Raw genomic sequence first — 144,179 nt, 5'->3', positions numbered from 1 at the left:
TAGAAAGCTTTTTTTTCGTTTAGAATACTAGACGAGTTTTCAAGATATGTTTTTCGGAGGAGATTACTTTTGTATTTGAGTAAACCTTTTACTTTCTTCTAAATCGAAATTATATACAGTGGTGGTAAAAAAAAATTGCATCACCCGCGCCGCAAAAGAGAGGAATATCCTCCGGACTGCATTCAATACACAGTCAAGCATCCCGTATCCCAGATGATTTGGGCATGTATTTCTGATCAAGGAGTTGGTTGGCTTCACTTTGTGCAAGGAACAATAAACGCTAAGGTGTATATTGGCATTTTGGAGGAGAAATTGCTTCCTACTATCCGGGATCACTTTACTTCAGTTCCAAACATCATTTTCCAGGATGATTCTGCTCCGGGCCATAGGGCGAAACTGGTAAGTAACAATTTAATAACCTTTATCCTGCCATTAGACTTAAATTGACATGGGGTTAAGTTTTTTTTTTTTTTCTTTAAACTCACACGCTGGTTCAGAAATGGAAAAATGAGCATGGAGTCAGCAGTTTGCCTTAACCCGGAAACAGCATCGATCTACGTAAACAAGTATCGGATTCCAGCTGTTAAATGTTTATTTCATAAGTTTTGCAGAATTTCCCATACGTTCATCGTTAATCGGTCGACCAAAGCTTCTCACATAATCCCATTGTTGTGAAAATGCGAGGGTGATGCAATTTTTTTTACCAGCACTGTAGAAGAAAATATCGGTTACGTATTTATCACACATTAGGGTGTGTTGAAAATATTTAGCCTTTTTTTTTTCCAAATGTCTGTTTGTCTGTCCGCATGCATGTGAAAACATTTTTGCGGCAGATGTAATTCAAACAGGTAACACACCAAACGAAACTTCGAACACACATGAACTCTGGTGAAAATTGATGCTGATTAGGTATTGGCTTCAATCGCACTAATACAGCAAATGAAGGTTTTTCTTGCTTGGCATTACTGCTATATCTTAAAAAGTAATGTAACTATTCGTAAAACACTTGACGCAGAACGTGCCAACCATTCGTCGTTGAGGAGTCACGTGTTTTGGGATCTTTGAGTCAGCTTTTGCTAAGCCAATGACTGAACTTACTCCCTCCATTTATTCCTGCTCTAAGGAAGCGATCCGTCACGCTTATCATTTGATTGCTCCACTCCACCCCTTGGAAGCAATTTCCACCGAAATGAACCATCACCTGTTCTTAGATACGTCCACTTGTATATGAAACAAGTGAAAAACACCTGACTTCTTTCGATGATTTCCTTTAAAATCTGTCACGTGACTTGGGGCTTCACGAATGAGTCTTCACTCCCTCCATTATATCTCTTCTCAATGATCTTTTCATATAATTTATTGGCTAGATTTTGTTTGAACTGCCTTTCAAGACACCACATCGCGCTTATCTGGTTGCCATAATACGCAAGTTTGAATTTTTGAAATTCACTAAATCTCCTTCGTTTTGGCAAAAACGCAAGTACAGTAGAATCCTGTTTATCCGTCCCTCATTCATCCGGAGCTCCGGATTTTCCAGATGAAATTTATCATTATCAAAATAATATATCTTCATGTAAATAACAGCAAAAAATTATGCTAACAAACGCGTGACTATAAATACGCCAAACATTCACTTTTTATTTTAGTTAAATTTACAGATACGATAAACTATAGCAGTCTAAAAATCAGCATGGCATACTTGGAGCATCGGCTGCACACCGCTCCAGCTAGTGACTCTTCGACCGTTATTTCATTCGAATAGAATACATGTTTCAAACAGAGGAATGAGGACCAATCCTTGGTTATTAAATGACGTAATTTTTTTAAGGTTCTGTAAACAATTTTATGTAATTTTGTTACATATCATGGTTTTCTATTGCAATAAATAGCAAACCTGCTTATTTAGGGATTTGTTTACTTATTAACCGGATTGTCCTGATTTTCGGTTATCCGTTTTGCCTTTGGTCCCAGTTAGTCCAAATAAGTAAGAATGTAGTGTAAAAAACATTTCACAATAAGGCTTTCCCATAAAGATTTTGCATATATATATCCTGATGGTGAAAAACAAAGAAAATTTAGAGGTAATAACACAATTTCTTTCAGCATTATTAAGATTATATATACATATTTTATAAATATATATATATAGATATAGATATATATATATACACATAAAGAAACAATTTTAAGTATTTTCAAGAAAAAATTCGCAATTTTAGCTTGATAGTGCTCCTTAAGTTTTGCACAATTATTTTTGAACTATTTTGCTCTCTGGCCGCCGAACGTTGAGAAATTTTCAGCACATTTCCTATCTTTTTGAAGCATCTGTTTAGGAAGAGCCTAAAAGTATTCACCGAGAGTAGTTCAGTACTATAAGGAGGTTAAGATTTTTTATCAACCAATTTTCTTTTTGTGTTCTAAAAAAACAATCTCTTGCCAATTTTGAGTAATGTGAAGTGGCTAGGTAAGACCAGAATAGTACAGAACCTTTGTGCTTTTCTTGAGAAGGCAGGAGATGTTTCTACAGACAAGCATTGACATACAAGTGGATTTTCTTGTCCCTTCAAGGAATAAAAGTGAGCTTCTATCATCACACTGAAATATTTTTGGCCTAACCATAGAGCTAGTATTGACAAAAGCTTCATGGGTCAAAAAAGCTATTTGCGGTAAAGTTATTAATGAAAATTGTTTTCTAGAATCTGGGAAGTCATTCTTACTCTCAGTACTAAAATACCGAGGTCCAGCCACTGTATAAAAATCACCTATGGCACCACATTGTAAAATTTTTGAGCTAATCGTACAAAATTATGAACCTTTCTTCACGTTACTGTTTCGCTTGTGACAAGAGGAGAAGGGGGAGAGGTAAGGTAAAGAGTGACACTTTGTGACTAAAGGGGGGTCAAAATTATAAAACAAGTGTGATATTTATTGATAGCCCCTAAATTGCCAACTCCTTTTCCTATCTCTCTTTGACGTCGATCACTATTCATCGAAGTATACGCATATAAAATGCTTTCTTTCTTTCTTTTTCCTTTTCTCGCTATCTCTAACTTTATCTCTTGACGAATGGTGAAGTCACTGCTTTATCTGATGCCCCATCCCTTCTTTTTTTCTTCCACTATCCCTAATACGATTTGGTGCTTTCCCGATTCTCGCCTCGACCACAGAAAGTTATCGTCCGGCGAATTAAGTTACTCGGCGGAAGATGATGATAGGAGCGAGTTGATGGATTTCGAAACCCTTCAGTGATTTAATCCGACCATGCAATGGAGAGAAGAAGGTAGGAGTGGGTGTTCCCCCCCCCCCCTCCCTTTAACTCTCACAACATTCTTCCCGCGTCTTGTTCAAAAAAACACAAATAGAGACTACATGATGCAAAAGAAATACGTATCAAATATTTTTCCTTTTATTAATGTCAATTTATGTTCGTAACAGACTGAATATGACATTGCTTAGCACTAAGTTGTTTAGTCTTCAAAGGATTCATTTAGTTATGCTCACGGTGAACTTTAAAACATTTATTCTTATGGTTCATGAATGAAACCTTTGCAAAGCAAGAATGCATCATTTTACGAGATTGAGTATTGATAAAATAAGAAGCACTGCTGATTTTACACCAGTCACCCTAGTTTAAAAATTCGGTACCGTCGAAACTTTTAAGTTACTTCCTCCGTTCTTCCGTTATTATTTTCCCATAATAATAAAGAATCAACAAATTATTATTGTCCTACAATAATAATGTCCCACATTGGACCCTTTAGATACTGATGAATAATCGACCGTGAGAAAATAAACCGCAATTTTTTTTTTTTTTTTTTTTTTTTTTTTTTTTTTGCATTTTTGTCATTTGTTGTACTCTAGCTTTATTATACAAGCTTGCTTCTTTGGTTTTCGCAGAAAATAGGCACACAAAAAAAAGAACCAAAAAATTTCTCTATCACAAATCCAAAACACGTTTCTTCCAATGTCCCAGATACACTTTTCTGCAGATACTCCGCTTTAGCTGCGATTCTCAAGTTACCCAAAAACGCTAGATCACGTGAGAAAGAACAGAGCAGCTGCTGCAGAAAAGAGCTACCGGAACCATTACCGCTTATTCCGATGGCACTTAGAACAGAGATTGGTTCTTTGAAGTCATCTTGCTTACGTGACTTCTTAGAGTGTCATCGGCATCATCCACTGGCTTCGTCAAGTTCATTAAAAGATTTTTCAGAGCAACATTTGATTTATTGAGCCGCTATAGCTTTTCACAAAGAACGACTTCTTTATTTGTTTTACATCATAAACGAAAAATAATTCCCTGGGTGAAAGTGAATTTAAATGATGAAACTAACGCTAAAAAATAGATCTGTTTAGCAGCCACAGAAATCCACAATTAACTTAAATTTATGCTGATTGTTACTGTTTTTTTTTTTTTTTTTTTTTTTTTTTTTGAGCAATCACGATTGCTTATTGTTCTCACTTGACTGTTTTTGGCATTATGCTGATTTAATTTTCCCACCGCCTCCCTCTGCCAACACCGCCGTCGACCGGCCTCACGATGCTGCTGCTCCAGTGAAAACAGTCTTCAGATTGCGTCCATATCCTACACACACACGTATGCATACGCACATACACACTCACACACACATACCCACACACATACACACATACTCATGCCTTCACACAGACACAAACGCACGCCTACACACACATAGACGCCTGCACACAGACACAAACGCACGCCTTCACACACATAGACGCCTGCACACAGATACAAACACACGCATTTACACTCACACTCACACACACACATACCCACACACATACATATACACCCACATACACACACACACATGCCTGCACACGCGCAAAAAAACACGTGATTGCGAGAAACATAATTTGAATTCAAGATGTCAAAATTCAAATTAATTAATTATAATTATTTTTTTTAGTTTCAATGATTATTTTTTCTTCATTCATTAGAAATAGTACATTCAATAAATCCTTTCATGCCATTCAGTTGAAAGTGAAAAAAGGGCTAGAGAACGTTAAATATGTCGTAGTCACAAAGTCATCCAAGTAAATCAATGCCTCTAAGGGTGCTGGACCAGGGATTGCTAGGCTTCTGATACGGAACAAAATATCAGTGCTGTCTTCAGGGTACCATCCAACCGGTTGAACCACAAATAATGGTAGGTATTGGAGTGTGCGGTCGTGCTAAGCGCAAAAGTCGTATATCTACACTTTCTATCAAAATTGAGTTATGGTCACTAAGTGATTCTTTGTCATATATTTTACCTAAATACAATGTTTTGTGGCCATTGATTTGTGAATGGGAAATGTTTTTTAAATAATTCAGAAAAAGTTGCATATGTATCAAATACGTGGAGGTATGGAAGCACACAACTATAAACGACAATTTCTCATTTTGAACACACATGCAGATACGACTTTTGCGCTTATCCCGGCAGTGTGGAGTGTTAACGAAAACAGGCAAAAAGTATTTTACATACAGTAGAACTCGATTATCCGAGCTAATTGGGACGCCGAAAGTGTCTTGGATTACGGAAATCTCGGTTAATCGAACTTTGTATAAAAACGTGTCATGATCGCAAATTTTTGAAGTGTATTAATTAAAAATGCAATAGAACATTTTTGAAAGATGAAAATAAACACATAAAAAGTAATGCTTTACAAAAAAAAACACTAAAATAGGAAAATAACTTGTAAAAAAAGTCAATTGATTTTTTTTTTTTTACTATGTCAAGCATTTAAAAAAAAAATTATTGTAATTTTATCATTTTATTAAATTTACATAACTAAAACAAAGGAAAAAAACACCTGTCTTTTCCAGGACTTATCCATTTACAAAAATAGAAAAAGACTTCGTTATCGGATTAGTTAACAGATACCTTGATTAATCAAAGCTGTGTTAATCGAGGTTCTACTTAGACATTGATGCTAATGAACTTTAAAAATATTATGTTAATTAAAAAACAATAAATAAGTCACATAAAAACGTAAAAGTATTTCAACAGAATGCGGTCGTTTCCAAAATTTTAAAAGTATTTTTTTTTTTTTCTGAAAGAGAATGCTTAAAAACATAGGATCTGACCATTTTTTAAATAATTTGTTTAAGTTTTTTTTTTTTTTTTTTAACTTACTTAAATCGGTATGCTTTCATCCTTTATACTTCTGCCTATGACATCACAAATGATAAAATGTTATTCAGTGTTGCCATTCACAGAACAAAATATTTAATTCACATCTTTACTCACGTGTATTTGCACCGATATGGTTGATAGCAAGCGTAGAGCGCAATTTTAATTCGCTTCTTGATAATCATAACGTGGAAATGCGATAGAAAGATGCGCCAAAGAGCATCATTTGTGACGTCATCAAAGCCACGCCTTGTTTGAAAAATCGGACATTTAAAAAAAATAATTTAAAATATAACTGTTGGGAAAAAGAAAGTATTTTCTGGGTCCACGTTTTTTTTTTTTTTTTTTTTTTTTTTTTTTTGCTTATTCTATCAGTTTCAGTGACAAAAAGTACTTCTTTTGACTACAGGAAACAACCTCAATCATCTTATTAGTTTTAAAAATCAGCATTTTTTGTGGCGACAGACTCTTTCACATCTACACGTGTTCTATCAATCCTAATCTAATTTAGAAAACGAACACTTTTTGTTTTCTTACTTCGTCGCTTTCTCAGTCATGTCACGTGATGAGATGAAGGTGCTTCCAAAGTAAGCTCATTTACGCCTTTTTCTACGATTCGTGTTTAAAATAATGCAATTCATCTCTAATTTAACATCAGTTACCTTTCAGGCATTTACGAAAAACTTCGCCGAATACTTAGTTAAAATGAGTTTTATTATTCAGGAGAAGAGCTTAAAATGCTTTCCATTCAAACAAAGAGGTGCGGATTTTTTTTTTTTTTTTTTTTTTTCCTAAAATTGAAACGTTTAAGGAGAGTATTCTTATTTAAGCTTTAAATTGGAACCTTTTCAATTAGTAGAAATCATTTTGGTGCAGTCCGCCCACGGATTATATGGAATTGGCAAACGTCCAGTTAAGACAAGTTTATCTGAATCAGGGGGATAAGTAAAAATTTGATGCGCGTGTTTTGCTTACTTAAATGTGACTCTGCTTAATTTAGAGGCTAACATATATATCTGCAAAAGCTGACATCTCTAAAAACTAATAGATGCGTCCATTTCCGCCTGTAAACCGGGTGTTTGCCTTTGTCTGTAGATCCGTTTTTAGTCAACTTCGTCGTTTTCAAGCTGATACTTAGGAATTTTGGAGACAATCATTTGGAAAAAAGCATAAAATTATCTGTATAAATATCTGTTAAGATAAATAGGGGAGACTGGGGATACTTGATCCCAACTTTAGTTTTCAATTTTTTTCTCTAAAACAAATAATTATTTTTTTTTAAATTGTGTAAACAATTGTAATTGTTTCCTTTATCTGCCGGTATTTTTTCAGATAGTTTTGGTGAAATTATTTTTTTTCAACATTTTTATAAAGGGATCATATATTCCCACATCAAGAGATTGATACTTGATCCCCTGAGAAAATACGTAGACTTTTCGTTAGATCAGCAATTTATCTATGAAATTTAGTTTTCTAAATAATGTTTCTGAAAAATAACAATACATTTTTTTTTCTTAGATGATAATGTGAACACAAAAATAACAGTTTTAAATTCAACTAGGAAGTATGTAAAAAAAAAAAATGTACACAACTTTAATAAACTTAGATGCTTCTGATCACTTACTTATTCTCCAATACAGCGGTGAACAATATATATTATAAATAAAACTAATATGATTCTTTTGAAAGTAGCATAATGAAGCGACAATCACAACTACTAATAAAAAAAAATTACGATGAAAACTACAAAAATCAACTTATTTGCTTCTTGACTTGCAATAACAAAATTAAGATTTTTTCAATTGAATTATTTTTTTAAAAAAAGAGGGAAAGTGTAAGGTATCTGTATACTTATGAAAAAGAAAAGAAAACCTAGCATGTGTTTTTAGAACTTGAAAAGTCAAACGCAAAAAACATCACAGTTGTTGTAGTTACTAAAATTCCGCTCAACCTAGCTGAATGTGACATCTCAACACATTCATTCTCATCTCCTACACTTTTGTCAATTTTTCAGGAAAAATAGATTTACTAAGCATATTACTTTTTCGCTTTAGAAAACTTATTTCAAACTCTAGAAATCCAAATTTGCATTCTGTCCGCTAATGGGTCTACATAATGGGCAACTCACTTTTTTGTTGTAAATCTAACTATAGCAAAATCTTTTTTTTTTTTTTCATTCAAACAAGGATTTGACATCTGTTTCAACTTGTTCAAGCTCATTTGACTGATCAGAACGTGATTCATCAGTAGAGTTAGTTTATGTTTAGATGTTTGAGGTGTTATGTGGGTCACAAGTGCGAACTGATATTTTAATTGATTAGCATATTTACTGCAGTGATTGTTTAAATCTATCACTCATACTATGATAAATTTTATTACGTTAACATGTTTTTGAATGTTTAAAGTTAATGTCAACTAAGTGAACAACAGTTATATTGTTTTCATTGTGTTTATATTGTCATATGGATACTTGATCACTGGGATCATGTATCCCTCTAAACGAAGGGATCAAGTGTTCGTAATATGCGATTTATAGAAACATACTTGTTTTATTATTAACAATCAGTGGCAATTTACTAAAAACGTCTCAATTATTAAAGACTCTCTATACTTTAACATTGCACTTCGGAATTTTTTTAAAAATTGTATACATTGGATAATGTGAACTTCCGTATGCTTTTTCCTAAAAAAAAGTTTCCCTTGACACATAGAGACAATTATTTCTTGAGCAAAAATAAAATGACTGAAAAAAAAATGTTGCTAGTTTTTATGTACAAGTATAACTTTAAAATAATTGTCAGGTTTCAAATCTCTACTTAATGATTTTGGTACAAATTTGGCTATGGGATCATGTATCCCCAGGGATCAAGTATCCCTAGTCTCCTCTAAAAATATTTAAAACGCAGCTTACCTAGCGTCGTATCTGCATACACAATTTTTTAAATTTGCTTTGCGCCACTGCTATGAAGCATTAAGGTAGGTAAACTTACAAACATATTAAAGCGAAATCAAAATTAGTACAAGTAATTGGAGACAATTGAAATTAAAAATTTTAAAATACCTTTCTAATTCTTAAATGTAGAATCAAAAGGGAAAATTGAAAATCATTTTAAATCATTTTAAAAGTTTTGAAAATCATTTTAAAAGCCTTATGCTATTAAAAATCAATTACAAGTGTTTTATTTGTTAACGAGTAGAAACTAGCAACCGATAAAAATTTTAAATCAAATTGCATTTTCCTTCCTTGTCGGTCAACAATGATAAATATGTTTTCACTGCAAAAATCGCGAAAATTTTTTTAGAGATTTTTAATTAATATCTTCATTGATTAATATCATTCGAAGACGCAACCTAGCGAAGAACATTCCCGATCAACTCTTCTTTCGAATAATTAAGACTTTAAACGAGGATCATTAAATTTATCTTTTGCTTCCTAATTTACCACTAATATTTGAAGCAAGTATGTGGTCGTAACTTACAGTTGCTGTAAAATGAAAGAAAATGTTATAAAAACATTAAGTTGCTTTTCCTGGAAAAAGAACATGTGACATTTGTTCCATCGGCTATAAAGATATTTCGTCAAATTCAATAGACGTACCAATTTTTTTAAATATTTTTTTTTTCCGTCTGTAATGTTAAGACACTCCAATAGCATGCAATACACTATTGCAAAAAAATGGAGCGTCTTTTCAAGCATTCAACAATCCATCCATCTATAATATTTTTTATTTTTAAACCTCGCATTATAATTACTATATTGACCGCGTGTTAACCCTGCTTCAAAATTTTATTCATTAAGCTATTTTACTTTTCTGTTTTAAACCTCAATTTCAGACTTAACTATTTTAAAAAATAGAAAGGCAAAATCGATAGAGATTGATTTTTCTCCACTCATAGTGTTTCAAAGCTTTACAATTTCTGAAGCCCTCGCTCAATTACCTTACTCAGTTGATCATAAAATCAAAGATGTTGAAGAACAAAATAACAGTAAATTTGTAACGTCACTATTCATTTGTCAGTACTGTTTTCCACAAAACAGTAATTATTTTCTTTTCTTTGAGCAGCGGAACTTTCTGAAGGTTGTGGCACCATCTATGTAGGATTGCTGGAAATAACTGTTAAATCTTCGGTTTGCGAAGATTTAAGAGTTATTTGTTTATGTACATAATTTAATATATTTATTTTGATTTGCTTGTATAATTATTTTTATATATACTGTGTGTTATACTTATTGTGCGTTACATTCAAGTTCAGAGCATTCAGTTCTAAAATTGAAATTTTAACTACTAAGAACTAAAAAGTTCAATTTTCTTCTTTATCTTTACTAGTAAGAAAGCTGAAAGTCTGTATATCTAGATCTCCGGATATATGGATCTGTCTGTTACGCACATAGCACCTAGACCGTTATGCCGATTTTCATGAAATTTTGTTCATTAAATTTTAATCATTTAATTTTGTTCTTTTCTTTTCCAATTTTAAAAAACACTTTACCAAGAGAATTTTCATTACGTGGACGAACAAATTACCATGACGTGGACTAGTAAATTACCATTACGTGGACGAGCAAATGAACACAGAAAAATGGCGAGAAAGTCATCATCAATTATTTGTAAATATACAGGCGAACCAAATGACCTTTTAATTTTCTACTACGGGCAAAGCCGTGTGTGTACCACTAGTCTGAAATAAAAGTATTCGATATTTCGGAGCAACATGGGTCCCATTTTTCAAATAGAAAGATTAAAGTCCATTACGTCCTCGTGCACAAGGCAGCAAAGTAAAGCATTTTTAATGATGCCTTTTAAGAGATTTCTGTTAAATTGAAAAGAATTACAAGAGTTGAACTTACGTGAACATCTATGCAAATTCAACCCTGGCTAAAAGCAAAAGTAATAAATCTGACGATTCTTGACTATCAAGTTGCTTTGGGCAACTTTGATTGGTTATCTTAAGAAAGTATAGAAATGTATCGTTGAAACAAATCTGAAGATTTTAAAAGGATAAGCGAAACAATGACTCTTGCAACAAATAAAAATCGTCAGAAGCTAACGTGATCTCACCTAAAATTAGAATGAAACGTTTTTAATTTATTTGATTCGTTATCTTGAAGAAATTAAGGGAATGCATCATGCAAACAAATCTCAAGATTTGTGAAAGAATAAGTAAAACAACGAAAACTCTAACAATAAAGAAAACCCGCCAGAACCTAATGTGATCTCACATAGAAAGAGGAGAAATGGACTTTTTGGTAACTTTTATTAGTTATCTCGAAGAATTTAACAAGTTTCATGATTTGAAAAGAATAAGGAAAACAATGACTGTAACAATAAATAAAACTCGTCAAAACCTAATGCGATCACACCTAATGGGAGAAAAAGAAACTTTTTTGATACTTATTTTTTTGAGCAATCACGATTGCTTATTGTTCTCACTTGATCGTCCTTGATGTTGTGGTTCCTTTTTCAGCTTCGACCAAGGGTCTCTGCAGCACCACCGCCCATCGGCCTCTGCAGGCGCGCCTCTCTGGTCCTGACCACTGTCACCCGGAATCTGGTGGCGTGCATGTTTTACACACACGCGCGCTCCATACACACTCACACATACACACGGGCGCCTTTGCACACACAGACACTGACACACACACACACGCCTTTACACACATACACTCACGCCTACGTTCATACACGTTGGTCTACGCACACACACAAGCCTAGCCTACGCATGCACGCACGCCTACACACACAAAACTATACACACGTAACCTCCCAGGAGGAGGGAGAGACTTGAGGGGACAGCGGTCGTTTCTAGAAACAATAACTCCAATGAGTAGGGTCCTACCTAAACTCGTGATTGCGAAAAACATAATTTGAATTCAAAATTTCAATCAAAATTGAATTCAAGATTCAAATCAGTTTTTTTTTTTGGTTATCTTCAAGAAATTAAGGATATCATACAACAAATCTCAAAATTGAGAAAGGATAAGTGAAACAATAAAAGAATAAGTCAATGTATGGATAAGTCTACAATTAGTAAAACTTGTTAGAACCCAATGGGATATCATCTACAAAGAGGAGAAAGAAAGTCTTTCACTACCTTACCCAATGGGATATCATCTACAAGGAGGAGAAAGTCTTTCACTACCTTTAATTGGTTATCTCGAAGAAATTAAAGGAATGTACCATGCAAACAAATGTCGAGATTTGAAAATGATTGGTGAAACAATAATAATAACAATAAATAAATTCCGTAAATACCTAATGTGATCTCACCAAAAAGGAGGAGAAAGGCGGGTTTTTTATCAGTCTTGACTTGACTGTGATATGAAAGCACATAAAACTTGAAAATAACACAGTGCAGTACTTTTTCAAAAAACCTGTTTCTGATTCCAAAGTATTGTTTTCTGCTTAACAGATCATCAAATACGTAGAAAAGAGTAGGGAGAGTCGGGACACTTTTCTACTTTAATTTTTTATCTCATCCAAAAATTAAATGAGCAGTTTCGTTTCTTACCACAAGTTTCATTAAATATTTCTCATCATCCCAAACTTTTTTTTTTTTTTTTGAAAATGTTTCAATAAATTTTGTTTTTACGCTAATTATTTAACAGAATCTTGCAAATTCGACCAACGAGCTAAACCCCCTTGATCCCCCTAATTGGGCACGGTGGACTGCCCTACACAAACTTCTATTTCAACTTCAGAGCAAGAAGCTGAGAAACTGTCATGCATTATGAAGTGATTCATGTCACCTCAGGTTTTCTCCTAAAAATTACCAATCGTTACTTATTTTATTGAAAGACCAAGTTCAAAATTTTTTGTTTTGAAGTTAAGTTGTTTAGTTTTTATATACGTCTAAATGTTAATGTGCGGCATCAAAAATTAAGCGGATTTAAGAAGAGGAAATTGCTAAGAGTCAACTCTTTCCGCAAACTGTTTTCCTCCAAGTTCTTTTTAGGTATGAAGTATAGAGGGTTCAAACTTTATACAATGAATGCTAAATTTGTATCAAGTCTCTATCGCAAAGTCAATGAAAGTTACAAAAAAAGTAGCATTTTCTAAGTTTTTTTAACATTTTTGAAGTCTAAAAGAATCTTGCACCATTTAATTGTCCCGATAAAAGTAGAGTCGCTTGAAAGGAAAGTATAAGCAATTTAAAAACTACTGAGTCAAGTTCAATGTGCTTTTAGTTACATTTCGCAGAGAAAAAAGAAAAACGGTCATATTTTACCGATTTTCAAACTGTCGTAACGTCTTGCAGCAGCATTATTTTTAAAAAAATCGCCTTGATTATGCTCTATTACACTGGTAGACAATTGCTAAGTATGGCAATAGCAGCATTAGCAACCACAAAATGGAAGGCAAGGAAATATGGAAATTAGCATAAATTCGGGACACAGTAAGACGTGTTGTGAGTATGCAAATTTTAGTTTCACAACGTTGCCGGTCACGTGATAGTGCTGATAAGTGGTATAAAGGATTGGGAGCGGGATCACCACTGTTGTTCAAAAGCAAAGTTTGACGGGAAAGAATCAATTAACGAACTTGCATTTTTCGGTATGTCTTCCCGACATCCTTGGATGATTTTATGGGTAGCCGTGTGGTTGGAAAAATCGACGAAAGGCAGAAAGTTTTAGATGGTTCTAGGGAGTTCGACGTCAGTTCTAGGTTTGTTTCTAGAGTTTAGAAATCATTTCAAACAAGTGGAATGTGTAGCAAATGTCACGAGGGAGGTTGTGTACGCAATACGACGTCAGCAGAAGATTGGTACTTACTGCTAGCAACGAAAAGGAACCAACGCGACACAGCTACTGAGGTAGCAAAGCAGTTCCCTGCAGCTACTAACAAGCAAATATCCTAAAGAACTGTAGCCAGACGTTTGAATGCAGTAAGACTATACGCCCGTCAGCTTGTTTTGTACACCCCATTGTCAACAATCAGAGCTTTTCTCGTTTGTAATGATGTCCTCAGCATCGCATTTCGAGAGAAGTCAACTGGGCTTGTGTACTATTCTCAGATGAAAGCAGGTTCAGTCTGTCGTCTAATTGTAACTAACCTGGCATGAGAGTAGTACAGCATACATAGTACAGTAAAATTAGGGCAAAAAATGGCCAAACCCAAACATCCAAAAAAAAAGGTGAAACCTGTTGCAAATTAATTCTTACCCTTTCAGCAAGAAGGGGTAAAAAGTCCCAGCACTTTGGGCATCGGGTTTTGGGGGAAAGGGGGGGGACGAAATTATCCTCTATTTAAATAAAAATAATTTCTATTACTTAATAAAAAATTCTCAAACCTTGCAGAAACCACTCTATAATTGTAAAATAATAAACTCTCACAGAAAAAAATTCTAATTAACAGGGGGGCACAGGCGGGGGGAGAATGGGGGGGGGTCATGGAGCAGCTTTGCGTCACTGGAATTTTTAAGGCAGTTTTTTCAAGGGGTATTTCTTTCTTTTTTGAGGGCTTTTATTCTGAATGGATGCTCCGTCACACTTAAGGGGTGCGCCATCGCTTTTTTAAGGGGGGGGGACCCTGAATTTGCATTCTAAAATAAACTATTGCAGTGAAGTTCACGAAAAAATTTCCCTGATTTAAACTTTTCCGAAGTATAAAATGCCACACAATGATATGATAATGTCAGAATGATAATTATAAAAGATCTAAGCGAGCTCAGTAACCAAATTATTTGTGACTGGAGTAATTAAACTGTTTAGAGCGCTGGAAAACAAAATTCCTGTGCAGCATTAAAAAAAGTCTAAATTGACCAAAGTTTCCCTACTTCTTCTTGATTAACAAACTTCAACTATTCTACAATCTTTTGCCATCACCGTAAGGGGGGGGGCAAACCGAAATTGCCAATAGTGAGACGGGCAATGCTGCAGTTCTGCACCCTCTAAGTCGGTGGGGGTTCTCATTTGCAAACACCGAGCTACCTCTCTTTTACGCAGCTGGTTATGTGAATTATGCTAAATATGCAGACATATACTTACAACACTATCTCAAACTTTTAAGTACATTATGCGATAAAAAAAATTGATCACATCAAACATCAGCTAAAACATCAGCTATCCAATGATCTAACGCAGTGACAACTTCAGGTGGTCTAGAACCTGTAGTGATTTAACGATAGAACAAGTCTTGATGAGAGCAATGAGCAATACAACAATAGAATGCTAAATATTTACACCTTTTTGTCTCTCAGTTTGGAAATCACAATCCGTTTCTAAAGCCCCCAGAAGTTTCTTCCCTCTTAAGTTGGTAGTGATATTGCTCGCTGATGAAGGTGAGTTGCAATGAGACCTTTAACGTTCGGGTAGTAACATCAAAGGATATTGAAGGCAAACAATTTTGTGGCATTTCTTTGTAAAGGAGGTAAACAGTTATGTCTTTAGCTTCTGTTACGAGAGTAGTTACTATCTGTAAAGATGTGTAAGCCCAAACCGTCTTTTACACCGAATGGTATGAACATTAAAGATGGAATAACAAATTGTTAAAAACTTCTGGTACGAGTTATGCGCTGATCCTCCATCAGTATTCGATGAATCTGGTTTCAGAAGGAAAGAAATCTTGTATCGTTAAAGTGCTATTATCTGACGCAAAAGGTTCATCCACCATCACAGAACGAACAGCTGGTGTCATATATGAGGGAGACAGTGAGAAGCAAAGAGACGTAAGTGGACATTTTCAAGTTTTGAATAAAACGCGTTTAAAGATAAGATCCTAAGTAGGCTTTCATTGATTTTCTTTTCTAAATCATGCTGTATAGAAGCAACTACCAGGTCTACTAGTACCATCTCTTGCCTCAAGATAGAGGAGAGATTCACCAACCATTTGTACTGGTTATCTCCAATAGATGGAAGATACCTGCTTGATCATATTTTTGGTAATGATCTGTAAGCTTCAAGGAAATATGCCAGCAATGCAGTGCATAGGTAATTTGTAAGTATGGGAAAGCTAGTGTCATTTTTGATGGGTGCAAAGAAAGCACCAAAGAAATATAATCTGCGTCCTATTACAAGAGCCAAGCCTTCTGCTCTAGAAGATTTTCTGCGTCTCGAATCTTGTGCTTGCTCTGAGGAGTTCATTGGATATAGTGAATGTTTGAAAAGTCTGAAAGTGGACTGAAGTGCTCAATTATATGCACAAACTGTGTTAGACATAGCTGCAACAATAACGATTTTGCTGAGGATCTAGATTCCAAAAAACATCTTGATAACGAAGACTTTTTGTTACAAGCTTAGGAAAAATCATTTGAAAGCAAAAAACAGTTCAGCGTAATTTTTCTGGCCGTTTAATCGAATGTGCACCATTAGAGGGGGTGGCGGGAAGGATAATATTTTAGTATATAATTTCGTTTTGGGAGGTGAGCTACTGTTCTTATGGGGTGGACAGTCCTGATTTAATGCATTTTTGATTTGCATGAAATAATACTTCTACTTGAAATAAAGGAGGGGGGAGGTGAGGATTTATTTTATTTGGCGGAGGGGGGGTGCTGTAGCTTTGAGAGCAGGTGCACAATCGATCTTGGAAGATGGACACACTCGATTTCTAACTTTACCTTAGCAAAAAGTAATGTTTCCATATGTAATGTATGGAGGGGGGTTCGGGGATACTGCTTCGTTTTACGGGGATAGGGGGGCTCTGTAGCATTGGTGGGTTATGTCATCCCTCTTAGGGGTCAAACACCTTTAATTTTATGCTTTTAAATTTAGTAAAACATAATATTCTCACTTTAAATTTTCTCTAAAAATTCTGGAAAAATACCCAAAACAGCAATTTTTAGATGCCCCCCATTCCAAAACCCGACGCACAATGGGGTGGGACTTTTTACCTGTTCTTATTGGGAGTGTAATAAACAATTTGCACCAGGTTTAGCTTTTTTTTGTTTTTGGATGTTTGGGTCCGACCCGTATTTTTACTGTACTAACAAGCCGGCAAACATATCTTACAAGTAGTGTCATGGTATGGGTAGGATTATGAACAGTGGCCGTACGTCGCTCGTGTGCTTCCAAACAAGACTATGACAGCTAGTGATACATTAATGTTGTTCTACTGCATCATGCTCACGTGTTCTGTGGTGCTGTGGGCGATAAATTCATTTTCATTGATGACAACGTAACATGTCATTAACAATCGCCGTCCAGGAGTGTCTGGCTCACTCAAAATATTCAACCCATCGGATGGCCAGCACGTTCTATAGATCTGAATCACATTGAAAATGTAGGGGATGCTTTGGGGAGCAATCCTGCTGGTCGACAACGCCCTCCAATAATCAAGGAAACCCTTATCTGTGACTGACAGAGAATGGTATATTACTTCAACTGCTGCTGGATAATGTTGTGTAAAGCATCACATGATGTGTAGAAACTTGCATCGATCTACATGGTAGCCATATCCCATATTGACATCTTACGCCGGAACGCCTGGGGGCAGTAATTACATTTATTTGCTTTTACATATTCAACCCAAAATGACCGTTTTGTTTTTTGAACACTTTTCAACGCCTTCTGGATTTGAGAGCACAATAAATTATCGTCATTGCAATGTTCCAGAGTCCTTTCATTAGTTTATTTCACTGGGCACCGAATTACACTTACTTTTTTACGCGCTACATAGCTCATTGGAATCCGTCCTTAGCAATGGTCCACCAGTGTACTTGTCTTACCAAAACTGTAAAATCCATTAAGCCGAAATACTTTCAAAAAAATTGGTTTTTTTTTTTCTTTTTTTTTAGTTTAGCCTATCTATGTACTCAGAGTTTTTTCTTTCTTGGTACTACTTGCCTGAATTACTGTTACTTTCATCTTTAGTTTGCAATGTAAAGACACAATTTTAATGTTCTGTGACACACATATAGATTTTCATTTAATTTCATATGTGACATTAATAACACTTAAGTGAGACTGAAAAGATTTGATCCCTTTTTGTTGGAGCTTATAACTTTTGTTTGATTCAATGGAACTAAAAGATATCACGTTACATATTAAGCCCCGTCAAAATCCTATGTCGTTTTAAAATTTATATCCTAGAATAAAATATTTTTAAGAAAAACCAAAAGTTGGTGAAAGATCAAGATATCTACAGAACGTTTAATCCTGTGTGAAAAAGTGTCCTCATAAATGTTTTAAATGCAAGTTTTGCATCATTGTTACGAAATTGTACGAAAAGTTATCTAATACTTACATGACGCTTCTTTGTAAATTTTTCCACACCAAACAACACAACTAATCAAATGAAAGTATTAAATTGCCGTCTTGTTTATTGGCATCGTTCAACAGCAGAAATTCAACGGCAGTTAAGTTTCCCTGGCAGATAAAATATTATTTGAAGTAACCCTATATGTGTTTCACGAATTAAGATTGTCAATAGTTGCTAAAGTTTTTTGGTTGAATGCTATCAGTCAGCTGTTACGACTGTGTTATTTTTTAAAGCGTCTTTTCCCCCTCCTAAATTTTAGGCATATTTAACATAAAGATCTTCCATTTCCCTAAAAATAGAATCCATAAATCAATTGCCACGAATGAATTGATCTTTTTTTTTTTTTTTTTTTTTTTTTCGGCCTCTCCTATCTTCAAAAAATGATACTTAGACGTCATTAACTGCAACAAAAAGTCTCTGCGACATTCTTATACATAAGTTTGACATCTATCGATGCACGAAAGTCTTGCATCTCTCTCTCTCTCTCTCTCGTCTTTCACATCCTCATCTTCTTCCTTCCAAACACAACGCCAGTTTATTTATCACATCTCCATGACAACAATAATATCAGGCCACTGTTGCCATTCCAAGGCGAACTAAAGCCCATCCGTTTCCTAACTCAAAGGCGGCATGCGCGGAAGAGCAAATCGATGATCTTGTTGCTCTTTCGCCGGCTTCACCAAAACTATTTCTCGCTATGAAGACCCTCAACGCACAACCCCAATCACCCGGAACAACCGTCCACGGTCTTCGAGGTACTAGCCGGGGGATGTTCGAACTCAATCGAATTACCTGGACGTGAAAATGCTCCATGTGAGTTATTTCATTTCGTTTTTATAAATCTTCGTACTTTATCTGGAAGTCGCACATGCGGCATTATGGAGGAAAGCCAAATTTTGTTACGTAACAACAGCTGAGTGATATATTTAGGAGTGTGACAGTCAGATACTCCTCATTTCAAAACACAAATATAAGATAATTGAAAACAGGCAAAGGTGTTGTTTGAGTTTTATATCACGAAATAATATTTTTTTAAATGTTCACATTTCTGGCATATAGTATTTGTTTTAATATTCTCCTAGTATAACCGTTTCCTATGTAAGGAATTGAAAGTAATTTGATGTAAGTTTCATTAAGTAATCACAATGATGCTGTAAGTACATTTCATTTAACACATATTTTTCCAGTCAGTATTTTTCCTGAATTTCATATTTGAATGAATTGTTATCAAGGGAGGAAATTGCATTGATTATGTATTGAAAATTAGTTATAATATACATAATTATTTATTGTAAAAAAGCACATTTAGAGCATTCTCAGAAATGACGAGGATTATTTAATGGTAAGACAAATTTGGTCATTCACGACAGTTATTTTCTCGTTTGGCCAGAATCAAATCCTCAAATGTCATGACATTTTAGTCAATTTGAATAGAAGTATACTCGGAACATTTTCATCAAATGCGGCGAAATTTTCGTAAGATTTCAGCGAACGTTTCTGAGGATAAAATCTGATTCAAAGTTCACTGAAACAACATGTTTGAAGATATTTTTTGACATAAAATAAAAGAAACAAAATAGAGTAGAAGAATAAAAGACAATCATAGGGTTCAAAAAGTAGAAAAGGTAACTCTTATACCGTTTGTATACCAAAAATCATGAGGTGAACGTAGTTAATAAGTTTTTGTGCTCAGAGCTGAATTTACGTATATCTTGAAGAGCCAGTGAGCTCACAACATACAGGGACTTCATGCTACAAAAAACATGCGAAACTTTAGAAATTTTTGAAACTAAGGATGCCATACATCATAAAAACAATCTTTTCCTGTAGAATATTGTATTTTTAGGCTGAATTCAATAGTATAACTTAAATCCTAAAATACATTTTTGGACGATTTAAAAAAAAATTGCTAAGACATGTTAACTGACTGACATATTTCCTTATAACATTTCAGTCAGTTACCATGATTTTAATAAATATTTAAAAATCATCCAAAATGTATTTCGGGAATTCAATTGTGCCATTTAATGCAGCTTAAAAAAATTAATATTCCAGGGTCCAAAGATCGTTTGCACTGTGTTGAATGTTACAAATTACGCATTGCTTTGCTTCAAAAATGTCACTCAGTTACCAGTGAAATTTCTCCATATACATTCATACATACATACTATAAATGAGTGGCATGTACGCGTTTCCACTGATGAGATACCTCCATCTATGAAAAAAAGATAAATTGCATCTAAAATTACATGACGAGAGACGGAATTTCCTCCTTCATTTTGACCCTAAAATTACTTTAGGTTTTCTTCACAGTAGTTTGACAAAATGAATGAGGGTCTGATAGTTGAAACCTTCAACTTTCCTAAAACTTTCGGGATATATTAGTAGCATGAAGTGAAGCTTCTTTCCTGTCAAATCTCTCAGATAATGAATACATGGTGCTAAATAAAAGATAGTTTTGCTTCAAAAGCAATGAGTGATCCGTGCCATTTTTTTTTTAATGTGGATTCTACTTACGTATCCAAATTTACTACGTTCATGCACTACTTTCATGACTTATTCCAGCATGAAATACGTACATGCTGGCATAAATAATTTTGTGGCTCAATCAGTTCTTTGGGGGCAAACGTCAATTAAAAATGTTATTTTCGTTGCTACTTTAGCATTGTTTGTCCGGATATCTGCTAAAACCGGAAATGACACTCAGAAATAAGTAAAGGATTATCTACTTCACTACAGTATAGAACTCAGAAACACATAAAATAGCATGGGTCACTCCTGGCTTTAGTAGTTAAACGGTCTCAAAGTTGATGGTTCTCAAACATGTAGTGTTCTATGATTTAGAACACAACTCTAAAGCAATGTTCTATGTACCTAGTGCCCACATTGACTCCTCTACTAAATCCCAAAGTCAGCCTGGTTGAATTTTTTGTTTGAGAACCTCGGTAATGTCCACTTCACTGAACTTTTTTGGATAAATATATTAATTACTGCTTCACGACAATGTACAACTTCACGACTGTCAGTTATTTTGTTTCATAATTTGTTTACGAATTGTTGGTGATTGAGGTCGGGTGCTTGCCTGCGGCTAATAGTTTAAAGGTCCTGCTACATATTATATTATACAGTTCAGCTTTAAAAATGACGTCTGGAGAATGGAAGTTAATACTTTGTGCAGAAACTACTTATAGCGTGTAACGGAGGTTTATTTATAAAAATCACGAAAAGGGCTGATATACTCTCTTCATTGTGTGTTGAAGTTATAAAGACAGAAAAAGTGTCTTGAAATTTTGCATAAGCTCAAAAAAGAATACTAAAAATTGCGTAGAAATGCGTTCAAAACGTCGCCAGAGGAAATATCATAAACAAGTTCATGAGTAATGACAACAAATTTAATACAGAACGTCTATAGGTTGCCAATTGACATGCATAGAAAATAAATATTTACCCTCAGCAATCAAAAAGTTACAAGCATACAAACAACGTCAAAATTGCCCAAATGATAATTAGAATTGCAGATACTTTCTTGGGGGGTGGGGGAGAAGGAGCGTATGAATGCAAAGTCATGTGTCAAAAGATATCGAAAGCTGCTTTTTTGGATTTCTTTTCATGCACAAGAACAATACTTTACTTTTTTCTATATCTAATAGAAGAAAGTATTGGATTTATGAAAATTTTAGAATTTCGAATCTCAATGGATTTGCACGTTTTTAGGGGTGCTGAGTCTATTTTGAGCATTCTTAGAAAATGTCTCTCTGTATGTGTTTGAGTTGTTTTTTGTAGCCGCTGTAACACAAAAATTACTGCAAAAAATCGAACGAAATTTGGTACTCATATGTGCTCCTATTTGAAATGGTGCCCATTAGATTTTGCGCGAATTCCTTTAAAGGGAGGTGAAATAATCGAATGTTTTCTCCACTATGCGATAGAACCATTTCGCTAAAGTAATGAGCGGATTTACACAAAAATTGAATCATACGTAGACCTAACAAGGTACAGGTGCTGATTCAATTTTCATGTCAATATCTCAAGAGTAGGTCGAACAATTGAACGTTTTTTCTAGTCACTTGTGACTACTATATCTCGAGAAGTAATGAATAGAATAAAGCAAAAATTAGTCCACAGATAGAGCTTAGAAGGCCCAACAGCTGATTTGATTTTGGAGCTAATAAATCCCGCGAGGGAGAGAGGCTGCAATCGAACTCTTTTTCTTGTTCATTGCGATAGCTATGTCTCAAGAAGTAATACAACGATTAAACGAAATTTTGAATAAAAGCGAACCTACAGAGAAACAGGCACTATTTTAATTTTGGCTCCAATACCAGGGACCCCTCCCTGGTGGGGGTGAGTTTCTGATATGGTTTGCACTAGTAAAAATTAGTTTATTTAATACCACAATGTGAAATATAAATCACATTAAAAAAAATTTCAATTGCGATTGCCGGGCAAAGCCTTTAACGCGGTTTAATTGTTGGCAGTTGATTGGAGAAATCTCAATGATTTAAAATTGTTACCTGTTCCCATCCTTCTGTTTATTAACAAACAAAATCTTTGTGATTATTTTGAGCAAGACTTTTAAAAAGATTTTTAATTTTCACTCTTTGATTCTGTTTTTGTGGGGATATTTCGATGATTGGGAAATTGCCACGGGTAATATTATTTTAGTAACCCTAGTTTTTTATATTAACTCCACGCAAATAGATATTTCCACTCTATAGTGTTAACGTATTCAAAGAAAAACATTGCTCGCGTAGGTATTACAGCCAAAAATTTAATACTATTCAAATAAGATCGTCAATTTCCCAATTTTAGAAATCTTCCCATTTTTGCGAATAACAGATTTTGTAGTAGCAACTACATGAGCAGTTCGTTACAAATCCAGGAATCCATAAGATAAAAAAAAGAAGAAAGTTTCGTGATGGCCTTAACATACCAGTTGTATTGAAAAAGGAGTATTTGCATCCCCAAAACATGTGTCTGCTATATCAATCGCTATATGTGGGCATTTCAACGTTGTTAGGTATGTTTATAGTCTGAATAGAGGCCAAAAAGACTGGATATGATATTGAAAATTAACCTATTATTATATTCTATCAAACATTTGTGAAGTATCACAACAGGGGTTCTCAACCTTTTAGGCACTGCGCTCCGCTTTGAACACTAATGGGAGCTCATGCTCTCCCCCCATCAATATGAAGGCACAGTCAAAATTTGAAATTGAAGCCAGTTGTGATAGCCGAAGCAGGTTATTAAATAAACATTTTGATTTTTTTCGTAAACAAATGTAATGTTACTACGCATAACATTGTTTTGAGCATAGTCTAATTAGAACACAGGAAATTGAAGAACTGAATGCAAATAAATTGGAAGCAATCTAGAACCTGGATGAGGTTGATCATCAACCTCAAACAGTATTAAAATTTTTAAAGCTGAAGAAGAACACGTAAAAGTTGTTTTTGTAACAATTGAAAATCATTTAGCCATGCTGGCAAAGAATTTTGAAAAGTATTTTCTTGCTGACGACAAATTGATAGCAAGTTACGAGTGAGTTAGAGATCAATTTCATAAGAATCTTGAAGGACTCTGTACTAATCAGGAAGAAAAATTCATAGACTTTACGATAAGTGGCGAAACCAAAAGACAATTTAATAATAAATCACTATTTGAATTTTGGTCAGGAGTAGGATTCTTTTCCGCACTGAAAACAAGGGCATTTTGCATTCTTTACCATTTTCAACATCCTACCCTTGTGAAACTGGATTTTCTGCTGTGGCTTCTTTGAAGACAAAACATAAAGCTCTGCTGAATATAGAAACAGAACTGAGAGTGGCTATTTCTAATATTAAGCCTTCCTTCGAAAAACTTTGTTCTTCAAAACAGGCCAAGGAAGTCACTAACAATTACGAAATTTCTTTTTAATTTAGTTTGTTTTTATTAGATAAGTTTTAATTCAGAAGTTGTCTACTTAAATAAGATAATGATTAAATATGTTGAAATGCATTTTCTTTTCTATTTGTATGTCTGCTTTTCCTTTCAGTCAAATAATCAATTATTTTAAATAATATTTTCTCTTAGATATTTTCGCCCCCCCCCCCTCAAGTGTGCTGGCTCTCCCCTAGAGGGGCGCTCCTCATAGGTTGAGAACCACTTATCTACAGTGTTTGAACCTAAGTTTAAAGAAAATGCAAAGTGCATAAGAGTGTACAAAAATGCTTAAGTAAAACTATGAGTGGTAAGCAAAACGCAGTAATCAACAAGTTGAATCTTGACCAGGGATAAATTTTCAGACATCATCTTTAAAACATATTTCTCTTGATTCGAATCTATTTCGTTCCATCCTCTTTATTTTCAACTTACAGATGAATCAATAATCACACAAAATCATACTGTAAAATATTTTAAAATTCCTGCTAGTTTTGTTAAATTTAAAAAACCATAAATTAAGACAGAGTGGGAAACACATCAAGCACTTAGTGTTTCATCAAAAGGCAGTCTCATTATCTATATGCAAGCATATCATCGCTCAGCGACAAGTAACCGTGGCGCGCAATGACCTCTACGTCTTCTTCATCCATCACAAAGTCATTTTAGTCTGGGCTTCACTGAGTGTCCGGGTAACGAATAAGTCCGGGCGAAAACATTTCCACGCCGGATAGGTTCTCCTGCATAGGAAGTCATTCCGGGGGGTTCAGCAGCCGCACCCTCCGATTTAAATGTCACGCGACCACCGAATCTCACGTCGAAGGAAGGGATCCCACTCACCCATCCGCCATTTTTGTTTCACATTGCGAAGTTCAAATAAGTTCTAGGGGAAGAACAAACCAACCCGTTGCTAACAAAATGTGCGATAAGTTACAACCATGATAACAGTGATGAAATTTCACAATAAGCAGTTAGAATTGCAGACACGTGCTTCGGAGTTACAAGGAACCCTTTTCCAATGCAAAAATACCTTCAAAACATTTAGGGGGTTAGAAAGAAGCAAACCCTTTTAGGATTGAGAAAAGTAACGCATTTGTTTTCTAAACGATATATACAGAGTGAGCTCGAATATCAAATCCGATTTTAAAACATCATATTTTCGAAACTAGTGCACTTATCTGTACCTTAAAGCCATACTAACCTAAATCACATAATCGCTATTTTACAGGCGAAAGGGAAATCGTTTGCCTGGTGCACACAAAGGACGGGACTTACACTCTTCTAACACTGATAAATAATTACAAATAATTTTTATTTAGGATTACATTCACATGGCTCGATGCGGAATAGGATTCTGCATACAATACACTGAAAAATGGAAAATCGCAATTTTTGGATTTACGCTTGTCTGGCTCTGACATACAGACATTACCACAAGTAATACATGAATGTAAAGAGAAATATATCACGTTTTTTTTTTTTTTTTTTTTTCGGCTCAGTATTGCCTATCATGGCTCTTGCGCCCTAAAACCAATGTAGCCAACTAATCAAGTTTTCTTAGAAACAAATGAAGGACTCGGGACAAGAATGCCACATGATGGGAATTTTTCAGTAGGTAAATTTTCAACTTATAAAAAATATTTGTATAATTTTCAAAGGCATTATACATTTATGATGCAATACTAAAACTAGATATGTTTTTCTCCAAATGACATAATCCACTGTCATGTTTATTTCAATTTTAGTTATGAGAAACAAAATTTTGGTCGAAGTATCTCCTTGTGGCTTGTTAGATTTCTGCCCCCAGCCCTTCAAATGATCGATAGGAGAGCCTTTTGTCACAAGACAAACATCTAATCTACGATAAAGCTCGTTCCCACACACCGTGTGCGTGTGTGTGTGTGGTTTCTTTTAAATTCGTTACATCAAACACACTGTTTATCAACTCCCGATGCCAAAACACTACAAGAACTCTTTTTTGCAATATCACCAACCATTAACAGTGTGGCGCTCCAAAATGTGTAGAACGAACTAGATTACAGATTGGATGTTGTCGTGTAACAAATGATTTCAACACTGAGCATTGGAAATCAAATATTTTGCGCTATGTGCTAACACGTTGCATATTTGTGCAATTGAACCTTATTAAAAAAAAAACTTGGTATATTTTTCGTTAAATTCCTGTACCACTTATGGCAATATGTGCAATAGTTGGGGGTTAATAGTAATGGGTTTAGCATTTGTGCTCAATCTGTATATTGAACAGAGGGGTCAACAAGGGTTTTCAGCTGTAATGACAGGTGAAAATTTAGGAAAATAGCCAAACCTATTCGTGCATTTAGCCAGAAACGCTCTCCCTAATAGTCATATTGGAAATCTTCCATTGCAACCATATAAAAATACATATAGGCCATTTCCTGTGCTTTTATGCGTAAGATTTATCGATTCTACATTTAAATGCTTTAATATTTTCGAAATCTGTTGCTTAAGTAACTGCTTTAATATTCATTTTAAATGTTTTGATGAACAAATTTTATATTTCTTAGTATTTATCATGTTATGTTTGATAAATATTAAGCAAAATATAGATTGTTTTCCACTAATGCTTTTAAATTTTTTTAGCCAAATTGGATCAAAAATAGTCAAAAAAAAAAAAAAAAAAGAGGCTCATATAAATCAAATCTAGCAACCCACCCTTACAAGTGTATTTCACGCAATGAAAATCAGAAATAAGTCTCAAAAAAAATTCATACAGGTGTATTTTCGAGATTTGTATTCCTAATAAAAATTTCATATCATCTGAAATAGGAACAAATTGCACTGGAATTTTTCAAGGGTCACGTTTGAATGTCTTGTTACATTTTAAACACAAATTTTGAAATATTCTAAAAGTTGAAGATCTAAATAGTTCACATATTATCTTTACCTGATATCCTCCATTCCATCATAAAGCTCGGTTTTTAAGGAATTGATCATTTTTATGATCCTTAGTTTTCTTACATTTCACTCCACCAAAATGAATTTTACTCCTTTGAAAAAGGTCAAGAAGTATTGTCATACCTTAAAAAAACACTAGCTACATCTCTGATGCTGAGTACGTACATTTTGCTCCCTCTCCTTCAGAAAAGTTTGAACAGATACCTACATCAAACTCTAGAATGTGTGTCTCACTTTTCTTAGTTGGCACTGTCAGATAAAAAATGAAACGAATTGCCACAGGGCTCATCACTTTGAAGAGATGTATAAATAATAGTATATTGAGCCGGAGAAGATTTATACACAAGGGGCATTCAAATGAAACCCGATCACTAGTGTAAAGTAATGGGAAGGATTTTATTAATTAAAAATATTTGCCAAAACTGCTGGCACATTTATCCCATTGTGACATTAGTTGGTCGATTCCATCTTTGAAGAAACTAGTAAGCTGCTGTCGGATCTTGGCCTGGACCCACTCACACACTTCGTCGGCCAATGGTAATCGATGTCCGAGAATAACTTATTCCAGAGGTCCAAAAACATCTGACCTCTGAAATATCTGATCCATGAAAGTCCCACGGTGAAAAAGGTCTGAACTGGACTGTCTGTGTTCTAGCGTTTTCCCATCGAAACTGCTGCAATGTCGTATTCAACGTATTGGTCGTGTGTGGGCACCTTTGGAAAACATGCCTGGCCGTTTCGATTTAATGGCCCGTCTAAGATTCTGTAAAGTAGCTTGATAACCCTGTCAATTGATGGTTATTCCCCATAGTGAACGGTACATTGTATGACCACCTTCTCTTCGGCGTGAAACCACACTGTGGTGTGCAACATCAAACGTTGCGCATGTGTCAGTTTCTCTACCAATGGATGGGGTCTCCATACATGCAGTTATGTGACACTCTGTAACGTCTGATGTTCTTGTATGAGTTTGAATGAACCTTATACAAGAAACAGGGAAGATTTTGAGAGTCTTGAGTTTAATCTGTAACTTTACGAAATACAATAATGTAACGCAAAGATTAGATTTTTGAAGATTTTCAGATGAATTGATAGAAACATGAGAAATCCTGCCCACTTTCTTATATCGTATCGGCATTGTATTAAAATGAAAAAATACTTTAGGTCTCATTACTTTGAAGAGCCTCATCTACAAACAATATATTAGTCTACAAGGCTTTATATTTTAGGGTGGGCCGAAAAAACTCATTTTTAAATTTCGAAGTCGTAATAGCGCGGAAAAGTAGCGAATTATAAAGACAAACAAAGGAAAAAAAGAATTATGGAAATCGATTGACATTTTCCGTTCGCGCATGGGGCCTAAAGTCTGTGAGAATATGAAAAAAAAACATCATTTTTGAAATTTTTTTTAAAATTAATTAGATGTTTTCTTAATGTAATAGTTCTTAACGTCTTTAAACAGAGCCTCAAAACATTGTGTTTAAATTTGGTTTCGATCGGCTAATAGCTTTCGGTCGCGCATGGGCAACAAAATTTTCCAAAATAATAAAAAAAGTTACATTTTTAAGTATTTTCGGTATTTGATGGATAATCAATATTTAAATATAACAGACGAAGTATATTTAAGTCAAACTGATAGTGAGATAGGGAAAAAAACTGTCATGTTCAATCAATGTTTCCCGGTAGCGCAAAGCCTTAGAAACTCTCATGCGTAGACGTCGGACAGCAATCCAGACAACGTCACTCGCCTGGCTGGGGCAGTCCCCTCCAAGCCAACCCCGCCATCCTAGAATCATGTTAGCTGTTTCCGAACATTGTTCTTTCAGTCTGCATCTGTCAGTAGTGATCTCAGTTAACTATTATTTAGTTCTATCCAGCTGTTTTAGTTCGGCAACTCTTGTAGTTTTTTGTCATGATAAATGACTATGCAATGAGCAATTTGTCTCTTCCATTTCAATAGGTTGCCATTCCCCCACATGTTTCAGCTCTTGAAGGGCACGACAACGGGGTCTAGTACCTCTAAAAGGTCAATTGGGAAAAAGTTAGTTGACTGCCAGAATCTTCCGGTAGTTAACTTTTAGAGTATTGATTGCCTGGTTCCAGAGATGGACCAAAACGCGTTCAGCTGAGATCAGCATTATTAATTTGATATTTCAAAGGCAATTGAATCAGGAACCTGTAAAGAAGATTTGGCTGTACGAAATTCTCGGCGTTTATCACATTTGAGGTGGTTGACAAAGGCAAATAGAACTCTCAGATTGTGTGTATAAGTGAAGAAAGCTTCGCATCTGAACCTCAAGAATTAGTATAGTTTAGATTGAAATCATTCATGCCAATGTGATTTTCTTTCAAACCATTTTAAGACAGCACAAAACGTGTTTACCAAGCAATACAATATATCAGGTACTTGCCAAAACCTTTGCTTATGTTGTCAACCCTGTGATCCAACGGAATGGTTTTTTCGCTCACCCAGAAAACCTACTGTTTAGCAATGACTCAAGATGACAATAAATACATAAACGTTCGGAACTCGAAGAATTCTGAAGTCAAGAAGGATAGATCCAAGAAGAAAAACAGTTTGAACATTTACGCAAAAGTCAACTTCTATGTGCAAGAATATTCAGAAATCGTCAACTGGATGTAATGCAAATTATCTTCTTCCCCATTGTTGGTACACATTAGTGACGACGATGACATTGAATCACACACCGACAGTGACTCAATCCCTGACTTTGAAGACCTATTTGCTGGTGAAGTTAGGCATGGAAGAACTGGACAGTTGGGTGGTTCTTATAAATCCGTCTCGTGATTCATCTCCACAATCTTTCCCTGAGACTACCATGAAGAGTTTTACGCAGCGTTCAATAGTCTGCGTGTGCACTGAGAATTGCTTGAAAATAATGTTCCAGACAGCAAACTTTTCAGTAAGACCAATTGGCCCTTTAAAGTTACCGGGCTCCGTTGTCTTGCCATCCAAGAGCTTAAACTTGTGGCGAAATGGCAACTCATTGAAATGGAAGAGACAAACTGCCCATTGCACACTCATATATCATGACTGAAAACTACAAAAGCTGCAGAATGAAAATAACTAGATGGAACTAAATAATAGTTTATTGAGATCACTACTGACATATGCAGACTGAAAAAAACAATGTTGGGATACAGCTAACGTGGTACTAGGAGGCGGGATTGCGTGGAGGAGAGCGTCCGCAGTCAAGCGAGTGACGTTGTATGGATTACTGTCCGACGTCTGCACACAAGAGTTTCTTAATCTTTGCGCTACTGGAAAACCTTGACTGAACCTGACAGTTTTTTTTTTTTTCCTAGCTCATTTTCAGTTCGATTGAAAAAATACTTCGTCGATTATATTTAAATACTAATTATTCATCATATACAGAAAACCCATAAAAATGAAACTTTTTCATTATTTTGGAAAATTTTGCAGCCCAAAAGATATTAGCTGATCGAAACCAAATTTGAACACAATGTTTTGAGGCTCTGTTTAAAGACGTTACAAACTATTACATTAAGAAAACATCTAATTAAAAAAAAGTTTAAAAAACTCAAAAATGATATTTTTTTTTTTCATATTTTGTCAGACTTTAGGCCCCATGCGGGAACGGAAGATATCAATCGATTTCTATAATTCTTCTTTTCCTTTGTTTGTCTTTATAATTCGCAACTTTTCCTCGCTATTACAACTTCGAAATTAAAAAATGAGTTTTTTCGGCCTACCCTAATGTACAATCTATAGTGAAGGAAATTATGAGGAGCATCTCCTGGGTAAATATTACGTTTTGATAAAGTTTTAGTAATCGTAATAACATAAATACATTGATAAATAAATATCTTTGTGCTAAAACGTAAAATGAGGAATAACAACGTCAAAAAGCACAACTTGCAGATTAGTGCAGACGCGTGATGATTTGGCGTTACAAAGAACTCTTTTTCAATGCCAAAAAATGTGACAAAAGGGCACTCGAAATAAATCTACATTTGTTCAGGAAAATACGCATTCCAGACGAGGTGTTTTGATGGCATGAACTGGAATATGCAGAGGTGGACATGATCTGCTTGTAGTTTAGAATCGCAGTTCAACTACCCGAAGGTGTGCAGACGAAATTCGGATACATTATACCGTACCACAAGCTTCAGCAATTGATGATTCCCTTTTGTGAACAAATCATAATACCATAATGCCAAACTTCGTACAGATTGACTTGTGAAAAAGTTTTTTGAAACGTAAACAATTCAACGAATAGACAGTATGTTCCCCTGATCTTAATACGATCGAGCATGTTTGGGATACTTTCCGACAATACATTGCTGCATGACCAAGGCCTCTTTTTACTCTCCAAGGCGTGGAAATTACTCTTTTACAAGAATGAAGCACTATTCCCAAATATCTTATCGATAATCTCATCGCATTCATGTAATACAAGTGTACTGCAATCTAACCAATTGAAGTGTACCACGAAACATGTGAAACATCCTGTATATATTGCTATGACTCGTCCGTTCATTAAGCAGTAAGTTATCATCCTTAAGCAAGAGCTAAGGCATAAACTACATGCGATATACCGACAAGCCGGTTATCAGATCCAGAAACTGCACTTTCCTCTTCGTTATGGACTCAACAGTCTAGAAAAATGAATAACGGAGCAGAAGGCAGATGTCATCTCATTGAAATTAAGAGTGTCAACAAACTGGTTGATAAAGGGAGTTTATCTCAACAGTGAGAGTCCGTAGTCATGGTGCGAATCAACTCGTAAGTTGTAGGCAAAGTTTGGGTATTTTGCAAAAAGTTACCGCCCATAAACCAGGGTTAAGGCAGAACTACATGCAATATACCGACAGCCTGGTTCCAGAAACTTCTACTTTTACAAAAAATTAATTTCTTGTACAGTTCTTTTTTTTTCCTGTATTGCAGTTTTTTGCACTGGTACTCTCCTGTCTATGCCCATATAAGGATACCACACGACAGGTTCTTCACCTTCTTTGGTTGCTACCCTAATTTTTTGAGCAGTGTAGTCAATCAATGATTTTCCAAAAATGTCTAACGGTTTAAGCCAGTAACTTATGGCGATCTCCAAAATGGCGGTGACCATGCGTTCTAGAACTGCACAACAGATCGTTTTGGGGAGAGCGAAACGCCATTCCATCGCTGCTGCACGCTCAATAGCAAAGAGAAGTGAAGACGGCGCCAAGGTGAAATATTTGCACGCAAAACAGAGATTCGCATCAAAAATTCAATTTTGCCTGAGTGTCCGCTTCCGTGCCATAAATATCTTTATGCAGAAAAAAAATATGTCTATACTTTACAAGTAGAAGTAAAGCTGTTGGATAAAAAGCTATTTAAAGTTGTTTGATCTTACTTTTTATCCAAAACCCAAAAAAAAATTCAATAAAAGCTTCCATGCAATAGAGAGACTAGGAAATTTGATAAAGACTAAGATAAATTAGATAAAAATGGAACAACGTTTAAAAGCACAAAAAGGATAAAAAGTTTCTAAAAACGCAGACATGTTTCGGAGGCCTCCTTCCTCAGTGCGAAATGAACAAATGGATGAATCAAAGTCAAGGGAGAGTTTAAATGCATAACCGGAAAAACATTGACCAATCAGCTATCAGCGAGCGCTGAGGCAAAATATGACGTATTCTAACATGTAAGATTGAATAAGATTGGAGAAAAATGCGGAACAGCAAAAGACTCATTGCAAAGATTATTTAAGTTTTTATGAATGTAAAAGGATTCCAGAAAATCTAATTCACCTACTGTTGTAGGTCTGCAAATGATCTTGGCCTCCGAAAAGACAAAATTGTGCCCTGTGTCCCAACAATGTTTAGCAATTGAAGATTTGTTCAATTCCTGTTTTTTAACGTGGTTTTCATGTTTTTTCAAACGAAATTTAAGTGAACGCCTTGTCTGTCCCACGTAACCAATATTACATTGACAAGGAATGTGATATATGCCCCACTGATCAAGTGGTTGGATTGGGTCCTTCAGTTTGGAAAAAGAAAGTTTATTTATGGGTTTGTAAATTACGCGAAAGTCAAATTTACTGAGAATTCTAGAAATACGAAAAGAAATGTTCTGATAAAACGGTAAAACCACAAAATTTGTAGAAGAAAAACTACGTATGTTGGAGGTTTTATTCCGGGTTGAAAGTTTGCAAAAAGCCCTGTCGATGACCTGAAGAGGATAACCCCTGTCCAGAGCCACGCCTTTCAAAAAATTGAATTCATTATTGAGAAGGGTCTGATCAGAACATATGGAGATGGCTCGGTTGACAAAAGTATAAAAAGCAGACATTTTTTGCTTCTTCGGGTGGCATGAACGAGAGTGTGGGGAAAGACAGACAGCAAATGGTTTTCGCTAAACAGTAGTAGAAAACTTATTATTGTTCTTCGAGATTAAAACGTCCAAAAAGGGCAAAGAATTATTGTTTTCAATCTCAGCAGTAAACTGAATATTAGAATCGGCGGAGTTAATTAGATCAATGATAGACGGAACAAAATCAACAGTGCAATCTAAAAGGGTGAAAGTGTCATCAACATATCTAAGCCAGAGTGGAAAGTCAAATAACTGAAACAATTTCCGTTGAAAAAAGTCCATGTAGATTTCACTGAGGATGGGACTCAAAGGGTTGCCCATAGCAAGGCCGTCAGTTTGTTGGTAAAAAGTACGCTCAAAAATAAAGGTTGAATGTTTAAGACAAATTTCAGTCAAATTTACAAGTTCGGAAAAATTTGTGTTGGGTCCGATGGAATTCTCGGAGTCTTGTTTCAAGACACCGTAAGGCTCCAATAACAGGTACATTGGTAAAAAGAGATTTAACATCAAAAGAAACCATAAGTAAATTATTGGGTTTGAACCTACGAAGAATAAACAAAATCAACAGAATTTTTCACAGAATGTGTGTTGGAGTCCAGCAATGGGGCAAACCTAGAAGGGGCCCATGGACTGGCCAAATTTCTCACTTCTAGGTTTGTCCCATTGCTGGACTCCAACACACATTCTGTCAAAAATTCTCTAATACTCTACAAATTAATTAATTTTATGTTCATGACGAAGTTCATATTGTTACAAAACTATATTAAGCAAGCATTGAAGCACATTATTACAGTTGGAATATTATACTTCAAATAAAACTTTGCTCCAAAATTTTTAAGGCTTATCGTGAAGGCACTAAAACGTAGAAAACTTGTGCTAAATTTAATAGTCAACATTCAAAATTTCAAGCAAAGGCTGAAAAAGATCAAATGATATAGTTTGCAGTCAGTTTTAATAATTATGGAGTACCACTATTTTATAAATTTGTTGCATAATATGCTAGTTCAATTGAAAATAGAATTTTTCTTCCATAACTCAAAATAACAATGTAAGAAATGAAAACCAGACAAGAGCTCTGAAAAAGATACAGAGCAATGAATAAATAAATTTAAGGAAAAAAGCATAAAATATATTATGAAAAAATAGATTTAACTGTGTCATATCATTTATTTATTTACTAGCCGCCTGCGGCGACCAGCTGGTCCGCCTTTTTACGCCAGGGGTGCCGCCTTCGGCGGCTGCTTAAACAATTTAGCGACGACATTAATCAATGTTTTTCTCTATAAATCAGTATTATCATTCGTTTTTTTACGCCAATGTTGCCGCTTTCGGCGGCTGCTTAAATAAATTTCGTGGCGGTGTCAATCAATCTATATCTATCTATATCATTAATAATTTGAATAAAATATTTTCTAGATCTGTCTCCAGTTTTGTCGTTTGGAATATTTTTAAAGGAGGGGGAGGGGTGACCCAAACGAAGTACTCTTCATGCAAATTTTGTCGAAAAATAACAAAACGCACTTCCACTTTTATGTGAAAGCATTGTTTTTTCAAAGTCATGGTATATGTGGGGGAGGGAGGGGGCGTTGACACCTAATGTGCAAGCAGCCACCTACGGCGGCTGTTTGGCTAACTTGTCATTTACCTTTTTACTTCAAGTTTGCCGCCTTCGGCGGTTGTTTAAATATATTTGGCAGCAGTATTAATCAATCCATCTCTATCTTTTTTTTTTTTGTGCCATTCACATTTTTACGCCAAGATTGCCGCCTTCGGCGGCTATCTACCTTTACAATCTATCTCTACATTTTCTTATCCATCTCTATTTATTTTGACCTCCTCGCCCATTTCCTAATAAAAACATAGAACACTCAAAAAACCTTTTTTTTAATTTTATTTAAGTAAAGCAAAAAAAAAAAAAAAAGCTCAAATTCCCCGTAGTGTGCAAAAAGTAGCGTTTGACAAAGATTTAAAAAAATCTCGCTGTTTTTATTGAATTAATGCGCACAACTATGAAATGTAACGTAATATAGATATAGCGAAAGGTCCAGCTTGGGGGGGGGGGATGGAAAAAGAAATAAATGCAATCCCTAAATAAAAGAAAAAAAAGGAAAGAAAAAAAGCAAGCACTGCCCAAAAAACACGTGGTCATCACGTCAGAAAATGTAGAAGTAAGCTATATAGTAAAAAAAAAAGATTAACATTGCTTGCGATTAAGATTTCATCGTAAATATCGAATCGAAACCCAGTAGTGACGTCACAGGTATAAAAGATAGAAGAACGCTTTTTTCGACTGATGCGTGAAAGGACATGATGTGTTCAGCATTTAAAAAAATGTAAAAAAAAAAATATTGCGTGTTTTTAAGAACTTTTTTCTTCATGATGTGTTCAGCATTAAAAAAAATGTAAAAAAAAAACTATTGCGTGTTTTTAAGAACTTTTTTCTTCTGAAGAGGGCGAAATGTTTTTACTATTACCAACTTAAATTTCAGAAATGAGGCTTTGATACTTCTCGCAGGATGATATTAGAAAAAAAATAAAACCCAGGAAAACATGCAAATTAAAGGTTTTTTCAAAAATTCATTAAAAATACAAAAATTGCTCTATCTTCAAAATTTTTTTGTTCACCATATTTAAAATTAAATTTCCGACACTATAGTACCAAAAATATTTGTCTGGCGCGATTGGTTCGGGGTCTGTGAGGTTAATAGTACTTAAAAGTGCTAAAAATCACATAAAACATTAAATAACTTTTTTTCTAATTAAAATATCAAAAATCGAAGCCCGAGGTGCACAACTTCAGCAAAAACTACACCTGTATAGCAAATTTCATCTTTCTAGGCCTTACCGTTTTCCCGGGATGCGCGTCACACACACACACACAAACATCTTATTTTATTATATGTATAGATTTGCTCTCGCCGGGGGGAGGGGGTCCGCGAAGTTCGTAAGTTCGTAATTTTTCTGGAGGGGGGTCCGCGGAGGTCTGAAGTTTGGGAACCTGTGATTTATTCCATCGTAGTTTTCTTAAATTATATGGCAGAATTGTTAGCACATTTTTGAATCAAATGATTAAATATTTTTATTGTTAAATATGGGGGGGGGGGGGTCATTCGCGGAAACATATTTGTTCTGTTTTTAAACATAACTACAATGCGTTTAAACGTCGATTTCAAAATTGTTGATAGTGAAATGTTAAAAGTAATAGGTTATATTTGTTATTCTGCCATTCAGGAAAAAGCGAATAAACTGGGCGATAAGTATTTCAAAGTGAAAACTAAGGCAGCAAAATGAAGCAATGAAAATCTACTATTTGTAGAACAAATGTTAAGAAAAACTAGATATTTGCATTTTTTTTCCCCCAGAACCAAATGCAAAGATCGTTTGTTAATGTCATGCAAGATACTCCAGTTTTTTCATATTGTAACCCTCAATTTAAATTATTATAGTTTTTGGATTCCAACAGAAAAGAAGAGATAACATGATAAAACAAAAAGTTTGGCATCTTATAGTTCGAACTGAAGTCGAAATCTTTCGCTAATAGGGCAACATATTTAGAGAGGTATATTACATTGTATAAGCATATCATATACGTCTCAGACCATAAGTACCAGCAATCCATTTGTTTAATTCAAACAATCGATTGCCAACATCCAGCAGTTTCTGCGAAATTAACTTTATTTATGCAACAGTAAATTATGAGTTGCTGTAACTGTTCTTTGGAACTCTACTTACAAAATACTTATGTAAAATACCAAGATTTGTGACAAATTCTAAAAAAATTTATCATTGGACCACAGACAGCAAGTTATATAGAAGATCGAATCCTACTGCAGTGGTGTTCATCCCCAAGAGTAGTGAATGACTCCCCCCCCCCTTTTATTGAAAAACAAAATAAACAAACTGATGTGTGCATCTCATGATTTAATTTTACTCCAATTCAATGTCATTTCCCCATTATTGGCAATTTTAATGTGATTCAATAGCTTACTCTCTAAATATCACCAACAGTGGCCAAATTAAAATCAGATTAAAAACAAAATTGCCAAATTTGTCGCCAACTTGGTGACAAAACTTTGCGACCAAAAGACTAGCACTATATTGCCAAGTGTCCACCAAATTATAACACCACTTGAGTATACATTGAAATTAATAATGATTTCCCCCCAAAAGGGGGCAAAAGACTCTTTTAGAAACACCCGAACGCAACCAAAAGGGAAGGTGCACGACTAGACCCCACTAGGAGTCTACGTGCCAAATTTCAACTTTCTGGGACATACCGTTCTTGAGTTATGTGACATACATACACACATTCGCACATACATACGTACATACAGACGTCACGAGAAAACTCGTTGTAATTAACTCGGGAAAAGTCAAAATGGATATTTCGGGCGTCTAGACGTTCTTAGGTACATATGTACATGTGGCCGGGTCGAAAAAAAACTCAACATTCATTTGGGGGTGAGTAAAATGGAAATTAAGGCCGATTTTTGAGTGAAAATATTTTCGCGAATACAATACTTCCTTTTTTATAAAAGGAAGTAAAAAACAGCTGCGACCCGCTAAAACTACCAACAAAATTTTTCATGGTCTGCGACATGACAATCGTATTAATTGCACATATTCCGAAAAGGATTTAGCAATCAAATGTAAAAGCAAAGTTCTTTATTCATTTTATGAACACCAATGTAGCGCTTTCTTTATTCAAAGTTAAATATGAAGAAAATAACTAATAAATATATGGCGGCTAAAGAAATATAAATGACAAATTACTTTTCCAATAAAAAACGTAATATTGTGAAGGACAACGTTCCTCTGTCAACTATAGTACTGCCTAAAAGTTCAACTTAATGAATAATTGGAAAGAGGGCAAACACATAAATACATAATTTATTTCTGAATTAAAAAGAATCGATTTACCACCATGCATCAATCTCATTTTGTGACAAACTAAGTTGTTGTCCTCCCGTTGAAACAATTCGGATCACATTAAAAATTCATTTCCTCAACCACCACATGATTCAGCTTCATTAATCTCACGCTGGTTGTTTGCTGCTGTACATTTTACCAGCAGAAAATAACGCAAACAGGTAACATAAGCTTCAAACAACTCAAAAAGAAGTCGGATAGTCCACGAATTGGTTATCTGCTGAATACTATCGTCAAGTAGAAGGAAATAACGAATAATTGATCCTAATTAGATTTCAACTGATTACGGCTGTAAGTATAGAAACACTTTTATCCATCCCTCGTTGATTCGGATCAGTTTTGTAGACTTTTTTTTTTTTTTTCAATATGTTTACATAGACAGTAATTTTAAGTTATGAAAGTTATGATAGGAAGAACTCACTATGCAAAGTATTACAGAAGAGGGCATTCCCCGACTTTTTTTTTCTCAACATTATGTCAGTTAACATTGAATGTTTTCAATAGTGTGGTTCTGATAATTTGAGCAATGATCTTGATACTGTTTAGCACAAGTTCAGTGAAAAAGAAACGCGTTATTGGTGCGGATTTGAGCAAGAATATTTTCGCAAAATTGCTACGAAAGAAATCCGACACAACTCAGCACCTAGTACCCTTCCGTATTACCCCCTAAAGAGGTAAACAGTCTCAAGCTTATAGCTCAACTTATCAGGGCCGCATTATTTACGCAGTTATTATTTACGCAGTCTTAAAAGTCATAAACATCGGTATAAACACCCTCTATGTCGTAACACAGTGTAATTCTGTGTCTTTTTCTCGCAGATGTTTTGAACTTAGAGCAGCAATTACTAACTGGAGATAGCAAGACAAATCATTGACTTAGTAAATGCTGAGGCAAAGATCCCAAGTCACATGGTTCAACTTCGACGAATAGGAGACACGTTTTTTGTGAAACGAGTTGAAGAAACCTGATTTCTTCCAATACTTTACATTCAAATATATCTCGTGACTTGGGATCCTTACTTCAAGAATCGAAGGTTTCACTCTCTCCTCCTTTTTTTCCTTCTCAATGGTTTTGAAGAGTTTCGGAATTGTTTTGCCGCAAAACTTCAGCGTGAACACGGCGCAGAATCCAGCTGTGTTACTACATGGATGGTATTTTACCGATGTTTATGATTCTTAAGATTTCAAGCTAACTGTGTACCACAAACCTTCAACCGTCACTGAAATAACGTTGAAATTAAAGCTGGAGAAAGGACATGCAAACTGTCGGACCACTCTGCACGTTCGCCAAACATTCACTTTTTACTTTAATCAATAATAATAGAAGCGTTGATTCGACCGTGTTGCACTCAGGCGACACGCGTGTTTGAAACAGAATACCGTTAAAAAGTTCTTCGCATGCCAGCTGGTGGCGTGATGGTAAGGCGCTGGCCTTCTACGCTTGTGGACCCAGGTTCTGACCTGGGGTGGCCAGTTGGTGGATTTTCGAGAGGCAGAAAATCGTTAGCGCCCACGTCGTATGATTATGCGGCATGTAAAAGATCCCTTGGGTATTCGTTTGGCTTAGAATTCCCCCGGCAAAATAAAGTTCGTAGCGCAATTTAGCATCAAAAGAGACTTCTGGTGCCTCCATCTGGTGGAAACTGGTCGTCCAAATTATCCGTGCAATTGACATCCGCACCTTAATGGTGGCAAATAAAAGACTGGATGCTGTATCGGGCAAAGCGCAGCCCCCATTAGAAAAAAAAAACCGCTAAGAAACGATGTGGAAACATATTTTTGAATTTTTTATTATCTTGTAAATAACTTCTTGTTGTTTTGCTACAAAGCATGTTTTTTCTTCTTAATCGTAATAAACGGCACGTCTGCTTATATAAGGACTTGTTTTGCGTATTCCGAACTCTTCGAATTGTCTTTATGGTCAGCTAACCTGGATAAATAAGGTGAAACACTACATTGAATGCGAGTCTATGTTTTCAAAGTTTTAGATGATGTTAGTGAGTTAATTGGTTTGTTAATTAGTTTTCTAGTGAATCTATTAATTATATATATATATAACCTTATTTATTTTTATTGGAGATCCACTGAATATTCGGTTGGTATTCGGTATACTACATATTTGGCAGACAAACCGAATATTCGGTTCGACCGAATACTTCTTACAAAAATGTTTTTTTATGCATTGAATGAAAGTTACAGCATAGTACCACAGTAAAACACTTATTCAAATTGTTACTTATCAATTTTATCATATTCAAATTTATTTTAAGGAAAAGGAAAATATTCAATTGTTAAATATGAATTTTGTTACTCTAAATTTTTAATTCAATCTTATGCTGCATTGCATTAGCCTTTCTATTACAAACTCATTCAAAAGTGGCACAATAACCAGATGAAAAAAACACAATGTTTAATAGTAATAAATATATTAAAACAACTTGTGTTACTACTTAACATTAACTGCTAATCTTTACGTAAAATATGTAGCTTTATAAAATGAAAACACATGGATATTAAATTTTGCAGCTTTAATATCTAAAGTATTACACCATATGAAATACTAAGTATTGTTTAAAAGCTACCTAATTCAAATTAATCATTGTAATCAACGTTTAATATACCAGTGTACTAGGGAAAATAACACTATCTGGCAATGTTTGGATTTCATTCCTCAATTTCAATGAAGATACAACTATTTATCACTTGCCAAAGAGAGTATCATAGTAGAAAATCACTTGAATAAATTATAATTTGAAATGATATTTTAAGCAACTTGCATTTGTGAGTGAATTAAATGCAAGATCCTTTATTTATGTCATAATATGTTACTAATACTATCAGTTATTAAATCATGAATTAGTAAAGAAAGTAGACCATTTCTGCTAAGGGAAGTTTGAAATACATAATTGAGGTTTTTCGTCGCTTGAAATACGGTGTTATTTTCAGCAGCAAATGAGCTAATCTAAGTATTTTATTTATTCTTCGACAGTTCTTTTATATATATATATATATATATATATATATATATATATATATATATATATATATATATATATATATATATATATATATATATATATATATATATATATATATATATATATATATATATATATATATATATAAGGTTTCATTCAAATGAAACCAGGTCAGTGCGTCTAACTTCACATTAGACGTTAGACGGCCCCACATACGGCCAATGAGGTGAAGACGACATTGCAGTAGTTTTGGTGGGAAACGCTAGAGCTGGAACATCCACCGTGCACCCTTTCATCGCACAGACCTTTCTTTCACTGTGTGACTTCCATATTTTTGGACCTCTAACACAAGCTTTTCGCAGATGGTACACCTGATATCGCGGTTATCACAATGGACGACGAAGTGTGACTGGACTCACACAGTGTTGGATCCGATAGCAACCTACTAGCTTCTTCAAAGATGGAATTGACCGCCTAATGTTTCAATGGGATAAATGTGGCAACAGTTTTGGCGACTATTTTTGAGTTAATAAAATCGTATCCGTTGCTTTAGGCTAGTGACCACGTTTCATTTGAATGCCCCTTATACTTATTTTATAGGTTCTTATTTCAATCTTGATTGCAAAAAAAAAAAAAATAGTTTCTTTGAATTTGTCAGAATCGAATTCAAGACATATTTTTCCATTTTCTAGGATGGACTGTCTGTTCCAGAAGCTCAAGGGACTGCGCGGCCCCAAACCCGAGTCCCCGAAGTACCGAAGACAGAGGACGGCTCGAGACAGGTCATCCCAAGCCTCCACCTCCGACACCAGCTCATATTACTCCGCCTCCTCCAACTTCATAAACAAAGTGAGTGCTAATGTTGCAAACTATTAAACCGCTTGCTTCTATTAATAGTTACTGTTTGTGATAATTTGGATTTGCTGCACACCCTAAAACGCATATAAAATCAAAAAAAAATTCACGAATACAATATTTTCATTCATAAGCTGGACATGGAAAAAAATGGCAACATCATTGAAATTGTAAATACAGATACATAACAACAGGAATTCTGAACGTAACGCTAAAGCTTTAACACAATTTGGTTTCAAATCGGCGTAGCTATAAGTTCGACCACCGATGAAACGGAAAACGAACATTCGGTTTACAAGCGGAAACGGAAGCATCTATTACTTTATATGGATGGCAGTTGGCGGTAACAGATGTGTTGTTGCCCCGAAATTGAACACAGTCACATTGAAATAAACAAAACACGCTGAACGCTGATCAAATTTTTCATTTCTCCCTCATTCAAATAAAATGGTCTTTGCTGGTCGATTGCCAATTCCATGACGAACGTGGTCAGACAGCACTTTTAAACGAAAGCGGGCCAAGATAAACATTAATAATAAGCTATGTAATAGCAAAATAAAAGAAATCTATATTAAAAAAATTTTATTTCTGAAAATATTTGTTGTAGTAGAAGCAATTGAACAACGAATAATAATTTAGTTAACTAGCCATTTAAGAAACGCATGCAGCAAATACTATATTAAACTAATAAAATTACACCAGCAAGCATTATTCATGAGAACAGAAGGATAGTAAAATGAGCTGTGAAATTTGAAAAGCTTTCAAGTTTCAAAACTTCGCTCAACTCCAAAAAAATTCACTTAGTTTTATCGATATTCACTTAAGATAACCACCATTAAGCACGCAATTTCCTGTTACTTTCCACATCTTTTTTCCTTGGCTATAAATAATTTTCTGAAATTTTTCTTTCAAACAGCTCTCACAAAAGAACTGTAACCATCGATCAATCAGTGACCTACTTGGTTGATCGCCAGCAACAGTGTAGAAAAGCTTTGTTTCCCATTAGAGAAATTATTAAACTTAAAACTCTCTTTGCACATTCATTAGAAATACAATCAAAGAGAAGTTAAAACGAAAATATAGCGAAAAATATTTATCTGTGTAAATATTAGGAAGTATGTCATTTTTCTACAGAATGTCCCCGTTTAACATGTAAGACCTCTAGTTTCGCTACCGTTAATCCTAGATTCATTCTTCCAATTGCAAAAATGGTCGGAAATAATGCAAAGTTAATATATTGAAACTTTGAAGTGAAAGAATGGGGTCGTTTCCAAAATTTCAAAAGTATTTTTTTCTGAAAGAGCATGCTTAAAAACATAGGATCTGACCATTTTTTGATAAATTTGTTTACGTTTAATATTTTTAAAAAATTACTTAAATCGGAGCGCTTTTATTGTTTACGGCTTCTGCCACTGACATCACAAATGATGAAATGCCATTCAGTGTTGCCATTCACAGTGCAAAATATTTAACTCGCATCATTACTCACGTGTATTGGCAACGATATGGTTGGTAGCAAGCGTAGAGCGCAATTTTAATTCGCTGCTTGATTATCATAACGTGGAAACGTAGTTGAAAGATGCGGTAAAGTGCATCATTTGTGACTTCATCAAGACCACGGCTTGTTTGAAAAATTGGATATTTTAAAAAAATAATTTAAAAAGACTGTTGTGAAAATAAAAGTATTTTCTGGTTCCATGTTTTTTTTTTTTTTTTTTTTGCTCATTCTATCCATTTCAATGACTAAAAGTAGTACTTTTGACTGAAGGAAACCACCCCATTTAATGAAAAATACGATAACTAACTTTTTATATGGAATCTATGCCCCCCCCCCCCATTCATATTTAAAGAAATCACAAGCACCAAGAAACAATTCAAACACAAAACAAACTTGACATCAGTACGACTAATAACCGGGATAAAAAAAACGTAGCGATTTTTGATTTATACCACTTTACACTCGTGGTTTTCAGGGTCAATAAAGTGGTTCAATAAATTTGAATTTTGTACCTCAAATTGGAAGAGCTTTGTGGTATGGTTTTACGTATAATATTAGGGGAATGTGGGGCAAAGTGAGTAGATAAGATAGCTTACCTTTTTCAAAATAAAGAAATTGGAATGTTTTCGTCTGAAGCAATATAGAGGTTCACTAAATTTATTTTGGTTCCTCAAATTAGAGAAGGTTTGTAGTATGGTTTTACGTATCATAGTAGGGGAATGTGGGGCAAAGTGAATAGTTAAGATATATTACCTTTTTCAAAATGAACAAATTGGAAATTGTTTGTCTGCAGTCTCATAACAAATGAATGATCGTCTCCATTTATGCCTCCGAATCTATATTCAGGTGATCCTCGGAAAGCACATCTACATCCGCAGCACATGCGAGGAACAACCCGATTACGCAGAGTCGCAATTTGTCGCAGACTGCCTCCACTGGCACAACCTGTTCAGGGACAAGCATGGAGTACCGCACCTCAAGATTAACAACCAGGTAAGAGCCAATCTATATGAAGCTTGACCACGGAGAGATAGCGGATGACCTTTGAGCAGAAACATGATTTGTATTTTTTGTAAAAGGTAGAATCAGCTAGAAAGCGCCGAGTAGTAAGAGCCTTTCTCGCTGATCCTATCTACAAGGTCCGGCTTTTAATTTCCCGGACTGACGTAATTGTAAGAGAACAAAAAGCCGGAAGATGGCCCTAATAATTGCCATATCGAACTGCGTTTTCTTGCGAAAGTGCAGTGCGCATGTGCAGTTTGTTCAAACTGAACAAATTCGTGTAGTCGAAGTGAAAATTAAGCAAAGAATTAACTTTAAATTTTACTTCAAATTGGGCAAGACAGTTGCAGAAACTTATGAAATGTTGAAACAAGTTCACTTGAACTTTTGAATGGTTAAAACACTTTCGGGACATTTTCACTTCGACTACACGAATTTGAGAGCTACGTTTTAATGCGCTTTTCCACGAGAACCACTTACTTTAGAATGACACCGATTTCACTGCACATGCGCAAGAAAACGTTCTTAATATGTAATCATTAGCGCCATCTTCCAGCTTTTCGTTCTTCTACAGTTACGTCAGTCATGGAAATTAATAGTCGGACTCAGTATTACTAAATAATAAGAAACAACCTATTACAAATGATACAAATGGTGTTTCCGCTTCAAATTCATCCGCTATCTCTTCGTGGTCAAGCTTTACTAAGAGCTGCTGGAGTAACAAGCACTCCGGTAGCTCTTTTTCTGCTACAACAGATTGATCGAAGCTGAAAAAACTTAGTCGTTTGATGCAACATTTCTCGGTCATTTGACAAACTGAGAGGGAAACGAGGTAGCTCCGTCTACACCTTTCGGATAATATGAAATCGGGTGGAAATTTCAGTTTCCTGAATCAAAAACCTAACCCCGTTGACCGCCACTGACGTCTCGGAGACTTCGAAGAGTCTGTAACTGACGTCTCATAGACTTCAGTCCACATGTAACTCGATATGATTGACGTCTTGGAGACTTGGAAAAAGTCTGTAATTGACGCCTCGGAGACTTCAGTGTACAATGTCACTTGATATGAATGACATATTGGAGACCTCAGTCAACATTTGTACTTGAAATTAATGATGTCTCTAAGAACTTGCGGAACCTGTAATATAAGCGTGAAAACAAGGTGGGGCGAAGGGGACAATTGTCTCTTCCTTGAGCCAAGATACGAGAACCTCGGTATATTTTCGATGTTGAAGTTCCAAAAATGCAGTTTAACGTGATTTTCTATTATGTTAGAAGAAAGAAGCTCTCCCAAGGATCTTTTTCGGAATTGAAATCTTGAAAACATAACTGCAGTCCATCTCTTATTTTCGAAACTTTCTACAAGGACTTTTTTGTTTTTAAAGTTGAAGTCCCAGAATCATAGTTGATATTGTTGAAAGAAGTTCAGGTTATCCCTCTGTGCATTTTTCGAAATTGAAGTTCAAAAAACGCAGTTTTAGGACGCTTTTGATGACATTAGGGTAAAGAATGGAGCTCAGTGCACTTAATCAGACATTTTTGGAATTTGAACTTTCAAAAGAAAAGAAATGGAATTTTAGATAATATTCCATAATGTTACAGAGTAAAGGTTGGAGAATGTATGAGTAATAGAAAGCAATCGCACCTCGCCCCCTTGAAAAATTTCTGTATTCAACCTTGTAATAAGAGCACATGAAATGAACGAGGTTTCAGACGTCATCTTATGGTAATGTTATCGCAACTGTAAGTAATTTTATTAGCATGTCAAGTTTGGCTAGTTTGGGCCGAAGAACCGTAAGCGAAGCTTCGTAACTTGATCGATAGAATTAAACCCGAACATAATGCAACGACTTTCAAATAACTGTCTGAAAATGTATCATATTTTAACTTATAGCATAAATAAAACTCTATACAGAGGGATTGGTCAACAGTGTTTGATCGTGATCGATCAATCAATGTCAAATTGATCTGCGCATGTTTACGGATGGCAGTCTCACCACACAGTGCACCTCCACGCAACTACAGTCAAATGTTTAGTTTCGTGCTGTCTAGTTTTCTTTTGCATGTTTTTAAATAAATGTTTTGAACAATATTTTTCAAGTATTTTATCCCAATCCCTCAAGCGAAGGAGTTTGAAAGTCTATCGCGGTGCAATTTTACCATGTAAAGTCGATCATAATGACACGTATGTTGGCTATCCCTCTGTCGTACTAGATCAAAACTTGCTTTCAAAGAAATAAAAATATTGAAGTAACTTGATTTCATGCATTATTACAACTAGCACTAGCATAGAAAATAGAAAACGCTATTAGCGAAATACTGTTTGATTACGAAAAAAAAGGTATTAATTTTTGAGAAGTAAGTTAAATGAACGCCGCTTTAAGCTCAGTGTTTTCTGCATCTTTTTTTTTTTTTTTTACTTGTAATATATTAAGTTAAATTGAAGAGATGTTTAACTTTTCACATTTCAAGATGACATTTGAAAACTTATACGCATAATTTGTTGACATTGCTCTTTAGAACAACGTAAGAGACCAACACTTTGCCACTACGCCACCCTGTTGGCATGTGAGTTGCAAATTAAAGGCAGAAAATTGTTTATATCATGAAAGTAATTTTAACAAATTAAAAATGCAGTGGAAGGGATTAAAACTTGAAGAAAAAACTTTTTTAACTCTTTCCTTTTTACCTCCCCAGCTCTGCAGTATGGCCCAATTTTGGGCTAACCACCTTGCTCACACCAATACATTCAGCTACAGAAATTTGAGAGATATTGGAGAAAGTCTTTTTTCTAAGTGGTCATACATTCCTGATTTTGACATAACAGGTAAGAATTTTTTAAGAATTTCTATTTTACTTAGTTGCTAGCACTCGAAGACGTGATTTAAAAAATCATGTTTCTAAACGCATGCAGACAACCTCCATATGAGCTTGTAAATTGCTTGTATGAAGAAAAGAAAAAAATGCTGTTTCTCGAAGTTATTTACATAAACTGGAAAACATCGCTCTACACGTTTTATAAACCGAACTGGAGCTGTGCGCTTCGTATTCCAGTTTAATATTGCACAAATTGTTTGCTCTTTTTTTTTTCAAAACATATTATATTATTAATGTAAAATTGATATAAAAATATCTCTTAGGGTTCTTTACAGAACTTTTCAGTTTGAGCTGAAACTCTGCCTTAGTCTTCTATTTATTAAATAAATGAACAAATTACAGCAAAAATCGTAACTTATTCGTCTATTTGAAGTCACTTAAAAGTTATTTTACTTATTTTTTCAATGGCATTCATTCGAGTAAGATTTTACTGCGTGATTTAGTAACTGTTAAGTGAGTTTTTTCTGTATTCCGCATGATTTAGTAATGAGCAAAGGCGAAAAATTTTAATGTGTTATGATTTTCGTCAGTTGCCTTCATTTAATAAATAATTCAATATGCTTGGTTATTGATTAAAGCTATACCTTGGTTGAGCTACAGTAAACATTCGTGAGTTAAACTTTTCGAGCCTCGAGCCCGATATTCTCCTGACCCCAGTCTGATACCTTAACCACTACACACCCCACGTCCCAGGTAATAAGTAGAAAAGTGTTTAAAAACTGGTGAAAATCTGAAATAGCATGAAATGAGGTGTTAACATCTTTTGTGATAACCGTAATTTAGGCAAGAGGGGAAATCACTTTCCCGCATAGCTTTGAAAATTATAATGTATTTATTTATGGGGCAGTGAGAAGCAAAGGGGTATAAGTGAACATTCTCAAGTAGTAAAACGCGTTAAAAGATGCGGTCTTCGGTAGGCTTTTATTTAATTTAAATCATGCTGTATAACAGCAACTAACAGGACTACTAGTATCATCTCTTAACCCAAAACAGAGGAGAGATTCACCTCCCATTTGTACTGGTCATCTCCAAATTTTTAATTTTGCCACTTGCAACCCTTTGCTTCTCACTACATTATACATCTCTGTATTTATATTTTTGTTTCTTCACATAACATATAATAAATACTTACTCTTTGCTTCCCCACCCACTGGAACAACTTAAACGAATGGTCTCCGTTTTCAAATAGGCATTTTTCTCGCTAATTTATATCATTAAAAAAACTCAATCTTATACATTGCTGTTATTCAGAGTACTCTAATTCTCTCTATTTTCCTTCTCTCAGCTCAACAAGTCACCAAGTACTGGTACGACGAAATCAAAACGTACAATTTTTTCCTCGATCCCAGTTTATTGCATGTTAACGCAGGTAAGTTGTGCTCTAATACCTTATCAAGTGTATTCGTTTTAGTATAGTATTGGTTATTAACTGTGTTATATTTTCTTTTCTTTTCGCTATTTTCTTAGTTTGAAAAGTCGTAAAGCATTTTGAAGTAAAATTGGGTTTTCTGACAATTTCGCAGCAGAAAATTTACTGGATATTTTGGGAGGTTTTAATAAAAAATTTAAATAAAAGATGAAACTTTTATCAAACATCTTTTTTTTCCCCAAATTCTTTCTGTATAAAATTCTCAGCTCATGGGGTCAGTGGGTATCTGACTGAAGTTGCGAGAACAGTTCTATAGTTGAATTGACCTTCTGACAGATCGAAATTTTATGTATTTAATGGCTTAGATTTTTTTTAAGTGGAACTTTTTTCAATTTAATATACTAACTACCAGTCTTGTTTAATGGAATGATTTATTTAAAAAAAAATATTAAATTTCAAAATTCGACAATATTGGTTTTGGCAACGTTTGACGAGCAACTAAGAGCATTGTTTTGACAAGTGTGGCGAAAAATGTAGAACATAAGCCGTTACATAACTATCCGCTCTTTTCTAAGCTTTTATGACTTATAAAAGAGTTCAAATTTTTCTCCACTGAAATTTACCCTTTCACATTAATACCATAATATATACAAAATCATCACTTCTCAGAGATTTGGACAATATTTCTATCCTCCTCATTCCATTTTTTATCACTAATGTCGCTCTATTCAAATTAGATTCCCATTTTTTCCTTAAACACATCACCCATAACCATATACTACTTTTACTCTTCTCTCTCTCTCTCTCGTTTTTTTTTCCTTTTCTCAAATATTCACTTTTCAAGGGCTTTGAATATAATCTCCTCTAAAACCCATCTCTTCCAAAAAAAAAAAGTAAATAAATGGGAAAACGATGACAAAAATGCCACTTCTACTTCCACTCTTGGCTTCGGTCCAATAGTGAACCGTAATTATATTTCAAAAACTGAGTGTATAATATCCTTTTCATATATTTTCCCCTTCAGCTTCCGTGTCGGTTTTCGGGAAATGCGTTTTGTTCCCTCAGGAAATTCTAGAGAGTTAATTCCATCAAAAGTCACAAAATTAAATTCATGCTCTGAATATTAATGTTAATACACTATTTCTCTCTGTCGTGGTTTCTGCAATATTTGAGATTCGGACAAAATGGAGGAAATAGTATCTATGAATATCTACATTCATAAAAAGGTCAAAACTCTTTGTGCTGAAATATGATGGAACTGAATAGAGTAAAAGCACCAGTATGCAATTTAAGAGCTCGATTGTTGATTTTTGTGTACCTACTAGAGGACCCGACAGACGTTGTTCTGTTCAAACTTTGTAAATTGAAAAGTTCAAAAATTTCAATAAACTACCAAGTGTTCGAACCGTTTTGTTGAAAAAAATAAGTAAAAAGAAAATGTTTTAAGCTGCTTGGTGTTAGAATGCGTATATTTATTACAACTTGATTTATCTAATGTCCACTGAGCAGCTGTTTTATTAACTATTTTTTCTCCCGTATTTGATGGTTTGTTCCTTCAGCCATACTCAAAGGATCAAAAGCGTCCTCAGATATTAAGTGTAAAAAACTAACTACCCATCTAGAACAAACGGGAAATCCCGCTGCAACATCCCCCATATGAAAAAGAATAAAACAATCGAAAGGATATCGTTTAAAAAAATGATAAAGGTAAAAACAGTTCTCTGAATAAGCAAAAACCACTCATCCCTTCCCCCCCCCCTCTCCCTCCCGGTGTAAAATAAACATTCTTCAACTAAAGTGACTAAAAATTCTTTAAAAACGAACAAAAATTCTTTGCAATTTGAAATATTTCGCCAAATAAATAAAAAATACAATAAATTACATTAGCAGTAGCTTTAAAATGTAAACAAATGATCTTGCAGCTCTATTGTTTATAGCAGCCAAGCCACCACGTTGCTGTAATCCAGCCGATCAAAACACTCGTTTTGCGTGAACCTTCCAGTACTTTACTTTATCATATATCATGGGACCTAAAATCGTTGCTTTCAATAGAGAGAAATGAAGGCGTCACTCTCTCTCTCTCTCTCTCTGTAACGTTTTATCTATTCTCAACTGACAGTAGGAAATTTCATCACAAAAAGCAGAGCTGGCTTTCTTATTGTCCTTTGGCAACGCGTTAAATATTTATTTGAGTTCTCGCTCAACAATAGGTTAAAATCAAAGACTAATAATAAGAATAGACCGAGCTATGGCAACCCTTTTGCTGCTCATAAACCAAACCATGTGACTGGTGGATATCCTAGCAACAGCGGGCGTTGATCGTAGCAGACGATCAACGCTTGCGAGAAATAAAATAAATCGACTTGATGGAACACCGAAGAATGATCTTTTACGGAGTCCGATTAGTAAACTTGTTATTCTAAGTTGTAAATATTTTGTTAATACAGTGAGTTTTTCGTTTAGATAGTACTCTGCATTTTCTTTAGTCAATTTCAATAACTCTTTCAGCAATTAAAGATGCAAGCGCCCAAAAAAAATCGGCAAACGGTAAGATTTTTACCTACAATTTCAATTCAAGATGCCGATTAGTACATTTTTGCGTTAACGTAAAACGTTTACGCCATTACGTTTACGCCAACGCTGACGTAGCAGTTCCGAATGAAATAAAAGTTACTGAAAACTGATCAAAAACTAATTACTAATGTCAAAATAATGCATAACTAAAAGAAAAACAGTTCAATCTCTGCACCTGGAAAAAAATTATAATAAAAACACATTACGTCTTAAAATACATGTCGAGTGCCAAACTATAGATAATCCTGCCATCTAGCAACCATGCTGCCGAAGTTTTCGCCAAGCCTCCTACCAATCACATGATGTAACCATGAACCAATTTTTTCATCAGCAAGTCTGGGAAAGCTCGTTCTACTCTTATTATTAGTCTATAGTTAAAATAAATATTAATCATTTAAGAGATATAACCATCCAATGTTAAATTGATTAATTAATTAACAAAAACGTTTCCGATTCGATCCATGGCGCTTCGAAACCATGCTTGCCACAACTTAATTAAACACAAAAAATTTGATCAAAATCGGTCCAGCCGTTTAAAAACCTTATGGTGACAAACGTTCGCACAGAAGGTTTTTATATATTAAGATATAGTATTTCAGTAATTAATGCAACAACAAAAACATAGTAAAACTTTATACTACTAGGAGACTCCTTCTAGCTGGCGCTTTTCGACCCCCGAAGATTGCTTCGAAATTTTATTTGACTAGCAAAGATTTTGGTCGTCAGTTAGAAAGATTCACATGAAAACAACGCGTTACGAGTTCCGTTTCGAACAAAATAAAAATTCCCCTCTCCCTCTCATAGAAAATGGAATTCAAGGTAAGAGTCCATAATTAAAACATAATCCTGCTCCCACCCGAAGACAAGAAAAAACTTGATAGAAATATGCATAACCGATGTATTTAAAAAAGAAAAGAGAACCTCTTTCCCGGATTCTAAACTAAATTGTACCATCAAGCACAGCTATAGGTGCTGAGGGGTTCCTGAGCATTGCAAAACGGTAGTTTTGCACGTTTGAAAAGTCGCTGTCAAATTCGTGGTCTCTAGTAGTATAAATTGCCTCTTTGCTACGGGCTTGAATTGAGTTGAGTCTAGGACTTTTCGCTAAAATAGAAACCCTTATATCTGCTGTTCTCATTAATTAAGAAAATTAGAACATGCTTTATTTAATGTAGATAAAGTCCCTTTAGAACGACATCGAACGTTAAGGGGTGGAAGAAATCTTTCATACCTTTGATAGGCAATTTATGTGAAATTTTAGCTTAAAAAAATTACTTCCAAAATATGCCAATTCAAAGTTAAAAAAACAAGTGTAAAGCCCCGGTGCTCTAAGTAATTTTGTAATTTCAAGGCTGTAAGTTCTCCTGGATGTAGGCCCGCCACAGATAGAATTTCTTTGACTTTACTTTTCTTTAACATACAAGTAAAGCGATACTTTTCTGATTGTGATTCACTTACTTCTTTCAGAAACAAAAACATTTTTATTAGTGCTCGGCCATGTAGGTATTTAGTAGTCGCCAGTTTCCGTTTCATTGATCTTATGGGATGTAACTGAATTAGTTTAAATAAAATATTTTGCGAAACTTACAGCACAAGACTATGCTTACAAAATTAACTATAAGAGTAACTACTAAAGAATTTTGCATGCTTAATATCTTCGTAACGTTTATCTTTAAATTATTCTTCAAATTCAATACCGGTATTCGGTATTTTCAAAACGTGATGTCGGAATATGTACATACAAACATATTGTTTCATTGCCACATTTCATAATTTGTACAAAAATTGTATTATTATGAAAACTTATTGTGAGCAAATATAAAATGAAGGAACAAATGTCATAATAAAAAATCAACATTAGTAAAAAACATAATTCATCTATTGAATTGTGTCTAAGCCTGGTACTCATTTTAGTGCTCAACTTTCCTACAGTTTAAACTACTCTTTCTTAATTCCCGCAGGTCGGTGGTACTGATAGCAATGCGTGATACGCCTCCTCTAATTTAATTGCTTAAAAGTATTTTATCTGCAAAAAAATTCGTTCTGTTGCATGTCATTTTTTTGTAAAAACCTTTTGTGTGTGTGTTTCGTATTGTGTGTGTTTCTATATTTTTTTTAATTTAAAGCTAGTTGAAATTTCTTTCCTGAGAGACGATACTTTTCCAATATTAACATCATTTTCTCTCGAACGGGGGAGGGGTGCGTTTACTTTTTATTAGACCTCTGGTTTGAAATTTACGATAAACTTGTCGAAATTTGATCTTGTTGGTTTCTATTCTTCGTTTTAGCTTTCTTTTCAAAATTTTTGCAATTATAATTATGTAAATATCCGAAAATATCTTTAAACTAATGAAACATATTTATGCTTTTCCTCTATGGAAATTTTCAAGGCAATATATAATTTTTAAAAATTATCTTGCCAAGTATGAAGTTAAATAGCGAGACGGTACAACAAACCAATACTGGTGCCAACAAAGTGCCATTTTTAATGCTAACAAGAAACAGTTTTTGTCAAAATTTAGTGCAGTTGAGACAAATATTTAAGAAAAAAATACTAAAGCATTCCTACAATTGATGGCTTGAATAAATTGTTCATCGGACAAAGGGGGAGGGGGCATTAACTTTCCCAAAGGAGAAAATGAGCGATCAGGGAAATGAAAAAATAAATACATGGTGCACAAAATACTTTTGTTCAATAATATTATATTAGTTCATGCTTTTGAAGCTAAATTTTTACATCAATAGATTGATTTCGGTTCTGTGGGAAAATAAATGTACATTTAAAATATAAGTAGATATTTCATCAGTTAAATTGAAAATTCTTGAATTAAAACTATTTATTATTTTCAGCTAATACCGAAAATACCGGTATTTTCCTCAGCAAATACCGGTATTACAAAATTGCTCGAAATACCGGTATTCGGTATACCGGTATTGCAATCCCTAGTCACGTGAAATACATTTTTTATCTTTATCTTCTACATCAATTATTCAAATATCATAGCAGAAATGTAAAGACCCGATTTAAACATAGGGGTTTTAGCTTGGGGGAGAGGGATTTTGAAAACTTCCGAAACATAAGAATTTTGATTCTTCCCACCTATTTGGCACAAAAAGGTTCTGCATTTACTGTTTAACTTAACATAAAGATTGTATAAAATAGTTGATTGAATTCATGACCGGTAAAGAGCGAATTCATGACCAATATGGTTGACACTTGAATGGTTCATGTTCGTTAGTAAAACTACAATTGTACTTTTGGAGAAAACAATCACTTCCAAACAATGCAAATGATAATCCTTTTAAGTGCACTAAAAGGATTCTCAATCAAAGACACATCGAAAACAGAATTTATCATTAAAAATAAAGCTAATTTGTTGCAAACAAACAGAAGTAAGATGAATTATGTCGGTAAAATGAGGAATTTCAAGAAGATAATAATCTCATGGTTTTTTAAAAAAGCATTAGTAAACAATGAAAAAACTTTAAAATAAGCAAAATGCACTTAGTAGCAATGTAATCATTTCAGTTTGAAACAAATTCAGCATTACTTTAAACAAGAAATAAAATTTGATTTCATTGGGAGGAAAACGCAAGGAGATAAATATTTATTTAGAAGCAGTACCAACATTTGAAACAATTAGCCGAAATAGAATGCAAGTTTCTTGAACCTACGGTAAAACAAAAGGCAATACTTTTTGCCATAATGAGCAATAGAAAGAAGACCACAGGATTAACATTCATTTAAATAATTTCAGCTTATGTAACTATTGAAGTAATACATCTTATTTCTTTATGATTGGAATGTTTATTAATTGCCGAATAAATACAACTGGTAATCAAATCATTTGTTTTATCATTTGTTAATAACACAAGATGAGTTTTAGAACATATATTCAAATTGCAATCAATGGCTGACTGAATGTACAAAACCAGTTTTCAGGTTAGTCACCTAAATTAAAACCAACATTAAAAGCAATAAAATGTCGAAATGAGTCAAAAAAGTAAGATAAAAATTTAAACCTTTTTTTTTAGAACAAATAGCGTTAGAAAGGGAATTTTTACTCAACACTGCTAAATTGTCGTTTTATTTCAAGACATCAATTTAATTTAATTACCATTTGATGAAAGCTGTAAAAGACATGTTGAGAACAAAGTCGACTACTGGGTATGTAAACGAAGCCGCATAGAGCCAGTGGTCGATCTGCAATGACTAACTATTGGAAATGCAAAAGAAATCTATACTCAGCGGTCCTTTAAAAACAATTGAGTATATGAACAAGTTTGTTTCTTCATAGAAGCATTTCCCCTCATTAAAACAAATGCTATAAAATTTTACAGTAGCATGAAAAAAAGGAAGTGTACTTACTATTTATAGAAGAGATTTTTCTGCTTCACTGAAAAACGAGCAGAATCGCAAACTATGAAGACGTGCACACTATGCAAATAAAATGATTCATTACTTCTTCAAGAAAAAGTACCCACAAATTGACTGATATTCGATGTTGATCGAAGATAGGTAACTGAAGTTTGGAATACGTCATATCCGGTTTCGAGCTGAACATAGAGTAACGGCTCCAAGTAACAAACGGCATTTATACGTTTGGATTTAAATACTAATAAGAATTTCAGGCAGGAAAAACTAATGTTGCTAAAGCCCATGAATACGATGCAACCATTTAGTGCTATCAGTGTGAATTTTGTGAGCCAGTTGGTATTTACAAGGCAGTGGTGGAAGGTTATGAACAGCTACCACGTTGCCAGCTGGTGTTTCATGTTCATTTAAATTTAATAAGGCTTTAGTTCTTTAAAATAAAGAAATTTTGCTCTTTTTGAGGAGAAAAAGGGAATTTTGTCCATTTCTCGTCCTTTCCTCATCCTATCTGTTTCTGGGCATCATGAGATTTTTCGGTGTCTGTTATTGGGGGTCCGACGTTTTTGTGAAATTGAGTAAATAAAAATATAATTAACTCATTCAGAGGATTCAGAAGCAACCAAACGTTAGGTGAGATGTAGTTGCATGACAGAAAAATGGTTTCAAAAGTATAAATACATTAAAAGGCTCAAATATTGAGTTAACCTGAGAGCAATGTCTTAAGCAGTTACTAAATCTGTTACTGGTACCGTTACATTATTTATCAGCAGTTTTATACCGCAATGGCCAACTTCTAGAAACTAACAGACTACTAGTGCACTTGGAAAAAAACGAGCAAATACTTTAGGTGTTTTAAGGTTAATTGGCTGATTGTAGTTATTCAGAACAACTTCAATTCATTCATGCAACTGAAGTAAAACTCAAAGTATTGTATAGTCAACTTTTAGAAAGAATAATTATTATAAAAATCATTTATTAACTTTCATGGCAGAGTGTGTTCTGAATTTCATCAAATTAATATGATTAATTGAATTTCTTGTGCCATGGGGAATGAAGGAAAATATTTTTTTTCCAATTCTTTTTCATCGTTTTAAGTTTAAGTACTCTTCAATTAATTTTAGGCTAACTCAAGTGCTAATTAGCCATGGAAATTTCAAAAGTTATTTGGTTTTCCTTCAAGTTGTTGAAGTAATTTTTGCGTGTGGTGACGCTGATGGAGATGTAAATCAATTCTTCTGATCTGTAAGTTACATGTGAGTGCCTGAGAATCATTTTCAGTATCACTACAAGCACAGTTCAAGCTTCTTAGGTATTGAAAAAAATATCCCATTTATCACGAAAGCCGAAAATGTGATACTAATTGGTAACCATCACTTTCGCTATACTTGCTCGGGATACAGGATATACACTACAGTAGCGATAATGAAGCGTTTTTCTACATCTTGGATTCTCCAACCCCCCCCCCCCCCCCCGGGATCTCGTCAAGTATTGTTGAAACTTTTGCTGATTTTTCTACTGTGTTTAAAATGTTTCTTGTTTTGTTTCTTTTCTCACTTTTGTTAGCCTCATGTTGCAATGTGTTGGGCATGAGGATTTTTTTAAATAAAAAAAAGACAATACTTTGAAGGAAAAAATGCAAAAATGCAGCTTTTGATGCAGAAACCGTGTTTTTTTTTTTTTTTTTTTTGAGAGAGAGAGAGACAGTGAAAACTTTAATGCAGTGCAATCAAATTTTTAGAGGAAGGGGGAGGGAATGAATCTCTACAGCAAATTGTACGAGTTTAACCTTTGTTATAGTTGAATAAAAACAATGCTCATCTAGCAAGAAAGCTCAGTAAATGTGACAAATATTAGCGACCCTCCGCTATTTCTTCTCGTGGAATAGGGTATAGAATAAAGTAGCGATAACGAAGCTTAAACTCTAAAAATGTGAAAAATTCAGTCCCGCAAAAAGGAATATGTTCTCAATGAAATTTAAAAAGCAATATTCATTTTAAATGTTCATTTTAACATAATCACATCTTATAGTTGGTATATTTTATGTGCTTTTCAGGTCATTTTACGCAGATGGTTTGGCGAAGCAGCACGGATTTCGGCGTGGGAAAAGCGCGATCTCGATGCGGAAAAGTAATTGTCGTCGCCAATTATAAACCTGCTGGCAACGTTATCGGCGAGTTTCAAGACAACGTGTTCCAGCCAATCAACGACATGGATATCCTCACCGGAGAAGTGGGATGATTGATACTTTCTTGTTTCCCGTTTTTATGTAATACGTGCTTTCACGCAATGAATTTAACCTATAAATGTCTTTGAAAACTAACAAACACTGAGTGTTTAGAAAACGAGGAGACAGTTCATGACATGGTTCTATAAAGGAATAAGATTGTTCAATGTTTAGCTGATTTTAAAATGTGAAAATTGTTTATGAATCCTGTGAATATTTCTTGTGAACTTAAAACGCCAAAACAATTGCCAAATGTTAACTTTCCTACTGCGTATAGTTTAAGTTAGTTGAAATTATAATGGTTGAAATAACCATTTCAAAAATACATTTTGTTTCAAAATCTTAGGGAATGAGGTCTAATTGTATAGAGTGAAAAAAATAGAAACATAATAGCATGGTGCATTAAACAACTATAAAATTTACTTTTAAATAATAATTTTATAAAACTTTTATGATTCAAATTGCATTGCTTTTTGCATAAAAGTACCTAAGAATTAAAATTTCATCCGAATAAAAAAATATTATGAAGTTATTTCAATTCTAAAGTGCTTGCTAAGTTTGGAATGAAAAATAAAGTAAATTTTTCGTTTTATAAAGTGCGTTTTAATGATCGTAATCATTGAAATAAAATTATAGAAGTTAGAAAAATTAAAAAGAGTGACGAAATTGCATATATTTTTTATTTATATGTATTATTTTTCATCGGGGAGAGAGATTTTCAATGGGTTCTAATCATAATGCGCATTTTACTTGCATTTTTTTCTTCTACTGGGGAGCGGAATTTTCGTTGTTTTCTACTTATAATGCGGATCTTAATTAAATGCTTCTTCCTGTGTTGGTGAAATAGATCTTTGTTTTGCTTTAATTGACGTACATATTTTAATAAACTTCCCTTTCTTTGAGGGGAGTAGAATTTTCATTTTGTTCTAATGATAATGGGTATTTTAACTAAAACCTTTTTTTTCCATGGAAGTGGGGGGTAGTTTGCATACCAAAAACATTTTTTATTGGATGCTAGAGGGAGTGAGAATTTGTTAACTCAAGGGACTTGTTTTAACATGAAAACAGCTAATTAATAATAACGTTTCAAGTTCCGAAGTTCGTCAAAAAGCATTAAAGGAAAGTGAAATTTTATGAGAGTTTTTCTACAAAATCAATTAGTTTTAAAACAAAATGAATGCATGCCACTTATTCATCATTAAAAAAGAATATATTACTTTAAAAGAAGTAATTTTAGAATCAAGGGAGGTCTTGGGTTATATGGTAAGTTCTTGACACTTAGTGGTTTATTTCCCCCTTGGTAGCTGCAGAGAAATTACTCTACGTTGCTGCCATGTTTGATCTAATCACATTTGAAGCGACGAACAAGGATTGCTATACCGATGTAATTTTAATTCAGGGCTGCCATATGGGAAGGTTATCAACCAAATTTAGCGAACTTGGCAGAAAACCTACGTAACCAAAAGTTTCCCAGAACAAAAATCTACATCGAAATATTTTTCTCCTCTTTCAAATTCTTTTATGAAACGAAGAGCATATTCTTTTATGAAACGAAGAGTCCATTTTTTTTTTTTTTTAAATGGAGATTTTGATGTTGATAAGAAAAAAAAATGTAATTTTAAATAATTGTCTAATCAAAAAAAAAAGAAAAGAAAAGAAATTGTTCAACCAAAAATTATTCATGAGTAGTCCATGAATACTCATGAATAATTACGCTGCAAATGATGCTTTTAAGCCGTAAAGAATTCAAAGATTTGAAATTGAAAATTTGACAAAATAAAATCATATCAGTTTCATGAATATTCTAAACGAAAACTTCAGAGTATTAAAGCAAGGAAACTTTTCAATTTGAATTGCAATTTTATATTTTAATAATTTATTTTTTAGAAAACCTAAATGTAAATATTATCTATAACCATTTCCCAGTGAACAATAATTCTTCCTCCTGTATAAATGTTTTGTAAATATTGTTCCGAATAGAGCTATTAAATTTAGAAATTCGTCTTCAACACTCTAAATATGATGTTTAGCTCAGATAGAAGATGAAATGGACATTGCAATCACAGTATTTGTTCTAAATAGGCATTCAGAAAGAAATCAGAACTCATAATGCATGTATAATAGTTAAATGCTGCGGACATTTTGATAGAGGATTAAGCTTTACCATCCGTAGTTTATTGTTTGCTATGGTAACATATGTCTTTGGTAGAAAATGTAAATTATTTATTAAGAAATTACAGAGCTACATATGCATGATTATAATTTTCTGTGTTGCTCTAGGGATGTAATACAAATCCTGGTAGAACAAAGGAAAACTATAAGAAAAAACATCCCGAAATAATAGACATGATCGGGTGTAAGAAGGAAAACAACACTATACATTTATGAAAGCACAGAAAAATGGTATGTTCGAATAGAACAGCGATTCTCAACCGGTAGTCCGGCGCGGTGGGCCGGCACTGGCTCGCATAAAAAAATGACCGTTCCCCAGAGATTTTTCCTCGCTCACGTTAAAAAATGTTCCATACTTCGAAAAAGAAAGCACCATAAAAATAATGTCCTTACGACATCTTTTGCATAAATTTTGTGATTAATTTTCGTTCTTTTCTATGATTTTTCAGCAATGTTTATTACTTCTGCATAATTGTTACAACAGTTACTTGTTTTATTCTAAACATTAAATAATTTTGTTACAGTTCCTTTACAGCAAGTTATAACTTCGATTTATTCATTTATTATTGTTACAATGTTTGGCAGAAAAGGGGGGAAAAAAAGCTCAGTCGTTCGCAAATGTTTATTCACTCACTGAAGGAAAACCATTTCATCAAAGTTTTTGGAGTAAGTTGATACTTTGTTTTCACCTGGTTTTTTATAACACACCCTTAATGCATCACTTTACTTTTAAAATATTTCCGTTTTACTGACTTTTTAGAGAATAATTTTTTTAAAGTAGCAGAATTGTAATTTTCACATAAAAATGACAATGTGCATTGACTTTAGAACTCACTAATTTTTTTTACTAATGTTATTCCATGGCGCTTTGCATACATATAATTCTAAGCTGCTTATTTATTGCATATATTTCCTTTACATTTTTTTTCTCTTGAAAACTTAAAAACTGATTGATGCAGAAGTTATTAACTCAGGGGCGTGCACAGATATTTTGGGGCCCATCACATATGACTTTTACGAGCCACTTTCCGTATTGTTTACCCCTACGTCCCTCCTATATTTTACCCCTCATTTTACAAATCTCTTGTCCCCTTCAGGCTCGAGCCCGGGCTAACAGGTGTGTGTGTGTGCCCCCCCCCCAACCCCCCGTGCACTCCCCTGTATACTCTTTACTGATATATGAGCGTTCAACCGAAACTTCATATAAATTGCCGTAATATTCTGCCAATGGCCTATTTTTGTTCATCAGATAATAACTATAAACGAGCTTCACGGACGAAATATATTGCTGTTGCATGCATACAATCTTTTACCGCACTTTAAAACAGTACGCAATTCAGCATTTACTGCGATAAACAGAGCTACAAATTTATTAAAACACCGTAGTTATTCAAGTAAAACATTCAAATTAATATGCTGATATTTCAGATTTTAAGGAAAATTCGCATTAATATTCAAAAAGTTACAAAACAAAAACATCATTACATTTCAAGTCAAAATCTCAATCATGCATAAGTCTGAGTCCAAGATGTATGAAATCTAGCCAGGTGTACACAGGGGTGCCTATCTCCCCCCTCCCACACACACACACCCACACATAAGAACAAAATTGCATACCCAATTACCGTGACCGCCCAACCCTAGGATCAAGAGTCCTTCAAAAAAAAAAAAAAACCAAGAAAACACCCCTCCCACTAAAAATTTCAATGACGCAGTCTGCGCCATGACGATCCCCTTGGAGGGCACCTCTTGTATACATACATGTATATGTTCATGCATACTTGGAACCGGTTATAGCTAGCTAGGCCTATTAAGTCTCAAATCAGATATTTATATTTAAAAAATTGGTTTTCTAAATATTGTAAATTATTCTTAAAAATTCTAAGCAAACAAGTATATACATGAAATACACCACCAGCTCAGTCATTCCAGCCGAGGACTGCAGTTTCGTGCTTATTAGCACTCATCAGCCCGGCATAGGAAGTGGCTGAGCTCGAGGTGGAAAACATCCAGTCACTTCCTATGCCGGGCTGATGAGTGCTAATAAGCACGAAACAGCAGTCTTCTGCTGGAATGATTGAGCTGGATGTGTATTTCATGTATTTCTGCTTTAGCCTTGGCTATAGGGCGGTAACTTACTGAAAACAAGTATATAGTCAAAAATATACAAAATAATATAGCAACTTCAAAGATATTTATTTAATGTGATTCTTTCTTAATACTCGAAAAAACCATTGTTCTTGTCTTGTTCTTTAAATTTAGAGTCGTTTGGTTTATCCAGTCGGAGAAGTTCGCGTTTAAATAATTATGAAGTTCGTAGTATTAGAGTTTCAATATTAGAGTTCGTAGTATTAGAGTTTCAAAGAGAGCAAGAAATTATTATCAATCAAGGCTTCAAAATAAAAAGTAAAGAATTATTTTTATGAGCTTGGGAGAATTTAAACTCACATCTAGTAGAAAAAATGCTTGAATAGAATTCTGCCCCTGTTCAAATATATATATATATATATATATATATATATATATATATATATATATATATATATATATATATATATATATATATATATATATATATATATATATATATATATATATATATATATATATATATATTTTTTTTTCTTTTTTTTTTTTTTTAATGTTTTATTATTGCCGTTTGGAAAACTAGCAAAAACGCCTTTTTAGCATAAAATAAATAAAAACAGCAGACCAAGAAATTTCTTGCTTGTGTTGGATTTTTATGCCCGTGGTAGCAGGTTCAAACCCGGATCTCTTCGGTAGATTTTCAACATCCAGAAAATCGTCAGTGTTCATGCCGCAAAATTATGCAGCGTGTAAAGATGTCTTGAGTATCTATTGATTCGGATACTCTTGTTCAATTTCGCAGCGTGAGAGCTCAGGTTCTTCCATCTGGCGGAATATTGAGCATCAACGTCTCAAGTAGTAATGGTCATCAGCCGATAATGGTTCTCCAGCCGATATATGGAAGTGAAAGAATAGACGCGAGACCATGGGAACTATAGTTGTAAATGGCGATCAGTAAATAGGCAGCCCCATTAGGAACTATAACGAACAAGCAAATAAATTTCTCCCAAGCGCAATACTTTTTCTGTACATAACTTTAACTAAAAAATATTGCTTTTATTGATGCTATTATGTCACTCGTAAATAATTTCAAAGTACTATTATTAGAAATTTCAGATTCGAACTTTAAAATGCTTGCTGCATTTTGCGAATGACTATCTATATAAGTCTTCCATATTTCGTGTTTTGTCCAGTACAAATCAATTCTATTATTATATGAAAGAAAAAATTCCAATGATTCTAGAGTTAGTCTAAAAATAAAGAGAGAAATTTTTACATACTAAGGTGTTTTCAAATCGTGGTTTAACTGGCTACTGCTTTCAGCGAAATAAAACAATTACAACTGTCGATTTCACAAACCTTGTGTTTTAGTATATAGGGTGTTCCGTTTTAACCTGCAAAACTTCTATTTTCGCAACCATTAGTCCTAGATGCATACATCCAATTGCAAAAATTTTCTAAATCAGATGCGGAGAATTCAGATATTGAAAGTTTGCAGCAAAAATTAAAATGAGTCCAAAAAATACAAAATTTAACTGTTTATACGTGATCTAGGTCCCCTAACTTATATTTAGAGAAATAATCTCCATTGAACACTATTACTGACATAAAAAACTTGACATTTGTGCGACCAAAACTCAAGGAGATATTCCAGTTCAAAATTTTATGGGACCATACGGAAGATGAGATTGGAACTTATCGCCCTTTCAAAAGAATAACAGCTTGTCAAAGTAAAAGAAAAAAAAAGGGGGGTATGTATTTATATTTTTCTTTGCTGTTCAAAAATAAATGCAAATGTTATGCTTTGATGCAAAAAACACACTGCAGAACCTCGAACAATTTGGAAAACCGCAATCTATATACACATATGATTTAAAACACTTGTTAACTGCTAGATTTTCCCCCAAAATGTGCTATTGACGGCGAGTGTAAAGTGGTGTAAGTCACAAAACGCTGCGTTTCATATCTCGGTGAATATTGGTCGTACTAATTTCAAACATTTTGTTAGGATTATTTTTCAAAGGAGATTATTTCCCAAAATATAAGTAAGGGGACCTGGGGCCCGTATAAAAAGTTAAAACTTTCAATCTCTGCATCTGATTTTGAAGATTTTTGCAATACGAAGTATGCATCTGGGACTAACGGTTGCGAAAATAGAAGTCTTTGCAGGTTAAAACGGAACACCCTGTATAAGTCATTCAGAATAGCGAGACATCGAACTGGGTTTATTATAGGGATAGAGATAATAGGAGTATTCCTTATTAGTATTTATTACTTCGGCAGAAATTTATAAAAGGTTGTCTTTTCCACGTTTCTTGCTTTTTTGAAAAATATCATACATTGTTTAAAAATTTCTTTTGCTTTTGTTATATGTACATCTATTTCTTTTCGTGAAATGGATTACACTTACGCTCTCTTATTATCAACGTTAAAACTATGTTTTGTTTGATTCTGATACCCTATTAAATAAAACTGATTTTTAAAACAAAAATCCATTTTTCTATGTAATATATATTACTGAGAAAATTAATTTTTAAAAGCTCCTCAATAAAATTAAGCAGCTATATCTAATGAAATGTCTAAAAGGAAGAGTCAATTCATTCTATTTTATCGTTATTTCAAGTACCTAATGCTTTGCAAAATATTTTAAGAAGTGCAATATGTTTTGTGTTGTAAAACTGTTTTGTAATTATGTTGTGAAGCATGAATTGTGTAACAGTTAAAAAATAGACTCTTGCTGTTGTAGAGAAACTGACTGAAAATTATCTCTCAACGTAATTATTGGTTATCTTTTATTAATATAAATATTATGACAAATTACAAGTAATAAAAGTTCTCCAACCTATTTAAAACTGAATTGACGAATATAATCTACGCAATCAATCGCATCAAAATAATATTCTATACTAAATGATATCCATTGCTTTTCCGGCATGTGAACTGAACAATAAAAACGGTCTGTAAATGTTAAGGTTCGTTTTGTAGCATTACTATGTGCATTCACACTATCAAACGAAGAAATAAATAAGCTTTATATTTATATCTTTTTTACAAGAAAAAAGATATTGAATTTCCGTAAAAAAGTCCCATATATACAACAAAAGATTTTTACTTTTTTTAAACAAAATGTTCTTCAAGTGACAAAATTTCTTTACTGGATGTTTTCATACAAACGCAGCGCAAAACTTTTTATGATTAGCAAAACTTGTTTAAGAAACTTAATTCATTTAAATTTAAACTCATAAAATAATCTTTATGTATTCTTTCGCCATTTTACTTGAGGAGAATAATTCCACGCATTTATACTGTGTGTACTAATCAGAGGTTATAACTTATAAAATAGTTTACTTAGGACACTTAATTTAATGAATGCAATGAGATGTTATTTCCCCCACTCGAATGAATTATAATAACCATCTATATTCTTATTATTTAAATTAAAATACAATTATACAGATTATTACTATCTTTTAAAGTATTTAATTAAACTCGCAACAAAAAATTCTTTTTTTTTTAATTCTGCACTTTTCCTTGTTAATTTTTTTTTTTTTTTTTTTTGACTAACTACTCTTAGTATTTTTACGAAAACGTATCTTCTACGAATCAAACAGATTTCGGTCCGTAACTGCATTTCAGAAACACATAATAAAATATGATTTGGTTTCCTGAAATCTACTTTAATTACGTTGAAAGATAATTTTAATTACAATGTATATACAATACTACCCACCTTTTTTGTGTGTTATACATCTATTAATAGCTTGATCCAGAAGCGATGCCTAATTTATGTAAATTTCCTTCACCCTTATTACATTCAACAGATCTTCTGTGATAATTAAGAAATATAAAGTATATTTTTACTTCGTTACTTTCGCCTTTTCCACTTGTACATCAGAATGTTCTGCTCAGATCTATTACTTTATTGTGTAATCTGATTAATGTTACTATTTACCATGTTGAATAATTTTCCAGTATTGCTCAACTCATTTTCAATGCAAGTACATGATTATTATATTTTATATGATTTAATAAATATATTCATTGAAAAAGCCAGTTGTAGCATGCTTATTACAGATTTCTAAAATGTCTAAGGACTTGCACACATCTACACTAATAATATAAAGCTGAAGAGTTTGTTCGAACGCGCTAATCTCAGGAACTACTTGTTCGAATTGAAAAAAAAATTTGTGTTAAATAGTCTATTTATAGAGGAAGGCTATAGGCTATTTTTTTTAAATCAGATTGAACGAAATATTTGCAATTGAAAATTAAATGTTTAATTAATTGTTTAGTTCCATGAATCCCTGTCGGGGTGCGTTTAGTTCTATAAATTCCTAATAGATGGCAGGGTAAATTGAATTATCGAGAGGGCGCTGTCCGACAGTGTCGAATAGTTGCGAGGAACCATGCCGCGCGGTTGCTTCGGAAACTGTCAGGACTGGGTCTTATACACTTGCCATAAAGCCTTGCCGTCAAATGTGGCACGCTTAATTGAAGGTCGTGTAGCTGAATGCTAAGGTAAAAAGTCAGCAGAACCGCTTCCAGACATCGCCAATTTCCTCTCTGTCTTTAATTATCTCCTCCACATGATTTTCAACGGTGGCAATACGGTTTCCTACGGAATCGAATCTTTCGTCAAATTTTACTTTGATTTTGTTTTTCACTGCGATAAATCGGCCTTCCCAACAGCCTCAATTTTTCCTTCAGTAGCATCAACTCGATGCTCTATATGTCATTAAATTTATTTCCCATTACAGTCTTTACCGAAGTAAGGTCGTTTTTAATTTCTTCTTGGTTGGAAGCTAAGTCATTTTTCAGCACTGTTAAATCACTTTTCGACTGTTCTTGATTAGCCGCCAATTCATTTTTCAGTTATTCTTAATTTGCAGTCAATTCATTTTTTAATTGGCCTTGATTTGCCGTAAAACTTGCAGTCAAATCACTTTTTAATTGGTCTCGATTAGCCGCCATAACATTTTTTAATTGTTCTTGATTAGCCGCCATATCACTCTTCACAGAGTTGATTGCGTCAAGAAGTTGTTTTAATTGATCATCCATTGTGCGAGTAATCACCATAAAATATCAGAGTCCAGATAGCCTTCAAGACGAAATGTCCAAGATCACACACATTATTTCAAGAAAGTCCTGAAAAAGCCTCACGTTGGGCGCCAATTGTTACGCGTTCGGTGCTTCAAACTTTCTTCAAATGACGACAAAGTTCTTAAGAAAGCACAGCAGATTTATTTACAACTATGTACAAGAAATATCGTTAGCAACTGCTAAATTAACCATAGCAATCGGGCAAATATCAATTAACACCGTAAACTCAACGGTCACACACGTAACTACATCGAAATACGCAAAAACACAGCGCAAAGGCAAATACACACTTTCCAGCCCACGACTCAGACCAGTCTGACTTTGAACCCGCGGCATTGCTAATTATAACCTCCAGGGGTAGAAGTGACCGACTTGTCACATATAGGACATTTTCCACAAAAAATATAGGACACATTATATGAATAATTTTGCAATGAAAAAAGAAATAATACATATCATATATTATTTATTTATTCTTATGAATGATTTTGTTTAAAAAAAACCTCAAATCAAATTATTTCTTACATCTGAAATGACTTTCCTGTAGTTCAAAGAATATTTTTTGAAAAAAACAGTGTACTTTATAGACAAAATAATCAAACAAAATTTGAACAAAGAAAATTTTTATGTTTTCTTCCTCACTCACCTCGGAAGAGAGCTCTCAAATATTCCAGAAAATCCTACACCATTCTACTACTTTCTCATATTTTCTTTTTATTCCATTGACAAATCTTATCATTCAGAGATGGGGGGGCCGTACACTTCAGTCAAATGTTAGGGGGTTGTATGTACATTATAAGAAACATTTACAGGTTATGTTACTAAGATAATTTTAGATGAAAAATAATGGAATAAACGCCAAATTTAACCAGATTACAACAAATTAATCACAAAAATAATTACTATTTACAGAATTTGTAATAGTATTCTATCTGTGATAATATCAGGGGAAGGAATGGAATTCAGAACTCTCCTTTGCAATTTGCAAAATAGATGTTCCAAAATACAATTCCAGGCAGTTTTTAGTGATGTTAACGGGAGGGGAGGTTTGGGGGCCTTCCTGGAAATGTCTCGAAGCATTAGCGTTAAAAATAGCAATTTGAGGCCATCTTTGTTAACGATGGGGTTCAGAGACTTTTCCCCAGTAATTTTTTTGAACTGAATTTCTAAAACTGCAATTTCTGACGATCTTTAAAGATATGAAGAAGTAACATTTCCGGGCTTATTGGCTGTGGTCGAAAAAGAGAAGAAAATCCAGACGTTTCGTCAAGCTCTGCGGCTGACATCATCAGTGGATGAGTGCAATGTGACTGATGAGCTGCTCCGGTCGCTCTGGTATTTAAGCAAATTGCTGGTGGGTGCCGGTTCCTGATTGGATGGCATTCTTCTCTTAGATGGCGTTCTTCTCTGATTGGTGCTCTGAAGGAAAGTGGGAGTGGCTTCAGATTCGAAATGGGAGCTGACGTCAGTCTGTTTTGAACCATCGTGGTGAGTAAATCTAAGGGCAGGGTGCCATGTTTTTGGTAAATTGAAGTTCTCTTCTTTTCTCTCGAAATTCGACAGATGTGGAACCGGCACTCTCCAGCAGTTTGTTTAAATACCAGAGTGACCGGATCAGCTCATCAATCCCATCAAACTCATCCATGGATGATGTCACTCACAGAGCTTGACAAAACGTCTGGATATTCTTTTCCATTTCGACCACAGTCCAATAAGCCCGGAAGTGTTATTTCTTCATATTGACGTAGACCCTAAAAGCCTTAAGCAGTTTTTGATCTTCAAAAATGTTAGGTAAAAAGGGGTACAGGGGTTCTCTCAAGGACAAACCGAAGTCTGTCCAAAAAAATTGAATCGGTCATCTTTAACATTAGGCTAAAGAATGGGATTCGGAGCATTTCCCCGACATTTTTAGAAATTGAAGTTCCGAAAGGGCAACTTAAGATAGTCCTTTAGCAATGTTAGAGAGCCGCGAGGTTCGAAAGCTTTCCATTGAAATTTTTTTGAAATTAAAATCCTTCTATAGGCTATATTTCAAAACGTTAGGGGAAGGGGTGGGGTTTGGAGTCCTATCAAGGAAATTGTTCGAAATTGGAAGTCCTAAAAATGCATTTTTGGGCTGCCTTTGATGACCTAAGGGGAAGAGATGGAGTTCGGTACTCTCCTCTCGAAATTTTTATAAATTGAAGTTCTTAAAACGCAATTTCATAGCATCTTTGTTGACATTAAAAAAAAGGGGGTCTTTAGTGACTTTCTTGCCAAAATGATTTTTTTTTAAAGCCTAATTTTGTAGGTAGAGCACTAGTCACGAAAGGTGGGGCATTGCTCCCTAATGCCACCCACAAACTACTGCTCTGGCGCCATGCAGTGGACATTCATTGCTTGAAGCTGTAAATTTAAAAACAACTTTTGAAGTACACCAAACTCCCCCTCATATTTGACTCACCGCAAAGCAGTCCTCTTAAATCCTGACAAAGGTGTAAGTATAGGCAGACAAGAACACGTTTAAGCATATTAGTCTTTCCTTTAATAGTTAGAGTTTAATAAAAGCCCGCTAATTTCTCCAAAATATCACAATCCTCATTGACACTCCTTAAGCAAAAAGAAACTTGTCTTCAAAAAAAGCACTCCTCAAGCAAGAGCACTAGCCACTCCCCGAAAAAAAGGCACAAAAAACAAACAATTTATTGGGGGGTAGGGGTAGAACATACATAGTATCAAAGCTCCGGGCCAGTACAGAACAAAAGAAAAACAAAGACTTGGGGATGAATCAGATGAAAAAATAGACTTCTAAGGGGAAAAGGGACTTTTAGGGATTTAAGAACCTCACTAAGAGCACTGAGATTGTGTTTTGGGGTTTGCGCTTCTTTAGCCCATTTATTAAAGTTTTCCTATTTTCAAATCATAGTTAAACATTTCTTTGTTTTTCACCTTCTGACTGAGGAATGTTTATAATTTTTTTTAAATACTCACTTCTGTCACTAGATTTTATATTACTTGGTACTCATTTTTAGTAACAATTACAAAAGAATAAAATATAAAGCAGGGTGTGCCCCTCCTCTTAAGAGCGACACCAACCCCCCCCCCCCCCCCCCGGCCCCTAATACCAAAAACTCTCCCAAATTAACTCCCTAAACTTTTCAATATAGCCCACCCTGCACCATTGACCAACCACCCAGGAGTCCTGCATAATGAATATACTTTTGCTCATAATACATTGACTGCCGCCTATTTGAATCATGTTTGTTGAAACCAATCTTGCTTTAATAAAGCAACTGATTCAATAAAGTTAAAATGTGTAATCTTTTTTATTTTATGTGGAATTCTACTTATATAAGGGACTTATTTCATTTTTAGTCAAATAATATGAAGTATCATTAAAAGTGTTCCATTCCCTCAAAATATTGATTCTTGGATTATTTAAAGAATTTTCTCATTAAACAGAATAAAAAAGTGATTACAATATTCAAATTGTAACTATCTGCGTCAAAAAAAGTATCAGCAGTTGATAGCTAAAAATAGGCAAAAATTAAGACTCATTTTTTTCAATCTCATAAAATTATCTATTTGTCCTCAGAATTCAGTTTGTTGACTCAGTGTTAAAGTGACCGGTGACAAGCCTAGAATGCAGAAGCTCTAACGACAACATATATCTCTCTCCTTTTTACTGGTGTTATTTTAGTTTTCCCAAGAAAACTGTCACTGAAAATATGCAACCCCCTGTATTCCTCTTTTTTCCACTCTTAACAAGAAAAATCTCATTTTACCATGAGAATACAAAGAAATAAAGATCGCACTGATGCACCACTTGTTTATTCTATACGGCTAGTTACATGCGCGCTCTGCTACTAAACCTATGCTACTTAGTAGCTAAAATAATATGGATTATGGTATGGATTATGCCTATGGATTAAAGTAACCTTTTGACTGTAGTGAACATGTCTTTGAAGTAAAAGGAATGTGCAATAATAGAGGGGTTTTTTTTTTCTTTTTAAATCAAAATGAGAGCATTGCACTAGTAGAACTCCATGCTTATCAGCGAATGTTAAACTTGACAACACAGTAGTACACTTTCAGCATATTGCTGACCTATTAGGTTTGCACAGAGAGTGCATATGCATATTATTAAAAAAAAAAAAACATTTCATTTTTGTTTGGTTTGCAAACTATTTCTTTGTTTTTACATCGTTAAAGGGCCACCTAAAAGCAAAAAAAAATTTTTTCTTTGTCTTGTCTGCACAATCTACATAACATACATTCGAAATTTCATTCGAACCCATTTAGTATAATCATTGCTATGAGCATCAGAATACTTAAAGTTTAATTTCAACCATCCTGTTACTTTCTTTGCAATTAGTAAATAGTAGCACAAGATATGTGCGAAGAAACCTCAAATTATATATTGTCATCTCAAAACAACAGTAGGATATCTTACTGTTATTCCTGGGATTATTTGTCTTACTGTTGTTCTGAGGCCACGGTATTGCAATTGTATCTATAATGAATTTAGAATTTGGAGACCTAACTTTTCTGCTCTGAATGACATGCAAAAATCAGTGTAATATTGCTAAAATTTAACCTAACAAAGACAGAAAATTGTTCAGGTATTTTAACAAACTTTACTAGTTACGGACAGTAGTAAATACATTCATGATAAAACAAAAGTTAAAATTTTCTATAAAAGCACCTACATTTTCAAAATCTATTGGAAAAGAAGTGAAAAAAAAAGATAATGAATAACATTCATATCTCTTAACCTGTTGACTGCAACAGAAATTTTCAGAAATCTGGCCTAAAATTACCATTTGATTTAATCACATTATACTATTAAAAACTCTAATCATAGAGCACAGTTATCAAAAAGCATAAAAAATGAAACCACCTCTCCGAAAAAACAACGTCCGACAAAGTCATGTCTTCATGTACCCCAAGCAAAAAAAAACTGAGAAAAAAGCGTCACTTCTGTCCAGCTTGTAAAGGGAAACTAGCCCTTTGTGAGGAAGATTGTTTCTGGAAGTTTCACAAAAAATAAACTATTATTTTATTTCTTGAATTTGAATTAATTTTTATAATTGTATCTTTTGTTCAACTTTTAATAAAGTTTTTGTTTGTGCAAGACAGCATAGATTTTTCCCCCCAGAAGTCATCTGTCGATATTAGCACTGATATGTTCCGAGTTTAATCCTAGCAGCCCAAAAATGACCAGTAAACAAGTTCAAGATAACTCGTAGCTTGCGTCAAAAAAAAATGCAATCTACTAGTTACTGTTTGACCAGGGATTGTATGGAATTGGCAAACATCCAGTTAAGGCGACTCCATCTGAATGAGGGGAAAAATAAAATTTTTATGTGCTTATTTGGCTTATTTGAATGAGTCTCTGCTTGATTTAGAGGCTAACATACATCTGCAAAATCTGACATCCCTGAAAACTAATTGATGCTTCCATTTCCGCATGTAAACCGGATGTTTGCCTTTCAATACAATCCGTGGTTAGACAATATCTTGAAGTTGGCAGTCAACATGTTAAACAAAAGTGAGATTCGAAGCTAACACTATTTTGATAATTCAAATGTTTAATGGTGTGACACCAATGCTATTTTAATATAATAAAGTTGATAAAGCTATTTAATGAATGTCAGTTTAACATTACACATGATAAAACATATACACTTTGTTAATCAATAATTTTAAACACAATAAAATTCTTGAAAACAAAAATAAACAGTATATATAAACACAACTTTATTTTTAACAAAACAATCGCTAGAGTAACAATATCGGCAAATTGCAGAACTATACACACTGCGGCAGTGCCTCAGAGGATGACTTATATTTTGTCCATATTTGTACAACATTATACATGAAGTCCATATTTATTTGCACTAAATTCCGCCATTTCAAAAATTTATGGGACGCCCAAAGTATGCAGACAAGTTTGCTTCTCTGAAGGCTTCAGAAACAGTCTAAACATAAAGAATAATTAATAATAACTATACAGAAACATAAATGCATAGGATTAATCATGATTACATTTATATCAATGGTTACATTCTCACACAAGTAAAAAAATTTGAATAATTATTTTGTATATAGCAAACATTAAAGAATATGTAAAATTAAATAATATCACCTTTTTTGGTTAAAGTGTACACATGCTACCGTGAATATCGTAATAAAAGACATATGATTTTTTTTTTTTTTTTTGAGGTAGTAAAACAAAAAGAATACATTTATCTGAATCATATGAAAATTATAATGTTATACAATAGTATATTTTGCTTATGCTGATGTGATATAAGATCTTTTCTTAAATATGACATCCCATATTATTAAAAGCACAATTTGGGATGGAGGAATATATCATATTTTACTAATTCTATGGAATTTCTATTTATTATCAATCAAAAAAATCAAAATAGCCCTAGTAAGATGTAAACCACATTTTAACTCTATACAGTCAATCATATCATTATGCTCCAAATCAATATGTAGTTGGACTCGTCCATCTGGTGTTATAATATGAAAAATTTTAAGCATAGCAAATTTCTTTCATTGTGATGGAATTCAAGCAATGTAAGGGCAATTAAAATGGGGCTGAATATTTATTTAATTCAAATGAATATTCCAATGCATAGGTAATTTGTTGTAATGAGATGTTAATGTATTAACTCCTCAATTGAAATCCACACCAAATAAATGAATATAACCTTGAGGGGGGGGACTAGAGATATATATTTATTTACATTTAAAATAAGTTACCTAAGTGTTATAAATACTACTAACTTATATTTGGAGATAAGAGGGGGAGGATTTCTGACCTTGTATCAACATTTTACCCAGTGAAATCTAAATATTTTGGCTCAAAAACCATGTGTTCTGTCACTTGTGACAAAATTGAAAATAAGAGGCCATTCATTAATTATGTAAGGGTCCTGGGGTGGGGGGTAGAAAAATCTCTACATACCCTTACTTTAGGGGGAAGCAAACCCATTCTTACATAATATTTTCCAAGTCAATAGTTTATATTACAAATTGTGCAGTCAAGTGGTTTGGCAGGGATCATATTTCATTTGCGCCTGGAAGGTTAAAAACATATTAGGATGAGCTGTTTTTTTACTTGTTTTACAAAGAACAAATAGTGTGAAATATAATAAACAAATCGAAAAATGTATGACATGTTTTATTTTTAATTAGTATCGCATCATATAATATTTTTGAAAAATAAAAATCTTTGACTTACGTCAAACTGGGAGATTTAGTGTAACTGATCCTTTTTATTATTTCGAAAAACGAAACAGAATCTTACATAAGAATAGGTGGGAGGGGTTAGAAAAATGTAACGTACCCTTACATGGAAGTAGGGGGGTGGGTCAAAAATTGACAAAATCATCCTTGCATAATTGATGAATGGCCCTCTAAGTTTTCTAAATTATGATCAAAAACATAAATAAAATGCAAATATTCCTCCAACACTTGCCTTTTCTGTGTTATTAAAATATATTACATTGGGAACATTATTTTCCCTTTTCACTCCTTTTCCCAGTATTTATTTTTCCAGTAATGAGAAAAGCATTATACAACCTACCGGGTGAGCATGACAAACACGAGCAATATCTTCAGACGATGCGCCATATTCCATAGCAAGGGCTGCTTCATTAATAAGTTCTCCAGCACCCTACAAAAAGATTTTTTTTACAGATTATCAAATTGAAGATATCACTAAGAATTAAAGTAATGAATAATTTCAAATATAAATTTAAAAAATAGTAAAATTTCATTTTGAAATTTTATTCAAAAATAAAACTGGAATTTGTCAAAACTTTAAAGGTAATAGAGTCCGTAACGTGGCATTTTTTCTGCCATAATTATTTAACTTACTGTTTGATTAGACCATTATTTTAATTTGAGTTTGTGTGTTGGTAGGAAAAATCCAAAATAAAATAATATGCTAACCGAACAGTAAATTAGATAGTATAGCAAAACAAGTCATGTTACGGACTCTACATAAATGTCAAAAAATACTGTGAAATGACCTAATAATAAAATATGGGATAGGAGTATCCTTTGAAATATTCAATAAAAATAATTGCTTGCATATGTTTCAGAGTTACAAAATGGTCATTAGAGCAAAAAAAAAAGAGCTCTGCAAGATCAATAGGAAAATATATCTTAGTTCCAATTTTTTGCAATTAATAAAGTGTTCCTTGTAACTCTGAAACCCATGTGTGGCGTTTTCAATGCAAGTTTGATCCAAATAACGTTAAATTTGAAAATGTATAAATCCAGGACAAAGGCAATATTGTTTCAGTTTACAAGGATGATTCATGATTTGATTATTTTATAATGGAAATATACATTAAAAATCGCATAATAACTACAGAAGTACTTCATGAATAATTCTAAAAGCGAAATTTAAAAAAAATCATAAAACAATTTAATAAAATTTGTAAAAAATAAAGATCAGAACCAGTTTAAATTCTTCAATTAAAATGAAGTATTAATGTTTTGATAGGTTAAACTGAAATTTTATAAAGCAACATTTTTTCTTGTTGGGAATTGTTTTCAATTAGTGACTTAGAGCATATCATATCCTACTCCAGAGCCCCCCGTATCTACCACTATTTCTTGTTTAGCCCAGCAGGGACGGATACAAGGGAGAGGTGATGGGGGCAATCACCCCCTCTTAGAACTGCCATACAGGAACTCTCGCAGCGTATTTTCGATATACTGAAGTTTCAAAAACTTTATTTTAGACAATCTTCAATAGTATTTCGAAAAAAAAGGGCTCTTCCTTGGAATTTTTCCAGAATAGTAGTCTTGAAAACGCAATTGTAGGACTTCTCTTAACACTCTAGTGATAGGGATCAGTAATTAGTGCAGGAAGATTTACAAAGTTTGAAACACTCAACTTTACACGATCTTCCATTCAGGTGCTCTCTCTCGAAAAGTTTTTTTAAAAAAAAGCAATTATGGGACACATTTGATGATGTTAAGGTAAGGCTCAGTACACTCTATCGGAATTTCATAGAAACGGGAGTGCTAGGAAAAGAAAACTCCTTATTTGAGACAATGTTAGAAAGTCAAGGTTTGGAAATTTATAAAAGGGCATCTGAAATCAATCGCCCTCTCCTTGAAGAATTTCTGGATTCGCCCTAGTAGCCTAGGTTTTCTCAATCTTTTTCGACTTGTGCCCCTTTTTAAACACCACACTGCTTCATGGCCCCTTCTTGTAATTATATATGTTTTGTATGCATGTGTTGTTAATTTAGTTTTTGGAGTTTCTTTTAATTGTCATGCACAGGAAATCTACACTGGCAGTTATGTCTGTAAATATCAAAACAGGTCACCTGTGATCACCGAAACCATGATAACAGTAAAAGGGAATGACTCCAGTTTAAAAGATGCCAAGTTGAGATTGATTGAGAGTTTCAGCAACTTGAGAAAATAATGGCACAAAATCTTTAGCAACACTGTAGACATACAGTGGAACACCCCATTATTCTGAACACATTTTGATTGTCCCGGCAAAACTCCACAAACTTAACATAGGCTGACCTTTCTGTACTCTGAACATCCTATAATATGAACACCCCGGTAATATGAATGATATTTTTAATCCTGTTCAGTTATTACCGCTGAAAAGTCTGAAATACATTCACAGTCTTATCACAATGATTGAAGAGTATGAGCCTGAAATTTCTGCCACTGAACTATGTATATTTCAAGAATTCAATAATTGAATCCCAAAAGAGGAATTCAAAACCTTCCAAGTACAATTACCTTCAAGAAATGTGGCTGAGAATCACCAGGAAACATTTTCACTAGGATGATAACACGTACCTTGCATGAGAATACACAACGCAAAAACGGATTAAGAATTACTCTTTATTTTTGTACAATAGCTGCATTGTAATATTTTATTGTTGAATGTTACGTAAAACTTTTTGCATAAAAAAGAAATAAATAACCTTGAGAGTTCAGGTCTTACTGAGCTCACATTGCACATTGCACTGGCTCCCACTGTAATGAATGAACACCCCCATTATCTGAACTTTTGTTCGGTCCCACGACTGTTCAGAACAGATAGAGTTCACTGTAGATCATGAGATCATGATGTTTTAACTGAATCAGTCCTGTCACATTTAAAACAATAGAATACTGTCGCCTCAGGGCAACAAGGATATGAGCAAATGTCTTACTGCTGTTGGATATCTTACTGCTTCTTTGAGGCAACATTATATGACGGCACATTACTGTAGTAAATAAACTTGGTATAGATTAAATATTTTATAATTTGGATCATCTTCACATCCAAGTATCACAAATATTAATAAAATTAAAACAGGAAAGAAAGAAAAGCACTACTAACCAAACCAATGAAATAGAAACTTCAAAATTAGTGACATTCAACATAAAGTAAAACACAAAACATTATCTTACCCAGCAAATAAGGTGTGCACCCAGAATTCGGTCTGTTGTTTTATCTGACAGTATTTTGACAAAACCGTCTGTTTCTGCATTAGTTTTTGCTCTACTATTTGCAGCCATTGGAAATTTTCCAACTTTGTATGCAATGCCCTAAAACATTTAATATTTCATATTTTAATTTGTGACAGTTAACAAATATGTAAAATATTTATATGCATTGCATAGTTAAAATATCTTATTCTAATTAGTAATAATCAGTGTAGGAAAGATAGATCTAATTGTTCATGTAAATTGCTTTCAGTAACTAGCAATGTGCAACAATTCTTGCAAACTTCTCAGAATGCATGAAGACATTTCTGAGCTTTTGATCAATTAATTTTACTTAATCACACACAAAAAAATAACAGGAGAGAGATTCAGATTATACCAGAAATTGCAGGAAAGATTTATAAAAAAAACATAATGAAGACACACATAAGCATGTATTTTTTTTTTTTTTAATGGGTGCTAGCTTATCAAATCTTTAACCAAAAAATAATAATAATTATTATACTCAAAAAATCTAAACCATTTTAATAAAAGTATGAATGAAAAACAAAACAGACATTTGCATGGAGCAAGAAGTTTTTTTTTTTTTTTTTTTGGAGTTGAGTCTGATTTCAATTCAGAACTCCAAATACATTAAGTTGCTGGAAATTGCCAGTTACAACTTCAAATTAAATCTATTTTCTAAATTAAACTATTAAAGAAAAACATATTTCTTTGAACTTAGATGTTTTGAATTCAAATTATATTTGGCAATCACAAATTGTAATAGGACCTTAATTGTTGGGTTTCTTGTTTCTATGAATGGAATAGCAATGGCCAAGAAATTTGTACCGGTCATATTATGACTGGTATTTTTTTAGAATAGGTAATTATGATGCATAGCCATAAAAAATGACATGGTAATTAGGATGTGGTAATAAAGATAAAGATTTTACGGCCGATATCCACCAGTACACTTATCACAAAAGATTATTTAAAGCGAAAACGCTATGCTTTTTGAGCAATCACGGTTGCTTATTGCTTTCATTTGACTGTCTTTGGCGTTGTGGTTCCTTTCTCAGCTTGGACCTGGCCTGCAGCACCACCATCCACCGGCGGCGGCGCGGCTGGTCCTGAGCACTGTCCCCCGGAATCCACTTTTGCTGGGCGGTGGCGTCCATGTCCCACACACACGAACGCCTACACACACACACACACGAACGCCTACACACACACACACACACACACACGAACGCCCACACACACACATGAACGCCTACACACACACACACACACGAACGCCTACACACACACACAAACGCCTACACACACACACACGAACACCTACACGCACACGCACGTACACAACACTCACTCACACACATGCATACATACACTTACGCACCCACGCACCCACACACATGCGCCTACACAAACACACGCTCGTGATTGCGAAAAACATAATTTGAATTCAAGATGCCAAAAATTCAAATTAATTTTTTTTTTTTTTAATCAATCTTAAATGATGGAAATTAGCAATCTGGAAATTTTGTGCTCAGACAAAGTTTTGCTATTTATGTTCAACTATATAAGTGTTTTTTACTGAAAAAACTTAATTTTACATTAAATAAACATATTTTTTTTAATGTAAAGTTTGAGTTCAGCCCTGAAAGTAAAATATGAACAAAATCTAAATGCAGACGATTTGTAACTATGACAATTAAAGTTCTGCTCTCTAAATAAATATTTTTAAAAAAAACACTCGTCATGGAAGTCTAAAATCAAAGCAACATCAACTTTGGTCAGGAGAGGATAATAAGCTATTCTTGATTGCTCAAAAACAGAAATATTTTAATAATGAAAGATTATAACAGACTTCTTTTTTTAGCTGTTCTTCACTTTTGCCAATCCATGAAACTTCTGGATGCGTGTATATTACTGATGGAACACAATTGTAGTCTATGTGAACAGATCCACCAGATATTCCTTCTACACATAATATTCCTATAAAAAATATACATATTCAGACTGAAAAATTCGAAACTGTTATGATCATTTTAAAAGTTCATATAATAAGATGTATAAACTCCATAATACATCCTACATTGTCATGAAGCAAAATATAAATATTCAAATAAAGAAATGATTGCAAAAGTTTTTAAAACAAAGAATAAATAGCTGCTCTTTGTGAAGAAAATTTATCCTTCTGAAGAATCTCTAAACACAAGACAGTACTATAGTGAATAGTTTTGGATTTCTTCCCGTTCCACACCATTAAATAAAGAAAACACAAAGTATTTCTTATATTTTTCAAAGTTTGAAATAAAAATTCACATAGTTCTATTTTATCAGATAATCAAATTTTATGACTAATTTTTTTCAAATATCATACCTTCATCTTCAGCTTTATGAGCTAACATTGGACCAGGAATGCAATCTCCAATTGCATAAATGCTAAATTCAAAAAGAAAATGATTGAAAAAGACATACAAAAAATAATAATAATAATGACATACACAATGTAAGCGAGTGCAGTGTTAAATCGAAATCTGAGGTTTTATTTACACTTCTCTGGTTACTTGAATTAAAGCCATTGGGCTTTATATTCAAATGTATAAAGCACTAATAAACAAATTTTTATTTTATAAGCCCATACAGAACAATCCAGTAAAACAAATCACGAAAAAAAAAAAAAAAGCTTTAAACTCATGTCCAGACAAATTTATTTTTTGGGACTAAGTGAATCCCAGGAGATTTAATTGTACGAGTGAAACTACAGCCGTTGTCTCAAAGCGCCCTCTTCTCTTTCACTTGTATACTAGCAAAAAAACTGATGTCCAAAAACTAAAAAATACTATGACAGTATAAAGAGCTTCAGGCAAGGGCAAAAACACTTAGTGTTGCATTAACAGAAAACTACACGAAAATTGAATGAACATTATATGATTCAAGAGAAAACAAAAAGCTCTAATTTCTTTTTATCATATATTCTCCAGTAGAATGAATCATGCTTTATTTTCTTCCTGTTGCTTAAAAATATCAACAAATAAGATGTCAGAAATGAGTGTACATGCCAATGCCCCATTCGATTCAAATATTATCAAAAATTATAGAAATCAATGATAAGACAGTAACATGACAACATTTTAAATTTGTAGTTGAAATAAAAACTTAAAATTACAAATACTAACACAAAAGAATACATGATGCCATTCTGTATCAAGATGGCTTCTCCATCTGCCAAGTATAAACCCAATTACTACTCACTTTGGCACACTTGTTTGGAAGCGACTGTTAACAACAAGCCTTCCTCTTTCATCCTTTTGCACTCCAACACTTTCTAGACCTAAATTTTCTGTGTAAGGCCTGCGACCAACACATACAAGGAGTACATCACATTCGAGCTGAAATAAAAATGTTTCATGCATAATTAAGTGAATTTTACTATTTTACATTTACCTCCACATTGATTAGCTGCTTAACATAAACCTAATACATGGTTCATAACAAAGCATTGTTAAAAAATATTAGAATTGATGCCCAAGGTACAAGTTCTCAGTAAACCTGTCACGTAAACTTCAAAAAATAAAATTGATCATTAATAGCAAGGTTCGAGTTTTAACTCAAACTTACAGAAATTCTTGATGAACACTGAAAAATCTGAATGACAATTAGGAAACTCATAATGAACGAGTGAAATCTCAAAAATTATAACAAAACCATAAATTATCAAGATAAAAAATAATATACGATAATAAACACAAATACACAAATAAAACATTGAAACTATAATAGCTTATTTCATTTCTTCATTTCCTAATAAAAGAACATTTTTGCTTATAAAAAGATAAAACCTAAAATTAAAAAGGAAAAATTTAAATGTCCAAGTAAAATATCTAGAATGCAAAGAGAAATATTGTCTTAATACAGGAGGAATTTTAACGAGTGAATAAATTTTCTTTTTTGATGGCATGCATATAAAATGAGAGAAGATGGCAAATTTGCTCCTCTAATCCATCCCTAATGCTGAATTACCATAGCTTTTCTCAATAAGGGTAATTTTTTCACTATAAGAGACAAATTTAAATGAAATTCCATTACCCCTCCCCCACACTAAAATATCGCAATTCTCTGTTGGTTCATTTTCAAGAAATAAATTAGGAGCAAACATTGCAGTGATCACAATTTTTTTTTGACATTTAAACATATATATATATATATATATATATATATTTGAATATTTGCCATAATAATAAGAATTGTGTGAATGTTTGCACAATGAGCAGTTATGCATTTTGACAAAAAGACATTGTGTAACTACTAAGTTGTGTCAAATAATACAAAGTGGGGCAGATGCTTAAAAGAAACATGAGAGTTTTGTGTTTAATAAGGCAAAAAAAAAAAAAAAAAAAAAGTAGAGTGCATTGCTAAAAATAAAACATTTTTTTTTTATTTTACTGGGAGGAGTAGAGCTCATTCCTTAACATTACAGACGATTTTAAAATGATTTCAACTAGAAGCAGTTATAATTTTCAAGCAGAGAAAGAAGTATACCTCCTCTTTTTTGTTAGGGTCCTTGGCAGATTCAATGTTTACTTTAACTTTGTCTCCTTGTTTTGTAGCACCAGTTACTTTTGTGTCCAATTTGAATTTAAGGCCCTGCTTTGTCAATATCCTTTGAAAATTTTTTGCAACATCAAGATCGATACCCACTCCACCAATATTAGACAAAAATTCTACAGCGGTAACTTCAGCTCCGAGGCGGCTCCAGACAGAACCCTAGAAACAAAATATTTATTAAGGTTGTCATGTTATGAACATTAACCGGTTTTTAATAAGGTGAAAGGCAGTAAAACTTAAGTAATTAGTAAAAACGTTCTTGCAAAATTCAACATGAAAAAAAAATAGATAGAATAAATGTATAGAGTCAACTAAGCACATGGAAAAAAATAAAGTACAAAGTATGTATGCAGAATAGTTCAATAAAATTATATTTAAAAAAAATTTAGTAGCAAAAATACGTTCTTTCTTCATTATTATTATTATGGAATGGGGTGGGGAGGTTTCCAGCAACAGATCATTCATATAAACAAAATAATGATAGTTAAAATACATGTAAAACACATCCTTTCACACAATTTCCTACCATAAAAACATATGTTTGACAAAACTGCTGTTAATTACAGACACAAAAAAAAAAAGAAAAAACAATCTTCTCAAATATGATAATTTCTTCCTTTGAAAGGCAGTATTTTTAATTAAACACTTTATATTCAAACTGTAAGATGAACTGCATTGCATGAATTTAAAACAAGAAAAAAACATATTGAATTTCAATTCAAGAGCTTATTTTTTGTAAAGGCATGTTGAGAAATTTACAAATTATAACTCATAAAATGATATTAAATTATGTACCAATTCCAATCCAATGACACCTGCTCCTATAAGAACCAGTTTTTCTGGCACCTTTTCCAGTGATAATGCACCAGTAGATGAAACAATCTGCTTCTCATCCACCTAAGTTAAAAAACAAAAGGAGAAATCTTGATATTCTGAAGAAATAGAGCACATCAAACACATCTTTACAAATTGATGTTGTTGAGTATTTAAAATGATTCATTTTCAAAATAAAGTTTCATTGTGAGTTAAAAAAAAAAACTCATATATTTGAAGTAGTCACGGTTCCTCTATGTCTTTTATGCATGCACATGAGTACCAGATCCTCAGAGGAAAATAGAGCAGTAAATTTTTAAAACATTAATACAAAATTTGATTAAATACACTTTCGGCTAAATTTTTGCTAACTTTCAAGAAAAGTACCACACCCTTTTTTTAATAGGCTAATGTTTACTTCAAGAAATGTATGCAGGTTAGTAAAAGCACTTGATATTCACAAAAAATAGCTTCTTCAGGGACACAATGGTCCTATATGGACCCTGGTTTTCAAGAATCACCGGGTTGCTCATCTTGGCAATGGTCTTCCGGATATTAACTCCCAGGTGGGGTAAATCCTTTTCTATGCCATCATCTCATCTGAGGCTAGGTCAAACCCTAGTTTTAGATCCAGTGGGTATGGACAAAAATATTTTCTGTGCTGGACATTCCCTGTTCAATCTACTAATGTGGCCATCGAATTTAAATCTCTGAATTTTTCGAAATTTGACCAGATCAGGTTCCTTAAAGATAAGGTAAAATCATTAATTAGAGCACTGGTACCAATTATCAACTAATCTTCTTCCAAAGATAGCTCTTAGTGTCTTTTGATCAAAAACATCAAGAGCATTTTCATTGTTTTGTGTTGATGTCCAGGTTTCCAAAAAATTTGATTCTTGTTCACAATTCAGAAATATTGAACATTAAAAATATGTATCCATGTTTTTGCTTGCATGTAGAAAAGTAAATTGACTTGATTTTACAGCATTTTTAGAACTGAGCAGCAATCTCTAAACATGTGGTTTTGGTTTTCTACAATACTTAATATCACTTAAACAACGGAAAATACAAAGCACGCTGAGCAAAAATATGAAGCTATTTATTTCAAGAGTGAGTTTTTAGTTAATTTCTACACTTTTCTTAAAACTTTATAAAAGTGGTACAATTGCAAAACAAAGTTCTGAGAATCAGAACATTGAAATTTAAATGTCTGCCAATAAACAGAAAATCACATACATGTTAGTTATGATCAAAATTTAGCCATATAAAATTCTCTACTAATATACAAAGAAAATAAAAATTTCAAAAATCAAAAATGTATGTATGTACAACTTGGTAGACAAAAATGCTTAAGATAAACATATACTGCTACACAAACTGAAACTAAAGTTGAGTTTTATAATTCCTATTTATTTGAAACTAGATGAAGTATAGCTAAATTATTTGAAGGGATTTTTTTTTTTTTAATTCAACTGAGCAAGCATTATAAAAAAATTACAACAATAACTGTATAAAAACTTTAATAAAAAAATAAAATGAATAAAAATGTTTCACAAAAACTAGAAAAACAAACAAAATGGTTCAGGTTCAAAATAAAAAAGAATTTTGAAAACTCCAACATTAGTCTTATACAATAATTTTGAAAAAAAAAAAAAAAAACAGACTTCAAAATTGTTCTAAAAAGTGAAAAATAATTTTATTCTTTGAACACTATCGATAATACTTTAAACGTAATTTTCGAAGTTGGCATAAAAACAAAAAGTAAAATCATGTGTAACCATATTTTGTTCATAGTTTTTAAGAAAATCATTTTAAATTAGGAGCGAAACATGTATACCGTTACACAAATATGCTGTCACCAATGCATAATGTATGCAGTGGTATTGAAGAAACTAGGCCCGGTTAAATTTATATTTGTACTAGTTGTTATAGCTGAATTATGGCTACTAATGATTTTATCTATGTGTTTTGCACCAACTTCAAGAATTACGATTAAAAGTATTATCGATGATATTCAAATGATAAAATTATTTTTCACTTTTTAGAGCAATTTTGAAGTTGGTTCTTTTTTTTTTTTTTTTTAATTATTTTATTTCATTTAAGTGCAAAAGTATTTCAGAAATAGTACGAAGTTACCATCACGAAACTTCAGATTAGTTTTCAAAAAAATTTAAACACACCTTAAACTTTAAGCAATTAGCACTAAAAATTTGTCCTTGTTCCTCTCTGGGATTCATTTGTATGCTAATTTAATTATAACCATTTAAATATAAACAGTTTCCCAAACTAATTTATATTCCACAACATACATGTTGCTTGTGACGCAATCCCACATCTCCTTACTTAGCCTGAATATCTATTATTTGCATAGGTGATTCTCTTCGCTTCCAGGTAAAGTTTGCCCCCAATATAGAGTAATGACGGGGAATAAACTTGATGCATGCTTCAGAGAAGCCTTCATGCAACATTTTAATAACAATCACTATTAATATTACTGTTATAAGGTAACACAATTTTGCAACAATGGTTTTTTATTATGGACCGGAGGGGGGAGGATCCAAGAAGCAGAAACAAGAACGTTCCATTCTCAAAATCCTAGATAATTCTGAGGGTTTTGTCTCAGATGACTGTGTAATTGATGTCACAACTAAACCACCCTATCAAAGACGGTTCAGTAAATGACCAAAAATGTGAATTATCACTGCTAGGGAAATGTTTACACAAAAATATTCCAAAATACCTTGAATCTGACCACTGTTGGGTCTGGGGTAAACCAGCCAGGACCCTTGCTATGAGTGGCAAATTCAAGTGTATTGATAGAGCCCAAGCGTGGTGCCAAAAGAGTGTCATGATCTCTTTAAGAAACCAAAGAAAGCTTAAAACTTCACTTTTCGTTCTTTTGCTCTGCAAAATTTCGGAGAGAAAACCTTGATTCCCACATCCTTTTCTAAGATCATTACAAATAACTTTAAAAGTGTATTTTCAAAGAGAATATATTTCTAAAACATTTCCAAAAGATAGTCACTTTTCTGCTTTCTTTCTACCAACTTGGCACTCTACTCCATAACATCACCAGTTTCAATTTTCAAAAACATTTTGACAGAAAATTACTGCTCCCTGTCTTCCATTTACATCACCAAAAAAATAGGCCTAAAATGCGATTCAGACCACCGTCATTTATTGTAAAATCTGTACAGGAGCTTTTCATTTAATGAATGAAAGAGTGAACGTTTGGCGCATTATAGCTATGTTATTGCTAGCATAATTTAAAATTGTTACTTATGTAATGATAAAAATGTTTTTTCGGAAAATTTGTTACGGACGAACGAGGGCTGGATAAACAAGATTCTACTGTAATTTCAAAAACATAATACATTTCATACACCCTCGATGAACATAATTTCTAAAAAGGTTCCCCTCCCAAACCCGTATGGATCTGAAGAGGGAAATTGCATGAAATTGACTGTTTTTTACCCATAACTTTTTTTCTAATGAACAAATATCATCAAACAAAGTAATGGGACCTAAGTTGAACCATCCCCTAGCTATTAAAAAGAATCATCAAAATCGGTTCACTAGGTGAGAAGCAGTGAGTGGACAAACAAAAAAAAAAAACATACATACGTTATGTACTGATAACTGCCTCCTTTTTGAAGTCGGTTAAAAAGGAAATGACACAAATTATTGAGCATATTGAAAAGTTTTACTTACTTCAATGCCAGGGAAAGGAGTAACTTCTGAGCCAGTTGCAATCAAAATATTCTTTGTTTTGATAATGTCACTAGAGCCGTCAGGTTTCACGGCTGCAACTTCATTTTTACTATTGATTTTTCCATGACCTTGATAATGAGCGACCTGCAATAAATATATTGATCAAGTATCCTTTGGGTAATCCTACATCAATTCATCCAGCCTTGTATACATAACCCATGTTCTCAGCATGTTATACAATTTGGCACACATTGCATTTTTATGTTGATGAAAAAACAAGAGCGCAGATCTTGAGTGATTAGTTTGGTAATATAGCCCCTCAATCTTTTGAAAATTTTTCACTTTCTGTCATTTGCAAAGTCTAATCTCTGTTGGAGATGCAGCATTGGTGAAAAACATAGATGTTTCACAACATCAATGTTTGAAATTAAAACACTGATGGCATTGATACATTGCCTCAAACATGTTGATGTTTTGTAACATTGAACTGTTTATACACATTTTAAGTCTTGAAAACTCAAAGAAATATTTATACGGGAAAAGAAAATTCATAGTCTATGTTGAATTATAAATATCAAAGATTTCTGAAATCTCTAAGCAAAGTCAATAATAATAAATATTGTAACATAAATTATTAAAAATACCTTGATTTGAAATCAAATAATAAAGAGTGATTAATCATGCCTGTTTTTAAAATACAAAGCATCAAAAATCAACAAACTATTTGGAATAATTTTATCACACCTTTTAATGTTCCATCCAACAAATATAAAGCCTAAAAATTTCAAACTGATAAGAGAAATTGTTAATCTTTTTAAGATTAGGTAAAAAAATTTGAAAAATAAAAATAAGAAAGAGTTGTGCTCTAAGAAGTGTTATGTGTTACTGAATTGAAGTGTAGTTAAAACACAAACTGTAGTCAATGATTTTTAAATATTTATGGTAACTTTAAATATTCACTGCTACTAACAAGATGGTGGATATTTAATGTAAAATTATAATTTACCTATCCAAATCAACAACATATTGCAGAAAAACTAGAAAATGCTTACTCCCCAATGCCAGTTTCTTACATGGGTGCGCAAAGTTATGTAAGGCATTAGGAGGAAAATAAGTGCAATTTTTGCTGTCTAAAAAACTGTTTACTTTCACATAACAAAGAATAAGAGAAAAAAATGTAAATAGAAAATATTGTATCCTAAAGCTTTCAGAATTATTTTACAGGTAACAGCACAATGCAAATGGTAGTATTTTGGAGGGCTATATTTATACGGCCAGGACTGCTTAACGCATCCGCCTAGAGAGGCACATACACCACTGTATACTCTGTATACCACTAAACAACTGCACCACAAGTAGTCAACTTACACAGGTTTCAGTATATAATGATTGAAAGATAAAAGCAACTACACACACAGTTAATACGAAAATAATTCAATTTTCAACAAGACATAACATTAATTACTTACTTTATTCTGCTTAAAAAGATGAGCGATTCCAGATGTTAAGGATTTCACAGCTGTACTTTTTTGCTCCATCATTTTATTTAGATCCAGTTTTACACCTTCACCTGAATTAAATTCATTCAGTTAACTGAGTATCATACAAATAAAAATGATTTAGCTGTTACTGGCAATATTTTTAAAATGTAATACAGTCCCGACTTACGCGAGGGATGCGTTCCAAAACTCCTCTCGTAAGTCGAAATTTCTTATTGTGGAAAAATGTATGCATACATATTTTTTAGAAACATACGAAATTCTTTTAGATACTTATAAACACCCCTCAAATTGCTTTAAAGCATCCCTCAACTGTACATCAGTTTATAACAAAAAAAACTGAACTTTTACTGTATTTGAAAAATAACACAAGCTGCTTTATTCAACACGAACTACTTTATGATGCGCAAAATGAATGATCAATTGAAGGGAAAGAGTTAAATAAAACATGGTACGCACAGTATGTAGAAATAATAATATGCTGCACCTTAACAGTACTGTACAGTAGATACAGTAATAATATTTATGAGTTAAAAAATGAAGATGATGCTCCATGATTTTATCATTATTTAATACATTTTTAAATATGGTTGCTTTGCCTTTTCTTTTTATAACATTTATATTTATGGCAACAGCCCCTCTCATTGATCTCTTTAATCCACAACACAAGAGTAGCTTCCATCTTCATAATATGTACTTTGCTTAGATATTAATCTGCAAGCTTTAATATTGGAACTAAGTTCTGACCTTTTACCTATGGTAGATTTTATGGTAGATTCATTCATACTTGTTGTCGTGCTATCGTCAACGTTTTATAGTTGTTCAAGCACATCAAGAGTTTTAACCTTTTTTTTTTTTTGTTAGAAACTATCTTTCTTCTCCTACCTTCAAACTTTAGAAGAAACAGCGCACTAAAATGCCATTATATTTAATCAACTTGAATATTTAGAATGAAATAAAGATAAATGAAAGATACTGAGTGGTTATTTGATGCAATAATAGCACGATGTATAAAGTAGTTTGGTGTGGGAAATTTCGCTGTCACTAGTGCTAAAGGGATGTAATAATATGTACAAAATCAGTATTTAGTAGCCAATAACAAAGCCGATATTTCCTTCAAAAACAATTCGTGTTGTTGACTAATAATTTGCGTTAGCTATAAATTTGTTGCTTGTCCAAAATTCGCGTTATAGCCACTATGCATAAGTCGAATCGCATTGTAGCGGGAGTCGACTGTAAACCTAAAACACAAAGTAATAGTAATAAGGTATGCTTCAATATCTTAATAAAGAGCCTTTTCAATTTGTATTATAAAATTAAAAATAACATTTAATTGCAACAGCACTTACATGTAATACCATGATTCTGCAAATCATGAAGAGCCATGTGATACAAGTGAGAATTATGAAGCAAAGCTTTTGATGGAATGCATCCTACATTTAAGCAAGTTCCCCCCAACGTTGCATTTTTCTCAACACAGGCAGTCTATAAAATATAACAAACACAATGCATAAGCATCAAAAATGAGGACATGTGGATAAAATATTCAAGTTTTAGGTTTTGATAATTAAAGCTGAATCTTCCCAGTCCTTAAGAACTACGCAAATTAACTCTGTATAAAATATTCATTGAAAGAATGCACTTATTTAAGCAAATATACAATAAAATATGGGCAGGATTATCATTTAAACTTTTCCAGTATGAGGGGCCAAAGGGAAACATATATTATTCAACAAATATCACAGGATAAGAATCAATGTATACATATATAAATGCATTGTTTTTAAAATTCAGAAGTGGCAACAACATCTCCTTAACATAACAAATGACAGTCGGCATAAAGAAAAACATTTTTAAAAGATGATATTACATCACTTTCTTTAGTAGAATTCCAAACAACTGACAAATGTGGTCTTATACTTTTCTATACAGGATATCTGCTACATTTTGAGTTTTGAAATCCATCCATGACTTTTGCTCGTAACTTTTCATTACGGGATGCAATTTCTCCAGAAAAAAACATTAATTTTTCACAAGACTATCTAAATTAGTGTTTTGTGAAAACTAAAGTGCAACTATCTGCTCTATGCTTTGGACACATGTTTCTAGAAATTCAAATTTAAGTGAAATGTAACTAGCTCAGCAGTGAGCAATATTATAACTAAAATACAATTAACGCAACAATGACAAGTGATACACATGAAATAATTACAGAGCTTTAAATTAATTATTTTGAAACCAAGGACATGCATTTATAATTTTAAAATTTTTGAAAATATCTTTAGAATTCCAGTAAATTATACAAATTTTTATACAAGTAAGAATTTATATGCAAACAAATTTATTATTGGAACAAATCTGATATACCCCCCTCTTGGCGACTTTTTCCTGTTGGCGCCAAAAAAGCGTCACCAAGAAAACTATGTATGACGTCATATGTCATACATCGTTCTTAGCGATGCTTTTTTAGCGCCAACAGGAAAAATTCAAATTATGTCATTAATTATTTAATGAAATTAATGCATTAATTTTTTTCCGTTGTTTCTCCGGGATACGAGCCCTCGGTCTCATAGTACTTTCGTAATGAGACCTCGGCTCGCCGGCCCTGCCTCGGTCTCATTACGAAAGTACTATGAGACCTCGGGCTCGCCAGGACCTCGCTCCCGCTCGGTCCGTTATCACTCCGACTTTTAATATACATCACAGTCGGATATAAGTCACAGATCTCCTCCGTTCAGTATACAATAAAGTCACAGATTTTATGTGAAATTAACACCATTTTTGTGCTACAAAAATGCCAACCAGACCAAAATACAAACTACCAGAAACACACTAAAAACACAATAATTCAAAATATGTTCACTTACCTTTTTTACTTTTCTTTTACTTCCTCACCTGAGGCAGTGCACATATGTTCCGCTCTTAGGGAAATTATCACATTTTTTATTATCATTACTTTACAAAAATATTTAAATTATGTTTGTTTTGACAAAAAAAATTCCAAAAAAAACAACCTTATTTTACTTGTATTTTGTACTCCACCCAATTAATTTCGCGAATTATTTCCAAAAACTTTACAAACATATCCTCATTTTTGTATTCACAATTTTTCATTCAAAAATTTCAATTGATACATTTGGACAACATCACAAACCGAACTCATAATTAAAATAGAAAATTCAACTAAATTAACATTAAAAAACAACAAGAAAAAGAATACTCTAAAATAAAGTTTGAATTGAAACTTTATTTTAGAGTATTCAACTTAAAATCTCCCTAAGAGCGGAACATATGAGCACCTACCTCCTACCACAGAGACACGTGCAAAAAGACAGACTTCGAGAAACTACTTTCCAGCGTTCAAGTTGCAAAACCAGGGTTGCCAAGTTATCGCCTTATTGGCGATTTTCGTATCGAGCGAAAAATTAAAATCTCGCCAAGAGGGGGGCATATCAGAGGAGAGCCTTATTATTTTTTCTTCAAAAAATTTGATATGATATGCAACAATTTTTCAATCTCTAAAAATTCTGATAAAAGTTTTAATTGCAACACGATTTTGCAGAATATAAGAAGTTTCAAACATGCAACAATAATGATGTAAAACTACATGGTGTACAGCTAAATAAATTAGCTTGATTTCTATTTCTTTCTTTTTCTTTTGATTTTTTTAATTAATATTTTTTTTTATCAATAAATAATAAAAGTTAGTAGTTTTCTAAAAAAATCTGAGACAAGCAATTGTTTAATAATAACTAAAACTAGGTTTATAATAAATAAAGTAAATAAATAATCAGAAAAAATAAAATAGAAATTAAAGTCCTTTCTAATTAAATTTCCAGACATTATCAGATATATTACCTCCAAAGTTGTAGAATAGCTGCAAAAATCCTTAACTTGTGATTTTTGCAACATTTTAAAACTTTTTAAAAATTTTACCCTTGAAAATTCCCTGATCTCTGTATTTTATCTATACCGTAAATGACCTAAAGAATTCTTCAGACAAATTTTATTTTCAAAAATCTTCATTAACCAAAGACACTGTTGAAAATTAATGATAATTTTTATGAGCCTCTTGAACCAGCACGGAAGCAAAATGACTAAAAAATTTAGAGTCAAATGAGGGTTAAAAATAATGTTAAACTCATAATTACAAATATCCAAATGATAAAAACACATAGCAAAGAAAAGCGAGCTAGTATTATAGAAGCGGGTGCAATCGAATTTCGAAATAAGTGCGGGGTGCTGTAATTATCCCTCAAACTTCGGGTAAAGTTCATATAGTGCAGCTTTTTAAGGGTTTTAAAATGCTGCAAAAATCAAACAAAAATGCCTTATTTTTGAATGAGATACTCAAATTAATGATTTTCTATAAAATTAGAATAAAAATCACAGAATACTTTTTTTTTTGGATGAAAGGTAGCCTATGTTCTATTCTGCACCCCTGACAATGTGTATGCAAAATTTCATAATGATCAGTTGAGTATTTAAGGCTTGAAAGAATTACTAACACACAAATATACAAAGTCACTTTTGAATTTTTAATGTTAGTAAGGATTGATTGCGAAGAAAAAAAGAAACAGCTCCAGAAAAGAAAATTTGCTGTAACTTTTTATAACTTTTGATCCACACAAACACCTAATAAATACCAAGTCAACTATTTTAAAATGTTTCATTGAAACTTAAAATATTGAACTCAAATAATAAGTAAGAAAAAACTCACTTTCAAGCCAAGTTGTGCTGCTTTAATAGCAGCAACATAACCACCTGGACCAGAACCTATAACTACCAAATCAAATTCTCCTAAAACAAAATAAAGAAAACAAAGTTAGAACTTCAGCAAAATTTGAAATTATATCTTGCTTGTTTTAATATTTAATTAAAAAAACAATTATTAGAATACATTTTTTAAAGTAAAATATTTTTTAAATGAACATTTTCGGGAAAAATATTATCAAATACTCATTATGAAAATTTATTAATATTTATACTTATGCATGACAAATATTGCAGTAAATACTAACTGATTAGATTACACCCATTTAGCTTTACATACTTTTGGGCAGTTTAAGACACTTTCGGACGATTTTGGACTTTAAAAACCATCTGTCCAGATCTAAACCAGATTTGGTCAATCCAAAGTCCAACTATGGCACGTAAGTATGCTTTTGCATGCAAATATGCTCGTCCACGGAAGTAAGCTCATGCAAGCACAGGGCCGGATTTAGGGGAGGGCAGGCCGGTGGGGCTACTGCCACAGGGCCTCAACAACAAAGGGGCCCCCCACAATAAAATTTTTACAAAATTTCCTAACTTCCACAGGTTGAAAATATAAGATATATACATAGATATAAAAATATTCGGATATATATCAAAGTATCGGATATTTTTGAAAATATGACGATTTTTTCAAACCCTGATTAGGGGCCTCCACACTTCCAAATCCGGCCCTGCGCAAGCATTGCGATAACTAGGGCCTGGGGGTGAGCCCATGCTTTTGGAGGGGATGAACACCCCTGCTTTTTGGACTTGAATATGCAAAAACTTATTTTCTGCGTAACTTTTATGTAAAATAAGAAATAGAATAAATCACAAAATTAACAGATTCAAGATTTATAACTGTCTAAATACAATTGAAATAAAAATCATAAATTTTGACAAAATTTATTAAAGTAGAAACATATTACATATAAATTAAAAAGATATTCATACCTGATTCACTAGAAAAATATCTATTGTGAGCAGCAGTTAAAGAAGGTAGCTTATTTCTGACATGGATACTGGAGCACTGAAAAGGGATAAGGTAAAATCTGTCATTAAGAGGAGAAAACTCATTATATTTTTTACAAATTCCGAAAATAAGATACAGTGTCCGAAAAGTCCTTGACACATTAAAAAAATTCATAGAAAACCAACAAATTGTCATATGAATTTGTGGTTTGCACCATAATACTTCACAGGTTTAAACGTTTTTATGACATCGAAAAAAAATGAAAAGGGGGGGGGGAGAAGAAAAAAAGGCATTTCGCAGCCAGGGTGTCAGTATATGCCATGCTTATAATTCTTCGTTTAGTAATTTTTAATCCTTTTCCCATGTCAACAAAAACGATTTAAAAGTAACTTTTAAACCAAAACTTATAACCAATTTAAAAGGTGGCACTTGGTATAAACCATATAAAGCACAACTTTGCAGGTTCCACATTTCATCAAGTTACTATTTCCACCTAAAACCAAAATTATTTCACTTATTTTGGGTTTAGCCAAGGAACCTTATGGTTTACGGATCTTATCGGTATTTTTTTTTTAATCTTAACGTCGAACTTCATACTTTATAGTATAGCTTTTCATCTGGTATACCTTGACAATAAAAAAAAGGGAGTGATAGATATATACATATATTTTTAAAGTATAAAAAGTTCAGCGCTTTTAATGTTTACTCATGCGCCATGTGCTACATATAATCTCATTGCATTAATCGTTTTAAATAAACAGTATTTGGGTCGGAAAGTTAGGTAGAGGAAATCGCATGTATGTTTAAAATATGAATTTATAAACCCAGCATCGAATTTAACCCAGTCTTTTGGCACAAATGTTTATTACATTAATACGCTAACAATTTTCTCACTCTGTATATAGGAACAAATTTCGTGTATAAACACAATCCGGCTTGCATCTTGACTTAAAATTTGCAGAAACGATTCACCGCTCTTCGCTGCTGCTGTTTCCGAAAGTGAAGGACAATTTAAAAGGATGGGTTGCCACCAAAAACTAAGCAAAAGTGCGTAATTTTGTGTATCACAAAAACTATTTTTAGCTGCAATTTAGTTTTAATTTTTAACAATCAATCACATAATAAATTTTGATACTAAAGGGATACTTTCATTTTCTTTCTTTTTTTACTGGTTATTGATTTCTTCATTAATTTGGGCAGAAAATAAACTGGTTTGGCAATGAATTTCTCTTAGCAACCGCTGATGACTATTTACCTAAACGTAGCAACCGGGGAATTGATGCGTTGAGTATCAATATGGACTAATTTATGAATATATATTTATACGTAAATGTAAAAATGACTGAAAAAGTTCTGCCTATTGTCTTTATAAACCTCAGTGGTGAAATGATTTATGTAATTCAGCAGCGGCTAGAAGCTCAAAACATATCTTCTGACAAATCTGTGAAAGGTATGTTTCGCAAGTTTATCTTTCGAAGTTCTCTATAAATAGTAGGCCAAGAAGCATTGTATGCATCAAAAAAATCTATTATTAGCATTTTTGTTCATTTTGTTACTAATTCTGACTTAGAATAGATTTTTTTTTTTTACATAATATTTGAACTTGCATACTTAGTTCTGAATAATTGCATTGTCTTGGAACGCAGAGTTAGCTAAATGCATGATTCATTTAGGATTATTCAATAATACCGTACACTTCTTTTTTACATCAAGTTTTCTGCGAAGATAGTATCTATTCATTACACACCCTTGGAGTTGTGACTTTCAGCAAAATGTTGACAAAGTGAAATTTTGACTTTTTAAAGCTCTGCCCAATTCCTGAATTGTTCACAAAATTTCATCTCTTTTCATCCTTATGGGGATGTTTCGATAATTGGGAATCTGACGCGATCGCCTCATTTTTGGCCCAAATAATTTTATTTTGGTAATCCTGCTGATTTACAATAACCCTATGTGAATAGATGTTTCCGATCTCTTTGTTTTGATTTGAAAAGAAAAATACCTCTCGCGCAGGCGCTGGACCCAAAAATTGACGCCGATGAAGAAAGATCGCCAGATTCCTGATTATCGAAATATCCCCATCCTTATTTATTTTTTTTTTTTTTTGTTATAACGTACTAACATTTTTTTCGCTTCTTATGTATGGACAAATTTCATTTATAAAAATTATCCATGTCCTTCCTTAAACTTCCCCAGTGATTTAGGGAGAGTCACGGGACATTGGTCCACTTTTATGGGCTCCCATATAAAAGGGCAAGTGGAGGCTCAACCCCCCCCCCCCCCCAGAAATAAGAACTTCTTTGCTTTTAGTACCTTTCAAGGTCGTATCCATTAGGGGCCTGACGCCCCCCCCCCCTCTGAAACCCGAAATGTTTTGTACTGTGAAACAGAAGAAAGTTTTTTTTTTAATTTCAAATGTCAGAAATGGAAAGTAACAAAGTTTTTTTCATTCTTAATTTTGTAACTATTGAACAGTGAAAATTTTAAGAAAAACAGAAAAATCAATTCTCGTTCTCATTAGTTACAAAGCATACTTGAAATTTAGACCCTTAATTAGAACTTCCACCCCCTTTCCCAATTCAATTCAGGGCCGTCCAGGGTCAAGGCAAGCCCCTTGTCAGTTTGGTAGACTTGCCCTCCTCCACAGGCCTTCACAGAAATTTTGGGGCACATCACAAATGACTTTTTCGGGGCCCCCTCCATAGTGTTTACCCTATTTTCAACTCTAGTTTTAAAAATATTGGGCCCCCTTCCCGCTCGGGCCCGGGCCAACAGGTGTCCCTTCTCCCTCTTGTGCACGCCCCTGCCCTCCTCCCCTTAAAGCTCTTACAAAACTTACACTGCTCTAATTTCGAGGCGGGGACTTTCCAAGAGCCAGGCCCTATAGTTTCCGATTAGGCTGGTTACCAGGATGTGCCAAATTCAGCTCCTTGATACATCCTGAGTAAAAAATGCAAAAATCATGATTATCGTGTTCTTGTTGCATATTTTTCAAACTCAACTTTTGTGACTGATATGTTCCATGTCTTGCCATTTATTTTATAACAAATTCCGTATTTTGGAATTTTGGAAGTTCTTTGTTATTGCTTGTTTTTATCTTACTTCTACTGCCTACTGTTCATATCTTAAACATGAGGAAAAAGATCACACTTTATCTACTCTATTTCATTTCCTGCACTTCTTGTGATTGAAAAAAAAATGTTTATTTTGAGAGAAATATTGTGTTACATTTGTTTTTAACTTGAAACGGGTGTGTCTTATAAAATTATAACTATTTTGTAAGACTGTAATCAACTTCTGAAAAGTGCAAATAAAGTGCTTTAAATAATTTCAACTGTTCTAGAGTCTTTTGAAATTATTTAAGTTTTTGAAATTCCTTGAAATGTTCTTCAATTTTGTCTCACTGATCAAGAAAATAAAGTATGAATTGTCCAAATGACCAGAATAATACTCTTTCGTTCTTATGTTCTGAATTTCTACACCATTTCATTTAAACCATTTTGTACAATTTTTTGGCATTTGATGAAAAGGGGGGAGGAGGGGATGTTGGGAAAGTGATCAAAAACAAACTATACTAAAAGCTAATAAAGATATGAGCAAATGACGATGTGCTTCTCTTTTCACCTCTCTCATTTTTCCTCTCTGTCTATTAATGTCAACAATTTGTCGAGCAAGCAATTTTTATTTTGATTGATCTTGATTTGCAAAAGAATGCATAACTTTTAATAGACTTTATTTGTCTATTTTTCTTCATATTTTTGTTGCCTCAGTTACCCCATACAAAGCCTCAAAATATGAATTTTTATATCTATTTTTCAAAAAATTTCCCGATGGAGAAACTCACCGATCCCCTGAAATTATGGATGTTCTACATCCGACTTCCTGTTATCCTTACCACTACAAGGTGAATAAAAAAAAATAAGAAATAAAAATGAAAATAACAACGGTCCAACAGTGGAATCATTAAAAATTGAGACAAAAAATCTTCTATGTTAATATTTTTATGCATGTATAAATGTCTATATGTATATGTGTGTGTGTTAGGGCAATGTGCGAATCCAGGCCCTTCCCAAAAAAATTTTCTGGATACGGCCTTGGTACCTTTAGCATGATTTAGTAGCTTTTTTCTTTGAAAAAATATAACAACATTTCTTCTGCAACCATTAATGAATAAGTCATTGAAAATGTCAAATTTTAATAACTCTAATCTGTACTGGAATTGGTTTCCATTGGGAAAAGATCCTGTTAAACCATTGGGGAAATATCTGCGCCCCCCCTCCCCCCCCCCCCCCCCGGCCTTAAAATTTTGCATATGTGCGCTGTTGTCCACTTTTCTTCTTTATCTCATTAAAAAATTAAATTAGCAGTTTTAATTTCTACCAAGAATTTCATTAAATGTTTCTCAACCTTCCAGATTTTTTTGATAATGTTCAATATATTAACTTATTTCATTTTGATTTTTTAACAGAACTATGTGAAGTGGACCAAGGTGCACGAGGCTACACTATGTACATTAGTTCATATTAAGAAAGCAACTTCTGTTGCAAGTTTAATGATAAATATTATCCAATACTGTTACTAACCTAGGTTCTTTTGTGTTTCAATGAAAAAATATACAGTTTAAAGTTCCATTTGACATATTAAACTAAACCAATAAATTAAATTGTTGAATTTTTACTTTTCTGGTATTTATACGTGAAACATCTACATTTTGTCAAGAATCAGCACAACTCAGATCTTCATCAAGTTCACTGCTGACACATAATGACTAGATTAAAGGATTTCATTGAAAATAAGTTGGTGAGGATATGAGCCCGATTCCAGGATACAATTTTGTGCTAGTCCAAGTTTGTAAATCAGAATCAAAAATCTTCACCTGTGATTTTTACAAACCCCGATTACAGTAAAAATAAAGAATAATTTAGTTAACTTTACTTCCTGTTTCTGTTAGTGCAGTACAGTTACAATTCTATTTCTGTGATGCAAATTCTTGTTATTTTATTGCATCTATACCAAACTAAAATGTTAGTTTTTTTAAAGTAAATATGTAATACATTTTTCAATGAAGGGTATAATTTTTATGAAGTTTTCTGATTATGTTTTTTTTATTTATTTGTTTTATTTATTTATTTTTATTTATTTTTTTTTATTTTTTTTATTTATTTATTTATTTTTATTTATTTATTTATTTATTTATTTATTTATTTTTTCGATATTTTAGAAGTTTTATTGACTTAAAATGTCTATATAGTAAAAGCTGACTTCACGGTATTTTTCACTATTAAATTTTCTGAATGAATTTTTTTACTTAATTTTCACTTTCTTTCCAATTTAGATGCCAAGCATCTTTTCTTTTATATTATTTTTTTTCCAAGTATTATTAAGGTGTTAAATATAGGGGCTATAATACCAGTTTTAATGTCTTTTTTTTTCTTGAAATAAATCTTTCTAATTGAAAAAAAATACTCTGAGCATAAGCTTAAATGCAAAACACTGAGTTGCTTTTTCATTTTCTTGAAAATTGTATCACATTTTTTACTTTTAATGGCTCCCTGAATGAGAAACTTGTGCAAAAATTCTTGATACATACACTAGTGAATTTTTTCCAGTTATTCAAGACATAATAGGTACTATGCTCAATGATCAGTTCATAGAAGAACTGTTTAAACCTCAAAAAATGTACTCCAGATCTGCAATGCAGTGTGTGTTTGAGAAACTGGTGCATTCCTCCATTATGAGACTAAATAGCAATAGCATGAGCAAGGTATGTGAATGTGAAAAAACAATTTATCTTTGAAGCACAGCTTTTTTCTTGATCTAAAACTGCACTCTGTTCAATCACTCCCTTTCAAATCATAAATCCTGTACTAATTACTTCCATATTCACCGTGGTGGTATTTTGTCTTGAGAAAGTAGAGCACATAGAAGAATATAATGTATGAAATATGATAACTAAAATACTCTCTGCTGATACAAAAAAGAAAATAGAAATAAATGAAAGGCATTTAAGACACCATTTAAATGAAATTCATGTGTCATGACAACTAAACATGTATCATCTTCATCTATGGGCATTTAACATTTTTGATTTACAGCTGCACTCGCTTGTTCACGTTTGAGTCTTATGAAGCTTTTTCTTTCTTTTTTCTTTTTTTTTTTTTTTTTTTGCTTTAATGGAGATTCCTTCATTGTATTGCAAAAAGTATTTGCTTTTTAGTAATGTGTTATATGTACTTGCATTAATTAATTTGTTTATTATTTATGACCTAAGTATGACAAAACTTTATTTAGGCATTACCTATGCTAAAACAATGCTCATTTATACATTGGCACAATATTGCTCCTTTTGTAGATCATTGTTTGAAATCTAAAATGGTGAAATTAATTATGTTAACCTTTCCCAGAAAAAGAATATATAACAATGAAAAAATACTTTTTTTTTAACGTGAAAAAATATAAAATTAATCCTTCAATTCATGCTAATTATGTTAAAGTTAGGCCTGTCACTTAGGAGGGTCAGAGGGTCAATTACCTCTACCTGGTTTTGAAAATTTAATGTTTTTACATTTCAGTCAGTGTGATTTTTATTGATTTCCGACAAATGTTGCACATTGTGTATCAACCAGGGCTGTGGAGTCGGACTGATTTTGGGGTACATGAGTAAGAATCGGGAGTCGAAGGTTTAAAATTTTAAGGGTTAGAATCTGTCAGTTTCTCCTAAAATTTGCACCTCTGCCCGTTCTTGCATCACACATTACTACACATCGTTAACAAAAAAATCAGCTTACAAATTATACCCTTGCAAGTTTTTTTTTTTTTTCACTTATTTATTTTTTATAGTAACAAACGCATTTTTATGCAATTTATTTTAACTTTTTAGCTATATGACTTAATGCTAATGGTCTTCAAATACCAAGTTGCTAACTGCCTATGCCCGGAAGATATCCTGCTTGTTACTTTGAATCATTTAGATGCAATTAAAAATTGTGCTAAACCATATCCTGACTTAATGAAAAAAGTTGAACTCCTGCATTCCTTAGTATACTCGGTAAGTTATGTAATGCACTTTATTCATTATAGTTTGTGACATTTTTGTGAAGTGGGATATTATATCCATATTTTTTCCAGACGTATTGCGGCATGACTTCTGAAAATTATGCTGATTTGTATAACTGCATTGTTGCGTTTCTGGGAGATCTTAACATAAGAGTAAGAGTTTTATCATTTATTAATAGATGCATGTGCAATAAGTTACACCAACATATCATTTTTATCAGTTATTGGCACAGACAAAACGTGACTTTGGTTTTTGAAATTTGATTTTGTCACACACACACTGTATGTATACTCACATATAAAGTTGAACAATTTAGTGCAAAAAGTGAGGTTAGAAGTTAAATTATTAATAACTATTTAAGGTACTGTATCAAAATCGGCATTTTCGATGAAATTTTCGAAAAAGTTTTATGATCATGTTTTGTAGTCTGATTTATTGACTTTCCAAAACTCTTACTTTTCACTTTATGTGAATTACAACTGGAGTTTCAGCTGTATTATTACAGAGTCATACACCAAACTCCAGATTGAAAGTAGCATTTCAATTGGTTTTCTGATGAATGAAATTTTTGAAGAAAGCTGTGTACTAAAACAATGACAGCTTAGAAAGTTATTCAATTATTGATGTACAGTTTTCTGAGATGGTGTTTTATAATATGCTTGCTGTTTTTCTCTGAATTTTAGAATTAAGTAACATTTTATGTGCAGAAGTTTAAACAAAAGCATTGAAACAAAGAACAGTATGGGAACTTTGTTCAGCTGTATTTCAAAACTGTTTTGAAAAACAAGAATTTTTTTACACATAAGTGTCAAACACACATAAGTGTCATAAAAATGTATTCTTACAAAGATTTATGTATGATTAAAACCTAATTTAGCACTGTTTAAATTAGGCATCATTTATTATATCTGTTAGTGCAAGACACATAAAAATGCTATGTCTTAAAATTTGTCCAATTTTTTTAATAATATTTTGAAAGCTTGTTTTTACATTTTATACATAGTTTTGAAACATATGTAGCTTAAAAAAATAGCAATTAAAAAAACTTCAAAGGTTTTTTTTTTTTTTTCAATGCTTTCAAATGCAGTCTGATACCTCATTTTTTTAAAATTACTATTGTAATGTTAATTTTTTTTTTTTTTTTTTTTTTTTTGTAAGTTGAAAAGCTAAACATTTTATAAAATAGAATGCTAAGCTTGATAAAACAAACAAAATTTAAAGTATTTTTAAAGATTATAATGCTTTTAGACCTTTTGAATGCATCATTTTTATTCTTAATGTTAAACGTATCTAAACTACATATGATCTTCTGCTTTTTAAAACAGGTTTCAGTTTTGATGAAGTTAGGATTGCAAAAAATGAATGGTGAAATTGTAAAAAAAGCTGCTGAATGTATTGAAAAACTTGATGCATTTAGGTATAACATTTTTTGTTTATAGTCAATAAAATTTTAAATGTTACATCTGTTGTGTGTCATTTTTATATATTTATATATCTTTAACAAAAAATTTTCCTCTCATACTATGTGCAGTTGTTTAAGTATATGATTCATTATTATTCATTAGCTTTGATTAAAATCCTGTATTATACGTGAAATAAAAGTTTCACAATAACTTCTATTACTCTGTATGATTAAAAGGACTTAGGATGATAAAGTAAAATCTGACTATAGCGATACTGTTTGGACCTAAAAATAATAATTTTATTGACAGTTATCATTATAGAGAGTTTGAACATATGCAAAATCTCCCCCCCCCCTACATATCCAGTGTATATAAATAAAACTGAACTTGATCCATGTAATTTAGAGTTTGAGTAAAATATACAAATGTATAATAACATATTAATAATAGCTAATTTAACTATTGAATAGTTTTAAGATTTCATAATCAATGAAAATAAAAATTGGAAACTGATATACTCACTAGAAAAGGACAAGGACATATTTGTTACTATGAGCATCAGGAACATTTTCGCTCATTTCAAGTTTGGTCATTTTTAATATTGTCCCTTAAAAAAAATGAAGTGACTGTGGTTAACAAAGAAATAATAAATATTTTTTGTATCAACTTGTTCTAATTCTTTATCAATTGGATTGCTAGTACAATTTAGCTCTTCCCCAATTGTCCTATATTTTCTTGGCCTTTTACTTCCATCTTTAGTTATCTCTTATCTGAGATACAGTTTCTAATTTAGAAAAAGCTATGATCATGGCATAAATTGTTACAGACAAGTGCAGCAGGAATGTGATTATAGCTATAGGAAGTTTGAAAATACCTTAAGTAAATTAGAACTTTGTCCAGACCACAAAAAATATCGTTATATTTTCATTGGTCGGGGCAAAATTCCATTTGGGGTTTATTGTTATGTACAGTCTGGGGTTTGTTGTTAGATACAGTTTTATTATAGACAGGTTGAACTGTGTATTAACATATTGAGAGGGAACCTGCCTTGGGGACTCTAATTGGGGCAGTTTTTGATTGAATTTTGAGCTCCCAAAATTAGAACATTACTACTAGGATTTTATCTTAAATGTAATTCAGGAAGTAATTGCTCTTTTACACGGCCGATTTAAGTGTGATCCTGTGAAGCCTAGCTTAAGGGCCCTCAAAAATTACAAACTTTTTTTTTAACATATTTCGATGTTTTCAACTGTTTTGAACTAAAGAATTTTTCTAAATATTTTTTACAGAAATTTGTCTTAACTATTCAAGTATAAGTTTAAAAAATTAATTGTTATTGCTGGCTGTGTTTCAACAAGGTTTATGGGTTCAGTGGAAGACTAACCCTTCCTCATGAAGCGAGACATTTATCAGGAGTGACATCTAGCATAGATTTAGACTGCTCACATGTCACTCCTTGTTAGCACAGAGCTCACTATTACTGTTAATGGCATTTATTTAGTTTCTCTTAATTTACAGTATTTCAAGATTTTTGAATATTTTGTAATTGTTTATGTAAATTTCAAATTATAAATACATTGATACAGAAATTTGTCTTAACTTCAGAACTTTCTCTTAAGATCGGATGACTATGCACGGCAGATGTCAAGGGTGTCACAGGGGAGGGGGGTCAATGTAAAAAAAATCAGTGGCTCTACTGATTTTTTTGGAGGGGGGAGGGGTATCATTTTTTTGGAAGTAATATGCCATTACTTTTGGGGGATGAGAAGCTCTGCAATAATAAAAGGATGGACAACTGAGCACGCTCTTTGATTATACAATTCAAAGGGGCCCCACAGGTTTGATGTGCTTACAGGGATAAATATTCTAAACCTGGCACTGCTTTTAAATATGCTTGCATGAAAAAAAAAATTTCTGATAAAGTTATTAAGATACCCTTAAGGATTAACAAAGATTTATTGCATTTTAAGTGCTTCATCATCTTAAGATACATGTATGGTTGTAGGTCATCAAATGTAAAATCTCGGAATTACTTATCTTTTTTAATCAAGTAAAAACGTTTTAATGTCAAGCTATATAAATACCGAAAATCAAAAACATAAATTACAAAAATAAAACATTATTCCTGTCTTAACTCATCCAAATATACTTTAAGCATTCAGTGGAAGATAGAATGTTTCCTGAACTTCAGCACCCTATAGTACATGTTCTGTGCTTGCAACTTTTTATACAGAAAATTTTTTTTCATGTATTTTTGGTAAAACTTAAGCTGCAGCCCATTTGTTATTAATAATATGTTAGTAATAAATTTCTATTAACTATGAAGTTTAAAATTACAAACCTGATCAAATCTTTTATCAAATTTTATTTTAAAAGAAGAAATGCTTTTCTTTTTGAAATTCCATTATTTCTTTGTTTCATTTTTATTTAATTATTTTGGCTGTTCATGTAATGCACAAGTTATAATGCTTTTATTCCACATAATTAATAATATACTTATACTTACAACAATGTTCAGATTCAGTGTGCATCAGAAAGCAATGCTTTCAATTGTTAACTCATAATTTCAAACTTCTTCTGAGAAAAGCCCTGAACTTTTATTGCATGGGAAAAATACTCCTTTTTTAATGTCAGCAAAATTATTTTTTGTAACAATATTCAAGCATGTAACTTTTTTCTGACATAATTTATATTAAAAATAATATAATGTTTCTTTGTTACTTTGTTTTATAACTTAAAGTATTTAAAATTATTGTTCCTGTATTATGTCCTTGCAATAAAATGTGTTCATGTTTTAGGAAATGTCTGAAAGCTTTGTCATCTCATGAAAATGATGCAAAAAATAATGCTTTTGTGAACTGTTTGATGTTTGATGGTGACCGAATTATTGATCTTGGATCAAATATGTATGTTAAATTTCTTTTTTTTTATAATGCTTTTTTGTGAACTGTTTGACGTTTGATGGTGACCGAATTATTGATCTTGGATCAAATATGTATGTTAAATTTCTTTTTTTTTCTTTCCTTTTTCATTATTTTTATTTTACGTATTTATTTAGTTATTTATTTATTTTGAAATTGGGTTGCACATTTGAATGTCTTGATAGAAAACTGATTAAATGTGCATAATTAACTGTCTGAATATTTTAATGATTAAAATGAATATCAGATGACGTTTTTAACCCCAGTTCAAGTTACCAATAGTTTTATTTTTTACTTTGGAAAATAAAACTATTGGTAACTTTGCTCATACTGCAAATAATAAACTTTTTAATTGCTAATAGGTACTGAATTTAAAAGCACTGAATAACAATGGCGGCTCTTGTATATGTATGTGCTCATGTAAACATGAACCGCTAAAGAAAATGAAGAAATAATGTTTTGAAAAATTGAAATAAAATGTGATTATAAATACACTTTTATAAACGTTTGGTAATTTCCAAGAAGAACCCTTTCTTCCTTTTTTTTTTTTTGAAGTGCTAATACACAACTTCAGTAATGTTGGTTATTTAAAGCACTTAATATTTTTCCTATCACACGTACAAACCCACTGCTTGAAATACCAGCTTAGGGTTGCAAAAGCAGATGAGAAAAAAGAAGTAAAAATAATCACTATTTTATGTTCTGATCGCACTAATTCAACCTGCTCCTGAGGAAGAGAGGTTGCTTGATTTGACACCTTATCTTCTTATATTTAGCTTTTGGTTCAATTTAACCACAGCCCTATGCATAGTCAAAGTATTTGCTTGATACATCAATCATATTGGGAGACATATATTGCCTCTCTTTTAGCCTGCTTTAACAGCAAAAGTCAGAGAAAGAAGAAAAAGCATGAAAGAAGGCTTAATGCATTCTAAAAATATTGCAAAGAACAAAAAAAAAAGTCAAAAAATATATAAATTCTTTACTAACAATAAAGTTGAAAGTCTGTCTGTCTGTCAGGATCTATGTGACACACATAGCGCCTAGACCATTCGGCCAATTTTCATGAAATTTGGCACAGAATTAGTTTGTAGCATGGGGGTGTGGACCTCAAAGCGATTTTTCGAAAATTGGATTTTGTTCTTTTTCTATTCCAATTTTAAGAACATTTTCCCGAGCAAAATCACCATAAGATGGGCGAGTAAATTACCAAATTATCATAATGTGGAACCCTAACATGGGTAAGCCAATTGGCGAGAAATTCATCATACATTATTTGTAAATATACAGGCGAACCAAAAGACCTTTTAGTTTTCTACGACGGGCAAAGCCGTGCGGGTGCCACTAGTAATTTAATAAATATCAAAAAATAAAAAATTGGAAAGTAGGGTATTGAGATGGGGGAAAATATCCGTCGTTGTCCCCCCCCCCTAATACTTTTGAGTTATTATTCTGATTCGAAGTTGCTTCAAACTTTGTAAAATAAAGTTTTTGAAGAAGAGCATGTAAAGAAAATATCTTTTTGATTTGAACAATTTTTCGTTCAATTTTGAACAGTTCAAATCCCTTAAAATTAACGCCTACGATGAAGCTAAAAGTCAATATAGATCCCGATTTTACAGGCTTCAAACAAATTTTGTTGAAAATAGCTCTTGATGACCAACTCTCAACTCTGACTCCTAGAATTTTAGGGCAGCCGACTCCGAATCGGACTCCTGTACCCAAAAATTAATTAGGCTCCAATTCCACAACTTCGTAGCTTTGGCAAAAATTTAGACACGGAGGGGAAATGGACCAACTCCGAATCTTGGAAATTTAAATTCGTCAATTCTGACTCCTTTATCCCAAAATAAGTCCGACTCCGACTCCACAAACATTGGCAGAGATGCAGGCTTTAATGGAAAATGACCAATTTTGACTCCTAGCCTTTGAATTAAAAACCTTCTACTCCCAAATCTGATTTTTTATCCCAAATTGACTCCAACTCTGCAGCTATGATTTTTACTTTGAAATAATTATTGCTGATATGATTTGTTTTTATTTCCATGCTAAAGTTTTAATTTATGTATTCAGTGTTTGGTGGAGAAATTTGGAGTTCTTTATGTTTCTTCATATAGATATGCGCAGACATTTTTTTTTTTTTAATTGTGATTTTTTTTATTTATTTATTTATTTTGAAAGTACATTTATTCATTTTTTAAATTACTTTTTTGCAACAGGGGAAAAACAAATGATTTTTTTTTTTTTTTTTTGACAATGTATTTATTTTGATGAACTTATTATTTTTCATACTTTTTCTTTTCTTTTTGAAAGCGATTAAAGATTTTTTTTCATGAGGAAAAATATATTAGCTGATTTGTTTAAAAGGTGCTGCTACTTAAATTTGTTTGTTTATTTGTTTTTTTACACATCCATTTCTTCAGATAATTAAGGCATATTTTATTTTTAAAAATCAGGTTAAAATGTTAAAAAATTAAGTTTGAAATATTATTAGCTAATTTTGAGAACATTGATCAGGTACTAGAAAGTGGATATTGGTATAGGGGGAAACAGGTTCTTTAAGTTCTGGGCGGAACTTCTTGTTTCAGTTTTATTTTTCATGCATAAAAATCACCTAAACATTTTTTGTTTTTGCAAACCTTAGAAAGTGTACCACGCTTCGAAACTGAAAAAAAGGCATAGTAAATGACATACTCAAACTCAATAAAAATGTTACTGATTCATTTGCCTCAAAAAACAAATAAGTAAAAAGACAAGAAATAAAATAAAATAAATAAAAATTAATTAAATAATTAAAAATGTATTTTAAATAACTTATTCATTAAGTTATTTCTTTATATTAAACTTATATATTTAATTTGTGAACCTACATTTAAACAGCTCACAAACCATCACTGCTGAATAGTTGTCATCAAAATTTTTCTAATTTAAAAATACAATACTTTAATGTGTGTTTTCTTACAGTTATATGAAATCTGCATTATTGGATGCATCTGAAAATAAGAGCCCTGTTGACTACTCTTTGCCTCTTTCAAAAGAAGATGAAAACACTGTAAAGATTTTTCTTGCATAACATTATTGAATTAGTTTTAATATCTAAATGGGTGATTCCCTAAAAACCTGACATTTTCTAACAACAAATGCTTTAAGAACAAAAATGCTTTAAAAACATTTTAAAAGTTTATACTGAGTCTCAATGAGGAGATATAAATAAGAGAAAAATAAAGCGAACTCATTTCCACTACATTTAATTTTAACTATGTTCTCATTGTATAGAAAATACCAGAGGAGTAACATTTTATTTACATAAATCTCATTACCCAGGCTTAGAATTATTTTGAAGGTTTTGAATGGTTTTCTTTTATTCTTGTCTCTTAGTTAAATAATTGCACATCACAGGTATAATTTGATTAAAAGAAAAAAAAGAAACTTTTTTACGTAAAATAGAACTGTCACCTGCAGAATGACCACAACGATGTTACATATACCTTATTTTCAAACTTTTTAAATTTTATAATAACACCAGAAAAATCAGATCTACAAAATACTTGACAAATCCAACAAAATGGTGGAAATAAATAGTACTGTCAAATAGCACATTCAAAATTGATTCTTTTTATCTATAACTACTGAACACATTTCTAGGCCAGAATAGGGGCATGAGAAACTTGAAAATGATTTACCTTGATTAGTAAAATGAGTGAATAGATTGAAAAATAATTAATTTATTCCTTTAAGTATACATATTTACTAGTACTCATTTAATTTATAGAATGTTGATATAACATTTTAAAATAATTTAGGCACATTTGTGGGAAAAGATTCATACAGACCAAGAAAGTGACTTTTTAGTAATTTAAATAATTTCTTAGAAAAAAAATTATGAGCTATCTTTTTTTATATGTTGAAAAAAGTATTTCTAACAATTAAAAATGAAAATCAACTTTCTGAGTCGAGCAATTATTTTGTTCTTTTTCCTGGACATTACATTGTTAGGATGTTGGAGAATCATTCAAATTCTTACCTAATCTGTTCTTAAATTAATAGGAAAAGACAAATGTTGAAGCGTTGGAAGAACTCAGTTTGCTTGGTCGCCTCATAGGAAAATACAGTCAGTCTTTGAATGCGCCAGAAATAATTCTGGCTACAACAGATGAGGAAAATGTGAATGATGTGTAAGTTTTCTTTAATGATTAAAAATGTTTTATTTATTACTGATTCATACTCATCAAACTGACTTTATTTATTCATTTACTTTTTTTTTTAACCAGCCATGACACTTCTGTGACTGACAACTGCTCATATGTCAACATCAATGCACCTCGTGTAAGAACTCTTTTATTTTAATATTCATTCATTTAAAGAAAGTAACAAGTTCATTCTGTATTAGTTAAATTGCAAACTATAATATTTTTTTTAATTTCATTTTTTGTTTTTTCATCTGATACCTTACTATTATTTACAGCGTATTTTCTCTCTCTCAGTATTGTAGTATGGTTCTCAAAAGTGTGGCACTAAACACAAATTCAACAAATTTTCTAGCCCACAATTAAAGACTTAATTTTTTTATTTATTTATTTTTTATTTTATTGAGTAATCACGAATTGCTTAACGTCCTCACTTGACCAAAGTTAATGTTGCTCTGATTTTTCAGATTACCATGGCAAAAGTTGTTTTTAATAGTTATTTAGAAAATGAAATCTTTGTCGTCATAGTCGCTAAATATCTGCAATTTAATTTTATTCGTATTTTTTTCAGGGCTTACCCAAGCAGATTTTACATTGAAAAAAAAAATGGGTTTTTTTTGTGTAAAATTATGTTTTTCCAAGAAAAAACACTTTTATAAATGAAACTTTTCATCTAAGTACAAAATTTCCAGATTATTAATTCCCATCATTTGAGATTGATAACTAATAAAAATACATAGCGTTTTCGCTGTAAATAATCTTTATGAAAAGTGTTCTGGTGGATGTCGGCCATAAAATCTTTATCAGTATTACCGCATCCTAATCACCATTTCTTTTTATGTATGAGGCGTGGTTTTTAAGTAAAGTTCATTTTGTTTTAGACACCAGTAGTTTGCACGCGTAACGCAACGAATACGAGCGTCATGTACCGGCATACTTCGGGAACAACTGTGCTCATTTTCAGCACTGTAGCTAACCTGTACGGTTCATTTCTATGCTTTCATAATGTTTAAGCCTATCAACTCGCCCGCCTCATATGAGGCTCACTCAGTGATACGCTTTTTGTCAGCAAAAAACTTGTCTGCTGCAGAAATTCATCAACAGATTTGCAAAGATTTTGCTTCCACTGAATCCATCAAATCGTCTGTAATCAAAGAAGAGCGAAGGGAGTGCTCCTCATCATGGACGTTGTAACGGCCATCTTTGAATTCTCTTACCCAATTATGCATTTTGCTTTCGCTCATAACAGTATCACCATACACTTCGCAAATCTGTCGATGAATTTCTGCAGCAGACATGTTCCTTGCTGACAAAAAGCGCATCAATGAGTGAACCTCACATGTGGCGGGCGATTGGATAGTCTTAAACATTATGAAAGCATAGAACTGAACCGTACAGGTTAGCTACAGAGCTGAAAACAAGCACAGTTGTTCCCGAGGCATGCTGGAACACGGCGCCCGTGTTCGTTGCGGTAATTATGCTTGAACTACTGGTGTCTAAAATAAAACGTACCTTACTTTAAAAACACGCCTCGTATCTCAGATGGCTGTGAAGAGCTTTATGTAGGTCAGGTATGGTATCTCTGTCACATATATATACCATTTACTTTTGTAAAACTTTGTCAAATAGTAATGTGAGTCACATGGAATTACTCAAAACGTTACTGGAGATGCCGAATTTAAAAAATACTTTTTAAACATACAAAACGGCGGTTTTGCTATGCTCAAGAGACTCTTATCACCTAACACCTATAGCTGTCTAATTAGGTCAATGCCGTATTTACGAGTGGGCTAGTTGGTTTATAACTCAGGGTGCCACGATTGTGAGGGCGGCACAACAGTTTTTTTTTTTTACCTTATCAGAAATGAAAAATCTGTTTCTCTAACATATTTTCCTCGTATTTTTTTTAATAAATTACTTACACAGTAGGTAAGACTAGGTGCTTATGTTGTCTTTGATACTGTATAAAAATAATTGAATCGCCAATTTTTCTTCATTACCACTATATCAACCTTATAAGTAGAAATTTTGTAATTAACTATGCCATTCAATATATTCAACTACATGCAGTTCATATTTGGAGGATGACATGGGAACAGCCCCAGATCTGCAGATTAGAGCAGGCTCATGAATTTTAATCCTCGCATCAGTGGCGTAGTGGAAGGAGAGGTGCTCTCCAGTGTAAAATCGGGGGAAAAGGGACTTATTTGTAAATATTTAATTTTCTTTCTGTCCTTATATACGGACTTTTTAGAAATTATTCTTTCTTTAGAGTCTTTTTTTTCTTTTTGTATATAATTTCTGTGCATAAATCTGGGATGGTGCCAGAGTCTTAAACCATTGCTAATCGAATATGTATTAAGCTAATATTTAATAACGCAACACATACACTTATTTACAAAAACAGTTAACACATAGAAAAAAAAACCTATTAACAAACACTTAGTACTGTCCCCAGCATAGACTGTTTACATCAGTGTTGGTGTGTTCTCAGTTGCTTCAGTGAGGAGTCTATTCAGAGAGGAGGCAAGGCACAACAGCTTTCCTCTATAATAAATGTAGTGCAATAATAAGCAAATGATATAATAATCATTTGACATTTCATCACATGGTAAAGTTTGGTAAACATAATTTTACAAAGTATTCAACATGGATATATTTTATGCCTTTTTTCATTGTCAGGTATGCCAGGCAGAGCTTGGAAAAATTTCGAACGACTTGCTGGTGAAAGAAGATACAAAAGCAACTACAGATATTTTGGAATTTCTGGACATTGCAGAAAATTCTGGTTCATAGATATTCTACAGAAAATGGATGTGTGCATCATTTTGCAGAGTTAAAAATGATTTATTTACAAAGTGCAAGAAAAACACAAAAATGCCTTGTGATAGCTGTATTTTACTATTTTGATCATTATGTATATTTAATTTTTTAAAGATTATTATTAAAGTATTTCTTTTTAGGTTAAAATTTCATGACTAAACCTGTATTCACATTCACATAATATAACTTTATATGACATGTTACAGCAGGTAAGGATACAAGGAAGGGGCGATGGGGGCGATCGCCCCTCCCTTAAGGGACTCTCCACCAGTAATTTTTCAGAAAAAAAAATTTAAAAAACGTAAATTTAGACGAGTTTCATTGATTTTGGGAGAAGGGAGTTTTGGGTTTTGGACTCTTTCCGGAACTGTTTTGGAATTAAAGTCCAAAATCTTTGTGATCAATATTTTTAAAGCAGTATACATATTAGAAAGTAAGTATTAAAAATCAATCGCGCCCCTCCCTTGAAACATTTCTGGATCCATCCTTGTGTTACAACCTGGGAGCCTGAAATCTAATAAACATAGACATTAGACAGTGAACAGGTTAAAGTCCTCAAATCCCCCTTTCTATAAAAGATCCTCTAAAACTGTGTTTTAGAAACTTCCATTGCTAAAAATTTCTGGAGAGTACTTAACTTCATCCCCCCCTCTTACGTCATCAATGGCGGCCCACAATCGCATTTTTAAGGCTTCCAATTTCGAAAACCCCATCCTTTCTAACGTCATCAAATATATGGCTATGTAATTTGCTTCTGAAAAAAACTCTTTCTTGTTTAGTTTATTAAGCATTATCTGAAAACATAACTACCTGATATACATTCTACATTATAAAATAATTTGTAGAGAGTTTTTACTTCTCATTGTAATGTACCACATACTACTCAGATTTAATCAAAAAGAAGCAAACAAAGTTTAATTAAAGTGAACTTGTAAAAACGAAGGAATATTTTGGTCACTTCAATCAGAATTGCCCTTCAGGAGGGGGGGGGGGTACGGTAGTCCTTAGTGGTTTATAAACGCCATATTGGGATTGGGCAATTTGTTGTAAAACTAAAGGTTGTAAGGAGTTGAATTTCCTTCCCCTCCCCCTGGTAAGATTAAAACCCCTCCCTTTATGAAAATCTGGACACTGACCTGAAGCTAAGGTAGGTGCGTTCCATATTGTGAGGCAAGTGCGACCCATGTCATTTGCTTTTAATTGTGCTTACTATTTTCAGTTCACTCTTTATTTACTTTTTTTGACAAACTTTTACTAAGTTTAAGTTGTGCATTTATTTCAGAAAAAAGGTGAGAACCTATGTTCGAAATAATGGATCAAAGAAAATCGTTTTTGAAAGGTAACCTCCAAGCAACTTTGGTTTTTGTAAAAACTGAAAAATGAAGTGCCACGGTAGCAGTTAGGTGATTTGGCATTTGAAATGCACTTTTGTAGACCTTTAAAAATTTATGCGAAGTTGGATATCTTCGTTTGTTGATGGAGCTACTGCAATTCTTCAATTGGTAGAAAGAACACAGAGAGAGTTTAGATGAAAGTGATGGTGATGTGACAGAAATGAGATTAAGAGCAATCACGATAAAGCTTTACTGGCTAAAAAAATCAGAAAAGACGAAGAAATTCAATATTTGGAAAATCAAGAAAGGAGATTCGGATTGTGTGTTTCATAAAATGGGCAAATCAAATTATTTATAAAAGAGATCAAGTCAATCTGCAATGGAGAGTGCTCTGTAAAATTTTTGAAAAACTAAAAATAATGTTTTTGGTGCTATTTTTATCTATAGACAGAATAAAACTAGGATGAATGAGAAAATAACACTGTAATAATTGAATACCAATGCTCGGCAGTCTCCAACAGCCTGTCCAAAATCTATGGACCAAAGAAAGTTATATTTCGTTTTTACATTCACAAGTTTTAAAGCATAGTGTCATGGTTTTTCATTACATATTTTTAAATCTTTTTCCATGTAGCTACTTTTTTTTTCCTTTATACTTCAAAAATGTCTGCTTCTTACATTAGTGTTTCAGTTAATTTTCTTATTTCATTTGTTTTTCTCGTTTAAATTAGATTAAAATCATAATTAGGGTTAGTTGGGGTAAGTAGGAATGGGATTCCTCTTGAGAATAGTTCGTTTTTGAAACCTTATACAAAAGTTTTAAAACAAAACAATTTTTTTTTTCAATTTAAAAAAAATAAAAAATAATAACAAAAAAATGTTTGATTAAAAATAAGACAATAAGTTAAAATTAAAAAAATTTTTAACCTATAACCTTATTTTATCTTATACATTATTAATAAACAAAAATTCATCATTATTTTCCAAAAGAATGCTTTGAATATTCTTAATGATTATATTTTTTAAAAATCGTCTAAAACTTTGTAAATTTGACAAAACTATTAGTTGAAAAAGATAACATTATACCTACTTAAATCTTAATGATCTTCTTTCATGTATGTTTCACAAATACATAATCACCAGCTTTAACAGTTTTTGTAGCTGAACTATTAATTCCTACTAAGTCATCATAGTTGTCATTATTTTCCAAAAGAATGCTCTAAATATTCCTAACGATTATATTTTTTTAAAAATCGGATGGGTGTCCCACTTACCCCATAGTAAGAGGTAAGTGGGTCACCTCTCCCTCCCCTTTAGTTAAGTTTAAATGAATCATGTCTAAAAAAACGGTAAGGGGGCCTTACATGATAAAGTATGTAAATTTTTAGTGCAAATTATTATTATTATTATTTTTTTTTTTGAAATGCATTTATTTATGAGATAATTACTGTTTTTTAAATCTGTATCACGGAAAATTTTAAAACGAAAAACAAAACAATTTCATTTGTGAAATTTATTGAAAGTCTATAGGGGTACATTTTACTTTTACATACAAAGGTGTGCTTAAGGAACGTAATACAGTTCATTAAGATCAATGTGAGTAAATTTGAGAAAACTATAAGTTGAAAAAGAAATTGGAAACACTAAATGACTGCGTCTATGTTAAGTTGGCTAAGGAAGAACCATTATCGCTTCTTCTTCAGTAATTGCTTCAACATCATCTGCACTATACCAGTAAAAAGTGTCACTATTTCTATTCGTTCTTGCAAATTCAACAGTATTTTTAAATCTGTATCATCAACTTCCAACATTAGACCTACTTAAATCTTAATGATTTTCTTTCATGTATGTTTCACAAATACATAATCACCAGCTTTAGCAGTTTTTGTAACTGAACTATCAATTCCTACTGAGTCATCATAATTGTCTTGTACTTCAGTAATACAAATATTTAATCAGAGTTGCTTTTGATTTTGAAATCCCCTTTATTATAGGGGGACCCACTTACCCCTTATAGCAAAAATGTACGGGGCAAGTGAGACCCCTCCTCTTAAACACTCATTAATAATATTTTATGCAAAAATTCATGTTGCTGTATGAGCTTTAAGTTAAACTATACGTGAAAAATTAATTATCATAAAAAAATTATAAAACTAACATGGAAACACTTTGTGTGCTTGAACAAATGTTGGAAGCGTTTCAAGCAACATGCTTGGAAAAATGTTGCTTGAACTCGCAAAAAAAATTTTTTTTTTTTTTTTCAGAATGACTAAGTGCTATGACCTAGAAAAAAATTCTATGAATCCCAAATATGTGCGAGAGCAATCACTGATGAAATTTAACATGATCTCTGCAAAAAAGTTTGAAAGCTTTATCCATATTTTAGTTTTAGGGGGGTGACCCACTTCCCCTAACCAACCTTACATGCAAAAACTAGACAAATTGATTTCTAACGGTAAATATACTTTAAAGTTCATTAATACAGTGTGACATTCATGCCCAATTCAATGTAAATATTAATGCTGATGAAAATGGTCAAGAGTCACACTTACCCAGCAAAGTGGGGCAAGTGCGACCTTAAGAAGTGCCGAAAAAGAGGTCTTAAAACTTCTGTTTGTGGTTTATTCGACATATTATATATATGCTTGAAAACCTTAAGAAAGGATCGGGAAATGAACCTTAAAAATTTGGTAAAAGTACAATATTTTTCAACTGAGCACCATCCTTCATAAACTGATCTATGAAGATAATACCCGAACTCACCTTATTTAAAATTTATGCTGTTTATACACAAAAAGAGAACTTGAAGTACTTTAAAATAGAATTAAGTCATTTCATTTCGTTATTTGTTTGGGCCAAAACGGAGTACGTCATGCAGTTGTGTTCCAAAAGAGTTTAAGTTATTTTTTCCTCCTTTACTTCTAAATAACTATACTTTCAGGATTTTATTAACCATATAATTTAGTGTTATCATCATCCATCAATTACTGAAAAAAAAATATCTTTTCATAAAACCCAATGTAAAATCTTCCATTAGAAAATTGATCAAGAATGAAAAAAATTACTTATCTTAATTTAAACATTCAAATTTTTTTAAACCCGCACCGCTCCTCGAAAATTTGTTCCAAAATTTATAATGCTCCGCGGGTCAAAAGAGGTTAAGAAATGCTGTTTTAAGTATTTAATCTATGTTTAGTCCTGCACTTATGTGCTCTCATAGAGCTCCAATTAAATGTTTCTCGAGTGGGAATAATTTTTTAATCATTGTTATTTATATTTTTAATTTTTTTAAAGGTCACTTTCTAGACATTTTGTTTAAAAAATGCTTTCTTGCATGACTAAAACACACATATAAATTTGTTTCACACATACATTTGTGCGTATGGAATAATAATGCTCATTGAGTTCCAGTCGAAACATAAATGTCTATCGGTTTTACCCCCAGATTGTTTTTTTCCCTCTTTATTAGCCCTACAAAAGCACCAGTGCCTTATCTTATAGGCAGAGATAGCGGGAAACAGGTAAATAATAATAACTAATAAGGTACAAAAAAAAAGAAAAGAAAAAGAAAGGAAAGAAACAAAGAAAACAGCTGAAACATGCTGAACATTTTCTTAATCTCAAAACAACTTCTCAGTCGCAAATCTTTGAAGACGAAGAAATTTTTATTATTCTTGGTGATAACTGTGTGACCATTCACTTCAACAGATAAGATATGACATGAAGTTCCGCTATTTACTTAGACTGTTTTATGAAATCCTTCTTCTGGTTAAACTTCATAAGAGGTTTGTGTCGTTCAAAAGATTAAAACTTTTAATTGTAGAATTATTGTGCACAAACTGCTGTTCCTTAAAGGTAAGTTCCTGCCATTTTCAATACTTTCACTGTGCGTTAACACTAATGTGCAATTTCATTGTAAACTGACTAGCATTCGTAGAGAAGAAAATGCCCCCGTAGCTTTAAATAGCATTGAATATTCATCTGACATTTGGTTGTACTTTGTATGTGATGACAAAGAGTAGACAAATATCGTTACTTTGAGAGACCTAATTTATTTTTGTACTAATTATAAATTTAAAAAGTTCACCGTGACAGACGAATATAAATTTTGATATCTTTTTCAAATTACTAAGATAAGTTATTTTTCTCAAAGTAACCATATTTATCTATAGTCGGGACAAATATAACCTGGCAACATTGTGAAGGCTACACAGATCCTAATACCTGCATTACGTCGCAAACAGGTTAGGTTTGCCCCAACTATAATTTATGTCATCATATTCAATGTACGACTATATTTCAGATAAATATTTAGTGCTGTTTTATAGCTGCAGGGACATTTTCTTCCGTATAAATGGTCGTCTGTTGCGAAGGAATTTCTCTAATGTGAAATCGAAAATCAAGTAAGGCATTAATGGTAAATATGCTAGAATAAATAGTCATTTAGAGTAACTTTGAATCATACGGATAGTATTGCACATTTCATATTTTTTAGTATGTTTCACTTCAAAAGATACGGTAAAATTCCCATTGCATCACTCTGCTGACAAGACCGTTAGATCAGACTTCTATTATTTATTTCATAAAATAACTTGGCAGCACTGTTCGCAACTCAATGTATTATCCAATAATTCTGAAGTTACTGCTAAGAAACTATTCTCGAATGCTGATTTGCAGCAGTTGGAAACTCTCGCCCCCATACATTCTAATATTATGTAGAATGTAATTAATTAAAGAAATCTTTTGATGCTCTGAAACAAAAAAGGAAGAGTTTTCAATAATAAGCATATTTTATTTCTATTGTTTGAAGTTGCAGTTTTTATTAAATTTTAGAGAAAAATAAAATCTACTATGTGAGAAATTCTCTCGTGTTTTTCTAAGTTCCAGAATAGCTTTGAACCAGGTTAATAGTCCGTTTTAAATGGTTTTTATCGCCATTATCTCTTAATTGTGGATAACTATAAAATATTTTAGGAATTTTCTTCATTTTATGCCAATAGAGGCTATAATACTACAGTGCCGGGAACAGTATAGTCCTACAGTACAGTCTGAAGCAGTATGGTGTGGAGATAGAACCACCATTGGTCAACGTAAGGCCCCTATAGTAAAGAGCCGACGCATCCGTCATTTTGGATCAAAAGTCGTCTGCCGTTGATCCATTACCGCAGAGCAAGCTTGTAAAACAACGTTATTAGTGGCTGTTTATTTTCTTTTAAATTATAACACCGTTAAAGGAATTAGAGAGTTTATGCACTCATATATTGTAAGTAATAGAAGTAATAATTGAATTATTTGATTTCTAATAAATAATCATAATCAAATAGTTTAAAAAAGTTTTTGACCACAATACTAACTAGCGAAGCTGTTAGCTCGCCAACTGAAATTGCTTCATTTTTACGATCTGTTAGTTTTGTTTTTCTCTCATTCTTGATAATGTTCGTTCCCTATACTTGATAAATGTTGTTTCTGCTCCTTTCTCTTTCGAAAGAAGAACTTCTTAATCATTTTTCTATAATGGAAATGTTGACATAAAAATTCATTCTCTGTAATGAGTGGTTCTTAACTTAAGGCGACGAATTTAGCGTCATTTTTAAAGGGCTGCAGAAAGTTGTTAACGTAGCTTTAGACGCTTAAAAATCAGATGATTTTTTTTCAACAACAAAAATAAGATGCATGTAAAACATGTTGGTAAACGTGTATAGACGCAGGATGAGACTATTTTTAAGAGTATTAAGTTGTACTAGATGTTTGATCAAAACATCTATTTTTTGAAAAAAAAGCTCATTACTTTTGGGAAACCCTGTATATCCTGTGCACTTTTATTTCTTTAATTAGTTGTTTGAATTCATATGTTTCGATGCATCTTCATACCTTTACATAATGAGCGGAAGCTCCCTGTGATTGTTCAAAAATTTATATTTAATTCACAATAACAAAATTAGAGAGCCAATGCAAAGGTATATTTTGTGCTGTGATTCTTAATAAATCTTACATGAATTGTGTTTGTATTTATTCAAAGCATTGATTACTGGTTTGGTTTTTATAATATTCTTTTTTAACATCCTCATAAAAAACTTACTAGTTAATTCTTCAAGATTTTATTCATGACATAATTCTCTGACAATAATGACTCAACAATGTTATAATTTATTTATTTTTTATTGCAAGGTGTTTGAAAAGTTTTGTCAACACTTCTTTTAATTTAAGCTTATTTATTTCAGAAATACAATTTTTTTTTCTCTAAAAATTTTAGATTCTAACTCTAAAATTATTTTTATCTCCTAAAGCTAACAAAAAGGAATTTTTTACTTTTTTTTAAATTAAAATATTTTATTTTTGTTTGCATGAAATTAACTTCGTAAAAAAGTAATTTTTGAACTTTTTTTAATGAAAATCCCTTTTTGAAACAAAATTTAAAACTTATTTTCATCCATGATTTTTCGACAAACAATACTAAAACCAAATTTAGGCAAACATTAAATAAATTAAAACTTTTAAATTATAATTAAAAAGATATATTACTAGCTTTTTTTTGCATGTACACAATTATTTTTAACCAAATTTAGGCAAACATTAAATAAATTAATACTTTTAAATTATAATTAAACAGATATATTACTAGCGTTTTTTTTTTTTTTTTTTTTTTTTGCATGTACACAGTTCTTTTTTATTTTCTGCGTACTTGTATTTTTATGTTGCGTATCTGCGTTCTTGTACTCACATAATTAGTTCATTCCAAATTCAAATCTCATTATGTGTTTGCGAGAAGGAAAAAAAATGCATTACGCGAGTACGAAGCTGAGCTGAAAAGGGCGATAACGCGGAAAGCGCGGAAGCACGTCAGAACACCTTTTGATCCAAAATGGCGGATAAGTCGGCCTGAGTAGTTATAGGGGCTCTAGTCCAACAAAGACTCATCACCAATGGGATACCTGGTCGAAGGCCACGCAGGAAGGTGAAAATCACCCCGGATATGGCAAAGAAAAGGATTCACTGGACCAAATATGTTCAAGAAATGTTCTAGAGAGTGAATCCTGACCAGTGAATCCTTTTCTTTGCCATATCTGGGATGGTTTTGGCCTTCCTGCGTGGCCTTTGACCAGGCATCCCATTGGTGATGAGTCTTCGTTGGACCAATGGTGGGTCCAACTCCACTCCATACTGCTTCAGACTGTTAATAAGGTCTTTACTAGTTGCTCTTCTATTGGCCTTGACCGTTCGAATAAGTTTTCTTTCCATCCTTGGAGATACCTTTTGCATTTTCTGCTACATTTTTCCTGCCTCTTTGGGACAACTTGTACGTTTTCTTTGACAGAAACATTGATTCTGCTGACAGTTTTTGGGGAAATAGAAAGTTTTTTCGCAATGTCTTTTTGTATAAAAATACTTTGGTCTCACATCAACATAACCAATGCTTTCTTGCGTGGTGAGAGGTCAGGCAGCTTACTTATTTCACCAAATTCACCAAAATCGATGTTCGAAGTAAAAAACATGAAAACGAACACTAAATCTGTTCCCTGAAACCAGTGTGCAAAAAAAATAAATAAAATAAACTTGTTATTTTGGTGGTCCTAGCGCAAAAACACATGAAAAAATACTGTACGCCATTCACAGCTGCAGAAAAAGTTTTGGAAACAACAACAGAACATAATGACGGCTGTTATCAGATAAGACTCAATGCTGGCACGGAGGGGAAATTAAAGGGAAACGGGAAATTTTGAGGCGAAATAATGTATATAGTACTTCGGCTATTGTCGAAAAACATAATTGGGCTTTCAGAAAGGAGATAGAGGTTATTTTTTAACCGGAAAAATCGATTTTCCTGTTTTTCGCTCCTTGAGTCTAATAAATTTCACACCTCTGTAAGTTCCACTTTAAGAAGTTCCGGTGAAGAACAAATATTAATAGCACGATAAACAAAAGTATTATAAAAGCAGAATACATTTGACGATAGTCTATGAGGAGGTAAAGAAACAGCGAAAGGTTTGCGCTAAACGGTAGTTTCAAAACCAAATTCAGTACGAGAAACGGGAACATCAAGAAAGGGAATGCAATCGTCCCGTTCTTTCTCACAAGAAAATTGAACGTGAGGATCAATCGAGTTTAAAATAGATAAAACCTCATCATTCTTAAACTGAATCTGGTTCATTAAAACAAAGTTAAAACAGTTTTTGGAACAGCTTAACCTCAAAATAATGCATGTAACTATGAATAAGAATGGGGCTAAGGGGGATTTCCCATAGCCAGACCATCTAACATAGTGTAAAATTTCCCATTAAAAACTAAAGAACATTGTACAAGACAAGTACGAGTAAGGTACGCACAAATGTATCTATTCAATTTACTCTTTGTATTACCGGCAAAATGATGAGTGTAATTGAGGCAGGGAGGAAAGGGATGTATTAAACAAACTATTTAAAGTTTTAAGTATAGCTGTGCAAAGTTAAACCGCAAATAGACTTTCATTGCAAAGTTTTTCAAACATATGCTGTATGGTGGCACCTACCTAAGTTACTACAGTCATGGAAAAAATTACAAGGACACGTTGAACAAGAAGTTCTGTCTAGAACTAAACGAGCCTACTTTCCCATATACCCATACTACTTTCTAGTACCTGATCAATATTTTCAAAAATAGCTAAAATCGCAAATTGTTTCATAAATATTTTTTAAATATTTTAAGCTGATTTCTAGGAATAAAATATTCCTCACTCATCTTTAAAAAAAAAAAAAAAAAAAGCACCTTTTAAACAAAGCAGCTAATACACTTTTTTCCATTAAAAAAATTCTTTAACAGTTTTCACAACGAAAAAATATTAATTAAAATTAATCATCTTATTAAAATAAATACATCATATTTAAAAAAAAGTTTATTTTTCCCCTGTTGTTAAAAATAATTTTTTAAATTAAAAAATACAATTACCAAAATAAATAAAAACAATAAAATGTCAACTTAAAGAAATAATTTTCATTATCAAAAAAAAAAAAAAGAAAAAAATCGTCTGCGTATATCTGTATGTAGAAACATGAATGACTTCGAGTTTATTCGCCGAAAACTGAATACCTAAATTAAAACTTCAGCGTGAAAATAAAAACAAGTCATTTCAACAATAATCATTTCACAGTTAAAACCATAGCTGCGGAGTCGGAGTCAATCTCATTTTGGGATAAAGGTGTCGGAGTCGAATATCCAAAAATCGGAGTCAGTTATTTGTCCTCCGTGTATAAATTTTTGCCAAAGCTACGAAATCAGAGTCGAAGTCGGGGAGTAGGAGTCCGATTAATTGTCGGGAAGAGGAGTCGGAGTCAGGTTTCCTAAGTTCTATGAGTCAGAGTCTGGAGCTTGACGTTAAGAGCTATTTCCAACAAAATTTGTTTGAAGTAAATCCGCCTTCAAGTACGGAATCTACATTGACTTTCAGTTTAACCGTAGGCGCTAATGTTAAGGGATTTGAACTGTTCAAAATTGAACGGAAAATTGTTCAAATCAAAAAGATATTTTATATACAAGTTTATCATCAAATGTTTTTTCCTACAAAGTTTGTTTGAAGCAAATTCGCCTCACAGTTCGGAATTGCCTTGAATTTCCCCGTAGGCGCTAATGTTAAGTTTTTTTGAACTGTTCAAAATTGATCAAAAAATAGTTCAAATCAAAAAGTGAAATATGGGAATGAGGTGTCCTCGCCGAGATCTTTCGAACAAAAAAAAGTTTGTTCGAATCGGACTATTCATTCAAAAGTTATTAGGGGGGGGGGGGGGGGGACAGACAGACAGACCGACAGACATTTTCCCCCATCTCAATACCCTACTTTCCAATTTTTAATTTTTCGATATTTATTTAATTATTTTATTTATTTTTGACTTTTTTTTTTTTTTGTTTTTCGCGATATTTTTAAGATGCATTAAGCCTTCTTTCATGCTTTTTTCTTCTTTTTTTGACTTTTACTGGGAAAGTAGGCTAAAAATGAGTGTTATATATGAAAGTAATCATCAACTGCAATCAAAATCAAACATAATTTACTAATTATAAATAGGAAGCATTAGACACCTGTTAGTATGAAATTAAATTACAATATCATTGTTAAATCACAAATTAACACAAACGTATTTGGTGAAACGTGGAAAAAATATAAGGACATTAAACAAACTTATCCTGAAAAAAAAATTAATGTTCTACACTCTTTTTACATTTACCCTCCCCAATCGTCCAGTCGTTGACTCAGAAAGTTGAGTTAAAGTTGATTCAGAAATGTTTTTACATGCGAATTCAATGGATGACGTCCGTTCGTCTTAATTTGCATATTGTGTCCCATCTTTAAGACACTTTTCTAGTTAAAATGCCCCACAGATTCTCTGTGGGATTTAAATAAAGACTTCTTGTGGGTAAGTCCAGAATTATCACTGAATTGGCCTCAAACCTTGAATGTGATCCGCAAGACACCTGGCAACTTGCATTGTCTTGTTGAAACAAATAATCACCACCTGTGAAAAGGGGTGCTTCAGGTAATAAATTTTCAGCTACCATGTCAACACAAATCGAATCGAGATCGAATAGACGCAATTGGTGGTGCTCCATTAGCTGCCAAACTTACCCACACCCATCACAAAACCGTCTCTGAATTTTCGTTTGGGGGAAAAAAAAAAGGTTTAGTTTTGCAAATCATGCCGGTAACGGTGAAAATTATCTGGTCCGTTTAAATAAAAGTTTTTTCTCTAGAAAATACGATATATTTCCATCGAGACCCAAAAGAAACGTGTTTCTTAGCGAATTACAATCAAAGCTTCTTTTAAAACTTTGTAAATGGTGAATGTGACCGTAGTTTAGCATATGTAATATTGGAATTCTTTTGCAAAACATTATGCACTGTTGGGCTAGTGCAAGGTACATTCATGGATCTTTTTATTTGAGTAGAACTTGTTTTTTTAAGTAAGCTCCATGAACAATTGCTCGTTTCTGTCGCTTAGTAACAGTGGGAAGCTTGCCTGTACGCTTTTTCTTGCCATATTTTTATTTTTTTGGATTCTTTAAAATATTATAAACTACTGTTTTAGATCTGTTACCTTCCTTGCGATTTCACATCCACTCATTCTACATTTTTTGTAAGCAACAATTTGTCGTTTTCACATTCAGAGAGTTGTGTGCGTTCGGCCTGATAAAGAACGAGATAAAGTGAACAATCTTACTGCGTACCAGTTTTTTGGGTTGTAATCATATGTGTTGACTAAATATGCAAATTTTTGTTCCTGGTCCCAAAATAAATGTGTGTCCTTATAATTTTTTTCTAAGTAGCAAACTAGTAAAAAATTCATGCATTTTAATAGTTTTCAAAAATTTTTAAGCAAAGTTTGTTTGAAAATGTTTTATTTCACGTATTTTTATCCTGAAAATATTTGCATACTTTTCTAACCAAGTGGCGCCTAGAATTGGCGACTTTTTGCTTGTCCTTATATTTTTTTTCCATGGCTGTATAGTGTATTCAGTGAAAAGTGATAGTGGAAGTAAACAAAGCAACGTGACACTTGGTGATACCGTTTTCCGCTTGACGCTGGGATGTTGAAAACAGCGTCAATCATATTAGTGAAATGTTCATGAACAGAATCGTCAATCCAAGGAGTAATAGGCACTTACACCCCTTTTTCTTCCAGACAGGAACATCATTTGGGAAGGGGGGGTCAATTGTATCCCCCAACTTTGAAAAATTAATATTAGGCATGGTTTTTGTTGTTCGATCAAATTTAAATTCTAAATACACTTTTTGCCCCCTACCCCCTCCCGAAACAAATTCAAAGTGACAGGCCTGCTTCTAAGTGCTTCATTTCTTGTTTTTATGTTTTACGTTTTCATCTTTACTTTTTATGCTTACCTACTTGTCTGATACGTATTTCTGAACGTCAGAATGACAACGAAAGCTAAATGAGGCTGCCAGAAAAGACAAAGATTAACAATTTTTAGACTAAACCAGCTGTGTCATACTGAAATTGCTCGATGAAGTTTGTTCTCTAAGGGGTTAGTTAACTAAACAACACCATTCCCAAAGCAGAACAGAAGATTTCAGCACTTCTGAGTTATCCCGTGTATCGCATATCTAACCTCTGATGTAGCTTTTCAAGCATCTGGAAAATCGAAATCCGCCTCACTGAGTACAACTCTCTGTACAGGAATACGTCAGCTTCTGATACAGTTAGATTCTTCATACGCTAGATACAGTACTGGCTAGAATGGATGACTATTTTTTTTCCCCTTTCATAGTGACGTATTGTCGCCAAAAGTTTGTTTTGGCTGACTGCCAGCGTTCTTGCTTGACATTTGGTTAGTTTATTTGTTGTGTTCGCCGTGTGTTGACACACAAATTTTTTCAGAAGGGTGAAATAATATCAAAATGCCCGGTAAAAGAATTTCAAGCGAAACGCATGCACAAATAAAGATTCTAGGGAAATTGCTGCCAGATTACAGTTGACACTAAAGACAGTTTCCAGGTCTATAAGTAATTTCAAAACAACCGGAAACTATGGATATTCAAAGCCAAAAGCTCGTCAAAAAGCACTAGCAAGAGCATGGATGATTCCATAATTTTGGCCACGAAGAAGTCTCCCAGAAAATCAGCAAAAGCAATCCAAGCTGGTTTACCAAAAGATGATTATGTCCCAAGCCAAAGGACAATCCTGAGGAGGCTATTCAATGCCAATTTAAAGTTCTACAAGCTTGCTAAGAAGCCTAAATTGTCTCCCGAAAATATTGCTGACCGACTGAGATTTTGTAAAAAGTTTAAGGGGTGGACTGCGGAGCAATGGAAACATGTGATGTTTTCAGACGAAACTCAAGTATTGCAGTTTTAAGCATTTTGTGGAAACATACGAAGACCTCCCAATAAAAGAAACTGTCAACAACTGTACATTATTCCCCCCGTGAAGAATGCTGCAAAACTCATGATATGGGGAACCATTTGTGCCAAAGGGAGATTTGGACTGTGCTTCATGCCTGAAGGCACATCAATTAATGTAACTGTTTATCTGGATGTGCTAAACGAGAAGTTACCAACCTTTATGAATATCAACCAGTGCACACACTTCCAACATGATGGAGCACCTTGCCACCAAACTAAATCTGTAAAGACATTGATTGCAAATAAGGGGTTTCAGATCCTTGGGCCAGGAGCGGATCTAGAGGGGGGCAATGGGGGCCATGGCCGCTCCCAAAGCCTTGTGATTGTAGGAATTTAAAGAAAAAAAGAAAGAAAGAAAGAAATATGAGAAAATAACAAAATTTAACACATGTGTTTAACTGAAAAAGAAGTATAGGCCTTAATTAGGAGATAAATTATATCCCTATCCTCAAAACAAAACTTTTATTTCCAAAATTTTTCTCCATCTTTTACATCATTTCCTGATTCCAACTACAGACACTTGGACGATCCCTAAATGCTGCAGTTCTCAGAGTATACCTAGTGTTCACAAGACCAAAGAGAGCCTAAATTTTCGTTTTTATGGCTTTAATTTTGAAACTAAAACCCCCCTTTTCCCATGCCCTTTCACAAATGCCTTGATATGTAGCAAAAAATTGCATTTTATGTCTTTTATTTGGAAAAAACGTCAACGGAAACTAGCTTATCTAGACCTTATCACTTAACTTGCTTAAAAGCAACTTAAATGAATTTTTTTGGGACTTCAATTACAAACGATTTTTGATTGGACCCCCTCCCTCGCTAGTTTATATCGTGATGATAGCTTTAAATGGAGGTTTTTGGAGGAGCTCACGAATCTTCCATCCCTTTCTAAAATATGTATAAATATAGTTAAAAATCGAATTTTTAGAGCCTCAAAGGCAAAATATTTCCAGGAAGGAAGGATTCTAAGCACCTTCACACTTCCTTTAATGTAAGCAAACATTACCTAAAGGAGGATTTTTAGGCTGGACAGCTGAAGAGCTAGAAGAGCACCCCTCCTCTTCTAACTTCTCAATGTATAATGACAGAATATTTTGGTTTCTAAGATTTATTTTGGAAAAGTATTTTGGGGCCAGCGCCCGAAACCTGACCTTTCTCTGTACATCATCAAAAATAGACAAAATGCGTTTTTAGTTTCCTAATTATCAAAAATTACTCGGAAATTTAAATTTTGAAACATTTTCGAGGGAGATACCTAAATCCACCCCCTCACCCAATGTCTCGATACCCCGAAAATTGAGTTTTTAAAACTTCATTTTAATAAAATTTCTGGGGAGATCGGAGTTTTTTCAAAAATTTCGGATGGCCCCTCCCAAAACAATCAGCTGGATCCGCCACTGCCTTGGGCCATGACCGGGAAATTCTCCAGATCTAAACCCAATCGAGAACTGTTGGGATATTTTAAATCGCAACGTTGCTGAGCGTAACCCCACTTCACTTTCGAACTTAAGAGAAACTATGAAACAAGTGTGAATTACAGAAATTACACCAGACTATTGCGAAAAATTATGTATTTCCATGCCTGATCGTATCCAAGCTGTATTGGAAAAACAAGGTTTCCACACAAAATACTGAACCCTTTCTTAATTATATGTGTGTATACTGTGCTTATATAACTAAAATTAATGATTCCCATAAAATAAATACTTAGTCAAAGGCTATTATTCTTGTGCATTCGTGAACATCACAGTTTTTTGTGGTGAGTCATCCATTCTGGTCAGTAACTTTTTCCTCCGTCACTTCTGGGGGTGATTACTGAATGACTATATCCCAGGAGTGGAGATTTCACCAGCACCACAGCTTTTCATTTTCTTTCACGCTTACAAGATAAATATGTCTAATACCCTTACTTATTTTATTTTTCAGGATTACAGGACGAATATGAACTAATCTTTGGTTCGTTCGATGGCATGTCTGTTTCTATAAGACATCTGCACATAACTCATGGAACTACTTTTTGTCTTTTGGCAGTCATTTCACTGTTTGGATTTTTCATCAGCTTCCAGCTAATGTAATTATTATGTTTTCTTTAACATAAACCAACTAATTTTTTAAACTATTATTATCATACTAGAAAATTGCCCGTCAAGGTATGACGGGTGAAAATTGCTTCTCCATTTGAACGAAGAAATTGCTTGTTTAGTAATATTTTGATAGCTGAAATTTTAATCCTAACTCAAGTGGGTTGACCCTAAATTTCAGTAGATAGCTTTCATTGTTGACCACTTTTTCGTTTCTTCATTCTCCTTAAATTAGTCTTCTTAGTAAACCAATTAAGTGAAAGAATCCAGTTCAGCCTTGTCAAAATAAAGCATTTCCCTGCATATCACACATTACCAAAAAAATATTATCAACACATAAAAAAACTGGATTTTTGGTGCTTCAACAATGAAATAATGACATCACGCATGCTATGGCGCGAGTTTCTTTGTTGATGACGTCAGAGCGTTACTCGATCAGTGAATTGGCTACTGTACATATGAGTATTGATGAACATTCTACTGCTAGAGGTGTAACTTTTATTTTTTGTATTTGTACTACCCTATTCCTTTTTCAATCATCGACATTGTGACCACTAATGTGTAACATGCGTCAAATAATTTTCAAACGAAACTAACAAACGTCAAACGAATTACCATGTAAAGTTTTTAAATAACATGTTGTACATCTTATTTGATAGTTTTGTTTAATTGATATTTCAGATTAGCCTGAACAATACATTTCCTATTTAGAAAGGCATTTAAATTTTTTTCCTGTTACGGTGAAACTACGGTGTTCAGTTTTTTAATTTACATTGGTGTTTTTCTTTCTTTTTTGTCTTTTTCAGACTATATTCACCAAAAGCTGCAATTTGTTATCCAAAGTCAAACATTGTTTTCTTGAAAACACATAAGTGTGCTGGTTCATCGATACAAAATATCCTAATGCGCTATGGAGACACACGGAATTTAAACTTCGCACTTCCAGCAACAACCAATTACCTCGGACATCCTCAACTTTTCGATCGGTCCCAGATTATGCAGCCAAGACCACCTGTTTTCAACATCCTGACCCACCATACCCGCCTGAATTTCACGGAAATTAAAGATATCATGCCCAACAACACTATATTCATTACCATCCTCCGAGATCCAGCTAAGCTTTTTGAGTCCTTGTTTTACTATTACGGCTTTGATTTGCAGTTCAAAAGCTTACGAAACTTCTTGAAAGTTGGCAAGCAGTATGAAGGGAAAAGATTCGGTGGCAGAATCGGGTTTAACCAGATGATGTTCGATCTGGGTGCTGATCCTGTTATCTTTGACAACGAGACGATGGTTCGTCAATACTTAAAGAAGATAGAGACTTGGTTCGATTTGGTCCTTGTGGCAGACAGGATGGACGAATCTTTAGCTATGCTGCGGCAGTTGCTATGTTGGGACTTTAACGATGTCGTTGTGTTCAAGGTCAATGCAAGAACAAAGAGATTTAAGAGTGAGTTATCGGACGAAGAAAGAAAACTGCTAAAGCAATATAATCAAGCAGACGTTATATTGTACAATCATTTTCTCAATGTGTTTGACAGAAAAGTAAAGGAGTTTGGTGAGGATAACATGGCCAGTGAAATGACTGAATTGAAACAAAAAGTAAAACAGTGGTACGACACTTGTATAGATGAAAGCAAAACTTCGGAAAGTGTTAAAGCAGCAAATAACGCATATTACAACCCTCGGATAGAACTACTGAGATCAAAAAAGGAATTTAATAACGAAACATGCGATTTATTGACTCGATCTGAACTTGATTATACTGAAATTCTGAGGGTTAAGCAAAAAACAAAGTTCAATGAAAAAATGAAATTATAGCTTAAGAAAACTAAAAAAAGAAAAGAAACCGGGCCTTTATATAATTTTTTTTTTAACCTCAAAGTTGACTGTTTGTTTTATATATATTTTTTTCAAGTGCTATTTTAGGATTATTTTTCAAGCAATGTTGCTTCTGCAAAAACTTTAAGAATTCGTGAAATAGTATTACAATTCCCCTGTAACTGTTTCTGTTTCTCACTTTTTTTACTCTAATACTAGTTCTCTTTATCATTTTAGAACCAAACTCGACATTTTTTTTCTTTTAATTTAACCGAAATTGTTCCTAATTTTTAAAATCAGGTTAATTCTTAAAAAAGGTTAAATTTAAATCAAGTGCTTAATGAAGTAAGCACGTTGTTGTACGTACTTTCTCTGATTAAATGTTTTAGGTCTATAAGTTTTTAAAACTTATGAAGAAGGTTAAAGGGCATTTTCGCCGCCCTCCTTCAAAACTAAATATCCGTGTATCACTACTTCAGAAGATAACTCAAACCTCCTTTTCATATCCAAAAATATAGCATTCACTGAAATCTTTATTCATGCTAGCTATTGCTTAAAAATATTTTACCCAAAATTTTAAGGAAGTTTTGAGTAGCATTCATTGGGATAAAACATCTTTATAATGGCTAAAATAATTAACTGAATTTGTATGGTAGCTCACGAGAACTGCGCCCCTGCACTTCTTTTCACTTTTAACATTTCTGATGAAATGCAGGCTATTTAAGCACTATAGGGCTCCCACACTTCTTTTTCTAGAGATTAAGGCCTATCTAAAGCAGAGAGGTTTTTTTTAACCCATTCCATGACCAGCCCGAAAACCCTTAACGCGCATGCCGCAGATAACGAAACGGAGTTGCTTTTTGCTACGTTGTAATAACACTTTTCTCCCCATTTTGCTATCGGTATTTTAATGTTGTTTTTGCTGTTCAGCTTGCATTCGAAAATCGCTTCGCTTTATTTGTTTTTAAGCACTGAATTAAATAGTGCAATAAAATACAAGGTTGCTAATATGTGCTGAAATATTCATACATTTACGCAGTACATAACAGGGAAATAAGAAACAATAGAGGATTGGACGAAAAGAAATTATTTTCATAACACTAATTATTTTATTCATTTATTTTTCTTTTTGCTTTTATCTCAGTATATCTTTTTTTTTTCTTTTACTGTTAAACGTAAGATGATCTATCTTTCAAAAGGCCTCAACAAAACATTCTTCAAACAATTGACTGATCGATCCAACGTGTGAGCAAGCGGACAAAACGCTGAATGGACAAAAACGCTTTAAGTGTGGGAATGATATTCTAAGAGGATAAAAAGTATTCTTCGGTGCCTTTTGATATATTGTGACACTTCAAAACGACCAATAAACACAGAGACATCCCTTTGATGGCAGGACTATGGTCGACTTTTATCGTAATTCAGGTGACTTTTAAATCCCTTCTGAATGCCCAGATATCAGTTGTTCAAGCGTGGGAAGTATTTTAAAGATAAATGATTACAAAAGATCAAAACTTGCGGCTAATCCCCTATTTCCCTAAAGGATACTTTTGTGCATGCATTTAAAAGCCCCCAGCTGAGAGAGGAATAACTGGACCGACTGGGAGGTCTGTATTCTCTAAGGACACTCTTTGCAAACATCCGAGCAAGTTAGTTCCATTCAAAGAATGGTCAGAAGGTTTTAGTGTTTTGTGGTCAACCCTTTCACATTATTTTCTTACAACAAAACAGTTTAGCTCAGAAAGGAATTTCAAAGCAAGCTTTTATGCTTATATGACGGAACATGTCTTCAGAAGGAAAAAAAAAGGAGATCTTGCTTGAAATCGAGTCGGATTTTAAATCTTTTTTTTTAAACATACTTGGATAAATTTTAGTTAGTTTCATAGGATTATTTACTAATTATGGCAATTTGATTATTGAAAAGAAACCAAATATATAATTTATATTTTTAAAATCTCATAAAAGAAGGTACAATTAAAACATTGGAGCTATTTTAAGACAATAAATAAAATCTGAAAAAGAATGGGGGAAAAGGAATGTTTCGTTTCTTATGAGTAAAGCGTACAAAAAAAAAGAACAAGATATTATCATTTTATTCGTACTGTCGTATCTATTTTATGTTTTACATAGTCAACTTTTACGTATAGTCAATGCGATCGTCTTTTTTTTTTTTTTTTTTTTTCGTGAAATTAAAAATATTCAAAATCGTATCACTAAAAATCCATCAAAGGGTGCCGCGAATATATAAAAATATAATTTACGTTTCAAAATATCATGATTTAAAAATAAATAAGCACTAAAAAATAATAATAGTATACAAATAAATAAAAAGCGTAGTAAACACATTATAATAATAAAAAAACGTACTCGTACAAAATTAAGATACGTAAGATAATTAAAAAAAAATATTGCGTAAAATAAATTATAAAATTTGAGGATTATGAACAATTTAGTGAAGGATACTTGCGTAAGAAGGTGGATTTTTGATAACAAGAAAAACATATTTCTGTTTATTTGCTTTATTCAGGCATAGAAATATTGATAAATATGTAAGGAAATATTTTCACACTTGTTTATCAGGAGTTCAAATGCCAGAATGCTAAGAAACAAAGCTTCCACGAAAAGATAAAAATATAATGCCTGATTATTTGAAGCATTATACGTGTCCCATCAAAGAGTACTTGAAAAGTTAGTATCTTAGTAAAATAAAATAAATTACAACAAGTTCCGTGAAATACTATAAGTTACATCCCTTTTATCTAAGAAAAGAGCTTGATTACCGCTCCCCTAAAAGCTCCAGAACCCAACAGAGAAGCGCAATAACAGGGTTCTGCTCCTGGAAGGATCGCCGACACATATTCGGCCGAAGCAAAAACTGCTAGAAACGCCGTGACGACACAGGATCGTCGAGGGCAGTTAGGAACCATTTTCTTGCGACGAGCCTGAATCGGCCGGGGCAGTATTAACACAAACTGCGCGGCCGATCCTGTCTCGGCTGGGGCAAGGAATGGGTTAACTTGTTGATCCAGAAGGTAATATCAATAATTCAATTGAAACTCGTAGGTCATTCTTCTGTCAAAAACTTATCTATACTAGGGTTCGCCCAGCGGTCGAAATTCGACCATATTCATTACTGAATATTTGAGAAAACTTACATATGAATTTCCCTGTTTCTAACAGTTTTATTTTTACTCTTATACATTTGTTTAGTGTACGTCTGGGAACATATAATTTTTGCATGAACTCACAATACCAAACAGTAATAATTTATTCCGATATTACTTTCTGTATGTGGTGTAGCATAGCCTATTAATAACGCTTTTGCACCAAAAAATAAAAAAAATAAAAAAAAAAAATAATACAATTAAAGCTTTTTGTACGTTAATCTCAAGATAAATGAATGAAAAGGGATATTTTGATAAGTGGGAAATTGGCGTGGTCGTCAAATTCTTGGCGTGAATAATTTCAGTTCGGATAACATATGTCCCCTTATCCCTCCTCCCCCCCCCCAAACCCCTAAGCAAATATATATCTCTCTACTCTTTGTTTACGTGTGTGAAGGGAAAACATTTCTCGCACTGGCATTGGTGTCTAAAAATTGACGCCAATGGATAAAGATCACCAATTTCCCAATGATCGAAATATTCTCACATGAAATTATACCGCTAAACTCAGTTTATACGTAAAACTTCTGTATAAAAAAACTTCTTATAAGAAGTCGACTATCACTGATTAAGTTACCTTGATCTTTGGCATTAGAGGTATAAAATTTCAAATGGGGGTCATTCCATGCGAAATGAGCAAATCAGCTGTGGCTGACATGTCACAGATTTCAATGAAAATTTTTATTTAGGTAAACCATGCATATCTATGAGGGAATGCAAAGTATGGAAGTTTAAAAACTGTTTGTTGCTTTGTTATTGAAATTAGACGTTGATGCTTACGCTAAGCCTAAATTTTCAGAGTTCATTGCAGCCAGTTTGTGACTCAGTAACTCCATAAGTTATAAACGTACACTTAAAAAATAAATATTTCCACATTCTATAAACAAATCTCTATTGGGAATGAGCAAAGTAAAATTCATTCGGATCTTTTTTTGAATCTGAGATATTAACAAAGATTGAAATTTTGCCAATTTACTTCAGATTTCAAATCACTTTTCTAGTTCTTTTAATGAAAAAATAACAGTAAAAATGATTCAGAATGAAAAATATATCTATAAATAACTATCTGCTCTAATTTAGTAGTTATTTATGAATTTCTTGATAACGAAATTGTACTTTAAAAAATCAAAAATTTTCGAAAATTTCATTTTTTCCTTTATTTCAGATGTTATTTTGAAGATGAGGGAATGCTCTAAATTTACTCACTTTTTTTTACGTAACATATTGAAGTGTCTTTTAGATGCTACTAAATTTTAATCATTGGTATCTGCGTATTTTTGTTACCAGAGTAATTTGAACTAAGGTAAAATTTCATTAGTTACTTCTTTTTATTGTAAGTTTAGCGAAACTAACCATTTCTTTCATGTTTCATTTTCCCAAAAGCATGTTTATGAGGTATTTGCTGAAATGTTTCCTAAATTATTGTGATGAATTTACCCCTCCATTCATGATATAGAAAAACAAGAGCTCTTAAAGAACATACTGAGTTTAAAGATACGGGCAGAGGATCATCTCGTCTAATTCACAATAGCATTTGACATTGGGCTATGAGTTTGAGGAAATTTGTTTTATCCATGAATAAGTATATTTGACGGAATTTCACATAAAGGTCAATCCATACAGGTTCCATACAGTATAAACTACACATTCATGTTCAAATATTTCTAAGTTATCAAATTAAAATAATTATTTTGAAAATTACAATATGTTTTTTCAGTATAATGTATTATATAGGGCACAATATACGTAATTTAAGAAGGTGCAATGAAGTTTTCACACTTTTTATTTCTGTTTTAGTGTGTGAATTGACTAGCAAAATTGCTCAATTTCAAAGACCTGTATCTTTTTTACAAACCAAATACAAAAAATAATATGTATAACATGTATAGTACTTGAACGGAATATTCAATTGGCCAGGAAATTTTATTTTTAATTCCATCCCCTTTTGGTTCATAGGGGTCTAAAAATGTCATTTTCGTCATTTTTCCGATTTTTGAGGGGCTGTAATCTATAAAGGGTGCACAAACACACAGCAACAGTTACATATTCTTTTTAGCATGGTTCCAGTGATTAGTTTTTGTCGTATTTCATTTTGTGTTTCCGTCACGTGAGTTATCCCCCTTTGAAATGAGTAAAATTTTTACATTTGGCCTTGAACTTTAACCTGTTGCCATTATTTTAATTATTAACTTACAGCTACGTAACTCAGCATGTAAGACTATCAACTTATGCACTTTAACAGCAAAGCGTTAAATTAACTGTCATAAATGTAATTCAAATAGATTTCGGACAAAATGCAAAGGTCTAAAAATCCCATTTTTGACTACGAAAATCACTTTTGATGACCTCTAAAAAATCAAAGGTCCAGTTGAGAGAAAAAATAAAAGTGGTTTTAAACATCTTTCGTATGCAGCTTTTAGGAATATGAATTTCAAAAAAAAAAAAAAATTAAAAATGGTCGAGCGCATCCATTCGTTGAACCTGTATGGATTGACCCATAAAACGAAAAAAAAAAATCTTTTTTTCTGAATTTTATTTTACGTTTGGAAATCAAAAACCAATTTCGAGTTTCTTCAAGCGAATAGTAGAAACACAGCTCTATATTCTTGTAAAATTTTAAAGTTGTCTGAATTTTCTCTCATTTGAATTTTTGTGTGTACGTGAAGGGGAAAATCATCATTTTTCAAAATGTCACTAAGTTTAAAACTGATTTTGAAGACAAAGGAGTTAAAATACAACTTCAAAAGTAAGGTATTTCTTTTATGATACTTAGCACATTATTGGGTATTAATTTGAACAAAACTAATGCATTCCTTAAAGATTGAGATTAAAAAATAAAATGCTTAATTATGAGAAAATTTAAACATTTTCATTTTTTGAAACTCGGTTAAAAGTTAGCTATAATAACTTTGAAAATTTTACTGATATCAGATTAATTACCCTACTCCCTAGATTGCAACAACATATAACTTTTATGTTTTCATTAAATAGTTAATAAGATACAAGCCTTCAAAAGTGCAACATTTAGCATTTATGAGAATGCTGTTCAATTTGACCAATTTTCAATCGCATGTAACTATTCAAATAAAAAATTTTAAGCAAAAATATTTTAGATATTTTTATATAAGCATAAAAGGAACCTGTATACCAAATTTCATAAAAATCTGTTACCTTGCGGCCACCACTTTTTTGCGAATTTTGCTCATTTCGTATGGAATGACCCATGGTCAAATGAACCAACCCTTTATTAAACCTTTATTAAAAACTGTCCATTCGAAAACACTGAACGTCGCAATAATAGTACAATTTTTTAAAGTTTGTCTTTGTGATTGTTTAATGGTTAAGGGCTGTGCATAGCTAATGTCACACTTTTTTCGACATATTTGACCCCCTTCCCCCTTTGACACAAAGTTTCACACTTCACCATACCCCTCCTCTCTTTGTTTATAAAAAACAGCGTGACAAATGCCATTTTCATTAAAAAAAACTTGCAATGGCTCATCCTCCCAGTGTATGTCTCTCTTATCATTAATCTCTCTGAATCTCTCTCTCCTCCCCCTTGTCACAAACTTGCAATTTCATGAATCCTACCTTAAAACGTGACTTAATTCTTGAACAGCACCCTGCTTTGCGATAACCCTGTGCAAATATACTACTGGCCATTAAAATTGCTACACCAAGAAGGCGAAATAGTACAGACATGAAATTTAAACGACAGGAAGAAGATGATGTGATATGCAAATGATTAGCTTTTCAGCGCATTTAGACAGCGCACGCGCCCGCAGCGACACCTACAATGTGTTTAAATAAGGAAATAGTACAGACATTTTCCCACGTGCTAATTCAGTTTGAACGTTGCTGCGTGTTGGAAAATTGTTGTGATGCCTCGTGTAAGAAGGAAAAATGCGTACCAGCACGTTTCTGCCTTTGATAGAGGTCGAATTGTAGCCTACCGGGTTTGCGGTTTTTCCTATCGCAGTACTGCTGCTCGCCGTCGGTCGAGATCCGATGATAGTTAGCAAAATATGGAATCGATGGGTTCAGGATGGTAATACAGATCATCGTGCTGGTTCTCAACGGCCAGTAATCACTAGCAGCCGAGAGGACAGGCATGTTATCCGCATGCCCTTCATGGATCGTACAGCCACGTCACGAACTTTGAGTCAAGAAATGGGGTCATTTGCGAGACCACAAGTGTCTGCACGAACAGTTCGGCGACGTTTACAGCAGCATGGACTGTCACCTCGGAGACCATGGCTGCTGCTACCATTGACGCTGCATCACAGACAGGAACGCCTTCGATGGTGTGATCAGCGACGAACCATGGTGTACCAATGGCGAGACGTCATTTTTTTTTGATGAATCTAGGTTATGTTTACAATATCATGCTGGTCGCATTCGTGTCAGGCGACATCGTGGTGAACGCACACTGACAGCGTGCTTTCGCCATCGTCATACTGGCCCATCCCCTGGCGTGATGGTATGGGGTGCCATTGGATACACATCTCCGTCACCCTCTGTTCGCATTGACGGCACTATGAACAGTCGGCGTTACATTTCTGATGTGTAACGACCCGTGGCACTACCCTTTATTCGAGCCCTGCGAAACTTTGTTTCAGCAGGATAATGCACGACCGCATCTGGCAGGGAATGTGCAGACTTTCCTTGGTACGGAAAATGTTCGACTGATACCCTGGCCAGCACGTTCTCCAGATCTCTCACCAATGGAAAACGTCTGGTCAATGGTCGCTGAAAAACTGGCTCGTCAGCTAACGCCAGCCACTACGGTCGATGAACTGTGGCATCGTTTTGAAGCTGCATGGGTGTCTGTACCTGTACATGCCATCCAATCTCTGTATGACTCAATGCCCAGGCGTATAAGCGCTGTTATTACTGCCAGAGGTGGTAGTTCTGGGTACTGATTTCGCGGGATCTATTCACCCAAATTTCTTGAAAATTTAATCATTTTTTATTTCTAACATAATATATGTGTCCAATAAATATCATTTTGTTATCTGCATTTCCTCCTGGTGTAGCAATTTTAATGGCCAGTAGTGTAGATATTTCCCTACTATTTGTTTGCGTATGCAAAGGAAAAACAATTGTCGCGCTATTACTGCTGGCAAAAATTTGACGCCAATGGATAAAGATCGCCAAATTCCCAGAAAAACCAAAATCTTACTGAATGAAGTGATACCGCAAAAGTCAGTTTATACGTGAAACCTTTGCATTAACGAATTTCATTTCTTAATACTCAAGCAAGAAATGGCAACACGTAATATTATCTAGCAATTTCTTCACGCTAACTAGGGTGACGGCACCAGTAACAGACAAGGGTCCAGTAACAGACAGTCATAAGTTTGGATTAAAATAATAAGAATTTTAGGCGGGTTAAACTGATGTTGCTGTAGCCAATGTATACGGTGCAGTCATCTAATGTTATCAGAGTGAATTTCATGAGTCAGTAGGTATTTACAAGGTCGTAATGGAAGGTTAGGAATAGCTACCTCGAGGTTAATTGGTGTTTCATGCTGCAGCTAGCTGTTTAGGTTAAAAAGGTGAGTGTTTTCAACCATCAATTTGCATTGTAAAATGTCGACATGAGTGCATGCTGGAGGTATTTTTAATGTCTGAACTATGCTCTTTTAAGTTTTCTCATCGTTTTCGACGTACAATCACTTTTGATGTGAGTTTTTATCTATGTCTGTTACTCATCCCCAGAAAACTCGTTTTTCTAGTACCAGACACACCCATGTCTGTAAACCCAGCCGTAGGTGGGGTCTGGTCTTTGGGGGCCAGGCCCGTCCCTATGCCGGTACCAAGCCCGGGTAAATGGGGAGGGTTTTACGATGGTGTAGCATCCACGTATGTAAAACGACCACTCTTTACTTGCGTGTGAGCAGATTTGTATCTGCCCAATGGCTATCGAGTGGGACAGTGAGTAGGCAATGGGCACCACCGGAGTCAGGTCCGTACCTGGGTCCACGGTGTCTAGAGTCGTAAGTGGTTTAGATCTCGTTCCCTTACGGGTAAGGGGGCCCCGGCCGAAAGGTCAGTTCTCTGGAAGCCCCAGATGGCATAGCAGAGCGGGGTTCCCTGTTTCGTACCCATGTCTGTTATTGGTACTTGAAGACTTTTTCATTTTTATCTTTTTTTTTCGCTTCAGATGAGGTTATTTATAGGGCTTGACCGATGGCATCTTTTGGCCGATGGGCCGATGCCGATTGTTGGCCGATTGTTCAAAGATGGCCGATGGCCGATGGTCGATTGTTTTCCTCCAAATGGCCGATTGCCGATGGCCGATGGCCGATGGCCGATGCCGTTGGCCGATGGCAAAAAAAAAAAAAATCAAACAGAAATAAATTGATAAGATTATCAGGGATTTAAAGGATCGTTGATTCATTTCACTTTACTTCCTTTCTACGAATAAAGAATCGTATAATCACCCCCCACCCCCCCCCCAAAAAAAAAATTAGATTTCGACCTAATTTTCTATTTTACGATCACCCAATTTAAATTTCACAAGTTTTTCCGGCACATTTGTACATGCATATAGATGACCGAAATATCCATTTTGAACGCCTCCTCAGTTAGTTATCGCAAATTCTCTTGTGATGCCTGCATGCGCGTAAACTTGCGTCACTCAAAAACGTTATGAAATAGTAAGTTGAAAACACACTATGCACTTCTGCCATTCTTCATGGACGACTATGCACTTCTGCCAACGTTCGTATAGCTTTTAGAAGCACTCCTCGAAAACATTTTTCGCAATCTCCTGTAAGGCCTCTTGCGCTGCTGCTTTAACTTCATCGTGGGGAAGAAATCGACTTTCATGTTGAGGATGCACGGTTCGATTGGTCAATGCTCTGATATAACAAACAAATAACATAACGTTTCGCTGGACTTAGCTCCGTGTGACTTTTACCTGTTCCCAGAAAAAAAAACATTTGCATGAACGCCGCTTTCTTCCGTCAGGAAAAGATAAAGCTGCATCATAGAAGGTAGCGAAAAATGACTTCCAGGAGTGATTCCAAAAGTTATATGAACACTGGAAGAAGTACATAGTCCCTCAAGGTGACCTTTTAAAGGTGGATGTGCTTCGGTAATGTGAACTATTCTGGGAAAGGTTCTATACAGCTTGTCCACGAACTTTTGCATCGTACTACGTACAATCTGTGTAGGGTGTAGTTATGCTTCTCCTTTTTTGACTGCTGTATGATAAAAGAGAAAGAAGAACAGCCAAAAAAATAAAGAAAGGAAAAAAAAGAAGGAAGAAAAACAAAGAGACTGTTTAATACCCAATTGATTTTGTTTATTGAACATATAACTAAGATTTCAGTAATATTGTAATAATGTATGGATTTAGGTACACTAAAAATAGTTAAAAAAAACATTAAATTATGTTGTTTAATCATTCAAAAAATAAATAAATAAATAAATAAGAATAAAACTATGAAACCGTCAACAAATTACGCAATTAAAGTGGAAAGATTGCATGTAGACATTTTTTAGTCATCACATTAAACAAAAAAGGTAACAGATAAATTACAATATTAAATCAAAATAGGAATATTTTTGTACTTATTTAAAATTTATGAAAAGTTTACATTTTTCATAAAAGCTATAAGAGTGACATACATTTTGCTGAAAAAAGAAATAGCCATGAAAAGAGCGAGGTTCTTAAAACGCAGCTACAATAAACAAACTCAATATTTACACCAAATTAATAACTGAATAAATATACTAATTGATCGGATGTTTGCACACATAATCTTGAACAGTTTGATTGTTAAATCTTTTATGAAGCTTTGCAAACAAGTTCAAATTAAATTTTTAATTTAACAATAGTTTTCTGAAATTTAAAAAATTGCATAATAGAAAATCCTTGAAACTTTTCTTTAAAAAACGAAAATAACTTATTCATGGATTTTATATAAATACATAAAAATAGTTACTTACAACAGGAAAAAAAATCGATCGCTATTAATGATGCAAAAAAGATGGCGCATTACGAAATATAGGTGAAACAAGTATAAGAAATACGCAAAATGACATTTCTTGACCAAAATAAATAATCGCTAAATATTTAAGAAATGCTTGAAAAGACGAGGGTAGGTTAGGGGGTCATTCTCTGATTTTGAAGTAACTCACAACTTTAAACTTCGGCTTCATTTTTTTAGTACAGAACCGCTACCACCAACGCCTCGGAAGAGTTTCTGAATCTACTTCAGCACTTCCGAAGAAAAAATTCAAACGTCCCTTCGATTTGCGAATTATGTCACCATTCAAAACGTCTTTGATCAATTTCTTACATTAATGCTCTAAATTATTTCTAAACAATAGATAAAGCTTGAAAAAAAATCTAATTTTATGAATGGTGTTAGTTTTAAACAACTCAGAAGTATAACTAGAGTTTAATTTCAGAAATTGAGGGAGTGGGAGGAGGGGCACGCAAGTGTTCTCGGAAATACAAAAAATAGTCGTAAAAAATAGAGTTCAAAATAATCATAAACATTGAGCAGTAAAACCCTTTTAAAACTTGCACCCGAGTTTGTTTTGACGTGCAGAGTGGCGGATTTAAAGCAAAGCAAATGTTGCAATTGCGCGAGAGGCCCCACAACCATAGGGGCACCGCAGGAGTTACAAAAATGCTTATGATAAATGTTTTACAACTTCTGTGATAGAGAAATATGCCCCCAAAATGTATTTCGATGGGCCCCAAACGTGTAGCTCCACCGAAGCGATACAGAAAAGACTGCATTACTATGATTCATATTACAAATGTCGAAAAATTAAAAATTACCGTCGGTTCAACGGGAATCCAACAAAATGAAACAAAACCGGTTTCGCCATCTCATATTTGTTTCCATAGTCTCCAATTCGGCAATATATCACCAAATGATCGTCAGTCTGAGACGCTGTATTAGTTTTGCATTGAAATAAGCAATTAATAGCCACAAAAAATAAGTTAACAGGCTTTTTAGAACACCCGATCGAAAACAAAAAGGGAAGTGCACAACTGGAACGTACGCACACGCCACATGCGAAAATTTAGCTTTCTACAGCTTACCATTTTTGAGTTATGACTTATGAGAGATACATACGTACATCCAGCCGCAAGAAAACAACGCTATAATTAACTTGTTTGGTACCTGAATGCAGTATTAAAAACTCTTTCAGGGGTGACTAAAATAGAAATTCATACTGAAATTTAAGTAAACAATTTTATATGAAAACAATAACTCCCTTTACTTAGTATTAAAAAGTAAAACAAAAAAGGTCCTTTTTTTTCAGAAACATCGGCCAATTCCATCGGCTTTTCGATGATTTTTAAGGCCGATGGGCCGATGTTTCCTGCAAGTTAGCATCGGCCGCCGATGCCGATGCCGATGGCTAAATTGTTGAACCATCGGCGCCATCGGTCCAGTCCTAGTTATTTATTGATATGATTGTGCCAACAGGTTCAATATTGAAAATCGAACAACGTGACTAGTGTCAGACAGGGTGTCTGTTACTGGTCCAAAAAGGTGTTTGTTACTCATGCCATATTTTTTTGGAACCCCTCAGAATAGTGAATAAATCTCTTTTTTTTCAGTTCAGGATGCCCCTCCCCCCCCCCCCCCCCCCGCCAGGAAATTCTCTTAAAGTGAAAAACAGATGCAAACTGCCTTATTGGATGTAAATAGTAATGGTATGAGTGTTGCCGCTTCAGAAAGGAAAAATAGAGTCCCACGAGTTACACTTTTGAACAAAGTGAAAGGGGTTTATCCTAGCATAAGAAGGATTGTTCCAGACCTAGTTCTTTCAAAGGATGAGGAGGAAATACTCGTACTCTGGATAGCCTCATCATCTAAAGCAGGGTTTCCGATATTAAAAGAAGAATTTTTAGGCAATGTGCAGCTGCTCTTAAAGGAATTGAGGAGAAATAATTCTTTTACTGATAGAAGACCTGGGAAATCATGGTACAATGAAATACACCGCCAACTCAGTCATTTCAAAGCCGAGGACTGCAGTTTCGTGCTTATTAGCACTCATCAGCCCGGCATAGGAAAGTGACTGAGCTGGAGATGGAAAACCTCTTAAGGAAGCCAAGGGTGCCAAACAAACTGGT

The 144,179-nt window shown here is 33.3% G+C and overlaps 4 protein-coding genes across 4 annotated transcripts; 3 read left to right on the top strand and 1 right to left on the bottom strand.

Annotated features, from left to right (window-relative positions):
- Positions 1 to 19,448: 19,448 nt before the first annotated feature.
- Positions 19,449 to 58,261, top strand: LOC129222699 (Golgi-associated plant pathogenesis-related protein 1-like). The gene is made up of 6 exons (XM_054857229.1): positions 19,449 to 19,490; positions 42,130 to 42,286; positions 44,637 to 44,783; positions 47,490 to 47,619; positions 48,955 to 49,038; positions 58,041 to 58,261. The coding sequence occupies exons 1-6, from the start codon at positions 19,483 to 19,485 to the stop codon at positions 58,223 to 58,225; spliced, it is 711 nt and encodes a 236-aa protein (XP_054713204.1). The 5' UTR covers positions 19,449 to 19,482; the 3' UTR covers positions 58,226 to 58,261.
- Positions 58,262 to 73,288: 15,027 nt separating this feature from the next.
- LOC129222681 (dihydrolipoyl dehydrogenase, mitochondrial-like) lies at positions 73,289 to 95,404 on the bottom strand. The gene is made up of 14 exons (XM_054857211.1): positions 95,289 to 95,404; positions 94,376 to 94,451; positions 93,387 to 93,466; positions 90,016 to 90,151; positions 88,637 to 88,737; positions 87,168 to 87,311; positions 83,439 to 83,540; positions 82,578 to 82,802; positions 81,291 to 81,427; positions 80,416 to 80,477; positions 79,900 to 80,027; positions 78,009 to 78,146; positions 75,154 to 75,243; positions 73,289 to 73,531 (listed from the first exon to the last, which is right to left on the bottom strand). The coding sequence occupies exons 1-14, from the start codon at positions 95,334 to 95,336 to the stop codon at positions 73,466 to 73,468; spliced, it is 1,533 nt and encodes a 510-aa protein (XP_054713186.1). The 5' UTR covers positions 95,337 to 95,404; the 3' UTR covers positions 73,289 to 73,465.
- Positions 95,405 to 95,645: 241 nt separating this feature from the next.
- LOC129221982 (protein OSCP1-like) lies at positions 95,646 to 112,905 on the top strand. The gene is made up of 10 exons (XM_054856390.1): positions 95,646 to 95,844; positions 100,004 to 100,158; positions 101,275 to 101,442; positions 101,523 to 101,603; positions 102,777 to 102,868; positions 105,653 to 105,760; positions 108,740 to 108,827; positions 109,823 to 109,950; positions 110,047 to 110,101; positions 112,645 to 112,905. Exons 1-10 carry the CDS (start codon positions 95,703 to 95,705, stop codon positions 112,756 to 112,758), a joined length of 1,131 nt encoding a protein of 376 aa, XP_054712365.1. The 5' UTR covers positions 95,646 to 95,702; the 3' UTR covers positions 112,759 to 112,905.
- A 4,988-nt stretch (positions 112,906 to 117,893) lies between these two features.
- Positions 117,894 to 131,209, top strand: LOC129221983 (galactosylceramide sulfotransferase-like). The gene is made up of 3 exons (XM_054856391.1): positions 117,894 to 117,974; positions 128,929 to 129,073; positions 129,890 to 131,209. The coding sequence occupies exons 2-3, from the start codon at positions 128,973 to 128,975 to the stop codon at positions 130,902 to 130,904; spliced, it is 1,116 nt and encodes a 371-aa protein (XP_054712366.1). The 5' UTR covers positions 117,894 to 117,974; positions 128,929 to 128,972; the 3' UTR covers positions 130,905 to 131,209.
- Positions 131,210 to 144,179: the final 12,970 nt, after the last annotated feature.

Source organism: Uloborus diversus, chromosome 5, assembly GCF_026930045.1.
Source record: "Uloborus diversus isolate 005 chromosome 5, Udiv.v.3.1, whole genome shotgun sequence".
In the NCBI taxonomy this organism is placed as follows: domain Eukaryota; kingdom Metazoa; phylum Arthropoda; class Arachnida; order Araneae; family Uloboridae; genus Uloborus; species Uloborus diversus.
Note: the sequence above shows the minus strand (reverse complement) of the source record. Positions and strands in the feature narration are given on the sequence as shown.

What these genes read in the sequence shown, in the direction of transcription:
- LOC129222699 (XM_054857229.1), top strand. An exon ending in CCTCCAACTTCATAAACAAA is followed by an intron (nt 42,287 to 44,636) that starts GTGAGTGCTAAT and finishes ATCTATATTCAG; the next exon opens with GTGATCCTCGGAAAGCACAT. An exon ending in ACCTCAAGATTAACAACCAG is followed by an intron (nt 44,784 to 47,489) that starts GTAAGAGCCAAT and finishes TTACCTCCCCAG; the next exon opens with CTCTGCAGTATGGCCCAATT.
- LOC129222681 (XM_054857211.1), bottom strand. Translation starts at nt 95,336, where the DNA reads ATGCAAGCCGGATTGTGTTTATACACGAAATTTGTTCCTATATACAGA. An exon ending in GCAGAATCATGGTATTACAT is followed by an intron (nt 88,738 to 90,015) that starts GTAAGTGCTGTT and finishes AATTTAATTCAG; the next exon opens with GTGAAGGTGTAAAACTGGAT. An exon ending in GTGTTTGTCATGCTCACCCG is followed by an intron (nt 73,532 to 75,153) that starts GTAGGTTGTATA and finishes CTTTATGTTTAG; the next exon opens with ACTGTTTCTGAAGCCTTCAG.
- LOC129221982 (XM_054856390.1), top strand. Translation starts at nt 95,703, where the DNA reads ATGAATATATATTTATACGTAAATGTAAAAATGACTGAAAAAGTTCTG. An exon ending in TGCATTCCTTAGTATACTCG is followed by an intron (nt 101,443 to 101,522) that starts GTAAGTTATGTA and finishes TATTTTTTCCAG; the next exon opens with ACGTATTGCGGCATGACTTC. An exon ending in GAAAAACTTGATGCATTTAG is followed by an intron (nt 102,869 to 105,652) that starts GTATAACATTTT and finishes TTCATGTTTTAG; the next exon opens with GAAATGTCTGAAAGCTTTGT.
- LOC129221983 (XM_054856391.1), top strand. Translation starts at nt 128,973, where the DNA reads ATGTCTGTTTCTATAAGACATCTGCACATAACTCATGGAACTACTTTT. An exon ending in TTCATCAGCTTCCAGCTAAT is followed by an intron (nt 129,074 to 129,889) that starts GTAATTATTATG and finishes TGTCTTTTTCAG; the next exon opens with ACTATATTCACCAAAAGCTG.